General features: G+C 43.9%; 3 protein-coding genes and 1 pseudogene across 17 annotated transcripts; 1 reads left to right on the top strand and 3 right to left on the bottom strand.

Annotated features, from left to right (window-relative positions):
• Positions 1–24,781: 24,781 nt before the first annotated feature.
• HMGN1 (high mobility group nucleosome binding domain 1) lies at positions 24,782–31,682 on the bottom strand. Of its 3 annotated transcripts, none has more exons than XM_028095606.2 (6): positions 31,543–31,682; positions 30,638–30,670; positions 30,518–30,547; positions 30,384–30,434; positions 27,231–27,359; positions 24,782–25,646 (listed from the first exon to the last, which is right to left on the bottom strand). In XM_028095606.2, exons 1-6 carry the CDS (start codon positions 31,615–31,617, stop codon positions 25,599–25,601), a joined length of 366 nt encoding a protein of 121 aa, XP_027951407.2. In that variant the 5' UTR covers positions 31,618–31,682; the 3' UTR covers positions 24,782–25,598. The 3 variants fall into 3 exon arrangements, 2 of the variants coding, with proteins under 2 accessions (XP_027951407.2, XP_027951408.1); XM_028095607.2 differs by lacking the exon at positions 31,543–31,682 and adding an exon at positions 31,005–31,175; XR_015768300.1 differs by lacking the exons at positions 24,782–25,646; positions 30,384–30,434; positions 30,518–30,547; positions 30,638–30,670; positions 31,543–31,682 and adding an exon at positions 27,859–30,377 and having other exon boundaries at positions 27,273–27,359.
• Positions 31,683–54,318: 22,636 nt separating this feature from the next.
• LOC114202424 (chromobox protein homolog 1 pseudogene) lies at positions 54,319–54,994 on the bottom strand (annotated as a pseudogene).
• Positions 54,428–93,944, top strand: GET1 (guided entry of tail-anchored proteins factor 1). Of its 11 annotated transcripts, XM_028095604.2 has the most exons (7): positions 54,428–54,512; positions 57,596–57,784; positions 60,775–60,902; positions 71,793–71,958; positions 73,050–73,117; positions 75,610–75,724; positions 78,818–79,177. In XM_028095604.2, exons 4-7 carry the CDS (start codon positions 71,793–71,795, stop codon positions 78,961–78,963), a joined length of 495 nt encoding a protein of 164 aa, XP_027951405.1. In that variant the 5' UTR covers positions 54,428–54,512; positions 57,596–57,784; positions 60,775–60,902; the 3' UTR covers positions 78,964–79,177. The 11 variants fall into 11 exon arrangements, with proteins under 11 accessions (XP_027951405.1, XP_087879962.1, XP_027951406.1 ...); XM_088023836.1 differs by lacking the exon at positions 60,775–60,902; XM_088023818.1 differs by lacking the exons at positions 54,428–54,512; positions 57,596–57,784; positions 60,775–60,902 and adding exons at positions 63,999–64,193; positions 93,238–93,944 and having other exon boundaries at positions 78,818–78,931.
• LCA5L (lebercilin LCA5 like) lies at positions 93,206–115,968 on the bottom strand. 3 transcript variants are annotated; one of them, XM_088023811.1, is made up of 8 exons: positions 115,638–115,968; positions 115,225–115,362; positions 110,708–111,222; positions 108,602–108,739; positions 101,260–101,344; positions 97,795–97,895; positions 97,511–97,628; positions 93,206–93,930 (listed from the first exon to the last, which is right to left on the bottom strand). In XM_088023811.1, exons 1-8 carry the CDS (start codon positions 115,966–115,968, stop codon positions 93,206–93,208), a joined length of 2,151 nt encoding a protein of 716 aa, XP_087879937.1. The 3 variants fall into 3 exon arrangements, with proteins under 3 accessions (XP_087879937.1, XP_087879938.1, XP_087879940.1); XM_088023812.1 differs by having other exon boundaries at positions 115,225–115,355; positions 115,646–115,968; XM_088023814.1 differs by lacking the exon at positions 115,225–115,362.
• Positions 115,969–136,007: the final 20,039 nt, after the last annotated feature.

The raw sequence follows: 136,007 nt of genomic DNA, 5'->3' as shown, positions 1-136,007 counted from the left end.
GGCTAGTTAGTGCCTTTACAACCTACTCTGATGTCCATGACCAGAACTGCTTGTAGATTTGAAGGAGAAACACGAAGATTCTGACAAGAGGCAGAATATCTTCCCCATTCAGCTCTCAAGTGACAGAGACCCAGATTTGATTCCCACTTCTGCCACCTAGAAAAGGAGATACACTCTCCCATCGGCAGCTCCACAGTGGGGGACCTGCCAGGAGTCTCCAAACAAAGCATGAATCATGTATATGTTCCCGCTACAATTGAACCCAAATCACTCCAAATGCAAACACTAAGATTTGCTTTTGGGTAAATGGAAATAGCTTGAGTTGCGCCACAGGCAAGCTATATGGAGAGCCAAATTCTAGAAAAGTTGCTAGATAAGCAGGGGCCAGGAGATCTTAACAGCTGCTGACCATCTGTAAGGCTGTCACCCATCTCCACTATAAGAGAACTAGAATGTGTTAGTCCTTGGCAGCCAACACCTCTCCTGGATAAGCATCACTGATCCTTAGTCAGATGCCATTAATATGCTCACTTCCTAGCTAAGAAAGCCGAGGCTGGCCTAGGGAGACCCAGAAGGGCCTGAGGGCACATAGCCAGGCTGCAAGCCCAGCTGGGACACAATGACCTTAGACTGAACCCATGCACTGCAGAATTTCTCCCCTTGCCACAGCTCACAAAAGAGGAATCAGAGCCTGAATAGGAAGGGACTCACACAAGACCACACAGATGGTGCACGAGAGAGCTGAGATTGGAAATGCACAAGGACGTGCACAATCTCCTTTATCACAGGCAACTCGGCGCTGGATCCTCTTGTTCTCATTTTAAGCATGAGGAAACTGAGGTTTAGAAAATTTCAGGACTTGCCTACGGATGTAAACTCTTAAGGAAAAAAAAAAATCCAGCGGGACCTTCCAAGTTACTGCTTAGGAGTCGCGAAAGCATTAAGTGTGAAGAGCACGTCTGGAAAATGGGGAGCAAACCAGAGTTAGGGGCAACTTTGAAAGAGTGAAACAAGGAGATCTGTGAGCAGCAGACACCACGCAAAGAAAACTATATACAAATTCAATTCTGATATCAGTATGTTTGTGCAAATTACGTTAACTGAATTTCATCTCGTCCAGCAGGCACTGCTCATCCACACATCCTAGCAGCAGAGTTCTGAGGGACATAATAAAGTAGATGACGTTGGACCTACAGAAGAGTGATACCACAAAGCATAATCAGGACACAGAAGTGAAATCAAGTGCACACAAAAACATTTCATTCATTCAACACAAATTGTATTGGAAGCCTTCTCTAAGGCAGGCAGTATGTGGTGGTCATTGGTTTCTGGGCTTCTGCGAGCTAAATCCCCTCGAAGTAGAAAAAAGTTAGTATCTTAATAGGTTACCGGAGGACTTTGGGGGAAAAAAAAAAACAGAATGAGGGTAACGGGTTTTGGATAAGCCCTCAGTCACTAGCCGACCTTGCATCTGATTCCTGAGGCTCCTCTCTACTTCCTACAGTGTCATCTTTCCCTCAGGACCTTTCCTTCCCTTCCAGTCCACACCAGCCAGCTGTCCCCTTAATGCTACTTGGCCCTGCCCTCCTTCAGCAGATTGCTTCCACATTTAGCCCTTCCCACGCGCGTCACTGGCTCCTGTCCCTCAGTGTCCCCATGGTGCAGGCATTGGCCTGTGTCTGTGTCCAAGTCTCACCAGTTCTTTTGAGATGTTTCTCAGGGCATTGGAGAGAACACAGCGTGATTGGACCAGAGAGACCCTGGGAACAGGGGAGCTGGAATCAGAATACGTCCGCCTTCGAAGGCAACTTACCAGTTAAGCAAACTCTGGCTCGGCGCTCGTTCTTGGGTTTTGGTCATCTTCCAAACAGGGATTAACAACAACAGATAACATTTGGTGAATGTGTCTATGTCCTGGACACTGCACTAACCCATTTAACGTGTTTTATTTAATCCTATGAGATAGCTAGAATGCATGAGTTGTTTGTGAGCATTTCAGAGAGAATGCCGACAGAGAGCTCTCTGAACAATGCCCAGCTCTCAACATCATACTATTATGTACAAATTATTTTTTTCTCCATTCCCTCCGTCACCAACGAGTCTCCTCAAAGGTCTCCTTGACTCCCTACCCAATGAATCCTATCACTACGTTTACACTTCCTGAAGTACAACTTAACATATTCTCCATTCAAGCCTGGCTCCTTTCCTTTCACCTAAACCCAAACTCCAGGCTTCCTTTGTAAAGCCGTGTAGGATCCTCTGCTTTCTACCCTTTTCCCCTCGGGGCGTCCGCAGGAAAGCTGGCTGCACCGGGGCTGGGAGCCCTCCTGTCCTCTGGCTCTGGCTCCCAGTGGGTCATGACGGGGGAGGCCCCAGCAGGAGATGGACGAGTTGGGAGAGAGTGGGTTTCTATTTTCCCAGCACCTTTCCTGCCAAGCCACAGGTTGGTGGTGGCTGCAGGTTCTCAAACAAAAGCCACGGTTCATGTGGGACAGCTCTCTCTCCATTCGGCAACCCTCTCTCAGTTTCCATACCTCGACCTCCCCTGGCCCTTCAGGATTTGGGCTTCCCTTCTGAGTCAGATGCAAGCCGCTGGAGGGGGCCCAGCATGCTTTCGAGTCCCTAATGGATTTATTTTAACTACCCACACCCTTGTAAACAGCGGCACCACTAACCCTCCTTAGTTATCCCAATGGATTATGCCTTCTCCTTCCTTCCAGAGCTCTGGTAGGTACTCAAGCTCTCCATGATGATGCCTGCACTCAAACTGAGTCCAGAGCATGCCCTGCAGTTCTCTCTCCCTCTGCTCCCCTATTTCTTTCTTCTCTGTACATTTTGTCCTCTAGCTTGGAAGGAGCCACCTCGATCCCTAACTCCTTGCCTCACAAAACCTTTCCTGAGTCATCATGGTCCTTGTTAAGCGATTTTTGAATGTCCTCGAATTATTTCTTCGTCACACACGCAACCCATCAGTAAGCCCTGATGAGCTTGGATATAAGCACTTCTCACCTAGATGAGCAGAACAACCTCCTAAGTGTTTTCCTGCTTCTCTGTTTATCCTGGAGCAGGTGGTTTTCAAGAGGTAGCTGGAGGGGTCCTGTTAACGCTTAAGGCAGGCCTGTCCTCCTTTCTCAAAACCCTCTGATGGCTCCCATCTGACCCAGAGGAGAAGCCCCCGAGTCCTCCAAGACCTCCGTGATCTGGCCTGCTGGTGCTTCTGTGACCTTTTGTCCCTCTATTGTTCCCTCTTCTCACTCGGCTCCAGCCGCACCGGCCGCCCTGACGGTCCTCGGACACTCCAAGCACGCCACTACCTCAGGGCCTCTGTACTTGCTGTTCTTTCTGCTGGGAACATTCTTCCCCTAGAACACCACCCAGCTCAGTTCCTCGCCTCAGACAAGTCATGGCTCAGAAGTTGCGTTTTCAGTGAGACCTTCCCTGACTGCCTTAAACACAGTACTTCTCCTCACCCTCTGCCCCCACTTCCCTTCTGTCCTGCCTGCTTCCCTCTTCTCTGCAGCACTTTTGACCTAACCGGCTGTAAAATGTGCTCATCATTTGTGTTTATTGTCCATCTCCTCCCACTTCATGAAGGTGGGTCAAGAGATTTGTTGTCTGCTCTGCTCTCTGATGTCTCTCTAGAGCTACAACGGAGCTTGATTATGGTAGGTACACACTAAATATTTGTAGGATGGTTAAAAAAAAAATTGCTCAGCTAGACAGTCCCTCAAACACGAGACGGTGATGCTCTCAACATTCCCTCAGAAGTGTTTTTGGGTGGCATGGTGGTTTAGTCTGAGAGCCCATGACAACCTGTTGGCTCACAGCATACCTTGAGATGGGGCCCTGAGGTCAGGAGGCCAGCAGAAACAGAGCTTGCAAGACCAGAAATGCTTTCTTCCTCTCCACAACCTGCCCCTGCAGTGGCCCCCATAGAAGAAGGGCCTCCTGCATTCTCTGGAAGGCAGAGCGAAGTAATCAGAGCCTGGAAAGAGGAAGGGCGTGTGGAAGAGCACGCTGGGGAGCAGGAAGGGAGGCTGCTTTAGGGAAAGCACCAGACCACTGTGGGGATGGGACATCCTGTTGCCCCTTTCCCATGAACGCCCAGTGGCCTCTGCCTCCTCCCTGGCCACACAGCACCCCCCCCCAACCCCGTACCCTCCGGCGGCCAGCCAGAGCCCCCACAGGAGAGAGCTCGCTCCCCCGGACTCCCCTCCCCCCCACCTCTCTCTCAAGCAATCACCAAGAGGAGGAGGCCAAGAAATTCGGCCTTGCCTGAGTGGGGGAGCTGAGTCTGGGAGATGCTGGGAGTGGAGGGAAACCCAGCAGGCCCAAGAGGAAGTCTACAAGAAAGAACAAAGGATGGAGGGAAAGTCCAAGGAGGTGGGGCTGGGGAAGAAGGTAGTGCTCCAAGGTCACTGGGTCATCTCACCAGGGAATAGTCCCCTGTCATCAGTTATGCAATACCTAAGTGCCTACCGCGAGGCCTTCCAGTTTTCTGGGATGACATTTGGCACCTAACTGCAGAAATAACTCCCCTGTTTGCAAGCTGGATAGAGCTTCCTGGTCCCTCTTTTTTATTTATGGGCAAGTCTGACCTAGAGCAGGGTGAAAAAAAAAAAAAAAAGCCCCACAGTTTAACACAAAATAATCAATTTAAAAAATAAAAGCCACCAAAGGTTTAAAATCTGAATACTGGTAATGAGATGGAGTTCAGATGATGTTTGAATTAAGAACCCAGAATCCCAAATCTTGCCATTAGCCAGCCACTTGCTCTCTCAAGGTCTCCAAGGAAGGAGGATACTGGCTGCAAGCGGTATTTTATGGACCCTGACCTCATCCCCTCATGATCTAGGCTAGATGGTATTTGTTCAGGCCAGCCAGTCTTGGGAGACTAGCACAAAGCTGCCCAGAAGTGCCTAAGCAAAGCTGGGGGAAGGAGTTCCAACAGGAGAATATGCGTGCAAAGCTCGGAGAGTGCCTGCAAGGCTGGGTCTCCTGGTCTCCCGGAGCCGTGGTCCTGCGCCCAGCAGATCTTTCCAGCTACAGGAGAGCAGAAGACGAGATCAACCCTTCTTCCTATAGGACCCAGCCTGTACTCTGAAAGAGCTGGGCTTTGAGTGGGTTAGACCTGGGTTGGTTTCCACCTGGCCTTTAAAACAGCAGAAACCAGCACACTGACCAGGCTAGGTATTCGTACTACCCACAAAGAGGACATAACACAAAATTAACGCAATCCCGGGGAGCACGAGAATTATCACAAAGTGGATATGTTCCTTACAATTTTTGTGAGTGGGTTCATTTTCCATAACAACGGCTCCATGGGGCACCTGGCTGACTCAGTTGGTAGAGGATGCGACTCTGGATCTCAGGCTAAAGGATATAATTTCCTGCAACAAGCCCATAACAAGCTATGCCAAAATCTAACCTCACAAAGGTCACATGCTCCACAGAATTTAATTATAAAGGCTTTGCAGAGAGCAGAATACGAGAGGAGAACATCTTGCCCTTTGCAATAAATAATCCAAAAACTCAATTTCATGATGACAAGATAAATAAAATATGTAGTTTACCTTGAACCAGATCTTGGTCCCAAATGGCTAATGCTTTCTAATTAGTAACTTTGGAACTACTGGGGTATACGTTCTTCAGCTTTCTCTTTTATTTTTATATATATAAAAAAAAGAGTAATGACCAGCCACCACTTGAATTCTCTCAATCTTACAACTCCCCAAGTATTCTAACTGCAGGGTAGTCTCATTAAGATGGGGTAAAAGGGTAAAAAGTGTACTCAATGGCAAAGAACCCAGAAATAAACTTTGACAGCCGCATAAAGCAGGAGACATGGCCTGCCTGCTTGCTCCCAGTCAAGCATGGCTTTCCATAGCCTTCACTCCTCACAAGAACTTGTGGCTATAGAATATACAACCCACAACCAGTGAAGACTTCACTGGATGGCAGAAGCTCTTTTTTTTTGCCAGTCTCCTGGGATTTTCTTTTTTAACCTTCCTGGCTCTCTCTCCCACCTGACACTTCTAGAGGCTTTGCTGTCCCGCCACCAGGTACAAAGCATGCCAGTAATTTTCTGAATGCATCCTGTGATGCAGTCATTTGGTACAGCCCTTTATCTAACACACCATTTTGACCCAAGGGTCATTACAAGTACATCATTTTACAATTCAACCAAGTCATGTATAAAGCAAGACATATCCATCTGATCCTCAGCCTCATCCAGTACCGGACCTCACCCCGTCACCAGCTCCTGGGGAACAGGCGGTACAAAATAACAGGGAGGCTGGGGATCAGGGCAGGCTCAGGAATGGCTTAAGAATGGGAGGGATCCATGGGGCATCTGGCTGGCTCAGTCGGTAGAGGATGCGACTCTGGATCTCAGGGTTGTGAGTTCAAGCCCCACGTTGGTGAATAAAATCTTAAAAAAAAAAAAAGGAATGGAATTGTGGCTTCCACACTTCCTGCTAAAGCTGAATGTATATGTACCCAGTCACCAAGCTGTCCTGCTTCTCAGTTGTACACCACAGAAATGAACACATGTGTTCATCAAAAGACACGTGCAAGTACGTTCATAGCAGAACTACCCATAATAGCCCCAAACTGGAAACAACCAAATGCCTATCAACTGCAGAATGGATAAATAAATTGGAATTCATTCATAATAATGGTAAACTATCGGGAATGAGGATGAATGTACAACATAAATGACTCATAAATATAAGGATTGAGCAAAGAAGGCAGACACAAAAGAGTGCATACTGTATTATTGCGTTGATATGCCATTCAAAACCAGGCATACAGGTCTGTGGCATTAGAAGTTAGGATAGTGGTTAGGAGTGCCTGTATGGTTCAGTCAGTTAAGCGTCTGCCTTTGGCTCAGGTCATGATCCTGGGGTCCTGGGATCGAACCCCCACGTTAGGCTCCCTGCTCAGCAGGGAGTCTGCTTCTCCCTCTCCCTGCTTGTGCTTTCTTTCTCTCTCTCAAATAGTAAATAAAATCTTAAAAAAAGAGAGGGATAGTGGTTAGTTACTCTTAGGGTGGGAATAGTAACCGGAGAGATACTTCTGGAATTCGGGTATGTTCTCTTTCTTAATCTGGGATGTATTCATTTGGTGAAAAATTCACTGAGCCATACGCTTGTGGCATATGTTATACTGCAATAAGAAGTTTATATATATATATATATATATATATATATATATATATATATATATATATATATATTTTAAGATTTTTTTTGTTTGTTTGACAGAGCGAGACACAGCGAGAGAGGTAACACAAGCCGGGGCGGTGGGAGAGGGAGAAGCAGGCTTCCCGCGGAGCAGGGAGCCTGATGCGGGACTCAATCCCAGGACCCTGGGACCATGACCTGAGCCGAAGGCAGACCCTTAACTACTGAGCCACCCAGGCACCCTAAAAAGTTTGTATTAAAAGAAAAGAGACAAAAGGAAAAATCTCATGGTGTCTGTGGTAGTCAGAATAATGGCTCACCAGAGATGTCCACATCCTAACCCTCAGAATTTGTGAATGTCTCATCTTACCCAGCAAAAGGGACTTTGCAGATGGGCTTTAGTTAAGGATCTTAAGATGGGGAGACTATCCTGGACCAGTCAGGTTGGCCCCATGGAATCACAGAGGTTTTTATGAGAAGAAAGCAACCTGGTACAAAGTGTCTTTTGTAGCCCATCCTAAGTGATACATACAGGAGGAGAATTCTAGAAAATGCAGTTCAGCTCAGCAAGTTGGCACATTACAAAGTTACCACATGACTGTACCCTTATTAGCTGGTGTACCTTGGGGAAAAGTCCTTCGCTTCATCTGAAAAATTAAAATGGTAATAATTACGCATAGACTTGCATAAGAATTAAGTGAAATAATACATGTTCTAGGCACCATGCCTAGAGTATAAGACCTCACATTTTTGTTGAATTTGTTCATTGATCCCATTACTGAGATGTTCAAAGAATGTGCTTTTGGTTTAATTGTGTTGCTCATAAAGATAATTAGCTCTTTGAAATGTTAAAAAGGATTACTACATGCAAACTTGAGATTAGTGATAACATCATAAATTTTGTATCCATTTCTGTAGGACACTGTACATACACATACTGTACTTACAATTCATCTTCTCTTCTATTGATTTCTTTTTTAAAACAGTTTACAAAACAATATTCCATGTATGTTTCCCTTTTTACAAAAGAACTGAAGCATTTTCTACAAAATATCTGTGTGGTCAGAGGACAGGGACTTGACTGCGCTCCCCCCTCCCCGCACGCTAGTCATTTGGGCAAGTCAGGTGACCACGTGACTGGTCAAAGGTAAGAGAGGAGAGCCATCGTTCCCCCACAGTCTTCATGAGCACCTACTGAGAAAACGTGGGCACATGTTTGCTCAGCGTCATCATCACTGTTATTAATGTGCAAAAAACAGCCTGGAAGCATAAAGACCTACAGGCTAACCCGTGTGGTGGGATGTTTCTTTTCTTTTCTTTTTTTTGAGTAGGCTCCATGCCCAGCATGGGGCTGGAACTCACGACCCTGAGATCATGACCTGAGCCGAAGTCAAGAGTCAGACGCTCAACCGACTGAGCCACCCAGGTGCCCCAAGGGCCATTGGTTTTCTTCTTTGAGCTTTTCTGTCTTCAGAATCATCAATAATAAACCTACATGTTATTTTTGAAGCGCCTCGTGGCCATAACACACTCTGTTTCTCTTCCAAGCCCTTTCTTTGTCTTTTTTTTAAGATTTTATTTATTTGAGAGAGAGAGAGAATGAGAGATAGAAAGCACGAGAAGGAAAGAGGGTCAGAGGGAGAAGCAGACTCCCTGCTGAGCAGGAAGCCCGATGTGGGACTCGATCCCGGGACTCCAGGATCATGACCTGAGCCGAAGGCAGTCGCTTAACCAACTGAGCCACCCAGGCGCCCCCTTCCAAGCCCTTTCTTTTGACTCCATTCACACTATTCCCCGTTCCATGTTCTGCTCCTCCACATACGAATCAGTGTTTGCAAGTTAAATCCTTTCTGTGTCCCCAAGACCAAGCCAACATCTCACTGTCTGTATAGTTTTCTGTCTTGATCCCCAATCTTTGGCCTCTGCACGCTCCTCCATTCCCAAAGAGTGATATCTTCTGTCCTAACCCGTTAGGTAAGCAAGAAAGGCATCTTGAAGAGTTGCACTGTAAGATTCAAATATGATTAGCGGAGGAAAAACATTTTCTTCTAGCCAGTAGTAGGTAAGGTATACCCTGCCGAACAAAACTCTACCTTTTCAACGTCTGATTCAAGGGGCAAATATTTCTCCATGGCTACCTTGTAATCTGAATTTAGATGCCTCAGCAAAATTATCCACATTTTAAAAATATTTATTTCAAGATTCCAAATAAATGCAGTGCCAAGTTTAGCAGTGTCAAAGCACAAGAATAACGGCATTTTATTAACCAAATAATGTTCCTCTTCTTTTTCTGTTGTTTTGATTCCCCCACCCAACTTTTTATTTTGAATATTCTCAAGCCTACAGAAAAGTTGAAAGAACGATACCAAAAAATCTGATATATCCTTCATGTCATTCATCAATTGTTAACTTTTTGCTGCATTTGCTCACTTTTATGCATTTATTTTACTGAACCATTTGAGATGAAAATGCGCACATCAGGACTTAACACTACAAATAATTCAATATGTACAAAGGATAAGGACATTGTCCTACATGATCACAATACCATGACCACATCCAGGAAAATAAACAGTCTTTCAAGGCTATCTACCAAGGAGTGTATCAGTGTATATTCAAATTTCTCCAATTGCCTAAAATTGTCAAGTATAGCGCATATATATATGTTTATATATATATATATATATATATATATGATTTTATTTTTAAGTAATCACTACACCCAACGTGGAGTTCAAAGTCACAACCCTGAGATCAAGAGTCACATTCTGTACCAACTGAACCAGCCAGGAGCCCCAAATATAGCATATATATATATATATTTTTTTTTAATCTAGGGTCCAGTCTTATCTCATGTACTGCATTTGGTTTTATCTCTTTGATCTTTAGAACCATCTCTTCTCCCAAACCTTAGACATTGACTTTTTTTTTAAGATTTTATTTATTTATATGAGAGAGAGAGAGCATGAGCAGGGGAGGGGGGCAGAAGGAGAGGGAGAAGCAGGCTCCTCACCGAGCAGGGAGCCCGAAGCAGGGCTCGATCCCAGGACCCCGGGATCATGACCTGATCCGAAGTCAGATGCTTAACTGACTGTGCCCCCCAGGCGTCCCTTAGACATTGATTTTTTGTAAGAGTCTTCTTTTGTGTTCTTAAACTGTTTTATAATCTGAATTTGTCTGATTATTCCTCATGACTAGATTCAGGTTGAACATTCTGGACAAGAATATCTTATAGGTCATACCATTTAGTTTTCATTGCATCACATTAGGAGGTGTGCAATAGCACTTTGGACAATTTTGGGTGATGTCAAATTTGATAACTTGGTTTTTTAACATAAATCATGCAGTAATTTATATATATATATATATATTTTGCAGTAATTTGCTTGTTTCTCTCAATAATGTATTTTTTAAATCTTCCTGTTTTAGTAGATCCACCATGTTTTTCATTTTCAGACTGTCACTTATTATTCCATAGGGTGGTGAATTAAACACTTGCCAAAATCTAGGAAAACTACTAAAATAGATCGAATGTGTGGGTCCCCCTCCCAGAATTTATATGTTGAACCTTACCCCCCAATGTGATGGTATTTAGAGATGGGGTCTCTGGGAGGTGATTATATTATTTCCTGGGGCAGAAGTGACCCAGTCAGGTCGCCTCACCTCACTCCAGAGCAACTGTTGGTGGTTTTCATTGTGATAAAACATACATAACACAAAGTATACCATCTTAACTACTTTTGGTGTACAACTCAGTGGCATTAAGTGCATTCACAAGGCAAATGCTTATTGAAAATTTGTGAAACTAAACAGCTAGTTGTGTAATTTGTAAACCAAGATTTCTCCCGCAAATTTTACATATATAATTTCTTGATATATTATATATGTATAAATTCTTGATATATTTATGAGAAAGGCACACATAGTTCTTGGTGGAATTTACTCGAGGAGGAGAGTACAATTTTAGGGGTTAAAAAAATCTCTCTTAATAGATTTTAATTTCCTAGAGCACTTTTCCATTTGCAGCAAAGTTAGGCAGAAGTAGCAGAGATTTCCCATATCCCCCTGCACCCTATAGGCACAGCCTCCCCCCACCAGAGTGGCACATTTGTTACAGTCCATGAATCTGTGTTGACGTCATTATCACCCAAAGTCCATACTTGACGTTAGGGGTCTCCCTTGATGTTGTACAATCTGTGGGTTTGGACAAATACATAACGACATATACTAACCATCATTATGGTCCATACAGAGTAGTTTCACTGTCCTAAAAATCCTCTGCACTCTGCCTGTTCATCCCTCCTTCCCCTACAAGAGTATAAGTTTTTATTTTCATGTTAAGATTAGAGGTCGATGTAAAGGAGGTCTTAGGCCTATGAAGTGGGATTTGATGAAATTGATTTAGCCAGTCCCCTACTGAGAGACACTGGGCTCTTACCAGTTTGCACCATTGCAAACATTTCTGCTATGATCATCTTCATCTTTCCGTCTTGGTGCTCTCTCGAGTTTCTTTAGGGTAAGCACTAAAAATGGCATTGCTGGGACATGGGAAATACTGCATCTTAATTTAATAGGTACTGCTGAATTCCTCAGTCGATTCTTAAAATGTCTAGAATGGTTAGATCAGCAGCATACTATAATATATTGTCATTCGCCAGGGCCCTGGAGATCTAAAAGCACGTTTGGGCAGGTGTTCCTAAAGTATGCGATTTAGGTCATGCCTCTCCCAAATCTGCTTGAGTAACCAGTGCACAAATCTTTCATTTTTTAAAAAGATTTTATTTATTTGAGAGAGAGAGCGAGAGCAGGGGGAGGGGCAGAGAGAGAAGCAGACTCCCCACTGAGCAGGGAGCCTGACATGGGGCTCCATCCCGGGACCCCAGGATCATGGCCTGAGCCAAAGGCAGACGCTTCACCGACTGAGCCACCCTGGCACCCCAACAAATCTTTCATTTAATTCACTTGTCAAGTATTTGTTGAGTGTCTATTATGTGCTGGTGCTATTTTAACCTCAGAGGATAAAGAGGTTGAGAAGCAGACAAGTTCCTTTCAGTCGGGAGTCGGGTATTCTCACTGCTGTGAGCTTTTAAAATGCTCTAGACAGTGCCCGATCCGCCGACAGGGACTCAACACATGTGTGTTCATGCTGGTCTGGCTTTGAACAAGATAACCTTTCTTAGTTAAGTGATTGAGACAAATAGTTCTCCTATTAATAGGACCAAATTTTTACCTTCCTAAAAATGTATCATCTCCAATTTAGTCCATAATTACAGAAACTCAGAAACTCAAAGTTGTTCCATGCTTATCCAAAAGAAATGAAAACATGTCCGCACACACACAAAAACCTTTGTACCAGCATGTTCGTTGTCGCTTTATTCATATTGCCAAGAAATAGGAATATCGCAGCTGCCCATCAAGAGGAGAACAAATAAACAAATCCTGGTGTATTCATACATTGGATTTGTACTCAGCAATAGCAAGGAATGAACAAATGATCATGCAATAACATGGACGAATCTCAAAAACATTATTCTGAGTGAAAGAAGCCTGATTCAAGAGTATGTATCACGTGATTCCATTTATATAAAGTTCTAGAATAGGCACAACTAAGCCACAGTAAGGCTACAGGTCGGGGCAAGGAAGGAGTGGAAGGGGCATGAAGGCACCTCTGGGGTGATGAAGAGTCTCTAAATCATGACAGGGTTTGGGTTACGCAGGTGTACCTCATCAAACAGTACGCTTGAGATTTGTAAATTTCATCAGATGCAAATTTTACCTCAAAGGAAAAAAATAGAACCATAAGCAAATACTGAGCTCAAACTATTAACGTGCATGCTGAAGTATCAGGGGGAAGTGTACCGATGTCTGCAACTTCCTTTGAAATACATGAAAAAAGTAAGATGAATTGATGGGTAGATGGAGGAGTGGAAAGAGGGACAAAACAATATGGAGTAAAGCAAGTTTAGTGAAAACACAAATTGTAGAATCTGCGTGGTGGGTATTTGGGTGTTCTCTATAATTTTTTTTTTCCTTTTGGGGCGCCTGGGTGGCTCAGTCAGTTAAGTGGCTGCCTTCGGCTCAGGTCATGATCCCAGGGTCTTGGGATGGAGCCCCGCATCGGGCTCCCTGCTCCACGGGGAGCCTGCTTCCCCCCACCCCCCTACCCCCCGCTCATGCTCGTGTGCTCTCCCTCTCTCAAATAAATAAATAAAATCTTTAAAAAATTTTTTCAACTTTTTTGTATATTTGAAACTTTCATAATAAAATGTGGGGACAAAAACTGTTCCACAGACTGGAGAAACTTGACTAATCTTTTACTGGAAGGCTGAAATTTAGCCAGGTGAGACTGAATTCAAATTCTAACCATGCAGCTTTCTGGCTGGCCACTCAATGTATGATTACTGCAATTTCCTCAGTATCATGTGGAGAAGATTCTTTTTTTTTGTAGGGTTTTGTGAGAACTGAATTTTTTTTTGTTAAAGATTTTATTTATTTATTTGAGAGAGTGAGCGAGAGGGAGAGAGAGAGAGAGAGAGAGCACAAGCAGGGGGAGGGGCAGAGGGAGAGGCAGAAGCAGACCTCCCGCTGAGCAGGGAGCACAACGTGGGCCTCAGTCCTGAGACCCTGGGATCATGACCTGAGCTGAAGGCAGAGGCTTAACCGACTGAGCCACCCAGGCACCCCTGAGAATTGAACTTAGGTAATATACTAAAAGAACGTGAGAGACACAGCAGGTGAGCAATGAATGGGAAGTTTTATATTATTATTGGTGACTATAATGGAAGACTTCAAAAAAGATAGCCCTCGAGGTGGACTAGAAAAATCTAAGGAGGCTTCCTGGAAGAGGGATGAGTATAATTCAGACGGGGCAAATCGAGGGCATTCTTGGTGGGAGAAAAAGCCCAAGGAAAGGCCTAGAAACAAGAACGAGCACATTGGGCAAGTTTGGTGAGGAGAGAAGACCCTGTATTTTGTTTTTTCAAGATAAAATAAAAATATCTGCATCTCCAGATAAAGGAAGATTTGTTGAACAATTTAACGTGCCCCCACGAGCCCTTCTAGAGGCAGGATCTTTAAATACTAAGGTGAAGATGGTTTTCAATTCCAAGAGTAGAGTTTTACTGTCTACTGCTTTACAACTTTCTTGAAACAAGATTCCATTCTCTTTATCCTCTGCCAAAAGACACCCTGGTAAACCAGGCCTGGCAGGAGCTGAAGCTTCCAGTGAGTCCTTTCTCTACTGGGGCACGACTACTCCCAGGCCAATCTCGCCCTAAAAGTGCAGAGTAAAGGAACTCAGGAAGAATGGAGCACTGAGATGCGGGACCGTTCAAAACACCCCAAATCTGAGCACCCCACCCGCATCCAAGGCACATACCATCCGGCTTCCCCGGGTGACTATTGCCGTGGCCTCCTGCATGTCCCTCTCCTCCACTCTTGTCCTGCACAGGAGGCAGAATAATGGCCACCCAGAGTGCCCACGTCCGCAGCTTCAGAGCCTATGGATCAGTTACCTCACATGGCCAAATGGATTTTGCAGTTGGGGTTGGACTCTGAGGTGGGAAGATTATTCTGGAACATCTGGGTGGGCCCAGTGTCCTTATGAAAGGGAGGAGGTGGTGCCCAAGGCAGAGAAAGAGGTGTGGGGACAGAAACGTAAGACAGAGTGATGCAGTTGTTGGAGGGGGTGGCCCACAAAGCCAGGAATGCAGATGGCCCCACAATGGAAAAGGCAAGGACGTGCCCGGAGGTGGAGTCTGCCCTAGAGTCTCCAGAAGGAACACAAAAGGAAAGTCTGAACATGGACTTCAGCCCAGTGAGATTCATCTTGGACTTCTGACCTCCAGAATAATCGCCCCCAAAGTGAAGATAATAAACTTGTGTTGTTTCAAGCCCCAAAGTTGTGGCAATTTTTTCGAGCAGCTAGAGTTAGCTTTTAAAAATGTAAACCAGAGCACATTGATTCCCTGTTGAAAACCCTCCAATGCCTTCCCATCATATCCAGAGTAAAATCCAAACTCTTCACAATCTGGTTCCTACCTACATCTTTCTCATTGGCCCCTACTTCTCTCCCTAACCCTGTTTACTCTGCCTCACTCCCTTGACTAAACCCAACTCACTTCTACCTCAGGGCCTTTGCACTTGCCACTTCCTTTGATCAGAATGCTCTTCCCACAAATTTTCGTGAGGCTGGCTCCTTCTCCTCTTCATGTCTGTTCTGAAATGACACTGGCCCAAAACAGCATTCCCTAAACACCCTATCCAAAATAATACTGCTCCAGTTCCTAGCTTTTTTTTTTACCCTTCTTTAGCTTTCTTCATAACATGACTTCCTGAAATTATATCACGTACATATTTTAATGTGTCTCTTGCTTGCCTCCATAGTGGGATGTAAGGTCCGAGGGAGCAGGGAGTTTGCCCCTTCACTGAAGTATCTCTAGCACATGGGCTGTCCTAGTACCTTCATGTGAATGAATGAATGAATGAATGAATGAATGAATGAATGAACAGACTCTCCTTTCCTGATCCCACACTGCTGTCTTGCCAATGACCCTCCCACTGATACATCAGTTTTCATGCAACATGAGGAAAGAGCTGGATGGTCAAGGATTTTGGGCTGCTGATTATTTGATTTCCTGTGCTTCCTGGCAGAGCTGGGAATAAATCAGCAAAAAGTCCCCAAGCCAGTCATAAACTAAATAAAAAAGGACTTCAATTCAAAAAAAAAAAAAAAAAAGTCTCTCCCTACAGCACCCAGCTGGAGATTTATTTATTATTATTTTATTTTTTAAAGCTTTTTTTTTTTTTTATTCATTTGAGAGAGCGCGAACAAGCATGAGCGGGGGCGGGGGGGAAACAGAGGCAGAGGGAGCAGCAGACTCCCCGCTGAGCAGGGAGCCCAACGCAGGGCTCGATCCCAGGACCCTGGGATCATGACCTGAGCCGAAGGGAGACGCTTAACCAACTGAGCCACCCAGGCGCCCCTGGAGATGCCTCACCTCCTCCTCATTAAGGCCGTTCACTCTGCTAGATCTAAATCTAAATGGAGGCTGTAGTTCTCTGTGAAAGGGGCATTTTTTGTGGCGGGAGGGCTCAGGCAAGTGTGGAGGAGAGAAGGTGAGCCCAGGACTGGAAGAGATTGGGATGGATTCCTGTCAGATGGCCCTCCTCTCCTTGACTGCTGCCCAGCTCATCATCTACGACGTGTTTATGGACACTTGAAGACTTCTTTCCAGACTTTTCTTCCAAAAGGCACCATGACAGAGCTGACCGTTGAGATGTTCATAGGCAAAGGCTGACGGCACATTGTGGTTTTGTTACAAACCAATCTGCAGGACACTGGTCCCCTTATCTGCCCAGGCGTGGTTCCTCAAGAGTTGCCTGCAAGATCGTTTTCAGAAACTTCCTCAACGCATCCGAGTAAGTTGGTGCCGTGGCTGGGACAGCTGATCTCACGTCCCCGACAACACGGCCATGTTCTGAGCTGGGTACCCTGCCCCCCTCAAACTCGCTGCTCTGATTCTTGGCCATTGCGGGGTGGAGGTAAGGCTGGGGGTTGAAAACACTCCAGAGAAGGTCCAAAGCTCCAGTTTGGGTCAGGACCTCCAGATCCCATGACGAATGTGTCCAATTTGCCCTCAAATGGGAACCGTGGTCTCTTGATCTTTTTTTTTTTTTTTTTTTTTTTTTTGAGAAACTTTAGCTCAGCTCTAAACTGAAAAATTCTGACCTGGATTTCTTTTCCTCTCCTTGGTTTCAAAAAAGTTTTTACAAAATTATTAGATGCTTATTTTAACAAATTCAGATCACATAAACATTACTAAAAGTTAAATTCCCTTTCGAACCATTGTTCTTCTCCCCTTTTCGAATCGCACTCCCTTGGGGGAGCCACGGTTAACACTTTCCAAGTGTAACTTCCACCTTCTCTCGAGCTCACCAAATACATCAGGACAACGGAATCATGTTGTGCATATCGTGCTGCAACTAGCATTGATCACTGACCCATGTGTTCTGGACCTTCTTCCATGTCAACATATACAAGTCTATCGTGCTGTTCTGTAATAAGGATCGGTGATGTAACATAACCTATTGCTGGACGTGTGGACCCTGCTACAATTATATTACACTGAATGTGCTTGCATATATATCCTTATGCAATTGTAATTTTCTTATGAGTAGATTCTCAGAAAATACATCATTAGGTCAAAGGATGCATTAATCAGGGTTCTCCAGGGAAAGAGAATAGGATATGTAACATATCGAGATTTATTTTAAGAAATTGGCTCATGTGATTTATGGAGGCTGGTAGGTCCAAAACCTGCAGTTCAAGTCCGGAGGCCATCTGCTGCAGAATTCCCTCTGTGCTCTGGAAAGGTCGGTCTTTTTGTTCTCTCCAGGTCTTCAACTGATTGGATGAGGCCCACCCACATTTTGGAGGACAGGTGCTTTACTCTAAGTCTACAAATTTAAATGTTCATCTTATCCCAGACACCTTCACAGAAACATCTAAGATAATGCCCAACAACATATGCGGTCACCATGGACCAGCCACATTACTATATAAAAATACCCATCACAAAGGATATCTTCATTTAAATTTTTGATAAGTATTACCAAATTGCCTTCTAAAAAGCTCATTTCCAATTGACACGTCCACCCAGCAACTGGATAGGCATGCCTTTTAACCCCCATCCTTCCCAACATGAAATAGTATCATCATTCCTTTAAATTTTTACCAATCCAATAGGCAGAAATGATATCTCTGTTGTTTTTATTTGCACTCCTCTGTAACGCAGTTAGAAGTATGTTTTAAAGAAAATAACCAATGTTGACAAAACTGCGGAGAAATTAGAACCCCGGTGCACAGCTCGTGGGAATGTAAAATGGTGCAGCTGCTGTGGAAATGGTATGACAATGCCTCAAAAAGAACTACCATATGATCCAGCAATTCCACTGTTGGGTATATGCCTAAAAGAATTGAAAGCAGGGACATAAGCAGATATTTTTACACTCGTGTTCATAGCAGCACTATTCACGATAGACCAGAGATGGGAGCAACACAGGTGTCCATCCTCATATGCAGTGGAATATTATTCAGCCTTGAAAAGGAAAGACATTCTGACACTGCTGCAACATGGGTGAAATCTGGAGACATGCTAAGTGCAATCAGCCATTCACAAAAGGACAGATACGGTCATTCCACTTCTGTGAGGTCCCTAGAGCAGTGAGGTCCACAGAGATGGAGAGCAGAATGGTGGGTGCCAGGGGCTGGGGAAGGGGGGGATGGAGAGTCCATGTTTCATGGGGACAGTTTCAGTTTAGGCAGATGAATATGATCTGGAGACAGAGGGTGGTGATGTTTGCACAACAATGGGAAGGTAACTTGAATGACACCTGTACACTTAAAAGTGGTTAAAATGATAAACGTGTATTTTACCACCAAAAAACTCTTTAAAAATTTGAATTTGGGGCGCCTGTGTGGCTCAGTCATTAAGCGTCTGCCTTCAGCTCAGGTCATGGTCCCAGGGTCCTGGGATCGAGCCCCCGCATCGGGCTCCCTGCTCAGCGGGAAGCCTGCTTCTCCCTCTCCCACTCCCCCTGCTTGTGTTCCCTCTCTCGCTGTGTCTCCCTCTGTCAAATAAATAAATAAAATCTTTAAAAAATTAATAAATAAAAATAAAAATTTGAATTTCTTCATGAATTGTTTTTTCATACCGTTTGCTCCTACTTCTTTTTTTTTAAACAGACTCTTTTTTTTTAAGATTTTATTTATTTATTTGAGAGAGAGAGAATGAGAGATAGAGAGCACGAGAGGGAAGAGGGTCAGAGGGAGAAGCAGACTCCCTGCCGAGCAGGGAGCCCGATGCGGGACTCGATCCTGGGACTCCAGGATCATGACCTGAGCCGAAGGCAGTCGCTTAACCAACTGAGCCACCCAGGTGCCCCATTTGCTTCTACTTCTATTGGATATTGACTAGGATTAGGATTTGGATGTTCTTTCTTTGTTATATGTATTGCAAATATTTTCTCCCAATCTAACATTTCTCAGGTATTTGTTCAAATAAAATCACATAAAATCTAAAAATGTTATGAGATCAAATATTCATTCAGCCTTTTCCTTTATGGGTTCTGGATTTATTACTTTGCAGAGAAAGGCAGGCCTGTCTATTTCATAATTATACAACTATTCTACACTTTCCTCTGGTACTTTCGGAGTTTTTCTACATTTGGATTTTTAAATCTACTGGAATTTATCTCCATGTGGGTAGAAGGTAGCGGTCTAATTTATATTTTCTCAAATGGATAGCTGTTGGACTGAGACTCTGTTTTTTTTTTTTTAAATCTGGTTTCATTTATTTGTCAGAGAGAGAAAGAGAGAGAGCATGTGCGCACAAGTGGGGGAAGTGGCGGGGAGGGAGAAGCAGGCTCTCCACGGAGCAGGGAGCCTGCTACTGGACTCGATCCCAGGACCCCGGGATCACGACCTGAGCCGAAGGCAGACGCTCAACCGACTGAGCCACCCACACATCCCTGAGACTCTTTGCTGAAGGGTCTTTTCCTCAGTGATTTGAAATGCCACTCTATCATATGAAATCTGTTTTGCCTAGTCTGTTCCATTGATCTTTGTGTCTATTTCTGTTCCAAACTCATATTGTTTTTATTCCTAGAGTTTTATAGGAAATTTTGATACCTGATAGGACAAGGCTTCTCCTATATTCTCTTACCAAAAAAATTCTTAGCTAGTCTCATAATTTTCTCTTTCTGACGGTCTTTATTGTTTTTTAAGTTAATTTTTTTAAGATTTTATTTTTACATAATCTCTACACCCAACATGGGGCTCGAATTCACAACCCCGAGATCAAGAGTCACATGCTTTGGGACCCCTGGGTGGCTCAGTGGGTTGAGCGTCTGCCTTTGGCTCAGGTCATGATCTCAGCCATCCCCAGGATCAAGCCCTGCATCAGGCTCCCTGCTCAGTGGGGGGCCTGCTTCTCCCTCTGCCTCTGCCTGCCACTCCCCCTGCTTGTGTGCACTCTCTCTCTCTCTCTCTCTCTCTCTCTCTCTCTCCCCCCCTGTCTTTTTGGCAAGTAAATAAATAAAAATCTTAAAAAAAAAAAAAGTCGTATGCTTTACCGACTGAGCCAGCCAGGCGCCCCGCTGATGGTCTTTAGAACCGGCTTTCCAATTCCTAATACAAATTCTGCCAGGATTCTGACTGGAATTGCATCACATTTTTTTAGGTAAAAAGAACCGACACTCTTAAAAGTTGACTGTTCTTAGGAACCCTGTTTTCTCTTTTGTTCAGATCTTCCTTTATGTCCTACAGCCAAGTCTTCTATTTTCCTTCTGTAGATAAAAATGCACATTTTTGATGCTGACCAAGACCCATTTTGAGTCCCAGAAATTCGGAAGAGCAGTGTGCCCCCTTGCCAAGTACTCAGAATCCATTTACTCTGATTTCTAAAAGGCCACCTTACTCGTATGAGCTCAATTAAATTTGCTCAACTTAATATTTAGTTCCCTTTGGCTTCAAAGATAAACGAGATAAGAAGCAAAGCCAAGAGTGAGAAATTATGCTACTACAGTTAAGACTCCCTTAAAAATATTTTTTGCGAAAACCCAAATCAGCCCTGGTGGAAATGATCATCTTGCACATTTTAATATGCAGCCACATCCTTACACACACCCTTCCAAGCATGCGAGCCTTGCAACGCTTCCTCTGACTCATGCATAACAGATTAGTGTATTTACATTTTTTCATACATAACTTGAATTTATTAGTCTTTATACACTTTTCAACTTGAACTTTCTGTGGGTAACATAAAGTGTTTTCAGAGGTAAATTTTTTTAAAGATTTTATTTATTTATTTGAGAGAGAGAATGAGATAGAGAGAGAGAGAGCATGAGGGTCAGAGGGAGAAGCAGATTCCCCGCCGAGCAGGGAGCCCGATGCGGGACTCGATCCCAGGACTCCAGGATCATGACCCGAGCTGAAGGCAGTCGCTCAACCAACTGAGCCACCCAGGCGCCCCAGAGGTAAGATTTAAGACTGACATAACTTTATGAATTCCACCTGAACTGCAGCAGTAATCCCTACAGTTAAGGGTGTAAGGAAACACGGACGGACCTACTGCCATGTTCTAGTAAGGTAACACTGCCAGATCAGAGGAGAAGGAACTGTCACATTCAATGCTCGACTTAAATCAAATGTATTTTCTAAGGCTTTACTGAGCAACCTATGTTGTTGTAAAGGGGTTAAAGTATCCACCAGGAATCTAGTTGGCGTAGCTGGGAAAATCATGAGGAATAGCATCAGGTGTTTATTGGGTACTGTGCCAGATGCTACTATAGTTCCTCAGGACCCTCTGAGAAAGGCTTAGCAGTACCTCGGTTAAGCTCTGTTCCCTATCTTTTGCCCCTTCCATTGCGGGGTCACCTTCATCCGTGAGAAGAACGTGGCGAGGGGAGAACAGCAGCTGCTGTGACCGTCCCTAACCCGGGTCTGCATTTGCACCAGGTAGGGAGTAGCTCCTGCAGCCCCCGGCCGGGGTGCCCCTTCTCCCCAGAGCCCAGCTCTAATCACATCACTTTACATTTCCAAGTCCTCAGGAGACTTCAAACCACAAGAGACTCTTAATCTCAGGAAACAAACTGAGGGTTGCTGGAGTGGAGGGGGGTGGGAGGGATGGGGTGGCTGGGGGATGGGCATCAGGGAGGGTATGTGCTATGGTGAGCGCTGTGAATTGTGTAAGACTGATGAATCACAGACCCTGAAACAAATACATTATATGTTAATAAAAAAATAAAAAAACAGTATAAAATCTTGCACAAGTTTTCCAAAATTATATGACATTTGCTATTTTCAAAAAAATAAAATAAAATCAATGTGGAATCAGCATCTGGAAGGTAGTATGTTGATTCTAAAGGCGGAACTAGCCAGACTGGATTTTTTTTTTTTTTTAAGCAGCTTCTTGGTTCAAGTCAATCTGTATCCAACACCCAACTTTGACAAAATGTGCAAAACTTCAAAAATAAGTGAACGTTTTTTGGAACAATTTTTATTAGTAATATACATTTTTGCTTCCTATTTTGTTTTCCTATTTATACATAGATGATTTTTTAAACTGTCCATCCTTATTTGCTTCAAAATAGTATGGATAGCCAAGATTAGCAATGGTTTGATGGCTGTTGGGATTGGTTGACTGGTACATGGGGGTTCAGTATACTGTACGGCTTTTGAGTATAGGTAAATTCATCCCTAAGGGGGGAAAAAAACCCCCACCTGTAATGGCCAAATTATGGCATAGCCACATGAATTATTAAGCAAGTACTAAACCATTTTACAAATAAAGAAAACCCAAGCACACATGAAGAAAATTCCAACATATCTAAAATAATTACTTCTAGGCACACCTGGGTGGCTCAGTGTAGTAAATGAATTATGGTTGTTTTTTGGCTTTGTCTGCATTTCCTGAGCTTTTTTCCCCAGTGAATATAAATTGCTCCTGTACTTCAACTACATACATACACATTTCTCCTCCCTGTACCAGCTGTCCCAATTCTTGTCCTTATGCCAACAAATATTTTTTTAAAGACTTTATTATTTGACAGAGACAGAGGGAGAGGGAACACAAGCAGGGGGAGCGAGAGAGGGAGAAGCAGGCTTCCCGCTGAGCAGGGAGCCCCATGTGGGGCTTGATCCCAGGATACTGGGATCACGACCTGAGCCGAAGGCAGACGCTTAACTACTGAACCACCCAGGAGCCCCTGCCCACAAATATTTTCACACACACTTCCCAAACAGGGCTACAAGACTGTGTTTTCTCTGGGGCCTCCATGATCAGCATGAGTCTTGGTACTAGGCACCAGGTTCTACGACTGCTAGTCCTCTGATTAGTCCCCGTTTGGAAGGTCAAACCCAACCTCTGACAAGCCAAGGGAGGGAAAGGTTCTTATTTACTGGTTTTGCTAGTTAAGATTGAAGACTGATTTGTTTGCATCATTACTAAAAAGTTATCTTCCCTGTCCTTTGAGGATGTCTGATGTCCATTCAAGCATTCTTATCTCTCAGTTCTCATTACTAGTTTTTTCTTATAACTAGTTTAGAAATTTAAACAACTAGTTTAAAAGAGATTAACTTTTTATAGGCAACGAGCTTAGAAAATATGCCAAGGGGTGCCTGGTGGGCTCAGTCGGTCGAGTATCCAACTCTTGATCTCGGGGTTGTTAGAGCCCCACGTTGGGTGTAGAGATTACTTAGAAAATTAATTTTAAAAAATATGCCTCAAACTGGTTTATTTCCTTAAAAACTGTTTTCCTTTGATAGCTGAAGAGAACATCCAGGTGAAGGTTCATTTTTTCATAAAAGGATAATGCCCAAGGCAAGTAGGACCTACAAGTACATTCGTTCCAATTTTCCACAAAGAAAACCATCTCTTTTAGGTACAAGTAAAAACAAACAGAACCAACCCTGTCACACTATTTTTTAGAAATCTAGTAAATCTCTTTATTATTAGCAATGAGTTCAGAACAATTGAGGAAATCTTCCTGTGACTGTAAACAATGATCATTGTTTCTCGGGGGTACTACTGAGGGTTGGGTAGTACAGATGAACACAGCCACACAGGGTAAGAGTTAAACTTCTAGTTTTCTTCCCATTGGTTTCTAGATACCACCTTTAGCTGTTACCAATAGAGAGGTGCGAGAGAAATTCTGGTACAGTAAAACTGTATGAAGTATCCATACACCCCGGGGCAAGGTTTTCAGTTCAATGCTTCAATTTACATATCCAAAACCCCGGGCTGTCTATACTTAGAAATTGAGACAAATCTGTTTATCATGGTTCCAGGCCCTCCACAGAGTACCAACCGCCAGGAACTGGGGAACATGGCTCCTAGGCCCTTCCCATTCCCTAGGGGTTACCACAGCCCTCCTTTGAGTGTCAGTTTATCCCAAGTCAACACCTTCTGTGCATTGACACCCTGGTTTCACTGAAGGGGTCACATTTTACCACCCCTCCCCCCTGTATGAATGCTCAAACGGCCCCTGGCCATTCCTGTGGTTGTCTTTGCAGAGTTGTGATCCCTCAGGACTCCTGTTTCTAGAGCATTCTTGCCCCCCACTACCGGAATCATTCCAGGGCAAAATAACATGTCAAGTGTACTGAGGCTTATAGGGTTTCAAGGCCTTCCCCTGTTCAGTGGTAACCTTGGCCTGGTGCTTTCTCTGGCCCTGGGTTTGTATTTGCCAAATCAGTGCAGGTGTCCACCACCACCTCTGAAGACTATTTCGATGGCAAAACGGAAGTACAGTATGTATGAAAATCCCAAAAATATGCGAACACAAACCACATTAGATGCAGTTTTAGCTTATTCAGCACTTATAAGCTTAATATGAAGAGCAAATAATTATGTAGTTTGCTTCAGAGGATGCTGGACTGTTTGCTCATTACGCAACCAATTTAGGCACACAAACATCTTCAAAGAACACTGTACACGTTCAAGTGTTACAAAAAATTAAATATTCCACTTTCAAATTTTAAGAAACATTTGGAAGAACAAATGTGGTAATTCTCTGAATAAAATTTAAGCCAGAACTTGATTTATGTGCTTCACAAAATTCTTAATTTTTTATTGGTTGAGGATCAGTACAGACGTTTCAATTTGTACACAATTCTTAACATACGTACCGAAAAATCTAAAAAAAAACATGTAGTTGTGATTCTTTTCTAAAAGTTATTCCAGTGACCTTCCAGCTTAAAATTTGGAGGCAAATTTTCCTTAACAGTATATCAAGTACCAAGATCTTCAAATGCTGATACACTGTTACATTAAGTCCCATTAATTCACAATTTAATATCATATATACTACATACTCAGATTCTCAATCTTGCACAGCACATTAACAGAGTTACTAGGAAAACCGGACTACGACGACCAAGATGTTACAGAGTGCACAAGAATTCGGACCGGGAGAGCCAAGACCTAGGAGTGGTTTTCTTTAGGAAACAATTCTACCGAAAACAACATGGGAATAGAAGTAATTTAAAATATTCAAGACATAGTAAATGCACGACCGACTCCAAATTGCCATTTAGTATGCTTGGTATTATAGGATATAAAAACTACCCCAGCTATGGAATGTTGAGCTGACACCCAAGACAATCAAAGCCTCCCACATTCAATATCCCACTATTTCCTGGTTGTACCAAAAAATAAACAACCAGCAAATGATTTCACCTCTTAAAAAAAAGCATTTACACTTAAAAAATGGGATGAGGTGGGATTCCCTCCTTCTTAAAAATGTTTCTAGAGCTACTAAAAAACTTGCATTTACAAAATAGTTGATAAAAATATTCCTCTGGATTGTACAAGAAGGGCGACAGGGACCACTGATAAGACATGGTTTATGGTATTAATCAGACTTGGCTTCTTTCTCTCCTGCTTCATCGGAGGCTGGACTCTGCAAATCAAAGGAAAAGTAATAATCAAATACTAGATTTCTGTGTCATTGTTATGATCTTTGAGAGCTTTAACATTTAATACAATGTAAGTTTCACTTACATAAAATTACTAGGTCTTGAAAATACAGGTGATCCTCACTATATGCAGATTTTATATTTTTACAAATATAAAATTTACATTTACATGTGCCTACTCACGAAAATTTATTTGTAACCCTAAAATCAATACTCCCGGCACTTCCATGGACTTAAAAGCATTTTTTTTAGTTCCTCAACATGTACATTCCCAGCTGGGGTGGTTGTTTCAGTTCTGAACTAGTGTCTTTTTCTGCAGTTTATTTAGTGCCATACATTTCACATTTTTTTGTGCTTCTTGATGCTGACTAGACAAGTTTAATACTGTCTACTAAGTGCAAGAAGGTTGTGGTATCCCTTATGGAGAAAATACACATGTTGGAGAGCTTCATTTAGGCATGAGTTACAGGGCTGTTTCCGTTGGCCTCGAGTTCAATGCTAATGTATCAACAACATATATTCAACGGAAACACATTAAAATAAGGTTATGTCTTGATGGGTTGATGGAAATGTTGTGATCAGAGTGCCGCAAAAATCTAACCCTGTATTTCCTCCACATGCAACTGTTCAGTATTCAACCTTCCAGAACACAATCACCATGAATAACAAGAGTAGTGTGATAACGTGTATTAGAAGGTCAAATTCTTCCCTTACAACCAGATTAGTAATCTCATCTTAACACCACATAATATTTGATGTGTGGTTAGAACTACCAATTAAAAATAAATTCTGATTAGACTCCACAAATTAGAAATAAGTACTTGGTTGTTTTAAGATTTGATCTATAAATATAAAAGTTTTAAAAATACCCTGAATTGTTTCTTTCCAGGTTTAACCAATATAACATTAAAAAAAAAAAAGCTTGGCTTAAGAAAAATTATTTATCAAAACCTGTAGCCAAGTGTCTTCTCTTCAAGGATAAAGATTAAGAACACCAAGTCTTTTTATTTGCTTGATCTAAGTTATTTAGTCCTAACACAAGTAGCCAGCTTTAAGAAAACTGGATTTATCAGAAATGAAATGGGAAAAATGTGCCAAATAAGGAATAGATTCAAAACATTTTTGAATATCCAGGAAATAAAAGCAAGATTACAACATTTCTATAGGCGGCAATAAAAAAAGAGCCTAGAATATTTCTTTAAAACAAAATCCCAAGGTTACGTGGAAGAAAAAGGAGTATCACATCACTTAGTAAATTAAATCCATTTAAAAATCCACCAAGTAATTTTATTAATGAGCTCTGTGTACAACATACATGGTGGATCTGGTACTGGTGAAATTCTAAGCATATTAAAATTTCTTGTTCACTCATTTAAAAAAGAAGCCATCAACATATACATTTTCAAATATGATCTAATTCATAAAAACCACCTGTGTATTCACTTAGGAGTTACTGTACAAAGCTTTGATATTTTAATGAATAAAGACTGTCTCATCTACTATATACAAATACATAACTTATTATCTACTGTTCAAAGTCCAAATCAACAACACACAACACTTCTGACCTCCTCATTTTTAGTTTCTCCGTTTTCTGCAGGTAAGTCTTCTTTCGTTTCTTGGTTAGCCACTTCAGCCTGTTTTCCCTTTGCTCCCCTTTTCCCCTTTGTTTGCACTTTTTTGTCTGAAGATTTATCCTAGGATACATTAAGAGTATATTTTAAGTATGAACTTGGCACTTACGTGTTCTCACTTGCTATAGTGTCCCCAACAGCTGCCATGTTCATGCTAGCCCCCACAGCAGCCTGAAGGACCGGACACCACTTTTAGAGAAGACACCTGGAAGTCCATCCCCACTAGTCAGCACGACAACGTGTGCCCAAAACTGTAACATTACTCGCATTATCAAGCCTCAATAGACTTACCGTGAGTAAACCTAAAGCCTGAGCCCTCAATAGACTTACCGTGAGTAAACCTAAAGCCTGAGCTACACTCCTCCTCCACCTACTCAATCACCCACTATTCTCTCAAGTTCCACACGACCGAACCAATGATGGGAAGAATAGTTGGAGGAAATCTCTTTCCACTGTAACCCTACCCATCCCCAAAGTTTTCTTAAGCCTGAGTAATAATAATCAAATTGTCAAATAATCACTGTTCTGACAAGACATTCACCCTCACAGTAAGACCATTCACCTGAAAACAGCACCATGTTGAACGGTCAGGTTGACTATCCTGCTACAGCTAATCCCTTGATATCATGTAATGAGTAGCTAAAAGGATCAATTTTGAGTTTATCATTTTCATTTACATGTTGGAAGAATCTGAAAAGCACACAGATTAGTATGATAAAAGACGTTCAAAATTTAAGCCACTGTTAAGCAATATAAAACTGTTTTTGGATACCATCCATCAATGGGGAAGGAAAAGTTTAAACATTTAACATTTATTCCTTGTAAATAATGCAATTAAGTTAGGTCACCAGTAAGTTTTATCAAAGACCCCTGTCAGTACTGACCAGTATTTGAGTTAAACAGCCACAAAGACAGGTAGGTTAAGTATCACAACTTCAGTGCTAAGAGTGGGAGAAAAAAACCAGTGTAATGTATTCTGAACCAATGATGGCCTTCCATATAAAAGACAACATGACAGCTACTAATAATACACCATCTTTACAATGAACCACAAATTGTAATTACGTTTTAGTGAGCTCTACGTCCAGTGTGGGGCTCAAATGCACAGCCCTGTGATCAAGGTTGTATGCTCTACCGACTGAGCCAGCCAGGTGCCCCAGAAATAAATTATAAATTATGAAAACAAACATATTTGGGATAGCACTCCTCACACACTGGTACCATGAAGTGTCATAATCACCTCTGTAGTTAAGTTATTCTTTTATAATCCAATTTCTTTAGATTTCTCATTAATTTTCTAACCACTATGGCATAGCATAAAAATGTAAATCCTTAGAAGTGAAAACAAAATACCACTTTTAATAACAGGAACAACAGATGAAAAAAGTAAAATCACTGTTATCCTAATACATGTTTCAATCCCCAAAATACTTCTAAGAAAATGATACAAGTCATAACTTCAGTGATATACATATGCTTTGAAAAGTGTGCCTACACTGTAATCAATACATCAAAAATTTACCTTCCATTAATGCTTTAAAATTGGATCGATTATGAAGGGTGTACTACAGAAACTCAAGTAAAACAAAGCCCACCAACTCCACATTTTTCCTTTGGCAACACTGAGTTGACAAATTTGTTCCTCAAGGAACACTGACGAGAAGACTTACCTGTTGGCCTCTCAGTGGGAGAAAGAAATGTGTTGATTACACCTGACCCCAAACCCAACTGAGTGTAAAATCCGAGTATTTTCATTAAAAAAAGTTTTGGGGGCAAATCAAAATATAGGAAGTGGTAAATAAGGAAAAAAATTTAAGAGGAAAACAGGCATAGTACTTCAGCCAATTGGTTTATTAAAAATAACCCAAAGATGGGTAATAATAGTACATAGTTCATTCCATCATTATGCAACAAGATCCGCTATTTTTTTGGCCTTTGTGAAAGGTTCCTGTTTTACTTAACTTTTTATACAGAGAATTACTGTTTTACCTTTTGTTGGGGGAAATACTAAGTTAACACACTACGCTTACAACCTTCGAGTACTTAAAAAAACAGAATTTTCTACTTAAAAAAACACTTTGAGACTTCCACATTCATTTCTGTACAGTTTAAAATAAAGAATTGGAAACAAAACCCTTGATTATGCAGTGCTAAGCTTCCAACTACACTTTCAGGAAAGAGGTCTAACACCAAACTCTCAAGTTTTAAGTGCACAGAAATTAATCATACCACGAATTTCCCCCGAAGACCGTGACAGCTTTGCAGAGGACGGTTTCAATGCTCCATCCAAAATCAAAGTTATGATGATTTACGTATACTTTGCTTTCCCAGCTTAAGTGTTCAAACATTACATAAACGCAAAACAACTTCATTTCAGAGACCTTCAATGTGAACAGTGCAATCGTGAATCTACTGCAGGGAAACAACTCTAACGTCGGTTAGGGTGAACTCAAGAGTTTCTTAAGGTAAAATGAGGTAGTGTGCTCCTTTACACATAGGGACAAAACACAATACCTGTACCATCATGTTCTCCGAGAACACAAGCCTCGATGTTCGCCTGCACACAGGACTGAGAACTTTATCCGCAAAACACCTACGCACGAGGGCTCAACCGCGGCTTTGAGGTTACGGTCAAGAGGAGCAAGCACAAGCATACAACCGACCCGCCAGCACTAGCCGTGACGCACACAGCGCAAGAATGGATTTCCTTCGTCAGCTAGACTTAGGGGTATTTTCAGTCGTCTTAAGTCTTTCAAATTCTGCGGCACCATGAACGTGACACGTTCCATTCCCGCAAAAAACCAGCAGAACCATATCCATTATCTTTTTTTTTACCCAGGCCAAAAAACAAAAGTCGGTCACTGCTATCGTTACGAAATAAAATTTAAGAAGGAAAACAGGAGACAACTTCCACGTTTCAGGCAAGCATGACATCGGACTGAGACTTTCGGAGTCACGATCTTAGTCACTAACAATGTCACAGGACCTCAGCGTCGCTGGGGATGGCTTGCTATTAGGAACAAGTCACGCGTCAAGCAGCGCTGCAGCAGTTCCCAGACACCGCGGTCTCCTAAGTTTGGAGCCTACCTTTCCTGCCGCCTTTTTTGGCTTCGTTTCCACTTTTGCAGGAGCAGGTTTCTAGAAAGAAAAGGCAGCACTGAGTGTCTTCACTGGGCACGACCCCACGGCAAAGAAACGGTTACGGGGCTCGCTCTACTTACAGCTGACAACCTCGCCGACCTCCTCTTGGGCTTTAGGGGAGAAAGGGAAGAAGAGCAAGGAGTGAGGGGTGAAGCGCCAACGGGACCCCCCCCCCCCCGGGCAGAGGCGCGGGCTCTCACCTCCTCCTTCGACGCCCCCTCGGCGGAGCTGACCTGCGGAAGGAAGCACACGCGCGAGTGGGCGCAGCCCGCAAACAAAAGTGCCCGCGCGCCCCGCGCCCGCCCGCGAGAACAATGCCCGGCCGCGTGACGTCAGCGGCTTCCCGCCGCCGCGTTCGAATCTCCCACCCGGCTCCTCGGCCGCCGAACGTTCCAGAACGCCGCGCCCGGGCCGCCGCGCGAGCACAGCCCGCCCGCCCGCTGCGGGTCCCGGCGCGCTTGTCGGGCCCTGCGCCGCCGTGGACGCGGCGGGCCTGGGGCCTCGCGGGGGCGGCCGTGGCGACCCGGACGGCGGAGGGAGCGCATGCGGGCGGCGGCCGCCGCTCACCTTCCTCTTGGGCATCGTGGCGGCGGGGCGGGCGCGTGCCGGGTGCCTGCGGGCCGCGGCGCGCCGAGACCCTTCGCGAAGCTGGGCTGCCTGGCCGCTACCGCTCCTCCCGCCGCCCGAGCTGCTGCGACCCGCCGCGGGGGCGGTGGGAGAACCGGATGGAACCGGATTGGGAGCCCGCCCCCTCCTCCCCCCGCGTCCCCCGCCCGCGGGCTCCCCCTCCCCGCCGGCCGGGCCGCCCCCCGCCCCCCGCCCCCGCCCATTGGCTGTGGGGCCCACCGCGCCGCGGCCCGCGCCCGGAATAGGTGAGGCGGGCCGTCACTCGACCACTGCGCCCCGCCCCCGCTCCCGGCGCCCCCACCCCCGCCCGCCGTCTCGCGGGGCCCCAGACCCAGGCGAGGGGGGCGGGGCCCCAGAGGCCGCTCTCACCTCACGGTAGTTTGTTTGAAGCCGAGCCGCAAAGTGCGGTCTGCGCGCCGATTGGCGGGGTCCCGCCACGTGATCGCCGGGTGACCCCACCCACAACCTCCCTGGTTACCTGGGCACCCCCAGCGCGCAGAGATACTCGGAGACTGAGTTCCTCCTTTCTAGAGCGAGTTGCTATGGGACACATAGTTAGTCTAGTAAACTATAAAGGGAGAGACAATGGATTCAAGTACGAGCCAATTTCTCCCTCCTCGGGCGGCAAGAAAGGCTATCGATGGGCCGCGGCTTCGCAGGCCCTCGGGAAGCAGGTCCTAGTGCGCAGGCGCCAGAGGGGAGGTCGTGGGAAGGAAAGCTAGCGCGCGGGCTCCGCGCCGGGTGCTGCTGCGCAGGCGCGGATCTTTGCGACGTCCCTAGGCTCGCGGCTGTCCCGCGGCCGGTTTCTGCTGCTTGGTTGCTCTGGGTCGCTCCTTTGAATCTTCTGTTTCTTGAGGGGTCGGGGTCCCCACCGCCCCCAGGACGTGTCCTCTCCCAGACCCCTGGGCCGGCCGATCCCTCCTGCGCTGAAGTGAAGCGGGAAGCACGCCCACCCGCTCCAGCCCTTTTTGGCTCGCCTAAGCACCTTCTTAAAGTGGAAAAAGGGCATCAGGTTGGGGGGCGGTGAGCTGGGAACCCCGGAACCAGTGAGATCGCATGTTACCCAGTTTCTTTAATGAGGAAGAAAATTACGTCTAAAAGGACGAATTGTGTGGGCCTACACGTTTTTAATAAAAATTGTCAGCTGGGATTCGTGGAAAGAAGGAAACGTTGGAGTACTTTGCGTCCAAAAGATAGGAAACAGATCAAATGTCCCTCATTTGAGAGGCCCGGATAAACTATGGAACCTTCGCATAATGTAACAGCTACACCAAAGAAAGATGAGGCAGCTCTTTACTGAGGAAGTGAATTTCGAAAACCCCTAGTCAGATGTTGCACCTCCTGATCTCAGTAACTAGCGTCTTCCCTTCTCAGATTCATGGAAGTCGAAGTCCTAGAATGGCTTATAAAGCCCCCTGCAATTTGGCCCAGTTCAATGATTTTCGTCGCTGCTCCTTCTGTTTCCCCCTCCCGTTCTCAACCTGGCCTGGCACCCCTGCTTCTCAGGGCCTTGGCGCCTGCTGTTCCCTCTGCCTCAGACCAGTGTGGCTTTTCTTCCTCATTCGGGTTTTTGCGCAAATTTCACCCTCTCAGTGAGGCCTGTCCTGACCTTTCGGTTTAAAATTGCACCTCCCCATCTCTGTTTTCTGCCTTATTTTCTACATGGTGCCTACGGAATATATAGCTATATTGAGTATAAAGTTATACATTCATTGTGTAACTCAGGAAGAAGTCACAAGAAAGTGGTGCCAGTGGTGCACTGTGGAGAACATCTGGGAGCAGGGTAAGATTAAAATTTATCCTTTTTATTTCCTCAATCCTATATGCATTACCAAAAAAAAAAAAAAATCAGAGAATGACTGAGTTTGTCGCACAAACATACACTGAGCACCTGCCCTGTGCCAGGCATTACGTTAGGCCCTGGGGTAGAGAGACAACAGACAGGACATGTATGGCAAGGACTCTGGGTGGTAGTTTAGAGGAAAGACAAGGCACCCACATTGTCCTAGCAAGGGAAAGGGGGAAGCCACAGGCCGGGGGACAGCGCAGACCAGGGCATGCAGACGTACTGGAATGTGATAGTCCTCCAGGGCCTGCTAAGTGGCAGTGATGGATACATGGAGAATGGACAGTGACATTTAGAGAAAAGAGGCAGAAAGAGAAAGGCAACCTGCAGAAGGCATTTTATGCCAGGCTAAGGGGTTTGGCCGTTATCCAAGAAGACATTGCAAGGTCCTAATAAGGGAATGACGGGCTGAGATCTGAAGTTACCTTATAAAGAACTTTCTCCCATGAGAATTAAAGATGCAGTAGTCCAGAGGTGACAAACTGGTGGCCTACGATGTTTGCTTTGGACCAGACATTTTTTTTAATTGGCCAACATAAGCATGTGAAAACTGGAACTCAATAGGAAAACCACCTGGCAGTATCGTTTAAAGGTAAGCAAGTACTCTATGGCTCAGTAATTCATTCCTAGAAATATACCCAACAAAATTGCCTACATCTGTTCACCAGAAGATATGAAGTAGAATATTCATAGCTGACCTATTTTCATAGGCCCAGCCAGCAGTAACCTAAATGCCCATCAACAGGAGAGTGGATGAGTGAGTGGAAGACTATCAGCCATGACAAAGAGCTATCTACAATTACACAGAGCGGTGTGGGTGAATCTCGCAAACACAATGTTGAAAGCAAGATGCCAAATCCAAAAGAATACATAGTGTGATTCCTTTCATATAATGTACAAAGGCAGGCAGACGGATAAGTCACCCAACACAGGCACTAAAACTAGGCAGCGTTTGATCAAAAGTCAGAATCTATGCTAGATGATCCAGACTGTTGGATAACCACGTGGAAACAGCATTTTAAAAATTCCTCAAGATCCCTCAGGATCTTCGTATACACTCACACAAGTATCCTCACCACCACTTCACACTGGGGTTCACGTGCCCCATTTTGGAAAATCATGCACTCATGCAGGCTGGTTGATGGTGCAGGGTGATTGAGGATTTCTAGAGAGGAGAATCCCGAGCCTAATCTAAGGCAGAACTGCTGGTGATAGGCAGGGTTCCGAGGGAAACTGAGAGGGTGAAATCAATAATAGTGAGCAGTTTGCCTCCCCCGTGTCAGGTGTCCTAGGTGCTGGGGATGTAGCTGTGAACACAAGAGTCGAGCCACCTGTCCTCATGGGGTTCTCATTCTAGTGGGAGTACGATGAAGTAAACAAGATACTTTGACATAGCGATGATGCCTTGAAGGAAGGAAAAGTGTCACGATATGGAGCATGCTGGAGGTATGCCGAATGGGGCTGCTCTTGATGGGATAGTCGGGGAGGGCCTCCGGGGAGAGAAGTGAAGGGTAAGATGTCCGGGGCCTCTGGTGGCTCTGACGGAGAAGGCTTTAGGACAGAGGAAGCAGCTAGTATAAGGGTCCTGAGGTAGGATCAGCCTTGGTGTGTTTGAAGAAGGGAAATGTGGGTAGAGAAGCAGGCCATGGTGAGGATGTGTGGGGCGGTGAGGAAGCAGGGAAGGGCTGCCGTGAGCACTGACGTCATTGGTCTGGACTCCCGAGTGGGGGTGAGGTCAGGTGAACACGTGAGGTCAGTTGTTGCCAGAAGACGTGAGACCAGATGAGACCTTGTAAAGCAGTCTAGCCAACGAACGTTGGCTGTGGGGAAGGAGTTCCCCGGAGGGAGGGATTTGGGATATCTTTTGTTGGGGGGGGCGGACTGACAGGACTCTTAGTGGGCTGGGGCGAGGGAGAGGAGAGAGGCTTTTGCCCATGAGCAATAGAAACCCAGTTAGCATAAGCAGTAAGGAAATGGACTGTCTCCCACAGCAGAATGTTCTGGACTGGAAGATTCAGCAGCTTCCTGTGTTCTCACAGTCTGGGCTCTTTTCTCTCTTTTGTTGTACCCCTTTCTGAGTTGGCTTCATCCTCAGTTGGAGGTGGGATTCCACTCATCACATCCAGATTTATAACAGCCAGAGAAGGAATGTCTCTTTTCCCAGAAGCCCTCTCTCGATTGCCTTTACTTCTTGGCCAGAATTGGGTCACATGCAAGGGGAACGGGACACCCTTAGATCAAATCAGACCCACCCTTGGAGTTGGAGGTAGGGCCAGGAGTGGAGGGAATGGATACCTGAGCAAAACAAGGGCTCTGTTAGGAAGGACAAGATGGGCAATGGGCTGAGAATCATGTGTGTCCACCAGGCTGTGTGGCTGGGGAGCAATTCACCCAGCGAGGGATGAAAGAAGAGGTGTGCAGGACCGTGGAGAGGGCACATGGAGATTGTAAAGTGCCCCCTACATTGACAACGTATGATGTCACCGATTGTCCTGATGGAGCAGTTTCAGTGAGTGGTAGGACAGAAACCAGGTTGAAGTTAGAAAGTGGAAGGCAGGGGAGGAACTGAGAACGTGTTCCAGCCCCCACTGTGCTGTGCTGCATTACACTGTGTCTCCAGAAGCCGTCTCTGGGCTAGTGTGTCCAGGGAGTGAAGACAGAAGATAAACTGCGGTAGGTGTGAGATGAGCCTGTGAGCAAGAGCAGGTATAAGGGAGATGTTGATCGGAACTGCGAATGTCTGCTGTCCACCGCTCTGTTGGATATCCAAGCTGTTGCGGAAGGGTGAGATGCAAGAGAAGCAGAGGAGAGCAAAACTACTGGGCCCCATGCAGAGCTTTGGATGGCCACTATGCTGAATGAGTTGGCTAGAAATGCCAGAACACAGAGAGCCCTAAGATGACCCATAGTCATAGAAGTCACCATGCAGTGTAGGTTTCCAGCTTGGTTGCAAACTTTACGGCATGACTATATAAAATAATTATTATTAGCTAAGATAATTGGAATTATTGTTATTATGAGCTTTCTGTTTGGCAGTCCATAGCCCATATTGCTATTTTAGAAAAAACACTAAGCCAGCTACAAATTGGTCATGTTATTCTTTTCTGCCCACAGGTGAATCTTGCCTTTCCAAACATGGAAAGGAAGCTTCTTAATCTGTCCCAGCTGTTGTAGCAAAATACCATAGACTGGGTGGCTTATAAACAACAGACATTTATTTCTCGCAGTTCTAGAGGCTGGGAAGTCCAAGATCAAGGCTCTGGTAATTTCCATATTTGGTGAGAACCTGCTTCCTGGTTCATAGATGGCTGTGTTCTCTCTGTGTCCTCAACTTGGAAGAAAGGGGAAAGCAGCTCTCTGGGGTCTCTTTATAAGGACACTAATCCCATTCACAAGGGCTCCAGCCACATGACCTAGTCACCTCCCAAAGGCCCCCCCCCCACTCCAGATATCATCCCAATGGGGGTTAGGTTTCCACATTTGAATTTTTTAAAAATGTTTTGTTTATTTATTTGAGAGAAAGAAAGAGAGTACAAGCAGGGGGAGCGGCAGGCAGAAGGAGAAGCAGGTTCCCCGCTGAGCAAGGAGCCCGATGTGGGACTCGACCCCAGGACCCTGTGATCATGTCCTGAGCTGAAGGCAGACGCTTAACCGACTGAGCCACCCAGGCGCCCCTCAACATTTGAGTTTTGGGAGCACAATTTCAGTTCAGGAACACCCCCTGCATCTCTTCCAGGTCACTCAGTTTCTGTGGCTTCCAAAGAGAATCACCCCCTCAAATGGGCAGCCACTTCATACTATTTGAGACTTGAGCAGAAATATTCTACTCCATTGTTAAGGGGCACTTGTTATACCTGACTCTTGAGATCTCATGAGAGAATTCAAGGTTCCCCTGGCTTTTGTGAACTCTGAAGGCAGAGGCAGTGGTATAAATGTGTTCAGCTGACATGGTTTGAGGGATGCCCCATTCGTAACCTACAGGAGGAAGCCGTTTCCTTTGGTTAGACATTGTTCCACATCTGTGGTTTGGAGTGTTGGCCAGAATAACAATTATAAGCCAAAAAAAAAGAGTTCTCTTAATGCTACTTTTACATTATTCAAATACATTTGACTCTGGAGCAACGTGGGTTTGAACTACACGGGTCCACCTATATGCAGATATTTTTCGATACATAGAGTACTGTAAATGTATTTTCTCTTCCATATGATTTTCTCAATAACATTTTCTTTTCTCTAGCTTACTTGATTATAAGAGTACAGTATATAATATAACATACAAAATATATGTTAATTGGCTGTTTATGTTACTGGTAAGGCTTCTGCAACAATAGGCTATTAGTAGTTAAGTTTTGGGGGGGTCAACAGTTATCCATAGATTTCCAACTGCATTGGAGTATCTCCCCTAACCCCTATGTTGTTCAAGCGTTTATTTTATTTTATTTTATTTTATTTTATTTTATTTTATTTTATTTTATTTTTAAGATTTTATTTATTTGAGAGAGAGAGAATGAGAGAGAGAGCACATGAGAGGGGGGAGGGTCAGAGGGAGAAGCAGACTCCCCGCCGAGCAGGGAGCCCGATGCGGGGCTCAATCCAGGGACTCCAGGATCATGACCTGAGCCGAAGGCAGTCACCTAACCAACTGAGCCACCCAGACGCTTTTTTAATAAAAGAAATGTTTTCTTCTGAGTCCTTTTTCAGAAGCATTATAATTGATGAAGACTTCACTTTTTTCTGTTTTAAGATTTTATTTATTTATTTGACAGAGAGACACAGCAAGGGAGGGAACACAAGCAGGGGGAGTGGGAGAGGGAGGAGCAGGCTTCCCGCTGAGCAGGGAGCCCGATGCGGGGCTGGATCCCAGGACCCTGGGATCATGACCTGAGCTGAAGGCAGATGCTTATCGACTGAGCCACCCAGGTGCCCACCCCAAGACTTCACTTTGATGTAATTTTCATTAAGGAAAAAACAGGAGGAGAGGGAGCCTAATGTGACATTTCATTATAGTCAAATGTTATTTGACAAATGTTATTCCCATCTGAATGTCTTCTCATTTTCCTTTCCATTTGGAGAAAGCATTATTAGCAAAAATAGATGAGCCTGGCTCTTGACTCCATTTTTAATTTTTCACATTTCTGTAAGTTTGAAATTATTTTAAAATAAAAAAATTTGAAAGCTATTGAAAGATTTATTTAGAGGGGGGTGCCTGGGTGGCTTAGTCGTGAAGTGTCTGTCTTCGGCTCAGGTCATGATCCCAGGATCCTGGGATCGAGCCCCCTGTAGGGCTCCCTGCTCTGTGGGAAGCCTGCTTCTCCCTCTCCCTCTCCCCCTGCTTGTGTTCCCTCTCTCGCTGTCTCTCTCTGTCAAATAAATAAATAAAATCTTTAAAAAAAAAAGATTTATTGAGAGATACATTTCTTCTGGATATTTTCCAAAGCCTGTGAAATTTTGAGAAGTAAATGAAATTAACCACTAATAATAATAATAATATTATATTTTAAACTACTCAATTTTGCATATTCAGAAGGGCGTAGCATAACAGAGACTTAAAAACATTTAAAATGTCATTTGGTTTTACCAGTATTTTTCTTAAATTGAAGTAAAATTCACATAACATGTAGTTATTATTTTTTTAACATGTTATTTTTTTTTAAAGATTTTATTTATTTGAGAGAGAGAGCACAAGCAGGGGAGGGGCAGAGGGAGAGAGAAGCACACTCCCCACTAAGCAGGGAGCCTGACTCGGGACTCAATCCCAGGACCCTAGGATCATGACCCAAGCCAAAGGCAGATGCTTAACTGACTGAGCCACCCAGGCGCCCCAGGAACTAACTATTCTGAAGTGTACAATCCAATGGCATTAGTACATTTACAATGTTGTTCAACTACTACCTAACAGTATTAAATGTGCTACTTTTAAAGATAACAACATTTACATTTAAAATTTTTATATGAGTGTTTTTTAACTTGTTAAAATTAGCTCAGATTACAAGCTGTCACATTTTCTATCTGATTATCTCCCAGCGCGTGTACACATGCATACATGTGCACACACTCAAGATTGCTTCTAATTCAGCTATACTGAAATGCAGTTTTCCAGGAGATCCTGATTCTTCATTCCTCATTAGCTATCTTGGATCCTAAAGCAGGCTGCAAACATGCAGCTCTCTGAGAGCTAATAAGCATCATGAGGCCATGAGATTCATGCATTTGAGGTCACTGCCTGTGCTTGGCTTGTGCCAGTCCCTGAAACAATGCAGATTTTACTTAATTCACCTGAGTGTTGGTGTACCCCTAGTTCTCAATGGAAAGATTGTCAGTCTGCTCTTTGATTCAACCCTGCATGTGACCACCACCACCACTGCCACCATCATCATCACCACCACCACCGCCACCATCATCATCACCACCACCACCACCATCATCACCACCATCACCACCACCATCACCATCACCACCACCACCACCATCATCATCATCACCATCACCACCACCATCATCATCACCATCATCACCATCACCACCACCACCACCATCATCATCATCACCACCACCACCACCACCATCATCATCACTACCATCATCATCATCACCACCACCATCATCATCACCATCACCACCACCACCATCATCACCATGATCATCATCATCACCACCACCATCATCATTTAGTAAAACCAAGTAGGCAAAGCTAGGAATAGGTAAGTTCAGTTTCCACTACATTGTGACTTCTCTCTATCCCCTCTGTTCTCACTATGTTGGAAAGAGTTGAGGCAGTCTTTCTTTCACCTTGCATTTCAGTGCTGCCTTCCGGGTGTGCCTGTCTTAAGAGGAATCACCTTGCATTGGCCCCTCTGAATAACTGACCCCAAGTCATTCAAGTTCTGGGCACATTTCTAGTCACTGCTGACATTCCTTTGAATCTGTGACCAAGATTTGGTTTCCGTTAGAGAGCTCATTTCTCCAATCCCAGTCATGATTGACTGAAAATTGACATAAAATCCATGGATATAGGTCTTGCTAAATCCATTCTCGGAAGTCCTATGCATAGGAATTGTCAGAGGCGCCAGGACCTGTTGGTTCTGAACAAGGAATGATTTGATGAAAGCCCCCACTGCTGCTTTCTTTCTTTTTTTTTTTTTAAGATTTTATTTATTTATTTGAGAGAGAGAGAATGAGAGATAGCACGAGAGGGAAGAGGGTCAGAGGGAGAAGCAGACTCCCCGCTGAGCAGGGAGCCCGATCCCACTGCTGCTTTCAATGCTGTTTGTATTTTCTGTGCACCTTCCTCTGGAGGCGACCCATTTGTAATGCTATCCCAATCTTTACTTTCTACAGGCTGAATGCCTTTTTTTTTTTTAACTTGACAGTCTAGTGTGATACTTGGACAGAGTTGGTAGCAGCTGTGACGCACTGGGTTCTTCTTTTTCCATTGCTGTACTTGACTCAAGTTTTGAATTAAGGAATAGAGTACTTCTGTGTTCTCTATCTGCCTCATTATAGACCTGCAAGACCTAAAGTTGTGTAAAGATTTAGTTCCCCTACGTGAGTTATATTCCTCAGAATGAAGAGTCACTCTGTTCTTGAGTTGGTGAACAGCTTTGGTTATTTAAAGTAGATCATAACCTTATTGGCTCTAGTCTTTGGATTGTATTTCTCACTGTAATATTAATTCTAGCACTGTTTTTTCCAACCATGTACTTCTCTAAATGGTTCTTCCTCCTTTTGCTGAATTCACTACTTCCTGCTTGGTTTGCCTGACAATAAGCAAGTCCTAAACCTGTTGCTCTACATGCTAAGTTGCACTCAACTAAGTTGCACTCAACTTAGGACTTGCATATTGTTCCACCCTCAATTCCATTTCTAATCTTCCTAAGATTGGGAAGGATTCTTCTGAATTTTGCTGTTTTGAACCATCTTTAAATCTAGCCCTTGGAATGTTGTAAATATTACTGTTGAAACTTGCCATGGTTTGATGTCTTGTTTGCCTAGCCACAGGGCTCTTTGATCTTTGATGCTTATCTTTGGTACCATCATCTCTGTTGGTATCTGACAGTTGAAAGTCCATATCTTGACCAGGATTTCAAATCCAGTTATTTGCATGATTTATGCTGATTTCTAGGAGAAACCAACATTCTTCATTGGATTTGTTCCACTCACAGATCTCAAAGTTTTTAACAATAAAATTGCCAATTGAACTTTCTTTAGGGATCCCTCAGTCTCTGCTGCATGCCCCACTTTTCCTATTTCTCCAGTCAGGTGTGTCTCTTGACTCATCTAATAGCTATTGTAGAGCCTCTGATTATTTCTCCAATGGTGCTTGGACCCTTAATGGCCTCCCTCTGACATCTCAACGCCAAGTTCATGAATAAGCTGGTAAGAGGCTTCTTCTCTGTGGAGTTGCTCTTGCTGTCATCTTGGTTCATTTTCACAATGATACGGTCTTTATAGTAGCCAGAATAAAGCCCCCTCCCCCAAATGTCCACCATTTAATGCCCAGAACCTGTGAATATGTTACGTTATGTGGCCCAAAGGACTTTGCAGATGTAATGAAGTTAAACATTTTTAAATGTGGAGGAAGATTAACCTGGCTTATCCATCTGGATCCACTTCACTCAAGAAGGGGGGACATAGGAGGGTCAGAGATGTGACAATGGAAGCAGAGGTCAGAGTGGCATGATTCCTGGCTTAACCTGAACTAGATATGGACTGATTGATACAGAGATGTCCTGGCTTTCATACTTTCTTTCCACATGTTAGTAGAATAATTCAGCCTTTAGTTGTTAGTGCTCTTTTTGAGAGCTATCCAAATGAAGCAATAGGAGAGATCTAAGTTGTTCAAATTGTGTTGTCTTTGAAGGCCAGGTACTGCTGGTTCTCTCCCACCTCTGCTGCACAGTGAAGGACATTCTTCAGGGTTTTTTGTCAAATTCTTGCCTTACCAGGAATTGGTGATCCTCCTCCTTGGGGGATATGGTAGTGCAGGGGGATGGTAGGGGTAGAGAACAGTGATGCCCTCTTCTTCTGCCTGAAAGGTAGACACTGGGGAGGGAGGCAGGCAGGCAGGAGGAGATGCTATCACTTCATGAGGTTGTTTCTCCCTCCTGATTCATCTAAGTCTCTAGTGAATAGAAGAGCCAGTAGTCTGACTAAAGCTTCGGATGGTCCAGCTGCAGGGAAAGGGGGAGAGACAAGCTCCAAGCCTGTCTTTTAGTTTGGTCAGTTCAGCCCCACCTACCAGCCAAGATGCCATTCCATGGAAAGAATTCACTCCACCACTGTTGAATACTGCACGTTTTCTTGAAGCAGAAATTTGCAGTGATGAGAGAAAAACTCTCTAAGGGCCTGATATACAAGGGATGCCAGTTTAGATTTCTTTCCAAGTCAGCATGACTGTACATAAACTTTGTTCCAACCGAAGGCCTGCTTTATGGCCCAACCACCCATGGATTTTACACTGCTTTGTGAATGAGTAGCCTAAAGGAAAACCGTGTTGTCCTGAGATATCAATCAATACTTCTACTCCCTGCATTCCTTTGTGATAAGACTTGTGATTCCTCCCTATATGCTAATCTATAATCTTTTGAGCTTTTACAAGATGTAAAAAAAAAGTATATAACCCTGTAAAAACTATTCATTCTACAGAGCACTTCCTTCCCTGTGAAGACTGTGTTTCCTGGGCAGCTGCCCTAACTTGGGCTCGAACGAAACTTTTCTTTTCTCTTTAAAATTTTTAAAAAGTGGGGCACCTGGGTGGCTCAGTTGGTTGGGCGACTGCCTTCAGCTCAGGTCATGATCTCAGGGTCCTGGGATCGAGCCCCGCATCGGGCTCCCTGCTCCGCGGGAAGCCTGCTTCTCCCTCTGACCCTCCCCCTGCTTGTGTTCCCTCTCTCGCTGTCTCTCTCTCTGTGTCAATTAAATGAATAAATAAAATCTTTAAAAAAAATAAATAAAATTTTTAAAAAGTTTTGTTCATTTTGCATGGGCATTTCTTGGCATAGTGGGCAGGATATCAGAGCAGCTAGCCTGAGAAATATCTGGGGGGTCCTCCAGGCCTGATGCTTGGTATCAGCAGGGGCCCTTTGTGCTCCTCCAGCTTCTTAGCATCTCACAGTTGTATCTGGTGAGTTCTGCTGATATCCAGACACCCTCAACTTAACAGTCCTGACTTTTATTCAAGCTGTTAAGGCTCACCGGTAATGTTCTCCAAGTAGGAATAATCTAGAGAGGTTGGTGTTATAGGTAGGTTGTTTTGATTTGACATTATACTAATTGATGTTATTAATATAAGGCTTGAGTAAATTTTCTGGCTAGAAATATGAGAGACTGAATCACTCAGCTCTGAAGAAGAGGGACGCTTGCTCCTTCTGGCCTACACTTTCAAGAGACTGAAAGCCCAGCGGAAGTGTCTGAGGGTATTCCTTGGGCTGTGTAGGGGTCCCATAGGGATTTCCCATCTCATAAGGTAATTAGTGATTGGCTCATCTGGGGACACACACATAAGATTGATCGCCCAGTGCTTCTAGCCCCACTCAGTGGTCTTTTATCTCTCTTTTTTAAGTAGGCTCCACACCCAGCATGGAGCCTAATATGGGGCTTGAACTCACAACCCTTAAGATCAAGACCTGAGCTGAGATCAAGAGTCAGATGCCTAACTGACTGAGCCACCCAGGCGCCCCAGCCCCCTCAATGGTCTTAGAGCTCCCTGGGAGAAACTGAGACACATAAGAGAGTGTATTATGGCTATTTGGAAGTGATACTTGCAAGCACTACCCTCTTGATCCATCACACTCAACATCCTTAGATTTTGCTCAAGCCTTAATCCTAAATGGAAACCAAATGAGTAGGGAATTGTGTTTTAAAAGCCAAACAGCTCCCAGAAAACCAACAACCACCCACAGGAACTCCGGCAAGCCATATGTACTACCTATATGGAGCCTCTACTTGCAAGTGCTTATTCAAGCAGGAAACTTTTTTTTTTTTTTTTAACTACATGGCACTGACCTCACAACCCTGAGATCAAGACCCTGAGACCAAGAGCTGGGCTAAGACCAAGAGTTGGATGCCCAGCTGACTGAGCCACCCAGGGTGCCCCATGGTAAATTTATATCGGATGGCCCAAATGGGGTCCTTTTGACATGTCTAAATTAGTTTTTTTTTAAGATTTTATTTTATTTTAAGTAATCTCTACACCCAATGTAGGGCCTGAACTTACAACACCTAGATCAAGAGTTGCATAATCTACCAACTGAGCCAGCCAGGCACCCTTCCCCCCAAAATTATTTTTCTTGTGCACACAATTAGAGAAAGAGGGCTGTAAGATTAAGCAACCAGAAAGTAGGAAGCTATTTGGTTGAGTCGGGGAAGCCCTTGGCTTTTGAGAGGAACCAACACTCACAGAGGTATTCTGGGCCTCATTTTGTTTATTTGTTGCTGTAGCTTTTGGCATCTTTGGACAAGCTATGTTATGTTGTTATATTGGAAAAGAGGAAATGACCAGTTCACGGATCCATAATTATAGTGCTATCTTGCAATTTGATTTGTTTTAATAAAATGGAGATATTTGGAAATTGGGTCTTTAATGTCCTCTCCACAAATATTGATGAAACAAAGGCTAGATTTTGTTTGCATCTTGTTTGTTTATATGTGTCCACATGTGTTATAAATGTGAGATTCTTTTCTACCTCCGGATGGTATTGCTAAAATTAATTTGTAAAAGAGCTCTATTTAATTGGCTTAAAGCAAGTGTCTATAAGAACTGGACATTCTCAGTAGGGGAGAGTCCAAGATGGCAGAGGAATAGCAGAGCTTAGTTTCATCTGGTCCCAGGAATTCAGCTAGAGAGCTATCAAATCATTCTGAACACCTGTGAACTCAACTGGAGCTTGAAGAAAAGAATAGCTGCAACTCTGCAAATAGAAAAGTGACCACTTACTGCAAGGTAAGAGGTGCAGAGAAGTGAATCTGAGGCAATATATGGGAAGATAAACTGTGGGGGGAGGGAGCCTCTGTGAGCCGGCTACCGGAAAGTGATAGAAGAGCAGAGCACAAAATCAGAACTTTTACAAGTCTGCTCCGGGGAGGGACATCCCTGCCTGAAAGGTGCTCAGGTGATGAAGCAGGGGTAGAATCCTAGATGGGACAGTGTGGTCCCAGGATCCCTGGGGGCACAGGAAGACCAGGGGTGCCTGAGTGCAGCAGAGTTCCCAGGTATTGGAGTGGGGCAGCTGGCTGTGATCAGCGAGCCCAGGAGAGAGCTTTCAGCTTGGGGTTGCCATAAGCCACAAACCATGGCATGGTCAGGCGACTGCTCTCTGAGCAGGGGCCCAACAAATGGCAGAAACAGCAAGGTCCCCCCTTCCTCCCCAGAGAGGAGCGGTGTGGGAGCTCACCACAGGAGTCTGCAGGGTTTGGAAACTTGACACAGGGTCGTGTGCCTGAGATAGAAACACTCGTGGTCACAGGCCAGGTGAGCATGGAGTGCTGATGGAGCTCAGGGAGACAGGAGTGATTGACCGCTTTTCTCTGAGGGTGCACTGAGGGGTGGGGCCCTGAGGTTTTGGCTCCAGGGCCAGAGATTGGGAGGCTGCCATTTTCACTCTCAACCTGTAAAGCAGCACAGAAAACCTTCAGGGAAAAAAGCCACATAGAGCAATCAGGGGCACATTAGTTAGCCTGGCCCCTGGCAAGGGTGGTGCAGCTCCATCCAGGGCAAAGACACTTGAGAATCAGAGCAACAAGCCCCTCCCCCAGAAGATCAGCTAGAATATCCAGCCAAGACCAAGTTTACCAATCATAGTGAACTGCAAAATTCCAGTGCTAGGGGAATATAGCATATGCGGTTCATATAGAGTTCATGGTTTTTTCCCACACGATTCTTTAGTTTTTAAATTTTAATTCTTCCCCTCTTTCCTTTTTCAACTAATTCCTTATTTTATCAACCCTTTTTAAAAATCTTTTTTTAATTTTTATTTTTACATTACATTCTATCCTTTCATTGTATTTAATTTTATTTTTGTGTGTATATATATATATATTTTTTCTTTTTCTTTCTTTATATTTTTGGGATGTAGTTTCTTAGACCAAAATACACCCAGAATCTAGTATATGGCTCTGTTCTCTTCACCTGTCTGATCATATTCTCTTGTGTTTTTTTTCTTTCCTCTTCTTTTTTCTTTTTTGCTTAAAGTCCATTTTTAATTTTCATTTACAGTTACAGTCTATCCATCCAATGCATTTAATTTCATTTTTGTATATATAGAAGTTTTTCTTTCCTTAAAATTTTGAGATGTAGAATCTTCTAACAAACTGATGAAAATACACACAGTATATAGTATATTGCTCTGTTCTGTTCACCTGTCTGTTTACATTCCTTGTTTTTTTCTCTTTTTTGTCTTTTTTCATTTTTAAATTCTTACATTTTCTCTTTTTTTGTCTTTTTTCATTTTTACATTCTACCTTTTCATTGTATTTAATTTTGTTTTTGTACATATATTTTTCTTTCTTTAAATTTTGGGATCTAGTTTTCTAACAAACAGACCAAAATACACACAGGATCTAGTGTATTGCTCTATTCGTTTCACCTGTCTGATTACATTTTCTTTAAAAAAAAAGTTTTTTTTTTTCATGAAACAAGATGAAACCAGACAGGGAGACAAACCATAAGAGACTCTTAATCTTAGGAAACAAACTGAGGGTTGCTGGAGGGGAGGGGGCTGGTGGGATGGGGTAACTGGGTGATGGACATTATATAAGACTGATGGATTATAGACCTGTATGCCTGAAACAAATAATACATTATATGTTTATTAAAAAAATTTTTTTTTTGTTTTGGGTCTCTCTTGTTTAGTGTATAATTCTCTGGGGTCATTGTTGCCATTTTAGTATTTTGTTCTGTTTTTCATCTATACTTCTCTGGACAGAATCAAGACAGAAAAACTCACCTCAAAAAAGAGAACAAGAGGCAGTACTGACTACCAGGGACCTAATCAGTATGGATATAAGTAAGATGTTGGAGCTAGAATTCAGAATAACAATTATAAAGATAGTAGCTGGGCTTGAAAAAAGCATAGAAGACACTAGAGAATCCCTTCCTGGAGAAATAAAAGAACTAAGATCTAATCAAGTCTAAATCAAAAAGGCTATTAATGAGATGCAATAAAAATGCAGGTTCTAACTGCTTAGGATAAATGAGGAAGAAGAGAGAATTAGTGATATAGAAGAGAAAATGATGGAGGATAAAGAAGCTGAGAGAAAGAGAGATAACTACTGCATTACAAGGGGAGAATTCCAGAGATTAAGTGATACTATAAAGCAAAACAATATGAGAATAATTGGGATCCCAGAAGAAGAGAAAAGAGAGAGAGAGGGCCAGAAGGTATGTTGGAGCAAATTATAGTGGAGAACTTCCCTGCTCTGGGGGAGGAAACAGGCATCCAAGTCCAAGAGGCACAGAGGAACCCCCTCAAGATCAATAAAAATAGGTCAACACCCTGACATACAGTAGCGAAACTTGCAAATCTCAAGAGAAAAAGAGAAAATCCTGAAAGCAGCCCAGAACAAGAGTTCCGTAACCTACAAGGTAGAAACATCAGATTGGCAGCAGACTTATGCAGAGTCCTGGTAGGCCAGAAAGGACAGGCATGATATATTCAGGGTACTAAATGAGAAAAATATGCAGCCAAGAATACTTTATCCAGCTAGAATGTCATTCAAAATAGAAGGAGAGATAAAAAGCTTCCAGGACAAACAGAAACTAAGGCTGTCATTCAAAATAGGAGAGATAAAAAGCTTCCAGGACAGGGGCACCTGGGTGGCTCAGATGGTTAAGCGTCTGCCTTCGGCTCAGGTCATGATCCCAGGATCCTGGGATCAAGTCCCGCATCGGGCTCCCTGCTCCTTGGGAACCTGCTTCTCCCTCTGCTTCTCTCTCTCTCTCTCTCTCTCTCATGAATAAATAAATAAAATCTTTAAAAAAAAAGCTTCCAGAACAAACAGAAACTAAGAGAATTTGTGATGACCTAAACCAGCCTTACAAGAAATATTAAAAGGGATCCTTCAAGCAAAGAGAGAGCCCAAAAGTAACATAGATCAGAAAGGAATAGAATCAATACACAGAAACAGTGACTTTATAGGTAATACAATGGCACTAAATTCATATCTTTCAGTAGTTACCCTGAATGTAAATGGGCTAAATGCCCCAATTAAAAGACACACGGTATCAGACTGGATAAAAAAGCAAGACCCATTGATATGCTGTCTGCAAGAGACTCATTTTAGACCCAAAGACACGTCCAGATTGAAAATGAGGGGGGGAGAACCATTTATCATGCTGATGGACATCAAAAGAAAGCTGGGGAGACAATCTGTGTATCAGACAAATTAGATTTAAACTGAAGCATGACACTATATCATAATTACAGGGTCTATCCAATAAGACAATCTAACAATTGTAAATCTTTATGCCTCTAACATGGGAGCAGCCAATTTTATAAGACAATAACAAAATTAAAGAAACACATCGATAATAATACAATAATAGTAGGGGACTTCAACATCCCACTCACTGCAATGGACGGATCATCTAAGCAGAAGATAAACAAGGATATAAAGGCTTTGAATGACACGCTGGACCAGATGGACTTCACAGATATATTCAGAACATTCCACCTTAAAGCAACAGAATATACATTTTTCCTGCGTGCACATGGAACGTCCTTCAGAATAGATCACATCTGGGGTCACAAATCAGGTCTCAACCAGTACCAAAAGATTGGGATCATTCCCGCCTATTTTTGGACCACTATGCTTTAAAACTGGAACTCAATCATAAGAGGAAATTTGGAAAGAACTCAAATACATGGAGGCTAAAGAGCATCCTATTAAAGAATGAAGGGGATCAACCAGGAAATTAAAGAAGAATTTAAAAAATTCATGGAAACGGGCGCCTGGGTGGCTCAGTTGGTTAAGCGACTGCCTTCGGCTCAGGTCATGATCCTGGAGTCCCGGGATCAAGTCCCACATCAGGCTCCCTGCTCAGCAGGGGGTCTGCTTCTCCCTCTGACCCTCTTCCCTCTTGTGCTCTCTCTCATTCTCTCTCTCAAATAAATAAATAAAATCTTTAAAAAAATTCATGGAAACAAATGAAAATGAAAACACAACTGTTCAAAATTTTTGGGGTGCAGCAAAGGCAGTCCTAAGAAGGAAGTATATAGCAACACAAGCCTTTCTCAAGAAATAAAAAAGGTCTCAAATACACAACCTAACCTTACACCTAAAGGAGCTAGAGAAAGAAGAGCAAATAAAGCCTAAACCCAGCAGGAGAGGAGAAATAATAAAGATTAGAGCAGAAATCAATGAAACAGAAACCAAAGGAACAGTAGAACAGATCAACGAAACTAGGAGCTGGTTCTTTGAAAGAATTAGTAAGAGTGATAGACCCCTGGCCAGATTTATTAAAAAGGAAAGAAAAAGGACACAATACATAAAATAAAATCATGAATGAAAGAGGAGAGATCACAATCAACACTGAAGCAATACAAACAATTATAAGGACATACTATGAACAACTTTATGCCAACAAATTAGGCAATCTGGAAGAAATGGATGCATTCCGAGAGACATATAAACTACCAAACCTGAACCAGGAAGAAATAGAAAACCTGAACAGACCCATAACCAGCAAGGAAATTGAAGCTGTAATCAAAAATCTCCCAACAAACAAGAGTCCAGGGACAGATGGCTTTCCAGGGGAATTCTACCAAACATTTAAAGAAGAAATAATACCTATTCTACTAAAGCTGTTTCAAAACATAGAAATGTAAGGGAAATTTCCAAACTCTTTCTATGAGGCCAGCATTACCTTGATCCCCAAACCAGAGAAAGACCCCATCAAAAGGGAGAATTACAGACCAATATCCCTGATGAACATGGATGCAAAAATTGTTACCAAAATACTAACCAGTAGGTTCCAACAGTACATTAAAAGGATTATTCACCACGACCAAGTGGGATTTACTCATGGGCTGCAAGGGTGGTTCAACATCTGCAAATCAATCTATGTGATACACTACAAAAATAAAAGAAAGGGACAAGAACCATATGATCCTCTCAACACATGCAGAAAAAGCATTTGACAAAGTACAGCATCCTTTCTTGATTAAAACTCTGCAGTGTAGAGATAGAGGGAACATACCTCAATATCATAAGAGCCACATAAAAAAATCCAACAGTGAATATCATTCTCAATGAGGAAAAACCAAGCTCAGGAACATGGCAGGGATGTCCACTCTCACCACTGCTATTCAACATAGTACTAGAAGTCCTAGCCTCAGCAATCAGAAAACAAAAAGAAATAAAAGGCATCCAAATTGGCAAAGAAGAAGTCAAACTCTCACTCTTTGCACATGACATAATACTCTATGTGGAAAACCCAAAAGACTCCACCCCAAAAATGCTAGAACTCCTACAGGGATTCAGCAAAGGGGCAGGATAGAAAATGCACAGAAATCTGTTGCATTTCTATACACTAACAATGAGACAGAAGAACGAGAAATTGAGGAGTTGATCCTATGTACAATTGCACCCAAAACCATAAGATACCTAGGAATAAACCTAACCAAAGGATTTCAATCCTTACCGTAGAATCTATACTCAGAAAACTATAGAACACTCATGAAAGAAATGGGGGAAGACACATGAAATGGAAAAACGTTCCATGCTTATGGATTGCAAGAACACATATTGTTAAAATGTCTATGTTACCTAGAGCAATCTATACATTCAATGCAATCACTATCAACTTTTTTCACAGAGCTGGAACAAATAATCCTAAAATTTGTATGGAACCAGAAAAGACCCTGAATAGCCAAAGGAATGTTGAAAAGGAAAACCAAAGCTGGGGGCATCACAGTTCTGGACTTCAAGCTCTACTACTAAGCTGTCATCATCAAGACAGTATGGTACTGGCACAAAAACAGACACATAGATCAGTGGAACAGAATAGAGAACCCAGAAATGGACCCTCAACTCTATGGTCCACTAATCGTCAACAAAGCAGGAAAGAATATCCAATGGAAAAAAGACAGTCTCTTCAACAAATGGTGATGGGAAAATTGCACAGCCACGTGCAGAAGAATGAAACTGGACCATTTCCTTACACTATACCCAAAAATGGACTCAAAATGGATGAAAGACCTAAATGTGAGACAGGAGTCCATCAAAATCCTAGAGGAGAACAAAGGTAGCAACCTCTGTGACCTTGGTCACAGCGACTTCTTGCTAGATACATCTCCAAAGGCAAGGGAAACAAAGGCAAAAATGAACTATTGGGACTTCATCAAGATAAAAAGCTTTTGCATAGCAAAGGAAACAGTCGAGAAAACCAAAAGACAACCAACAGAATGGGAGAAAATATTTGCAAATGTCTTATCAGAGAAAGGGCTAGTATCCAAAATCTATAAAGAGCTTACCAAACTCAACACCCAAAGAACAAATAATCCAATCAAGAAATGGGCAGAAGACATGAACAGATATTTCTGCAAAGACATACAAATGGCCAACAGACATGTGAAAAAAATGTTCATCACTCGGCATCAGGGAAATACACAATCAAGACCACAATGAGATATCACCTCACAGCAGTCAGAATGGCTAAAATTAACAAGTCAGGAAATGACAGATGTTGGTGGGGATGTGGAGAAAGGGGAACCCTCCTACACTGTTGGTGGGAATGCAAGCTGGTGCAGCCACTCTGGAAAACAGTATGGAGGCTCCTCAAAAATTGAAAATAGAGCTACCCTAAGACCCAGCAATTTCACTACTGGGTATTTACCCCAAAGATACAAATGTAGTGATCCAAAGGGGTATGTGCACCCCGATGTTTATAGCATCAATGTCCACAATAGCCAAACTATGGAAAGAGCCCAGATGTCCATCGACAGATGAACGGATAAAGATGTGGTATATATATACAATGGAATACTACTCAGCCATCAAAAGAATGAAGTCTTGCCATTTGCAATAACATGGATGGAGGTAGAGGGTATTATGCTAAGCAAAATAAGGCAATCAGAGAAAGACAGTTATTATATGATCTCACTCATTTTGTGGAATTTAAAAAACAAGACAGAGGATCGTAATGGAAGGGAGGAAAAAATAAAAGAAGATGAAATCACAGAGGGAGATAAACCATAAGAGACTCTTAATCATAGGAACAAACTGAGGCTTTCTGGAGGGGAGGGGAGGATGGGGTAACTGAGTGATGGACTTTAATAAGGAGGGCACGTGATGTAGTGAGCACTGGGTATTATATAGGACGATGAATCACTTACCTCTACCTCTGAAACCAATAATACATTATATGTTATTTAATTTGTATTTAAATTAAAAGTAAAAACAAAACAAAACAAAAAAAGAAGTGAACATTCTAAAACTCAGAAAGATAGAGACTAACCCAAATGTTTTTCATGTTTACATGATCTGGAAAAATGTTCAACATTAAAACTAGTTTGTTGGTTTAATTAAAATAGACATGTCTTTAGAGGTATTTGCATTAAACATAAAACTATTATTCTAATAAGCTTTACTAAAGGCCAAATAAGCTCGTGACATCTCTGGTGCCATTTTCGGCAAAAAATGACTTCAAATAATGGTTGATTTTGTCTGTCTCATGATCTTTTCCTGGGTAATTGTTACGAGCAAATAGGGTAAGTAAATAAAAAGGTTTATACCTTTCAAAATCTTTGGTAACCTGAAACTTGAAGTGTTGCTACGTTAAATGATAAATTGGGTTGAATTCATTGGATATCTAGGTCTTTGCCAAATAAGATAGAATACTAGAATATTGATTACTGAATGTAGGTTTGTCTGCTTTTGCCTTCTTATTGCAGAGAAACTGGGAATACGTGGTTCTGTTTGGTAAACATGCTTTGTGTTTTACTGAAAGTTATACTATAAAAAAACACATTAGCTAGAAATCATGAAATGTATTCAGAAATTTCTTGTGTAAAGTATTCTGATGTAACAGTTCACAAGTGGTTACTACTTAATTTTTACTAGAAATTAAGGTTTCCTTTTTTATTTTTTTTTATAATTCTATAGTTTTATTAAGGCAAAAACTGACAATGTGATATGAAGTTTACATTTAAACAAAGTTTCCACAGAAACCTAACACATGCCTAAAAAGATTTGACAATGGAGTTCTAGAATGCAGGTCTAGACGATGTCAAGAACTGACGGATCTCATGACTCAAGACGGCATTTTGGGTATTAGTTAATTCTTAGGATTAAAAAAATGTTTTATTTTGTTTTGTGTTTTAAAGTGAACCACTGCCCCAGTATGAAAGTTTAATCTTCTCCTGAGACCAGGGCTTTTGAAATCCTTCCACTCTTGAAGTGATTAAATGAACTTGTGCTGTCAGTGACTGAACCCTGCCACCAATGATTGATTTCAGAGTTCAAAGTTCAAATAACAGGCTCCAAGAGTTTTCCACCCTAAGAGCAGGGGCCTTTGTCTTTGTCTTTTTCTACTCTCCCGCTTTCTACCCTCTTCCCCTCTCCAAATACCTCAGCCAGTGGCATGGATGGAGAAGCTGATGTTTAAAACTTCATAATTGGAAAAGAAAGGGTCTTCTTATCAATTTCAAGAATTAGCACCTCTAAGACAGAACAATCTGCCTATGTATACACTCCAATAAGACTTTTCCTCTTCAACCAGTTTCCATCCCCAAAATGGCAGCTTTGGTAACTTATTAACTGGCTTAGTCCTTTGTTGGGAACAGCATTAAGCTCAGGCGGGGAACACCTTGGCTTACAAGTTTGGGGCATTCCCAGCTTTTAAACAGCTTTTAAACAGTCTGTCACAGTCCTCATTTAGGTTGCCAATGACATTTTTTTGAAAAGATAAAATATTCTGGACACAGAACTGAATCACCACAAGTTTGTTCTTTTCATCGTTTCACCATTCCCCCAATCAGGCTCCAGATTTTAACAAAACGATCCTACCCATCTCTGTTCCTTCCCACCCCCAATCCTCTCACTCCCAAACGATACACCACTAATAGCCAGTAATAGCCAAAAACTACACACATGCTATGCTGTAAAAATGCAGAGTTAACACTGTTGGGAAGAAGGCTGTGGGTTGTGGAGATGCGCTCTGAAGATCCAAAGTATCTTTTGCTCTCCCACACACCCATTCTGCAAGTTCTGTCCTTCAGGGAAGGCCCTTTGCCGTTCTCAGCAAAGTACAGGATGGGTGGCCTTACAACACTTCTCTTCCTTCCGCCCCACTGGGGTGGGTGTGCCAACTACACAGCTCGGAAAGGCTTTAAAGCACTTGGGCTGCTGTAGGGCACAGAAATGATACTGGCTCTTGAAAGGGCATCTTCTCAAGCCACCTCTATGGTCAAGACAAGTAGAGCTCCTTCCCTCCCCACTCGAAACCCACAGTCAGATGTGACAGGGGCAGGTACTCAGGGGAGTTAATTCTTGTCATCTTTTTTGTCATCATCCTCCGAGGGGTAAGAATGCCACGTCAGCCTTTCCGCATAGAAGGATATGACCACCTGTGGGCACTTGACATTGGCGTCTTTGGCAGGGACCAGGTCAGTCTCATCAGAATTCTTCCACTTCATCAGGAACATGAGTTCTCCACTGGAGTCTGTAGCTCCAATAATCTGCTCTGGCTCCAAACCCCGGGCAAAGACTCGTGGCTTTTCTGACTCTTCTTTCTTCTTCTTTGGTTTGCTCTCCCTTATCTTCAGAATCAGAGTCAGTTTTGCGTTTGCCTCCCTCTGATTTATCTGTCTCATGTGCTGTTTTCTGTGACTGTGGAAACTTGGCAATCAGATCAGGGCAATCCAGGTTCTCTTCTGGCTCCCGCGTGTTATCCTCATCTGAGAACCCCTTCCACTTTAGGAGGTACTCCACTTTGCCCTTTACCACTCCACGGTCAAGAACTTTTTCCACCACATATCCCTCTCCCTCCTCTTCCAGCACCTCCTCCACTTTCTTGTTTTGTTTCTTCCCCATAGTGCCTGCCAGCTTTCTGGTCTAAAGGGTGACGCTGCTCAAAGCAGCGCTCAAGAGCCCGAGAGGAATTGGTGCGGTGCTAATGGCACGTCGCGTTGGGCTGGTCGGTGGAGAGGCGCCCAGAAAAGCAACAACGCCCTGGCGGCCATAGTCGACCCCCTCACTGAGGCAGCGTACCGCGGGCCCCGGCAAACGGCCCTCCCTTCAGCCAAACACTCTTTTTTTTTTTTTTTTAAAGATTTTATTTATTTATTTGACAGAGACACAGCGAGAGAGGGAACACAAGCAGGGGGGTGGGAGAGGGAGAAGCAGGCTTCCCGCGGAGCAGGGCGCCCCATGCGGGGCTCGACCCCAGGACCCTGGGATCATGACCTGAGCCGAAGGCGGACGCTTAACGACTAAGCCACCCAGGCACTGCAGAAATTAAGGTTTCTAACCATTAAGAATTCTGATAAATATTTGAGACTGCTAGAAAATAATAAAGAAACCAACTCTGTATGTAAGGAAAGTAAGATGTATTTTTGATGAGAAAGGTATGAGGAATGGGAACATATTTTTGTTGAGGGAAAGGAAAGTAATTTTGTCCTAAAATGAGACTGGTTATTTAGAGAGAGAAGGCTAAGGACAAAAATCTGAATGAAGAAGAGAGTTGTAGGTTTGTGAAGGGAAATCTTCGGAAATGAATTTTATGCATGATCAGGGCTAATTAAGATAGGAATGAATGAGTTTTAAATGTACATTAATATAAGATTGACATTTGGCCTTTTTCTCTGTTAAAATGTCAAAGTTTTCTTGGATTGTTGGTCTGCTCTTGAGAAGAAATTATAAACAAAGTTTTTCTTATCTAACCCCTCCCAAAACAAAAACACAAACCCATGCTTGCTATGCTTTGTCTCTATCAGGTCTTTGATTACTTAAGAAAGCTAAGACTTTTCAGTATTGAAAGGAGCTAAGTTTTGCTAATGACTAGGTAACCTCTTGTATTTGTCTTTAGAATTTAGGCATTGCCACGTTGGTTAAATAGATAATTAAATATTAAGTTTTATAATGATCTGTAATCCTATTTAGTCATGTGCTTTAAAACCATCTGAGGTTTTTAACAGAACTTCCCAAAGATTTGAATTCTAAATGAAATCCTTTTCACTAATTAGGCTTGCTTATTTGCTGTGTTAAGTCATATGGGGGGTGCCTGGGTGGCTCAGTTGGTTAAGCGACTGCCTTCGGCTCAGGTCATGATCCTGGAGTCCCGGGATCGAGTCCCGCATCGGGCTCCCTGCTCAGCAGGGACTCTGCTTCTCCCTCTGACCCTCCCCACTCTCATTTGCTCTCTGTCTCTCTCATTCTCTCTCTTTCAAATAAATAAATAAATACATAAATCTTTAAAAAAAAAGAGTCATATGGGAAACATTGTTAAACAAATGACGATAAACCTTCTTAGGTTATATTGTATGGGCAAATGCTATAACTACTTTTAAAGATTCATTTATTTTGAGAGAGAGAGAGACTGCGTGCGTGTGTGTGAGTGGGGGGAGGGGCAGAGGGAGAGGGAGAGAGAGAATCCCAAGCAGACTCCCCACTGAGCATAGAGCCCGACACAGGGCTCAATCCCACAACCCTGAGATCATGACCTGAGCCAAAATCAAGAGTCAGATGCTCAACCAACTGAACCACCAGGGCACCCTGAAATGCTATAACTATTTCAGAAATTATATGAAATTCCTAAAATTTTATTTTATTTTTTTTAAGATTTTATTTATTTGACAGAGAGAGACACAGCGAGAGAGGGAACACAAGCAAGGGGAGTGGGAGAGGGAAAAGCGGACTTCCCGCTGAGCAGGGAGCCCGATGCGGGGCTCAATCCCAGGACCCTGGGATCATGACCTGAGCTGAAGGCAGATGCTTAACAATTGAGCCACCCAGGCACCCCGAAATTCCTAAAATTTTAATATGGCCTGTTATAAGGTCATCACTTGACATTCTAATTATTGATGTATTGTATGTCACTGAAACAAATGGATTTGTTTGTCAACTGCATTATAATGAACTCTCATCAGATCTTTAACCATGTCCATTTTGAATCTTTTTGTCATTTGTAGTTATTGTTCTGATGCCTTTGAAAATGTGTTTCATCTTTAATGAGATTTATGAAATGGACTTTTTGACCAACCCAGGTTTCTGATGTCTTTTAGATCATAAAACTAAGCTGAGTAAGAATTTCCAGTAGTGGGAAAACTGCATTCAAACAGAACAAGAATTAATAAGATGGGACTGAATGAATTGAGGAAGATTATTATGATTTTTATGACTCTTGTTTAGAACATTACTGGTCTTTTATTTATTTATTTATTTTTTAAGTAGGCTCCATGCCCAACATGGAGACCAACGTGGGGCTTGAACTCATGACCCTGAGATCAAGAGAAACATTACTGGTCCTTTAAAGTCTACTCTTCCAGATTTAAGGAAACCTTTTCTCTTAAGATACCTATGACTTACAGAAATATGATAAAATACACCTTTGTGAACAAATTGAAACATTTATCTTTTCTTTCTACCTAAAACCCTCCAAAATTCAGAAACTCTCAGTGAGTATTCTTTCTTTCAGGGCAGTTATAATCATGTGCATAAGTTCAATAAGAATCTGTTCTCCTTGTAACAGGACACCATTGGAAACATTGGTTATTTTACCAGGAGTTTGACTGGAATGTCATATTTGAGAGAGACATGCATAGACTCAGATATGACCAGACAACTTTAAGGAACTAAGGTTGACTTTCTGGAGCCAATAAAGTCCCTTGGAAATGTTGGCCTGCTATCTTGCTTGCAGAGTTCCCAGCAGCCTTACCAGGTGAGTAAGGAATGTCACTTCCTGGCAGGTTACAGGAACCTCAGAATATTTTGGGGACCTCAAGAAGAGGAATTCACCTAAATCTATAGGTATTGCAGGCAAATCTGACAGCAAGAATTTGGTTTGGCTTCTGGCCTTGAGAGGCTATTAAAAGTTCAATCTAAAATTCCTGATACAAAAGTTCCAAGAGCACCTGGGTGGCTCAGTAGGTTAAGCGTCTGCCTTCGGCTCAGGTCATGATCCCAGAGTCCCAGGATCAAGCCCCACATTGGGCTCCCTGCTCAGCAGGTAGTCTGCTTCTCCCTTTCCCTCTGTTCTTCCCCCCAGCTTGTGTTCTCTCTTTCTCTCGCTCACTCTCTCAAATAAAAAATCTTAAAAAAAAAAAAGTTCCAGCAAAGCATTTTAAAAACCTTATTTGGTCAATCACTATTCTTGCTCTGCTTATGTAAGTAATAAGGCCAAGTTTATTAAAACTGGATTTATTTTGCAAAGAAATTAGTAATAATTTGGTGCTTTTTGGTAAAAATGAGGGTGATTATAGAAAGAACATGTTTCAATAGCACATCTTTGTAGCTATTAGATTTTAATACTATTCATTATAAACTGGACTTGATTCTGATTTTTCTTTTTTTTTTTTTTAAAAAGACACATTTATTCAGCATCATGATCGGACTATTACATTTAGCAATCAACAGCATGGGTGCAAAAAAAAAAAAATCTACATTAAAACCCTTTGTTGGAATGCTTTACACTTTCCACAGAACAGAAACTAAAATAACCTGTTATACAATTAGTCACAAATACAGTCCTTGAGTTTTTTGCCCATACACATGAGTATTGTCTAAAACATGTCTTCTTTGTAGCAGCTAGGCCCTGCCACCACCGTGCTTGGCTGAGTTCACAAATCTGTTGTAACCTGTAGCTTCCCTGTCACTTCTCTGGCTCTCCTCTCCTGCTAAGCTTTGTTTCCTGGCAGTAATTAAAACCTTCTGCCACTGCCGTAGCTACTGCTGCTGCTGCTGGAACCACCATAGCCTCCTTGGTTTCGTGGTTTGGCAAAGTATTGGCCTCCACCACCATAGGGGCCAGAGCTTCTGCCTCCAAAATTTCCTCCTTTCATGGGTCCAAAATTTGAGGATTGATTGTTGTAATTGCCAAAATCATTATAGCTTCCGCCACCTCCAAAGCTGCTTCCATCATTACCAAATCCGTTACAGCCATCCCCACTGCCACCATATCCACCACCACCTCGACTGCCACCAAAGCCACCTCGACCACGGAAGTTCCCTCCATGACCAAAGTTGTCATTCCCACCAAAACCACCTCCACGACCAGCACCAAAGTCTCCAGAACCACTTCGACCTCTTTGGCTGGATGAAGCACTAGCCATCTCTTGCTTAGATAGGGCTTTCCTTACTTCACAGTTGTGGCCATTCACAGTATGGTATTTTTGAATGACAGTCTTGTCTACAGAGTCATGGTCATCAAATGTTACAAAAGCAAAACCTCTCTTTTTGCCACTGCCTCGGTCAGTCATGACTTTGATCACTTCAATTTTCCCATACTGTTCAAAATAATCTCTTAGATGATGTTCTTCAGTGTCTTCTTTAAAGCCACCAACAAAAACCTTTTTCACAGTTAAGTGGGCACCAGGTCTTTGAGAATCTTCTCTTGAGACAGCCCTCTTTGGTTCCACAACTCTTCCATCCACCTTGTGTGGCCTTGCGTTCATGGCTGCATCCACCTCCTCCACAGTGGCATACGTGACAAACCCAAAGCCTCTGGAGCATTTGGTGTTTGGATCTCTCATTATCACACAGTCCGTAAGCGTTCCCCATTGCTCAAAATGGCTCCTCAGACTCTCATCGGTTGTTTCAAAGCTCAAACTTCGATGAAGAGCTTCCGGAGCTGCTCAGGCTCTTTGGGAGACTCTGACTTAGACATGACAGCAGTGGGAGGGGAGACTTTAACGATGCTTACTCTGCAGTGTCCATGGGCAGAAAAGCTCTTTTTTTTTTTTTTAAAGATTTTATTTATTTATTTGACAGAGAGAGACACAGCAAAAGAGGGAACACAAGCAGGGGGAGTGGGAGAGGGAGAAGCAGGCTCCCCACCGAGCAGGGAGCCTGAAGTGGGGCTTGATCCCAGGACCCTGGGATTATGACCTGAACCAAAGGCAGACACTTAATGACTGAGCCACCCAGGCGCCCCTTGATTCTGATTTCTTTTAGTATCCTCCAATGCCTGGCTACCACTCTTCAAACTAACACTTTGATTTTTCTCCCAGCTTCTGACTTAGAATCATTTGAGAATTAAAACTGTCCTTTTCCCTGAAGCTCTGCAAACTGAAAAAAATAAATGATGTAAAGAAATCACCACAACAGCTCATGAATAGACAAAATCTTTGTGCCTAATTGCTTAGTGGGTCACTGAAGGATCATCAGAGACATTTGAGCTACAAACTAGGATGAGGAGTAGGTGACATTATAGACTGATTTCCCAAGATTTGGGACCAGGCTTGTATTTCTACTCTTTTTTTTTTAAATTGTGATGTTAGAACATAGTAAATCTACTTGTTTGCTTTCACCTCCCCCTTTATTATGTCCTGATAAAATATCATGGTTACTTGCAGATTTAACTAATATAACTTTGAATATTACCAGAGTACTTTATTATGATGAGAACTTAAATGAAATATTTATGACCTTTTGGACTTACTCTAATGTTCCTGTAGCTACACTGGTGCTTATAAATTACCTCTATTAGGAAAAGCCTTTCAAGAAGTGCTACATAACTCAGATTTAACCTATATATATATATATATATATATAATACTGTTGAGTATATATAATACTCAACAGATTGACCATTGTGTCTCTATAAACTTAGATGATAATGTATGAAGAAAGGTCCCCAGGACCTTTGTTGGACAAATTTAATTGTCCAACATGCCAAATTATCCAGTGTACTCACAAACTGTGCTTTTGTAGATGGAGCGGCCCAAGACAAAATAAGAAAAAACAATGGGCATCTATCAAAGATGCTACTTTAAGAGTGACTTGGTGGATTCAGCCATCTCCTAAATCTAACTTTGCCATTCATCCTAGAAGATTCTGAGGTAACTATGGGTCAATGGCCTTCTTTATTAACCGCAGAAACCCGAAATGTACAGCCCTCCTAATCTGTGGAAAAATCATTAAAGACCCTTGTAACTTATATAAATGTTCAATTACTGCCTTGGTATCCAAACTTATGGCTAACTAGACTTATTTCAGTGTCATAATGGGAATAGAAACTATTATAAATACCACTAAAGTTCTTGCCATTGGAAGAAGATGGGCCTTAATAGGCAGTGATTCTTACTGGATTCCTGTGTCTTCTGATATCTGTGAATTCAGGAAAAATATATGGTTAGGCCCTAAACAACAATGGAGCCCTGAATTCACTCCAACTTGGCCTGTACAGGCATAGCCTGTACAAACTAACATATGGTATATGGGAAAGAAGATGTTGTTGGGAAGGTTTTCAAAACACCTCTGCAGGGGCGCCTGGGTGGCTCAGTTGGTTAAGTGTCTGCCTTCAGCTCAGGTCATGATCTCAAGATCCTGGGACTGAGACCCGTGTTGGGCTCCCTGCTCAGTGGGGAGTCTGCTTCTCCCTCTCCCTCTGCCCCTTGCCCTCCCCCTGCTTGTGCTCACTCTCTCACTCTTTCTCTCTCTCACTCAAATAAATTCTTTAAAAAAAAACCCACCTCTGTAATACTCCTTGATTTATTTTGTAACAAAAGTACTTTTCATCCTAACTCTACTCCTATATGGTGTAATACTGGCTTTCTATCTCAAAAAGAATTGCCTGATTCTAACAAAAATCATACTAATATTGATATTGATGACCAAATGTTTTGGGAGATAGAATTACAAACACCACAAGATGTAATATCTATGGAAACTAACTGGCCAGAGAAATTGTTACATATAATAAGAGAAAATTTGGGCGCCTGGGTGGCTCAGTTGGTTAAGTGACTGCCTTCGGCTCAGGTCATGATCCTGGAGTCCCGGGATCAAGTCCCGCATCGGGCTCCCTGCTCAGCAGGGAGTCTGCTTCTCCCTCTGACCCTCTGCCCTCTCATGCTCTCTCTCTTTCCCAAATAAATAAATAAAAAATCTTTTAAAAAAATAACAGAAAATTTAATTACCATTTTAAACCAATCAGCTCAAACATATCACAAGGCACAAATAACTACAGATAAAGGAAATAGATACTCAAGTTAATTCAATATTACAAAATACCTGTAATGGATTTTTTGGAGGGATTCTTTTCTTTCTAATTCTGTATCTAGTCCCTATTATTTGCTTCAAATGTTATTAATTCGATTTTTATTGCTGTTTTTGTATTTATGTTATGTTACAAAAATGCAAAGGCAAAAATTCATTACAAAGCACACATACAATGTTTGCATGACGATTCGATCTGACTGAAAAAATATATATATACTGTAATATTCCCTGTTAAAGGCCATTCTGTTGACAACCCCCCCCCCCCAACACATAGACTCCTAGGTGACTTAAATCCAACCTAGCGTTGAGGGATATGATGGACCCACGGCAGGTAAGCAATCACTCAGGCATCAAGGGGCAAAATAATGATCACCAATGCTTTCTGTCGAAAGATTATTGATCAAAAGGGGGAAATGATGAGAGAAAAACTCTCTAAAGCCCTAATATACAAGGAACTCCATTTCAGATTTCTTTCTCAGTCAACACGACTCTTAAGAAACTTTGTTCAAACCAAAAACTTGATTTATGGTCTGCCACCCATGCATTGTACATCTGCTTTGTGAATAAGTAGCCTAAAGGAGAACCATCTTGTCCTTAAGATACTGATCAATGCTGCTGTTCCCGGCATTCCTCTGTGATAAAACTCATGATTCCTGCCTATATGCTAATCTACAAGCTTTTGAGCCTGTACAAGATGTAAAAAAAAAAGTATATAACCCTGTAAAAACTTCTCTAGAACACTTTCTTCCCTGTGAGGAGCATGTTTCCCAGGCAACTGTCCTAACTTGGGCTCAAGAAAACTCTTTCTTACTTTTAGAAATTCTAAAAGATTTGCTCATTTTGCAAAGAGAGTAGAACCACAGCTCCTTGATTCCCTTGATTGGAATTTGTTCTCAAAATCCAACCTGGGGCGCCTGGGTGGCTCAATCATTAAGCGTCTGCCTTCGGCTCAGGTCCTGATTCCTGGTTCCTGGGATCGAGCCCCTCCCACGGGCTCCCTGCTCAGGGGGAAGCCTGCTTCTCCCTCTCCCACTCCCCTTGCTTGTGTTCCCTCTCTCGCTGTCTCTCTATCAAATAAATAAAATCTTAAAAAAAAAATCCTTGGCAGAAGGGTCAACTAAATATCTCTTATTTTATTTTTTCTTACTTTATTTTTCTTATTTATTTTTAGAGAAAGAGTGGACCCACGCACACACATGGAAAGGTGGGGTGGGGTGCGGAGGGGCAGAGGGAGAGAGAGAGTCCTAAGCAGGCTCCACACTAAGTGGGGAGCCCAGATCTCACAGCTCTTGAGATCTTGACCTAAGCCAAAATCAAGAGTCAGAGGCTTAACCATTGAGCTGCCCGGGCGCCCCCCAGGTAAATATCTTTTGCTTTATCTACTATATGCAAGCATGAATTGGGATTATTTTGCCATAAAACTTCATTTCACCTAAACTTAGGTTATTACAAGCTGATTGTAAACAGTGCCTTCTGATTAATACTTATTTTTTAGGCATGCAGCTTTGTAAATTGTTTAGATTTACTTCAGTGTTTTGAAATATAAACAAGACATTTCACATACGATTACAAAACGTTTCTTTTTACAGTCACTTGCTACTATAGTTACGGTAGTTTTCCGTTTATGGAGAGGCTTATTTTAAAATAAATTTATCTAGGAATAAAAGTGAGTCAATTTAAAGAAAGCACTCATTACGTAATTGTAACAGGTGGCTCGCAGCTACAATAAACCTAGAGCCGGTGGCAGCCCAACCACCAAAGCTTGGAAAACTGCAGCCAGGAGGGTGGTGGGGAGTGTGCGGAAAAGCTACGGAAACCGGAAAGGCCAAGGAGTAAGCTGGCAAGCGTCAACCAAGACCAAATGGAAAAGACCGCCCTGCCTCCAGGCCCAGTGTGGTACAGTGCGCAGGCGCGGCGGTGCGCCTCCGCGGCCTCTGGGCCTCACTGCGCAGGCGCCCGCGCGGCGTGGTCGCCGGCGTGATCCCCATGGAGTTATTTTAGCAGAACCGGCACCTCCGGGAGCATCCGGGATGAGCGGCGTGGAGGCCGACCGCTGGGCGTGGCTGCTGGTGCTTAGCTTCGTGTTTGGGTGCAATGTCCTCAGGATCCTCCTCCCTTCCTTCTCCTCCTTCGTAAGTGGCTGCCTTGCCTTCCAGGGGCCGGGGGGTCGCCGCCTCGGTCCCCGGCGAGCCTGGCGTAGACACGGGGGTCTCAGACCGGCCGCGTGAGGGCGGGGTTCCGCCAGCAGAAGGGTCTTGGTTGGGCCGTTCTGCTTTAAGATTTTTTTTTTTTTTTAGTTGCTCGCGCCTGAAAATTGCAAAGCTTTACCCCCAAATCCGGATTTCTGGAGTCTCAGGGAGAAAAAAGAATGACCTGGCAACACTTGGCTACGTTTTCACGTGGCAGCAGCCTGGAGACGAGAAGTTCTCAGTGCCCCTCTGCCGGCCAGCCACACTTATTTCCGTTAGCTCCTGGTCGGTGGAGGAATCAAGCAGTCCTCGCTGCTAGGGTCCAGAGCCTGGCGCAGCGCGGAGTACAGGGTTTCCCGGAGGCCCTGGCCTTCCCTGCACGTAGTGCCGGAGTGCCAGCCGTGCCAGCTCCCAGATGGAAGGATCTCAGCCGCCCGCATTTTTGCGGTCGGAGGCAGTGTAGACAGAATCTCGGCACCGTGTCATGCTTCCTGTATTCAAGAGAGCAAAGGGCACCGGGGAGCAGCTCTCTGCCGTGCGTTTTGCGTAGGCATGAGTACATTACCTCGTGTCTAGTTGTCACGGCTGCTGTAAGATGCGAATGTCATCTCATGCCCCTTTACCTCCCAGAGGAGGAGTCTGACTCAGAGGGTCAGGTAGTTGCATTGTGTGTGACTGCTAGGGTGGAGACTGATCCTTGGTTTGTGATTCTCCTAGTTTTGTCCCTCTGCCTGTTGGAGCATGGATATAGGTTTGGTGGCAGATTGAAGGTGTGTGTGGGAAACAGGGAGCTGTACCTGGGGAAGGGCGCCCCCTTTATGCCCACAGCCGGAGTCTGACAGACTGAAAGACCTCAAAGACTGGGTGCACGCCATTGTAGCATTAGTGGGGGAAACGCAGTGCTCCCTGCTCTTATCTCCTGATGTAAATTTGTGGTGTGTGGGGGGAGGGGGTGTTATTTAAGACTAGGCGGAATTTCTACTTTCTTTCTTCTACCAGCATTCATTGAGTGCCTGTTGCATGTACAATTCTATTCTAGGACTGTACTACCTGCATTGCCCAACTAAGGCATAGGAAATTCTCTTAATCCCTCACTCTCCCCTTGATACTGCTTAGTCTTTAAGATGATGTCCCAAATACTTAGCATTGCATAAAAGACCCTCGAAGAGCTGGCCTCTTTTTTTTTTCTTTAAAAAAAATTAAAATATACATAAAATTTACCATTTTAACCATTTTTGGGTGTATAGTTCAGTTGCATTAAATAATTCACATTGTTGTGCAACCATCACCACCCTCCATCTCCAGAACTTTTCCATCTTCCTAAACTGAAACTGTCCATTAAACAGTAAGTCCCTCTCCCTCTTTCACCTCAGTCCTGGCAACCACAGTTCTCCTTTCTGTCTCTATGAATTTGACTACTCTATCTCATGTAGGTGAAATCATGCAATATGTTTCCTTTTATGCCTGGCTTCTTTTCATTCGGCATAATGCCTTCAGGGTCTGTCCCTGTTGTAGCATGTGTTGGGATTTCCTTCCCTTTTTTTTTTTAATATTTTATTTATTTATTTGAGAGAGAGAGTGAGAGAGAGAGAGCACATGAGAGGGGGGAGGGTCAGAGGGAGAAGCCGACTCCCCGCTGAGCAGGGAGCCCGATGAGGGACTCGATCCCGGGACTCCAGGATCATGACCTGAGCCGAAGGCAGCTGTCCAACCAACTGAGCCACCCAGGCGCCTGGGATTTCCTTCCTTTTTAAGGCTTAATAATATTTCATTATCTGTGTATACCACATTTTGTTTATCCTTTCATCTTTTGATGGACATTTAGGTTGTTTTCACCTTTTGGCTATTGTGAATAATGCTCCTGGAACACTGGTGTGCAAATACCTGTTCAAGTCTCTGCTTTCAGTACTTTTGGGTAAACATCCAGAAGTGGGATTACTGGATAATATGGTAATTCTATTTTCAACTTTTTGAGAAATTGCCCAGCTGGTTTCCGTAGCAGCTGCACCATTTTGCATCCTCACCAGCAACATACAAGGTTCTAATTTTTCCACAATTTCCAGCAGTTGCTATTTTGTTTTGTTTTGTTTTTATAATAGTCATACTCAGTGGATGTGAGATGGCATCTTATTGTGGTTTTGATTTGCATTTTCCTAATGATTAGTGATGTTGAATATCATTTTATGTGCTTATTGGCCATCTGTATATCTTCTTTGGAGAAATGTCTGTTCACGTCCTTTGCCCCCTTTTTAATGGCGCATCAGGAGCTTGTCTGTAAGGGAAGGGCATCCTCTGTGGACTCAGAGCGGAGAGTGAGTGGGTGTTTGGTTTGTTGTTGTTGGGTGAGGAGTTGTTTACTTAACAGTAAATATTTGTAAATATTTTCTCCTGTGATTTGCCTGCCCATCTTTCTTGAATATCACCTTGATTCTTCTTATGTACCCCATCCCATTTCACCTCTTGTTGGAGCTATATGAAACTAAATTGCTTAAAGAGGCTGTGTTAGTTTTGTATTCCTCTATGAGTTGCTCATAATTTCCTTTCGTGGAGGGGGAAAGAGGAGTGTGTGTTTGGGGCATGGCAGTGGATATGAGTAGGACCTGTCATCCTCAGGCTCCTTAACCAAGCTTCCACCAAACTGGTGCTCAGCAGCTAGGACACGCTCACCAAGGGTTATTGCTGCAGTCTAGATGGACGTGAGGCTTGTGTCCCTCGATGTTCCTCATTTAGGTGAAAAAGCACTGGGTTCACAATCTGTGCTGCTTCCCACAGGTTGTATAACCTCTGTAACCTCAAACCAATTAGCTTTCTTGAACCTGTTTCCGCTTGGTTGTAACGCTATTTGTCAGGGTCGTCACATATACTTACCTTAGCAGAGTACAGCTCCTACTGTTGGTGTTTAGAACAGGGAAAAGTAATGAAGAGATCTGTGCCGCCCGGTCACTGGGTTTGTGGTGAGGGTCAGTGTAAAGCCATAAGGAACGCTCTGGTCCTCGGTAGGGTAAGATGCTGTTCTTTCATGACCATTAGAGGCTGCCTGTTGCAGGCCCTTTTGGAGGACCTAAGTGGGAAAGACTCCCGAGGAGAAACAAAGCTTGATTGGGAATGGGCCATGTCCTACGTCAAATATAGCCTTCCTGCCGGTGTTTCAGAAGCATTTTCCACGCAGCCAGAAGGAAGGGGGGCGGGGCGCACCATCCCGTTAGTCAGGTAGGCTGGTTGAGGCCCTTGAATAAGTCTCCTAAGTATCACAAGTGCTCTGCCTAGCAAAGCCGTGCAGGGTCCTGGGCGGGGACCTCAGCTGAATACTTGGGTAGAGGTGGGGGCCTGGAAGAGGACACCCAGTCCCTGGTGTTGACTTGGTTGGAATTTTCCTGAGAATTCTTAATTCTCTTCAAGCTGGTCACAGGGCATATGGATGAGAGGGCCTAGGTCATTTAATAGGTAAACTAGGACTTTCTTCAGCCAAAGGCAGAGGAAGAGGGAGACAGAAACGCTCCTGGGAGCACCCATGCGCGCGGGTGTAGGGAGGCGCACTGCGCAGGCGCCTCGCGCAGGCGCCCCAGGCCTAGCAGTGGCAGAGGACAGAGCGAGCGTCCAGGCGAACAGTGTGCACTGCGCATGCGCCCCGGGGACTCCGGTGGGAGGCGGGGAATAAGGAGGCGCACTACGCAGGCGCCCCAGGATTGACGTGGCTGAGAGTGGGTGTAACAGCCCCTCCCTTCCGGGGCACCCCGCTTTGCAGACCCTGGGCCTGGGCCCGGCGCAGGCTGCCCTCTGGGATTTGGCTTGTGGGGTGACTGCCATTTTCATATTTGATGACTTTGACATTGCCTTCATTTTCTGCTCTAAAAAGTGGCCGCCTCCCTTTCCTTCCGGGGGCCCAGGCCTCTGAGGCCAGGGACAGACACTGCAGGACCTGCCTGCTGCTGTAGGGGCCTTCCTGACACCCTCCCCCTTTCCAGGGAGCACAGTTGCCTCGTGAGTTCCTGTGTGGACCACCAGGCGTGAGGATGGCCAGCGAGTATTAGTTGTGGGGGTACTTGAGCGGGCGGTGGGGGTTGAGTGCACATGCGCAGTTGGGGCCTCGTGGGTGGGGTCGTCAGGTGCGCCGGACCAGTGCTGTGCGGACGGCTCCAGACTGGGGGCCCTCATGTGGGTCTGCAGCTTCGCAGGAGTCTTGGTACCTTCCCGGGATGAGCAGTGCGTCGCCAGTATTAGGGACACATCTAAGTGGGCAACCCCCGCCTGTCATTCCCCTGGTGCCCCCTGTGTTTCAGGAGGGACGAACCTTTGGGCTTAAATGTCATTACACATTGATTTTCGGATGGGTCTAGTCCAGATGCCAGCCACTGAGTGGTGAAGTGGGGTTTGACTTTTCCCTGGTGTGACTCCAAGTTCAAAACGTAACATTTTGTCTGTTGGGAAAGGGGTGTGGAGCTTGGACAGGATCTGAGGGTGTCTGGTGGGCCTCCGAGCTCATGCAGGCGGCAGCCAGTGTCGGGGGGACAGGGGTGACGAGGCGGTTTGGTTCTACCCTTGTTTTCTCCCCGGCTTCTTCCACTGCCTGTCCTCTTAATAAGAATTTTGAAAAACTTGTTTTCTGCTTGAGAATTCTTCGTGTACCCATCTCCAGGTCTTTGAAAAGCTGTACCCCATGTAGCTTATCTGTTTCTGTCAAGTGGGAGGTTTAATGTCCTGGAAGGTGCTTTGGAATACATAAGGAGGTCAGAGGTTTATTTCTGTTTGAAAAATTAATATTCAGAACACTTAAATTCAAATCTCATTAGATTTTAAAATTTAATTCGTAGTTCTAGTACATTTTAACTGTCACTAATAAGGAGGTCTTGGATTAATATTGGTACCTGTTTGCAAGTTGAAACACTTCCAGATATTTTTGTGTACTTGCAGACGTCATTTATTCATTTTCCCTCCCAACTACAGTTGTCTAATTTAACCGTAAGATTCTAAACTTCTCCACAAGCTCATTTTCCCACCCTCACTCACCTTCTAGTCCTGAGTAAACATCTTTGGTCTTTTCAGTTTTTAATTTTTTGTGTGTATTCTCTATACTGTTAAGTAATGTGCTTGTGCTTCTGTTTCTTCTTTTGAAGATCTAATGTTAAAAGTCAGGTTTATTGATGTGTAATTTGCATTCAGTGACATTCACTGTTTCTAGGTAGATGGGCAGTTTGATGAGTTTTGGGCTACTTATTCATAGGGTAACCACCATCACAATCAAGATAAGGAATTTATTTTTATTTTTTAAAGATTTTATTTATTTTTCAACAGAGAGAGAGACACAGCGAGAGAGGGAACACAAGCAGGGGGAGTGGGAGAGGGAGAAGCAAGCTTCTGGCAGAGCAGGGAGCCCGATGCGGGGCTCGATCCCAGGACCCTGGGATCATGACCCGAGCTGAAGGCAGACGCTTAACGATTGAGGCACCCAGGCGCCCAAGATAAGGAATTTATCTATCACCTCAAAAAATCTATTTCCCCACCCTGTGCCTGTTTCTTGATTTATAAAGCTAAGCAACATCTATAGACTCCTGCTCTGAAAGAGGATTCCGTGATTTTCTAAAGAAGATTTGGCCCATTCCTATTTTCGTCTCTAGGGTGGATTGGGTTGGAGTATATATGTCCTTTAGTTCAAGCATTGGGTAGTGGTCAGGCTAGGGCAGAGGGGACGAAGACAGAGCTGGGTTTGAAGACCCCTACTCTTGGCGTGAAGCCTGCAGGAAGATGCGCAGGGGCAAACACACTGTGCTTTGTGCAGGTGCCCTCAGGAGACCTCTGTCCCCACGAAAAGGGCTTCATTGTGCAGGCGCTAGAGAATGCCACCTCAGAGGGTGTCCCAGGACCTCGCACTTGCGCAGACGCCCCGGGAGACCCGTGATGGGGCGCGGCTCCCTGGCTCTATCTGAAGAGTTGCCCTATTGTGCGGAGGGGACCCCAGGCTGGAGGGACAAACTCAATTATTGTGCATTTGCTATGTGCCACTACACTTACATACATTATCCCCTTTCATCTTTTTTCATTAATCTGTTTTTAAAATTTTGAAACAAACGTGCAGAAAAGGTACGCATACAATACAAAGAACTGATTTTGTTTCCTGAACCATTTGAAAATAAGTTGTCAACCTGAACCCCTGCATTCCCCGACACATTGCTGTCTAAACAGGTGCTTTGTCCACAACATGGCCATCAGTAACCTTCCTACTGACCTGCTCCTGCTTTCACTTGTCCCACTCAGGGTCCTTTGTAGCAAAAGGATCCCAGTCAGTAGTGTGCATTGCACCTACTTGCCACGTCTCTTCAATCTGGAAGGATTCTCGGTACTTCCTTGATTTGTATGGCTGACCTTTCTGAACATGGCAAGGGCAGTGAGTTTGCAGAATGCTTAGAACATCCCTGTCCGGTGTCACAGAAGAGGTGTTATGTTCTCATTGCATCTCATCTGACGCCGTGGCACGTTCACTCTTCACTTGGGGCGGGTCCGAAGTGGGGGGGCGGTGCCGCCCCTCCACCCTCCATCCTCACCGCACCCTTGCTGTTGGGCGATCCTGAGGCATCCTGGCCGGCTGCCGGGCGCCACCTAGTGGCCACTTCCATCTGGTCCCTGGGCTCCAGCCTGCCAGTGTCCCCGCAGTTGTATGTGAGGGTGGGGTGCATCTGGGCACGGCCCAGGTGGAGTCTGGCTGTCAAAGGCGCCTCTTCACAAAGTTTATGTCTGTATTTCTCTACCTGCCCCAAACCGTGAGTTCGCACCCATGCCTCCAATTCTAATTCAACACTGCAGGATTCATTCTGGTTCTTCCATGTTTCTAACCCCCTGTTCTGATAGTGAGAAAACTGGCTCCCATTATTTTCAGTGTGTTTACTGGATTGATCAGTGCTTTGTGATTAATCTCACCTCCCCACTGCTGCCTGCCCCTCCCCCCCCCATGCCTGCCGGCCCCCCTTGGGCTCCATCGCTGGGGTTGGCTGGGTGCTTTCCTCTTATACTGTAGGCCTCTTACTCTGCGTCCGGTGCCAGGCTCTCCTTTCTGGAGATGCTCATATCACCACGCTTGGCTCTGTCCTCCCGTGACAGGGTGCCCCTCTGTGGGAACGCCCTCCTGATGGTGCTAGGGATTAAGTCCTCCTGCTGGGCCACCCCCTCCTCACTAGCACCGCCCCTCTTCCTCTGCCTCCCGAATCTAGGACTAAATTCTTCAGGAAGGGAAGAGGGTGTGTGGTCCTGTTAACCTGAATGACGCCTGGGATTGCATTTCACTTTATAATCACAGTTTTACAGTTATAGTGAAAGATAAAGACATTTGTGCTGGGGCGATCCATAGGCATGTCTGCAAAGGGAAAAGTATAATTAGAACGGTGAGTCACATCAGAGGGAGCTTTTGTCTTTGTGGTGGTCATAGAGGGCAGCGGGACTTGGCTGTGCGGGTAACGGGCAGTGTGCCCAGCTGGAAGCAGCAGCAGCAGGATTGGGGGGGAGTTGCCCCCCCCGTGGGAGGGCACTGACCCCAGCTCTCCCCTCCCCCAGATGTCTAGGCTGCTGCAGAAGGATGCTGAGCAGGAGGCGCAGATGAGAGCAGAGATCCAGAACATGAAGCAGGAGCTCTCCACTGTCAACATGATGGATGAATTCGCCAGATACGCCAGGCTGGAGAGAAAGATCAACAAGATGACGGATAAGCTTAAAACTCACGGTACTGGTTTCAGCTGTAGTGTGGAAAGCTTCATGGGGGCGGACGAATAGAGAAGTCTTTTTATAAAGATTGGTAGAACATATGCTTTGATTCTTAGATGTTCTAAATGTTGAAAGGAACTTTTAAGTTTGTCCAGAAGAAACTCAGTAGTCATGACTACTTTCTCGTTATTTGCGGGTGAACCTTTGCTTCCTGAACACAGAGACAGCATCCTCTTAGCTTTTCTTCTTGTTTCTGTAGGTAGACGTTTTCAAATTAAATGCTTCTCTTTCTTTCTTTCTTTTTTTTTTTTAAGATTTTATTTGTTTATTTGTCAGAGAGCGAGTGAGCACAAGCAGGGGGAGCTGCAGAGGGAGAAGCAGGCTCCCTGCTGAGCAGGGATCCCGATGTGGGACTCGATCCCAGGCCCCTGAGATCATGACCTGAGCTGAAGGCAGAGGCTTAACCATCTGAGCCCCCCAGGCGCCCCTCAACACTTTTCAAGATAAGCCTAGAGAAAGTGTCACAGTGGATGCCCAAGGACTTTTGTGAACACTCTCAAACGCGCCCAAAGTGTCCTTATCCGAGAATAGACCGACAGGGTCAGGATCAGGTCTTGTTCATCGCGGTGGTCGCCACCGTCCCAAATAGTCTCCTGTGATGAAGACGTTTCCACCCATGTGCTGGGAACTGGCACAGTGAGACAGCCTTCTCCAGGCTAGGAAGACATATGGAGGCCCCCCCAGGCCCAGGACAAGCTAGGCTCCCACGTGTGGGTTAGCGTACTGTGTAGACAGGGAGACCTGGGAAGCAAACGGAGTCCTGTTGGTAAGTACACTATAAAAAGAATCTCTGGTGTAGACGGATAGTTTTAAGGGCGTTCAAAATTACAGCTTCAAATCTTACAGTCCGTGTGTGATTCTATTTTAATGAATGGCATCCTGTGTGGCTTTTAAGAAATTCTGTTTTGTATTTTCTAAATATACTGAGCAAATGTTACACAACACGATTAGAAGATATTTTATAAGCGGAGAATAACATTTCTGTGTATTTGAATATTTTCCTTTTTCTTCGGGACTGATACAATGATTTCATCCTGTTTTTCCTTTCAGTGAAAGCTCGGACAGCTCAGTTGGCCAAGATAAAATGGGTTATAAGTGTTGCCTTCTATATATTGCAAGTAAGTGTACTATTGTGTCACCTGGAGTCTTTAAAGTTGATAATGGACTGCCCTCCGGGGCTCTGCGGCCCCCAGAATCCAGGTCTGAGAGTTCAGGCTTTTCCACTTTCTGCGGCTGCGCTCTCCGGCTGGTACAGGACCAAATGCTGTGCGTTTATTTTATTTTATTTTATTTTTTAAAGATTTTATTTATTTATTCGTGAGAGAGAGAGAGAGAGAGGCAGAGGGAGAAGCAGACTCCCTGCTGATCAGGGAGCCCGATGCGGGACTCGATCCCAGAACCCTGGGATCATGACCTGAGCCGAAGGCAGACGCTTAACCATCTGAGCCACCCAGGCGCCCCGAATGCTGTGCGTTTATGAGTTAGACTGAAAGAAAGCCTCTCTCTCTCTCTGGTTTTAAATTGAAGTACAGTTAACGTACAGTGCCCTGTTAGTTTCAGGTGTGCGACATAATGAATCAGCAGTTCTCTACATTGCTCAGTGCTCGCCATGATAAGTGTAATCACCGTCCCTCACTGGGCACCGTGACTACGATATTACTGACTACATTCCCTCTGCTGTACTTTCCATCTCCATGACTTATTTATTTTGGAACTGGAAGTTTGTACCTCTTAATCTCCTTTATCTACTATCCCTCTACTCCTCTTCCCTCTGGCAACCATCAGTTTGTTCTCTGTATTTATGGTCTGCTTTTTGTTTATTCATTTGGTTTTTTAGATTCCACATATGAGTGAAATGATACGGTATTTGTCTTCCTCTCTCTGACTTATTTCACATAGCACTATACCTTCCAGATCCATCCATGTTACAAACAGCAGGATCTCATCCCTTTTAGTGGCTGAGTAGTATTCCACTGTGTGTGTGTGTATGTGTGTAAATGTATATAAATCCACCACCTCACCTTTATCCATCCGTCGATGGACACTTGGGCTGCTTCCATATCCTGGCTACTGTAAATAATGCTGCAGTAAACATAGGGGTGCATGTAGCTTTTCGAATGAGTGTTTTTGTTTTCTTTGGGCAAACACTCAGTAGGAGAATGACTGGGTCCTATGGTATTTCTGTTTTTAACTTTGTGAGGAACGTTCGTACTATTTCCACAGGGGCTGCACCAGCTTGCATTCCCACCAGCAGTGCACGAGGGTTCCAAGAAAGTCTCTTGGGTTGTGAAACATGGGGGTTTTTTTAGCACACGAATGCTGGGGTAGCTTCTCTGGGGCTCTTTCATATTGCCTTTATTCCAGTGCAGTCTGGGGAGCCTGTGGGGAAGTGAGAGAAGCTTATTTAGACGTTGTATTTTCTAAGGTGGTCGGTTTGGGTCATTGCTTGTTGCGTGGCATGCAGACGTGGAAAGTGCTGCTCACTGTCCAGGTGGGGACCCCCCTGCTCCTTAGAGTCCAGCACTGTGGTTCCCAGCTGTCCTCTGTGGGGTACGAGAGCTCCCACGGAGCTGTTCCTGCTGCTGCTTTCCTCGTGGGCACGCTGTGTCCACACTAGTGGCTGCCACCAGTGGCTCTGGGTTTCCACGCTACGTGTGGTTCTCACTGCACTAAATGCCTCGAGCCGGCCCGCGAGCCCGGGCCGTCTGGGTGCATTGAAGTACGCTCTCCCTGAGGCCCTGTCCCTCTGACGCGGGTTGGTGTCCCAGGGGCGGGATCGAAGCCAGACTTCCTCTGTTAAGTCTGCTCATGTGAGTGGCTTATCCAAGGCCACAGGGTGGGGGAAGACAGCGGAGGGGAGGCTGCTTCGTTGCCACGATTTAGACTCACAGGGCCCCCTCCACACGCAGATGCCAGCACTGTGAGGGGGGGGCGGTGGAGAACAGACTAGTGTTTCAGGGATCGTAGAGGCATGAGATTGCTTTTGTCAATAATCAGGTGTACTTACCGTAGGCTGCCCACTTGAGGGAGATGCTCAGTGAGAAAAGAATACCTTTGTTATAGGAGACCTTGGTTAATTTCTCAGCTAATTTAATAGCGTATATCTATTATTCAGATTAAAACAGTAAAATAGCAATTCACTAAGAAGTCTACCCCACTTGGCAGCAAGTGTGTTCTAGGTGTCCTGGGAACTAGTCTCTATTTATTTATTTATTTTGAAAGATTTTATTTATTTATTTGACAGGTACAGCGAGAGAGGGAACACAAGCAGAGGGAGAGGGAGAAGCAGGCTTCCCGCTGAGCAGGGAGCCTGACGTGGGGCTCGATCCAGGACCCTGGGATCATGACCCGAGCCGAAGGCAGACGCTTAATGACTGAGCCACCCAGGCGCCCCGTGAACTAGTCTTTAATTAAACAGACACTCTGTTTCGGGGTGCCAGCAAATTAGTGGCTGTGGGGATGTGTCTGTGTCCTGCAAGGACTGGATTGGTGGGGCTTGAAGTCATCAGTTTGGAGAGTTTCCTTAGTGTGTTTGCCTGTCTCTCCTCCTCCTTGGGTTACTGGGTATGTGGCCGGCAGGTTGTTGCACTCACCAGCACTGTCTTTGCAGGCTGCCCTGATGGTGTCGCTCATCTGGAAGTATTACTCTGTCCCCGTGGCTGTGGTACCGAGCAAGTGGATCACTCCGCTAGACCGCCTGGTAGCATTTCCTACTAGAGTAGCAGGTAAGAGTTTTCTGGAAACCAGAGCAGAAGAATACGGATAGGCTTCTGTAGACGTGTGGGGTACAAGGTGAAGGAACCCAAGCTCATCCATTGACTAGTGAGCAGTACTTTGTGTCTTGGCCTCACACAAGGCTCACAGTGAAGAAACAGGTCTAGAGAAGTTACTTACCTTGTCCACTGTCACTGAAATGTTAGGTAGCAGAGCTGAAGTTCACCCTGGGTCTGCTTACAGAATGTCAGCCCATACCGTGTCTGATACCCTGTTCATTGAAACCCCGATCTCTAGTTCCTAGGTTCTGTGACCTCTCTTCATTTCTTTCGCTTGGCCTCTCTCCAGCATGTACTGCTCTTGGTCATTCTTTTATTTTTGAAAGGTAATAATATCCTTTGGGTGTTAAAAGTAGTACATACTGGGCGCCTGGGTGGCTCAGTCGGTTAAGTGTCTGCCTTCGGCTCAGGTCATGATCTCAGGGTCCTGGGATCAAGTCCCGCATCGGGCTCCTTGCTCAGGGGGGAGTCTGCTTCTCCCTCTCCTCCCTGCTCATGCGCTCGCTCTCTCTCTCTCTCTCTCAAATAAATAAATAAAATCTTTAAAAAAAAAAGTGGTACATATCATTGTAGAATGATTAGAGATATAAGAACAATTTAAAAACATCTCATAAGCTATAGATAATCTCTCTTAACTTTGTGGTATGTTTTTCCACTCTTTTTCTATTTATTTTATACAACTAAGATCATCTGGCACATACAGTTTTAGACCACTTTTTACTTTATATTGTAAACCCTTTCCCATGACATTAAACTTTTTAAGAAATTTTGAATAACTGCTCTTCGTTGGGATATATCATGATTTACTAATTCCCCTGATAAAAGATACGTATTTAGGTCCTAATTCCTTACTATCAGGAATAATGCTGCATGCCGCACACATCCCTGTCATTCAGCCTTTGGTTGCGATCTGTTGCTGGCGGTGAGTTACTGAGTGAAGGGGAGTGACTTTCAGAGATCCCAGTTTCACCACGCCCTCCACCCTGCCCCCTCCTCTCCCCACCCAACCTTGTGGGCACCGTGCCCATGGGCTCTCAGTGCTGCTGAGCAGGACAGCATGAGGACGCCCTTGCGGGCATCTAGCGGGCCATCGGCCACTCCTGCCGCCTGCCTTCCTGTTTCGTCATTACCAGCTGGGCAAGAAAGGCATGGGTAGGCACTGCTGTCTGGGTTCATAATGCTTTTTTGAGAAGGAGAAAGTCTTACCGGGCGGTTTTACGGTCTGTTAATGTCATCCATAGCAGTGCCCATGTCCAGTAGCTGTTGTGTGTGATTCCTGTTCAGTGAGGAGGGCAGCCCTGGGAATCAGTAGGAGGCCTGCTGAATTCGAATCCAGGAAACACACACCTGGGCTTTCTTAGCCGAGCACTGCAGCAGAAGGGTTGACTTCCTGTGAAGTAGGGTAGCAGAGGCAGGGAATGCGGGCGGGGCTGGTGGCGTGCTCTTACGGGGAGCTTCTTTATTTCCAGGTGGCGTTGGGATCACCTGCTGGATTTTAGTCTGTAACAAGGTGGTGGCGATCATGCTTCACCCTTTCAGCTGAAAGAAGACAGTTGCAACTAGGACATTTTAGGGAGTGGATTTCCACTGAGTAGGTCACAAATCTGATTTATACTTTTTTTTTTTTTAAGGAAACAAAAGCACACAGGTTAGTTTTTTTGTTGAATATGTTTGTTCTTGGATTTTATGTGAGATATGAGAGTCACGGTTTTGTACACTTGTCACCGAGCTGGAAGGCCAGGCTCCCCCACGTGTGACCTGGCCAGCAAGTCCCAGGTTTGTTACAAGGAGGGGCCTTGGCGGCACGTTACTGGGGGTGTGCGCCATTGGCGTACTTCAGAGGTCACATCGCCAACTGGAAAGTCAAAATTTTCTAACTTAAGTACTTTAAAAAGACTTAGCACTATTTTTGATCCAGATTAGAAAGCGTTTTAATTGTAATACCACTACCAGAGTTTGAAGTCTCCCGTAGTCCTACTAAAAGAGTAACACTAATTGACATTGCTTGTGTGGTTTTCATCCTCTGTTTAAAAGGTCATATGCGAGCCTGCGTATAGTATTATCTACTTGTTTGAAGTTGTTAACTTTTCATTACTGTGTTTTGTAAATGTATTCATGAGATCATAATGCATTGTTTCATGCTTGAATTGTGTTTTATATTTAAAGCATTTCAAATGAAGTGTGTTTTATAAGCATTTAATGTTTATGCTCTGTAGAATGGAACAAAGTTAAAAAACAAACTAGGAATTCTGATTAAATTAAAATGAGTGGATACATTTTTTAAAACACTTTTTTTTTACTGTTGTGTTGCTTTTTTTTGAATTCTAAATGAGAGATAACATATTAGTTTCAAGACTACAACGTAGTGATTTGATATTTGTATACACTGTGAAATGATCACCACAGTAAGTCTGGTTTCCTCATGTAAAACACACTTTCATAATTAAAATTTTTGCAAGGGCTTTTGTGACTGTTCTTCCTTACAGCCCGCTTACTTGCTGTGACCAATTTGTAACTGTGACAAGTGACGAAGGACTTTAACTGTTAACTTTGGTTGGCCACAGCCCCGTAAAGCTAAGTTCTATCACTGGTTTTCAAAAGGTCACATTTGTATTCTTGAGTTCCCTAGCGATCTAATATAATAAGCAGCTCGTTGTTAATTCCACGACTTGTACTAGAGAAAGAGTGCTGTGGTGCTTTAGTTCATCATCGTCAGCGGGGTTCCCGGCTCTTCATTCAGATGTCCCCAGCTCAGGTTGACTTTAAGAGAGGATGTGCAGCAGGGATCACGGGAGCACTTAGAGCAAAAGCATCAGAGGGCAGACCTGGGCCACCAAGGCTGGGGAGGGCTGCCCTGAGGAGGCAAAGGCAGTGGCATGGGGAAGCTGCGGGGTCCAGGCGCCCGCTGCCTGCATCAAGGGCCCGGTGTGCGGTGAACGCTCGGTGGCCACACACGGCCTGCCTGGGGACATCCTTGGGTCACTACTCTGTATCCAGTCCCCCTGACAAGAGCCTTCTCGATCTCCTAAATACCCGTTCTTTCAGTTCACACTCAAGATTTTGACAGAGCTCACAGCGGCCAGAGGAGAAGACGCGTGGTTAACAGCTGGGGATCTTGCCACATGCAGCAGCAGTTGGCAAGGCCGACGCAAGGGACATGTAAGTGTCCTTCAGGTTTTACATCACTGTAGGTTTTCAAAAATGGTATTTGTTCTTAAATAGATAATAAACATGGTACTGGATTCAAAAGCTACAGAAAGGGATACAGTGGGAGGTAGATCTGACCCTTGACCATCGTGTCACCCCATCTTCTATTACCGGTTTCTTATGATTCTTCCAGCGATATCCCATATGTAAATGAAAAATTGTGTGCATTTCTAAAATAAAAATTTTTTTTAAAAGTTTTTTTTTTTAAAGGTTTTGTTTATTTATTTGACAGAGACACAGAGAGAGAGGGAACACAGGCAGGGGGAGTCGGAGAGGGAGAAGCAGTCTCCCCGCTGAGCAGGGAGCCCGATGCAGGGCTCGATCCCGGGACCCTGGGATCATGACCTGAGCCGAAGGCAGACGCTTAACGACGGAGCCACCCAGGCGCCCAAAATTTTTTTAATTATAGAAGTAACACATAAGAAAAATAGTAACTGTTTGCTGGTTTTTTTTTTTTTTTTTTTAATTCCTACTTGGAAACAAGGAAGCAAAGTCTCCTGTATCCACAGAACTGGGATTGCTGGTGTTAACGTGTGTGCTTTAACTTTTCTATTTAGGTATGGACAGCGATAGGTTTTGGGTTTCTATGAAAAAATACTGGATATAGTTTATGGCTTTACATGAAGATAGACACCTGTTTGATTTAATACATCTAAAGTTCTCCTTATGCCAGTTTTGTTTGCTTTACGTGTATGGTAAATCAAGCGGGGAGATCTTTATACACAAACCCGCACAGACATTGTTGTATGGGGTTAATACGCTTCTGTTGCCGCCACAAGGAGGCGTAACGCTAGTCAGCTAGTTCCCTCTCCCTTGAGCCGGCCACGCTCTCTGGTGTCCCATGGTTTCTCTTACACAGACACAGCTCTCAGTGGGGGCTGTGTGTGTGTGTGTGCTGAGCCTCCCCTGCAATCTGTGTGTGTGTGTGTGTGTGTGTGTGTGTGCTGAGCCTCCCCTGCATATCTGTGTGTGTGTGCTGAGCCTCCCCTGCAATCTGTGTGTGTGTGTGTGTGTGTGTGTGTGCGCGCGCGCGCGCTGAGTCTCCCCTGCAATCTGTGTGTGTGCTGAGCCTCCCCTGCATATCTGTGTGTGTGCTGAGCCTCCCCTGCATATCTGTGTGTGTGTGCTGAGCCTCCCCTGCAATCTGTGTGTGTGTGTGTGTGTTTGCTGACCCTCCCCTGCAATCTGTGTGTGTTTGCTGAGCCTCCCCTGCAATCTGTGTGTGTGTGCTGAGCCTTCTCTGCAATCTGTGTGTGTGTGTGTGTGCTGAGCCTCCCCTGCAATCTGTGTGTGTGCTGAGCCTTCCTTGCAATCTGTGTGTGTGTGTGTGCTGAGTCTCCCCTGCATATCTGTGTGTGTGTGCTGAGCCTCCCCTGCAATCTGTGTGTGTGTGCTGAGCCTTCTCTGCAATCTGTGTGTGTGTGTGTGTGCTGAGCCTCCCCTGCAGTCTGTGTGTGTGCTGAGCCTTCCTTGCAATCTGTGTGTGTGTGTGTGCTGAGTCTCCCCTGCATATCTGTGTGTGTGTGCTGAGCCTCCCCTGCAATCTGTGTGTGTGTGCTGAGACTTCTCTGCAATCTGTGTGTGTGTGTGTGTGCTGAGCCTCCCCTGCAATCTGTGTGTGTGCTGAGCCTTCCTTGCAATCTGTGTGTGTGTGTGTGTGCTGAGTCTCCCCTGCATATCTGTGTGTGTGTGCTGAGCCTCCCCTGTAATCTGTGTGTGTGTGTGTGTGCTGAGCCTCCCCTGCAATCTGTGTGTGTGTGCTGAGCCCCCCTTGCAATGTGTGTGTGTGCTGAGCCTCCCCTGCAATCTGTGTGTGTGTGCTGAGCCTCCCCTGCAATCTGTGTGTGTGCTGAGCCTCCCCTGCAATCTGTGTGTGTGCTGAGCCCCCCTTGCAATGTGTGAAGCCCTCTCTTAATCATCTTAGATGATAGTGATTTCTTTTTTCTTCCTCTCCTCGTTGAACACCTTACATAGTATCAACGTGACTGATTTGTCAACCAGTTTTGTATTGACGTGGGCTGTCTGCTGTTGTGTGGTTTTGTTCCTAATGTTTTAGATGCTTTTGTGTGCGTGTGTGATAAAGGATTTTTAGTGATGCTACAAGTGCCTTTTGGGCCAGAGACTGTCCCTTAGGCTTTTTTATTCCCTTCCCAGCATGTCTTAAGTCAGTACCCAGGAATATTTAACTTAAAAAAGAAAATCACATAATGGCTTTCCACTAGGGCCATGTAAGTCTTTTCCAGGGAGTATCTTTTCTTCATAGTTGAGGCGTTACCGATGAACAGTTACTAGAATTTTCTAGGATGCTCTTCTCTTATAAGTCCTTCACAACAGAGTCCTTTGGTGGTGTTGGCAGATTCAAAGCTGTGTGTGTTGCTGGTTTGCACACTAGTGTGGATGCCATCCTCTTTTGGGGCTCTCTTCTTGTTTGTGTGGGTTAGCTTTTCTGCTTGCGTATTTGGCATGTAAAGAGTATGCATCCCTCTTTTTATTTTTTTAAATTTTACTTTATTCTGTTATGTTAGTCACCATACAATACATCATTCGTTTTTGATGTGCTGATCCACGATCCATTGTTTTCTGATCCACGATCCATTGTTTTCGTATAACACCCAGTGCTCCATGCAGTACGTGCCCTCCTTAATACCCATCACCGGGCTAACCCATCCCCCTCCCCCCTCCCCTCTAGAACCCTGTTTGTTTCTCAGAGTCCATAGTCTCTCATGGTTCGTCTCCCCCTCCGATTTCCCCCCTTCATTTTTCCCTTCCTTCTCCTAATGTCCTCCATGTTATTCCTTATGTTCCACAAATAAGTGAAACCATATGATACTTGACTTTCTCTGCTTGACTTAGTTCACTTGGCATCATCTCCTCCAGTCCCATCCATGTTGATGTAAAAGTTGGGTGTTCATCCTTTCTGATGGCTGAGTAATCTTCCATTGTGTATATGGACCACATCTTCTTTATCCATTCGTCTGTTGAAGGGCATCTCGGCTCTTTCCACAGTTTGGCTATTGTGGACATTGCTGCTATGAACATTGGGGTGCATATGGCCCTTCTTTTCACTACATCTGTGTCTTTGGGGTAAATACCCAGGAGTGCAATTGCTGGGTCATAGGGTAGCTCTATTTTTAATTTTTTGAGGAACCTCCACTCTGTTTTCCAAAGTGGCTGTACCAACTTGCATTCCCACCAACAGTGGAAGAGGGTTCCCCTTTCCCCACAACCTCTCCAACATTTGTTGTTTCTTTCCCTGTCCATTTTTGCCATTCTACCTGGTGTAAGGTGGTATCTCAGTGTAGTTTGAATTTCCCTGGTGGCTAATGATGATGAACATTTTTTCATGTGTCTGTTAGCCATTTCTATGTCTTCAGAGAAGTGTCTTTTCCTGTCTTATGCCCATTTTTTAACTTGATTATTTGTTTTTTGGGTGTTGAGTTTGAGAAGTTCTTTCTAGATCTTGGATACCAGCCCTTTATCTGTAGTGTCATTTGCAAGTATCTCCTCCCATTCTGTGGGTTGCCTCTTTGTTTTGTTGACTGTTTCCTGTGCTGTGTAGAAGCTTTTTATCTTGATGAAGTCCCAAAAGTTAATCTTTGCTTTTCTTTCACTAGCTTTTGGAGATGTATCTTGAAGGAAGTTGGAAGTTGCTGTGGGCGATGTCAAAGAGGTTATTGCCTATGTTCTCCTCTAGGATTTTGATGGATTCCTGTCTCACATTGAGGTCTTTCATCCATTTTCAGTTTATCTTTGTGTATGGTGTTAGAGAATGGTTGAGTTTCATTCTTCTGCATGTGGCTGTCCAATTTTCCCAGCACCATTTATTGAAGAGACTGTCTTTTTTTCCATTGTGTATTTTTTCCTGCTTTGTCAAAGATTATTTGGCCATAGAGTTGAGGGTCCATATCTGGGTTCTCTATTCTGTTCCATTGGTCTATATGTCTGTTTTTGTGCAAGTACCATGCTGTCTTGGTGATCACTGCTTTGTAATATAGCTTGAAATCCGGCACTGTGATGCCCCCATCTTTGTTTTTCTTTTTCAACATTTCCTTGGCGATTCAGCATCTTTTCTGATTCCATACAAATTTTAGGATTGTTTGTTCCAGCACTTTCAAAAATGTCATTGGAATTTTGATCGGGATGGCATTGAAGGTATAGATTGCTCTGGGTAGCATAGACATTTTAACAGTGTTTATTCTTCCGATCCATGAGCATGGAATGTTTTTCCATCTTCTTGTGTCTTCTTCAATTTCTTTCATGAGTGTTCTGCAGTTCCTAGAGTATAGATCCTTTACCTCTTTGGTTAGGTTAATCCGAGGTATCTTACGGTTTTTGGTGCTATTGTAAATGGAATTGTTTCTCTAATTTCTCTTTCTACAGCTGTGTTGTTAGTGTATAAGAAAGCAACTGATTTCTGTGCATTGATTTTGTATCCTGCCACATTACTGAACTGCTGTATGAGATCTAGTAATTTGGGAGTGGAGTCTTTTGGGTTTTCCACATGAAGTATGTCATCTGCGAAAAGAGAGAGTTTGACTTCTTCTTTGCCAATTTTAATACCTTTTATTTCTTTTTGTTGTCTGATTGCTGTTGCTAGGATATGTTGAACAATAGTGGCGAGAGTGGGCATCCTTGATGTGTTCCTCATCTTAAGGGAAAGACTCAGCTTTTCCCCATTGAGGATGATACTTGCTTTGGGTTTTTCATAGATGGATTTTATGAACTTGAGGAATGTTCCCTCTATCTCTATACTCTGAAGAGTTTTAATCAGGAAAGGATGTTGTGTTTTGTCAAATACTTTTTCTGCATCAATTGAGAGGACCGTATGGTTCTTCTCTCTCCTCTTATTAATGTGTTCTATCACATTGATTGGTTTGTGAATGTTGAACCACCGTTGCATCCCGGGGATAAATCCCACTTGGTCGTGGTGCATGATCCTTTTAATGTATTGCTGGATCCTATTAGCTAGGATTTTGTTGAGGATTTTGGAATCCATATTCATCAGGGATATCGGTCTGAAATTCTCCTTTTTGATGGGGTCTTTGCCTGGTCTGGGGATTAAGGTAGTGCTTGCCTCATAGAATGAGTCTGGAAGCTTTCCTTCTGTTTCTATTTTTTGAAACAGCTTCAGGAGAATAAGTATTATTTCTTCTTTGAATGTTTGGTAGAATTCCCCAGGGAATCCATTAGGCCCTGGACTCTTGTTTTTTGGGAGGTTTTTGATCACTGCTTCAATCTCGATACTGGTTATTGTCCTATTCAGGTTGTCAATTTCTTCCTGTTTCAGTCTTGGCAGTTTATAGGTTTCCAGGAAGGCCTCCATTTCATCCAGATTGCTCCGTTTATTGGCATATAGTGGTTGATAATAATTTCTAATAATTGTTTCTATTTCCTTGGTGTTAGTCGTGATCTCTCCCCTTTCATTCATTATTTTATTAATTTGGGTCCTTTCTCTTCTCTTTTGCATAAGTCTGGCCAGTGGTTTATCAATCTTATTAATTCTGTCAAAGAACCAGCTTCTAGTTTCGTTGCTCTGATCTACTGTGTTGCTGGTTTCTAATTCATTGATCTCTGCTCTACTCTTAATTATTTCTCTTCTAATGCATGGGCTTAGGCATCATTTGTTGCTTTTTCTCTAGTTCTTTAAGGTGTAGAGTTAGTTGGTGAATTCAGGATTTTTCTATTTTTTTCTTTTTTCAAACTTTTTTTTTTTTTAATATTCCATTTATTTATTTGACACAGAGAGAGATAGTGAGAGCAGGAACACAAGCAGGGGGAGTGGGAGAGGGAGAAGCAGGCTTCCCGCCGAGCAGGACCCTGGGATCATGACCTGAGCCAAAGACAGATGCTTAATGACTGAGCCACCGAGGTGCCCCTTTTTCTATTTTTTTGAGTGAGACTTGGATGGCTATGTATTTCCCCCTTAGGACCACCTTTGCAGTATCCCATAGGTTTTGGACCGATGTGTTTTCATTCTCATCTATTTCCATGAATTGTTTAAGTTCTTCTTTGATTTCCTGGTTGACCCAAACATTCTTGAGCAGAGTGGTCTTTAGCTTCCAAGTGTTTGAATTTCTGCCAAATTTTTTTGTGATTGAGTTCCAGTTTTAAAGCATTATGGTCTGAGAATATGCAGGGAATCTCAGTCTTTTGGTATCGGTTGAGACCTGATCTGTGACCCGGTATGTGGTCTATTCTGGAGAAAGTTCCATGTGCGCTTGAGAAGAATGAGTACTCTGTTGTTTTAGGGTGGGATGTTCTGTAAATATCTATGAGGTCCATCTGGTCCAGTGTATCATTCAGAGCTCTTGATTCCTTGTTGATTTTCTGCTTAGATGATATGTCCATTGCTGAGAGTGGAGTATTGAGGTCTCCTAGAATTAACGTATTGTTATCAGTATGACTCTATTTTGGTTAACAGTTGACCTATGTAGATGGCTGCTCCCATGTTGGGGGCGTAGATATTTACAATTGTTAGATCTTCTTGTTGGATATAGACCCTTTAAGAATGATAGAGTGTCCTTCTGTGTCTCTAACTACAGACTTTAAAATCTAATTTGTCTGATATAAGAATTGCTACCCCAGCTTTCTTTTGAGGTCCGCTGGCATGGAAGATGGATCTCCATCCCTTCACTTTCAGTCTGGATTTATCTTTAGGTTCAAAATGAGTCTCTTGTAGACAGCATATGGATGGGTCCTGTCTTTCTATCCAGTCTGCAACCCTGTGCCTTTTTATGGGAGCATTTAGGCCATTCACGTTGAGAGTGATTATTGAAGGATATGGATTAATTGTCGTCATGCTGCCTCTGAAGACCTTGTTTTTATAGATTGTCCCTGTAAATTTCTGTTGTATATCATTCTTGGGGTATTTCTCCTTTTATAGAACCCCCCTTCATATTTCTTGCAGGGCTGGCTTAGTGGTCGCATACTCTTTCAGCTGCTGCCGGTCCTGGAAGCTCTGCATCTCTCCATCCATTCTAAATGACAGCCTTGCTGGATAAAGTATTCTTGGCTGCGTGTTCTTCTCGTTTAGTACCCTGAATATGTCTTGCCAGGCCTTTCTGGCTTGCCAGGTCTCTGTGGATAGGTCTGACGTTATTCTGATGTTCCTCCCTCTGTACGTAAGGAATCTCTTCCCCCTAACTGCCCTTAAGATGGTTTCCTTGGTTCTAAGATTTGTGAGTTTTACTATTATATGCCAGGGCGTTGGCCTGTTTTCCTTGATCTTGGGAGGGGTCCTCTCTGCCCCTAGGACATGAATGTTTGTTTCCTTCCCCAGATTAGGGAAGTTCTCAGCTACGATTTGCTCAAATACATCTTCTAGTCCTCTCTTTCTCTCCACCCCCTCCGGGATCCCAATAATTCTGACATTGGAACGCTTCATGGTGTCACTTATTTCTCTGATTCTATTTTCATGGATTCTGAGTTGTTTTTCTCTGGCCTCCTCTTTTCCCTTTTTATCTATTAAATTGTCTTCCAGGTCGCTGATTCGTTCTTCTGCCTCAGTTACCCTAGGTGTTAGATTGTCTAGATTGGATTGGATCTCATTGATAGCATTTTTAAGTTCTGCCAATTCAGCTTTCATTTCTGCCCTTAGAGACTCTATGTTGCCATTAATTAATTTCTCCATTCTAGCCATTGTCTTCACAATTGCTAGCCTGAATTCCATCTCTGACATCTTGGTCATATCTGCATCCCTTTGTAAATCTGCAGCATAAGTCATGATCTCTGAGTCTTTTCTGTTTTGGGGGCTCTTCCTCCTAGTCATTCTGTTGATGGGTGGTTGAGGGAATGTATAGAGTCCAAATTATTGACCACAACCCTAGCAAGATGCACCTGTTTTCTAGGGACCTTAGGGTTGCTGGCCTCTTGTTTTCCCAGCCTGTCTTCTGGGGGCGGGGCCTGCCTTGCCTGTTACTCAGGCAACCCTGTGTGGGCAGAGTTGCCCTGCCCCCTGTGGTGGGGGCTTGGCTCAGTGGGAACCAGTTTTGGGGGCTTTTGTTCTCTGGCGGCTTTCCCTGGCGGCTTTCCCTGGCGGCTTTCCGCATCTCTTCCGCAAGTCAGAGAAGAGACTGTTTCTAACCCTCCGCCTCAGAGCAGAGAGACCGCAGTCTGTTCTTCAGTGAGCTCTCCAGGCCACACCGTCTCCGATTCTGTCTGTGCTGCTATAAACTGCAGCGGCCTGGGTTGTGCGCCCCTCCGCAGCGCCCCCAGTCCTGCCTCCAGGTCAGGGCACGTCTCTGCCCTTTGTGCTTCTAAAACCGCCAGCAGTTCCCACTTTGCACACGCCGCCCCACCGCTCTGGTTTCCATCCCGGGGGCTGCCCCAAGGTCCTTCCCTGCCACTACCGGTCTGCGAGTCTGTGTGCAGTCCCTAGCCCGGGAGGCCGTGGCTCACCGGCGGTGCAGGATCCCCACGGCCAGGCTCCCCCCCGCTGCTGTTTATCCTCCGATATCTGCCCGAGGAATCATGGCTCCCCGCTTCGTACCTTGGAACCAACCGCCTGCAATGTTGTTTGTAGAGATCGAGATCTATCTTCTTACATCTCAGGCTGATTTCGTGGGTGTTCAGGGTGGTCTGGTAGATACCCAGCTCAATTCCGGGGACCAGTTGGAATTGGGTCCCCTACTCCTCCGCCATCTTTTCCTCTTCTCCTCCATCCCTTTTTCAGCGCTCAATATTGACTCCTGCCTGAGAGTTCATTCTTAAGTTGAATGGGTATTGTGTAGCTTTTGCCAGTATTTTTGTTGTTGCTTGTGCTTTTGGTGTCATATCTAAGAATCCGTTGCCAAATCCAAGGTCACAGAGATTTATGTCTATGTTTTCTTCTAAGAGTTTTATAGTTTTAACTTTTACATTTAAGTCTTTTATCCACTTTGAATTAATTTTTGTATAGAGAGTGAGGTAAGGGTTCAACTTTAGTCTTTTGTACATGGCTATCTGGTTTTTTAAGCACCATTTGTTGAGACTGTTTATTCCCTGTTGAGTGGTCTTGGCAACCTTGTCAAGAATCAGTGGACTGTAGACACATGGGTTTATTTCTGGACTCTTAGTTCTATTCCATCCACCTCGTTTTCTGTCCGTACTTAAACCAATACCAAAATGTTTTGATTACAGTTGCTTTGTAGTAAAGTCTTGAAATTGGGAAGTGTGCATCCTCCAATTTTGTGTTTCTTCTTAAAGATTGTTTTGGCTGGGGGCGCCTGGGTGGCTCAGTCAGTTAAGCGGCTGCCTTCTGCTCAGGTCATGATCCTGGGGTCCTGGGATCGAGCCCCACGTCCAGCTCCCTGCTCAGTGGAGAGCCTGCTTCTCCCTCTCTCTCTGCCTGCCACTCTGCCTACTTGTGTTCTCTCTCTGTCTCTCTGTGAAATAAATAAATAAAATCTCTAAAAAAAAATTGTTTTGGCTGTTCTGTGTCCCCTGCAATTTCATATGAATTTTAGAATTAGCTTCTCAGTTCCTACAAAGAAGTTAGCTGGGATTCTGATAGGGATTGTGTTGAATTTGTCAGCTTGGGGAGTATTGGCCATCTTAACAGTATTAGGTCTTCCAGTCCATGAACATGGGCTGTCCTTCAAGCTATTTTGATCTTTAATTTCTTTCAACAACGCTCTGTGGTTTTCAGATGATATATTCTATTTCTTTTGTTAAATTTATTCATAAGTATTTTATTCTTTTTGATGCTGCTATAAATGAAATTGTTTAAATTTCATTTCAGATTGTTATATAGAAATTGATTTTTATACAACGATCTTGTATTCTGCAAACTCATTTATCAGTTCCAGTAATTTAGTGTATACCTTAGGATTTCCTATATACAAGATCATGTCATCTGTGAATATAGTTTTACTTCTTTTCCAATCAATACCTTTTATTTCGTTTTTGCCTACTTGCTCTGGCCAGAACCTCTAGTACAGTGTGGAATAGAAGTGTTGAGTGTGGACAGTATTGTCTTTTTCCTCATCTGGTTTTGTTATCAAGGTTATGCCGGTCTCATACAAATGAGTTGGAAAATGTTCCTTTTTCCATATTCTGGACCAGGTTTAAGGTCTGAGTTATTCTTTGAATATGTGATGAATTTGTTGGTAAAATCTTTCTGGGTTTTCTCTTATTTTCATTGAAAGATTATCTACTGATTTCAATTTCTTTAGTGATTATGAGGTTTTTCAGTTTTATATTTTTTTCTTGAATTATATTAGGAAAACTAGTGTAGGATTTATCCATTTCTTCTCAACTTTAAAATATATTAGGATAAAATTTTTGTAAATCCATTTGTGATGAAAAATACAAGTTTGAAGTTGTCTTCTGTATGTGTCCATTAGGTTAGAGTTACCAACTGTCATATTCAAATCCTTCTCTTTACTGGTGCTTTTTTATTTGCTGGGCTACCCATTACCAGGAGGTCCAGGCTGTGTTTCTGACCAACCAGCTATCAGTCAGGGATTCACATAATCTCCTCCTCAGGTTTGATTAATTTGCTAGAGCAGCTCACAGAACTCAGGAAAGCCATTTCCTTCTTGTTTGCCAGTTTATTATAAAAGGATATGATAAAGGATACTGATGACCAGCACATGGAGGGGATGCTTAGGGCAAGGTGTGTGGGAAGGGGTGTGGAGCTTCCACGCCATCTCCAGGCACGCCATTCTCCCTGCACCTCCATGTGTTCAACCCGGAAGCTCTCCCAATCCCGTGCTGCCGGGATTTTATGGAGGTTTCCTTGGGTAGGCATGGTGGGTCATCAACTCCATTTTCAGCCCCTCTCCCTTCTCAAGAGTATGAGGGTGGGGCTGAAAGTTCCAAACTTCTAATCCCAGCGTGGTCTTTCCAGTGACAGGAGCCCACCTGGAGTCGCCTCGTTAGAACAAAAGGCACGCCCATCACCCAGAAATTACCAGGGTTTCCGGAGCCCTGTGTCAGGAAGGGGTCAGAGACCAAATACCAGAACAAAAGGTGCTCTGAGTGCTCTTACCATGCAGGGAATTACCGGGGTTTCAGGAGCTCTGTGCTGGGAGCCTGGGCAGAGGCCAGTACATACTTTCTTTCTTTCTTTTTTTTAAAGATTTTATTTATTTATTTGACAGAGAGAGAGAGAGAGAACACAAGCATGGGGAGTGGCAGGCAGAGGGAGAGGGAGAAGCAGGCTGAGCGGGGAGCCCGATGCAGGGCTCGATCCCAGGACCCTGGGATCATGACCTGAGCCGTAGGCAGCTGCTTACCTGACTGAGCCACCCAGGCGTCCCCAGTACATACTTGCTATTATCTCATGATTGCCTTTTTTTTTCCCACATCCTTCTCCCCCTTAAATTTTGAAGTTACTCAATTTTTGTTTTAACATTAGGAAATTTGTCCATGCTTAACGTTCATGCTTTCCTCTCCTCTGCAGTAGCGTGAGAGTCAACACCAGAATGTCAGTCCTTCCCTCCCCACGCACGAGGTAGTCGTCATCATGCGCATGATGCCTCAGCTGTGTGACCGCACAAGAGATGGTGGTGTAAAGCCATGATGTTAGGACTACACATTCACCACTCTCTTGCTCGCACAGGAGACCTTTTATCTCAAACCAGTCCTTCTGCCTGAAGTCTGTCAGAACGGGAGTTAGGCGGCAGGCTCTACTTGGCGAGTGGGCTGCACTTGGTTCGTTGTATTGGAAGGAGGCCAGGCCCGTTTGCATATCGTCTCCCACTGTTTTCACATTCCAGTGGTGTTGCAAAGGTGTGACTGAGGGTAGGTGGCCTGTGGAGCCTAAGTTATTTACTATCTGGCCCTTTATAGAAAAGGTTTGCTGATCTCCACATTAGTGAGGCTCTGAAAACGTGTCCTGCGTCTTCCTTCTTCTGGACGGTGTTGGAGGGTGTGCGGTTCTAGGTCATGGCTGTCCTGTGGGCTCCCCACTGTTTTCTGCCTTCACTGTCGTGATGGATGAGTGCCATGGTTCCTTTCCCAGTGTGTTGCCTTTACTGTCTGGTTGATCTTAAGATTTTCTCTTTGTCTTTGGTGCTTTGCAGTTTCATCATGCCCTAGCCAGGTGTGAGTTTCGTTTCGTTTCGTTTCTATTTCTGTTTATTTTGCTTGATTTCTGAATCAGTGGATTGGTACCTTCTGTCAGTTCTGGAAATTTTTCACCCTTTATCTCTTTAGATATTTAACCCTGCTCCATTCTCTGTTCTTTCTTCTTCAGAAGATCAGATTACATATTCGTTCAGCCTTTTTAATCTGTGAATGCCTGTTAACCTCCCCTCATATTTCCTCTCTGTCTCTCTCTGCTTCTGGTGATGATGGTGATCGCTTCTTTAGATCCATCTTTTTGCTGGGTTCTGGTTTCTTAGATCCATCTTTTGCTGGGTTCTGGTTTCTTCTGCTCTTAAGCCCATTTATAGAGTTAATTTAAGTTCAATGATTATATGTACGTCTTTTAAGTTCTTTGTCACATATGCTGAGTTCTTGTTCTTTTTATTCATATTTTCAGAAACTTATTTCTTTAAACACGCTTATTCTCAGTGTATAATAATTCCAACATGTAGAGTCTTGCAGATCTGACCCTGATATCTGTTGTTTGTCTTAACACCTTGTTTTCTTGTCTTCATCATTTTCTGGACTGCATGTATGTGGGTGGGTTTTTGTTTTTGTTTTTAATTGTCTATGGGAATTTATTTTTTTTAATTTATTTGAAAGAGAGAGAATGAGAGAGAGAGAGCGCGCACATGAGAGGGGGGAGGGTCAGAGGGAGAAGCAGACGCCCCGCTGAGCAGGGAGCCCGAAGCGGGACTCGATCCCGGGACTCCAGGATCATGACCTGAGCCGAAGGCAGTCGCTTAACCAACTGAGCCACCCAGGCGCCCCTATCTATGGGAATTTCTTGAGGCCTGGGTCAAGGACAGGTTTTTCCAGAGACAATTTGCATTTCTGCTGCCCTGGGGGTACTACCAGCCTAGATTTCTCTTTCTCTCTCTCCTTTTTAAAGTAAGCTCCATGCCCAGTGGATCTTGATTTCACAACCTGAGATCAAGACCTGAGCTAAGAGTCGGACCCTTAACTCATGTTATGATTTATGCTTCTGTTATGGGTAGGCAGGCATAAGAAAAGATCCCTTGAAAAATCCTACACCTGCTGTAAAGCAAGTAGATGTTATAATACTGGAATATTCTTCCATATACCATTTCTAAGAATCCTTTTAGTAAATTTCTCCAGAATTTAGGGCTAGGCATTTATATCATTTGACGTGCATTTGCGTGTCTCTCCTTAGAAGCCTGTGGAACATCAAACTCTCCTCCCTCCCCCACCTCCCCTTCCTTCTCTGTTCCCCTCTGTGGTTTTCATAAAGATCAAAGCTTATGGCAGTTATAGTATTTATCTCGTCTTTGGTTTTGAATACAACTGTTTTCCCACCATGGCTTTCACTCTCTTTTAAAAGTTTTATTTTACTGTTCTCAATTTTTTAAAGTGTTAGTATTACACACCAATCCATAAACCTCTTTGGAAATAGCATGGTCCACACTGTAAATAAGTTGGCCTTAAACTAAATGAAGGTAGTAAGTAAACTGATTAGTGCTGGGAGCGCAGCCGCTGTCTAGTCCCGATACGAGATGCGCTCAGTGTAATGGAGCCGCTCGCTAGAGTGGACACTCTTCTGCCCATGTGCTCTTTTACAGCAAGATTAACAGGAAGAAGGACAAGGAACAGGTATGTAACAAATAGAAATAAAAATAGTGAATCTCAGGTGTACACGAGGAGAGCGTCATCACAAAGGCAGTTTAGCTGAATAGGAGAACACTCAAAAGTAATTTTCATAAAACCACTCTTGGTTATCACTATGCCTTTTTTTTTTTTTTATAGAGTCTTCTCTTTCAAAGCTGCTTCTTTGTTTTTTAGTTAAAACACAGTTTGATTGCTGCGGACGTTCCCGCATACATGAGGTGTGTGGGCCTTGGCTGCTGACTTGGACTTAGGAGCCGTGGAGTCCCACAACGTACTAAAGCCATGGAGTAACCCAGTCGTCCGAAAGATAATGGACATGTTTTCAGTTGTAGGAAGAAAAGATACAATTTTATATTTGAAATGTCATTGGCTAATACCCAATGGATTTTCAAAATTAGGTTATCAAAACCTTAATTATCCAAAGTCAGTTTAAGTACTGAAACACACAGACACACGACACTAACATTATAAGATTAAAGGCACATAAGAACGAGAATATCATGTCAGAATGTATGAGGCTATTGATTATATTTAAATAATTACTTTTCTTTTTCCTTCTGTAGGTGAAGATGACTGAATAGAATTTACCACAGTTACTTTAGAATCTCCAAAAGCGTTGCTGGCGGAGGCCTGACTAGGAGGTAGATGGTGCATCTTCTTACTTTCCAGAGTCTCGTCAGCCTGTTTAGGAGCAGCCGTGCTGGTCTGGTCGTGTTTAAAGACATAGCCCGACCCAAAGAGTTCTTCCATTAGACTGCTTTTCTTATCTCTGAAAGTATCTTTTGCTTTTGTTCGGGAAGACTTGCCAAAAGAGGGTTCATACCCACTCACAGAATGTTCTGGCTTCAGTCCGGCCGCGTTACCGCGGGGCTTGCTGGTGCCCACGCCGCCTCTCATCACACCTGCCCCGACCGGGCCGCCCAAGGCAGGAAGCCCGTGGTGCAGGTTCTCAGTCGCTTCTGTGAACGAGTAATGCTTTCTCTGTCTGAAGGGTATCTTGATATTCGCAGCACCATTTTTATCAGGCATCTCGTCCGTGTCACTTACTTGGAGACTTGTTTTGAATTTTTCTTTCCCTGCGTTGTCTTCCTGCTTGCCTTCCCTTTCAGGATGAGTTACTTGAATTCTTTTTGGTGGTAGTTCTTCTTCTTTCACCAAAGTGGTTTTCTTTTCTTGATCTTCTTTTGTTTCTCTCTGTCTTCCAATATTCGCCAGAGGTGGTTGTACTTCCAAATGTTCCTCTTCCTTCGATAAATCTATATTTGAAAAATAGTCTGTTTAGTGATCTTTAAAATGTAGGGATTTCTATTTCAAGAAGGCATACTGAGCACACTATTGATATCTGACAGGCACATGAACATGACATGCTTCCAACACTAGAATACAGGGAAAGGTGCTGGTAACAAGCTTGAAATGTTCTACTTCCCTAGAACATACCAAATAAATAAGAATTATGAAACCAAAAGAAACATGATATTCATGAAAGAAGAACTAACATTTGCTAAGAAGTTATCGGTGGATGCTCATCATTCCTAGGCGATGGAGTGCCATTTAAAACAATGAGAATACTTTTCACCCATCCAAATTGGCAAATAGTTTCCAGATTTGGTGAGAATATGGGGAAATTGGAACAGCTGTTCCCCATTGGTGGGTGTGTCAATTGGTACAGCTTTTTTTGGATGGCAATTTGACTGTAACTATACAAAAATTTTAACTTTTTTTTTTTTTTTTTTAGAGCAAGAGTGTGCACGTGTGCATGGGGGTTTGGTGAGGAGGGGCAGAGGCAGAGGGAGAGAGACAATATCATGCCGATCCCCCTGAGCAAGGAGCTCGGCCCAGGGCTCAGTCTCACGACCCTGAGATCATGACCTGAGCTGAAACCAAGAGTCAGATGCTCAGCCGACTGCACCACCCTGGCACCCCTGTATCTATCACAATTTAAGTGAACATACTCTTAGATCCAACAACCTCACTTCCAGGACCAAACTGTACAAAAATACACAAAGATACATCTAAGGATGTGTACTGCAGCATGGCGTAGTAACAAGGAAACATCCTAAATGTGTGAAGGGGCCACGGGTAAAGAAGTGGCGTGCGCGGTCCGTGGGATTCTGGGCAGCTATTATAAGGACTGGGGTGGGGACGTGGGGACTGACGGGGAGGGAGGTTCCCGGTAGGCTGCTAAATGAAAAAGTCGTTGGAGGCGAGCCTTCCTTTGCCGTTCCTTACTCAGGCACTCCGGAAGCCCTGCCCTCAGCCTGCCCTCTTCGGAGGAAGGGCTGTTCCAGATACAGAGATGCACACCTTCTGAGGAAACCCGCACCCACGACCTGCGTCCCGATCACTTACAAACCTGGACGGTCGCTCGTTTGTGGCGGGGAATGGGGCAATATCACATGAACACATTCTCAAATGAAAGTATTCATTTTAATCCGGGAAAATTAAAAAAAAAGGGGGGGATTCTAGCAAGAGCAATTGTTTTAAGAATTAGTGGTGAGCAAAGAAGCCAGCGGACTATATGGTTAATTCTAAATAACTGTTCCTGTTGTGCCCCACGATACCTGATGCAAATGTGAACACGGGACACCTTGGGTGAAATTGCCCCTTCGCCACCTCCCCCTGTGTGAGCCCCCTTCCGGGGCTAGGGCAGTGGGGCTGCTCCCGGCCTCCCTGCCCTGCGCTTCCTGCACAGCGGCTTCTACTCCGAGCCCTTCGTGGCTCCCCGCGCCCCCACCGTGCTCACCGAGCTGTCCCGCAGCTGGACTCGGCCAGCGCCCCCCGCAGCCCCCCGGCTGCGCAGTCCCTCCTGCGGGGCGGCGCGGGCATCGCCTGGAAGGCCCTCCTCGGGCGTCCGCTCCGGTCGCCCCCTTCGGCCCCCCTAGCCGCCCTCCCCGCCCCTCCCGGTGCCGGCGCTCTTGGCATCTCCTCGGCCCTCGGCCGTGCGGCAGAGCTGCCCTGCTGCACGCCCGGCGGGTCCTTCCTCGCTGGGGCAGCGGCGCACGAGGGCGCGACTCCTGCCCGGGACCGGACCGGACACTGTGTGTGCCTCAAGGGTACTTGTCCCGTGAATGGATAAGCTTTCCGGGACAATAATTACCGACACGGACTAACAGCGCCGTGGAAACCGACCCGCGGACTTGTCAGCCTCCGTCGGCCCCAGACGCGGCGGCGTCCAGCGAGCTCCGTCGAGCCCTGTGTCATTTGGGCGAATTCGGAGGCCCCCACGCCGAGGGTGGGGCCCCCGGAGCGGGACCCGGGCGGGGGTGACTGCGCGCAGCGGCTGCGGTTGCGCCGCCGTGGCGCGCGCGGCACATTTCCGGTCAGCAGTAGTTCCACATGGACGCCAGGGGGCAGTGGCTTTAAAATTCTGAACCGAGGGGCGCCTGGGCGGCTCCGTGGGGGAAGCCTTGGACTCGACTTCTGCTCGGGGCCTGACGCCAGGGCCGTGAGATCGAGCCCGCACGGGCACGGTGCTCAGCGGGGAGGCCGCTTGAGATTCTCCCTCCCTCCCTCTGCCCCCAGCCCCACTCGCGTGTGCCCACTCTCTCTCTCTAAATAAATACAATCTTAAAAAAGAACTCTGAAGGTAAATGATCTCCAACCTAGAATTTCTTTCTAGCCAAGTATTCATCAAGCGTGAGGGTCGCGTAATGCCGTTTCCCGCTGACAGGCAGACACATCTACCTTACACGTACCCATTCTCCAGCAGCTGGGGGAGGATGTGCTCTTAGGGCACGACGGCTCGTACCCAGGAGGAGGCCACGGTTTAGGAACCAGAAGACTTGGCAGAGAACGGGGTGGCAGGAGCCCGTGGGGAAACGCAGGTCCCAGCACCAGAGCTGCGCGCCAGAGGTACAGGGCACCGGTCCGGAGGCCAGGAGGCTGAAGCACTGCGGGCTGGCGCCACCAAGACCCCTGCTCCGCAGAACTCCCGGGCACGGAACGTCCTTGGCCTGTCTTGCCCGGGGCCCGATGAAGGTGTTGCCCTCGCCATCATGCGCTGCAGCCTGGCTTGGCTGGGGACACAAGCGTTCTGCTTGGACCTACTCCCGAGCGCTGGAGCTGAGTCTGGTGATCTTAAGACAGGAAATTCTGGGCAGCCCATTCCCTCCCACCCCGTCTGTCCCGGTGTAGGTGCCAGGGCCCTGATGGTTCTCTGCCTCCCAGGGGGACGCTTGACTTCACCCCAGATCCGACCCCTTGTATGTCCGGGGAAGCTGAAGCCAGAGTCTGTGCGTCTTTTCCTGGGAGTCTTCATTTAAAGTCTTCCTTAGCAGGGATGTTGCCCTTTACTCAGCGAGGTTTGGTTTTGCTGCTCAGTGTGGCAAGACTAAACATATTGTTTAAGGATACACACTGTGAGGAACAGCAAGGGAATGACGGGCATAAAATGGAAGATGGTGGTTATTTCTGGCGGGCGGGGGGGGGAGGGCTGTGGTTCGGAAAGGCCCACAGGTGTTGGGGGAACACGAAGGTGCTAGTTCTTAAGCAGGGGTGTGGCTACACAGGTGTTCATTGCCTAATAATTCTTTACATTGTATATATGTGTTTTATGTATACTTTTATTTACTTTTTATAAAGACTTAATTTATTTGATGGAGAGAGAGAGAGCACAAGCAGGGGGAGCAGCAAAGAGAGAGGGAGAAGCAGGCTCCGTGAGGGGCTTGATCCCTGGACCCTGAGGTCATGATCTGAGCCGAAGGCAGGCTTAACCAACTGAGCCACCCAGGCGCCCCTTATGTATACTTTTCACACACACACCACACACACACAGAATAATTCACAACTTAAATCAAGTAAGAGTAAAGGAAACTTTTTAAAAGTGGTTACAATTACCTTCATATTTTCTCTTGGAATCCTCTTGGTTTGGAAGTTTGCTGATATAGTGAGGAATTGCACAGGTTATTTCAGTTGATTTTCCTTTATGACCAGTGTTTCCAGTTGTCTTTTTACCCTATAATTTAGAAAAGCAGCAAAACCACAGTTTTGGGGGTACAGGCAATTTTAAATTGTATTTTGTTCAATGAATATAAATACTTTTTGTGGAGAATAAGAGACTGTTTATGCCCCATTTTCATAAAGATATGTTCAGACACTGCAAGAATTCAAATCTGTTGTACCTTAGCTGTCAAAGATGGAGCATCTTCCGATTTTTGGGTTTCCTGGTGTTTCATACTTGTCAATGAAAAACTTCTGTCTGCTTGTACAGATTTTGTTGAAACTACAGAACAGATACATTATATGTAAGAAACATTTTACATGTGGAAGCAACATTGATTTTAGATATAAAATAACACTGAAGTTTGTAGTATAAGAGTGTACAGACATTTAAAACTTTTTTTTCCCCAAAATATGGATAACATTTGCCGGTTCCCCTTTACCCTACCATTTCACCGGTTTTGTCTTATTTTGGGCCACATAGGTTATGGGTGTCAAGGAGGCTTCAGGCCAGGAGGGCCTTGCTGTTGGTGGACACGCCTTCCCTGCCCAGACACACAGTCGTGAGGCAGTGAGCCACAGCGACCTCCTGTGGCAGTGCTCTTGGTTACCAATGGTTAGAATGATGGCTCACGCTGGAGCCTGCCACTAAACCTACACTTTCCTCCAAGTGTGATCCCATTTAAATGACCCCGTGGTTGGTATGATCATCTCTGCTAGCTATTAATCTGGATTACAAAGCAGAAGCAAACAAAGGAAGGCAAGGAAATTTGAGGTTGTTGCCTTTAAAAGTAAGCGTGTAGACAGATGACAAATACCCTATGTGGAAAACCCAAAAGACTCCACCCCAAAATTGCTAGAACTCCTACAGGAATTCAGCAAAGTGGCAGGATAGAAAATCAATGCACAGAAATCAGTTGCACTTCTATACACTTAACAATGAGACAGAAGAAAGAGAAATTAAGGAGTCAATCCCATTTACAATTGCACCAAAACCCCTAAGATACTTAGAAATAAACCTAACCAAAGAGGCAAAGGATCTGTACTCAGAAAACGATAGAACAGTCATGAAAGAAATGGGGGAAGACACAAGGAAATGGAAAAACATTCCATGCTCATGGATCGGAAGGACAAATATTGTTAAAATGTCTATGCTACCTAGAACAATCTATACATTCAATGCAATCCCTATCAAAATACCATCAATTTTTTTTCACAAAGCTTGAACAAATAATCCTAAAATTTGTATGGAACCAGAAAAGACCCCGAATAGCCAGAGGAATGTTGAAAAAGAAAAGCAAAGCTGGGGGAATCACAGTTCTGGAGTTCAAGCTCTACTACTAAGCTGTAATCATCAAGACAGTATGTACTGGCACAAAAACAGACATATAGATCAATGGAACAGAATAGAGAACCCAGAAATGGACCCTCAACTCTATGGTCCACTAATCATCAACAAAGCAGGAAAGAATGTCCAATGGAAAAAAGGCAGTCTCTTCAACAAATGGTGTTAGGGAAATTGGACAGCCATATGCAGAAGAATGAAACTGGACCATTTCCTTACACTATACCCAAAAACAGACTCAAAATGGATGAAAGACCTAAATGTAAGACAGGAGTCCATCAAAATCCTAGAGGAGAACAAAGGCAACAACCTCTGTGACCTCGGCCGCAGCGACTTCTTGCTAGACACATCTCCAAAGGCAAGGGAAACAAAGGCAAAAATGAACTATTGGGATTTCATCAAGATAAAAAGCTTTTGCACAGCAAAAGAAACAGTCAGCAAAACTGAAAGACAACTGACAGAATGGGAGAAGATATTTGCAAATGTCTTATCAGATAAAGGGCTAGTATCCAAAATCTATAAAGAGCTTACCAAACTCAACACCCAAAGAACAAATAATCCAAACAAGAAATGGGCAGAAGACATGAACAGACCTTTCTCCAAAGAAGACATACAAATGGCCAACAGACACATGAAAAAAATGCTTAATATCACCTGGCATCAGAGAAATACAGATCAAAACCTCAATGAGATATCACCTCACACCCGTCAGAATGGCTAAAATTAACAAGTCAGGAAACGACAGATGTTGGCAGGGATGCGGAGAAAGGGGAACCCTCCTACACTGTTGGTGGGAATGCAAGCTGGTGCAGCCACTCTGGAAAACAGTATGGAGGTTCCTCAAAAATTGGAAATAGAGCTACCATACGATCCAGCAATTGCACTACTGGGTATTTACCCCAAAGATACAAATGTAGTGATCTGAAGGACCACCTGCACCCCAATGTTTATCGCAGCAATGTCCACAATAGCCAAACTGTGGAAAGAGCTCAGATGTCCATCGACAGATGAATGGATAAAGGAGATGTGGTTCATATATGCAATGGAATATTATGCAGCCATCAAAAAATGAAATCTTACCATTTGCAATGACTTGGATGGAACTAGAGGGTATTATGCTAAGTGAAATAAGTCAGTCAGAGAAAGACAATGATCATATCTCACTCGTATGTGGAGTTTAAAAAATAAGACAGAGGGTCATAGAGAAAGGGAGGGAAAAATAAAACAAGATGAAATCAGAGACAGCGAAAAATCATAAAAGACTCTTAATCATAGGAAACAAACTGAGGGTTGCTGGAGGGGGGGTGGGGGATAGGGTAACTGGATGATGGGCATTAAGGAGGGCATGGGATGTAATGAGCACTGAGTATCATATAAGACTATAAGATGAATCACTGAACTCTACCTCTGAAACTAATAATACACTGTATGTTAAGTAATTGAATTTAAACTAAAAAAACCCACCATCAACAAAAAACAACAAAAAAGTAAGCACGTAGTGGCTTTTTCTACCAAAGTAGGGGTGAGTGTTCCTATTGTATTTCTTCTGAGCAAAGCCTTACGCCGGCAGATCTTGGGGATGGTGGATAAGTACGGCCTGTCTTGAAGGAAAAATACTACTCAGCAATGAAAAGGTACAAACGAATGATGGCAACAGCAACATGGGCAAATCTCAAAAGCATTAGGCTGAACAAAAGAAGCCAGACACGGAAGAGCACCTGCTATGTGATTCCACTCACAGGAAATTCTAGGACGGGCAAAGAAGGCTGCTCTGACAAGGGAAATCAGCGGTTGCCTCAGGCCAGGGCCAGGGACTCCTGATGGCAGGGGGTCATGAGGGGTCCTCCTGAGGAGGGGGGTCTGTACTGACTGGGGTGCTGGTCACATGCATGTCAGCTTTTGTCAAAACCCGCCAAAGTGCACACTTAAAATAGGTGCATTTTACTGAGGCAAATTGTACCTAAATAATGATGATTTAAAAAACCCCCACACTGGCCAACAGATGTACTCGGAAGGTTCACTGTCTGGCAGACATTTTGCTCCCAGCTGGGAAGTGGGGCTCCTGCTCTGCCTGCAGTAAGGACATGCCGGACTGAGCGGGGGCTGGGAGGACAGGAGAGCATGTCTATTTCTCCTACTGTTTCGACCATATCCCACGGCTCATTATTCTTCTAGAATCCCAAAATGTTTCAATGCCTAGTGAAACTGATTTTTCAAATATCCCTTATTTGCATGATATAAAGTAGAAAAATATGACTCCATCCTTAAAAATAGATTTTGAGCAAAAATAATTAAAACGTACCTTTTGGATAATCTTCTTTGTCATGTAAATTTTTAAGTATCCGACTAGTATAGATGTTTCTAATTTCAAGCTCTCGATCCTTCTCCTAAAGAGAATCACAATACCAATATTTATATAAATATTTGCTCTGATCAGCCTCCATTTTTTTCTATAAAACAATTTAAGAGGGCTCAGTATTTTTTGAATAAAATCTATAGATGCTAGCAGAAACAGAAATAGGCCATAACCTTATATATCATCCCCGACACCAAATAGTACTTTTTAACAGAGCAACAGACTTTTGTGACGGGGACAATATTGCCGAGGGCTTTGCGAGCCAGCTTCTTTCACTGGAGGTTTTCTGTCCCCTGGGTCTGTGCCATGAAGTTTGCTCGTTTTTTCTCATGGTCCAGTATAGCACTAGCCACGTTGTGATCTAAACTAATTAAAATGAAATGAACAATTCAGTCCTCCCTCACATTACCCATGTTTCCAGCGCTCAGTAGCTGCCCGTGGCTGGTGACCACACTGTTGAGTGGTGCAGGTAGAACATTCCCATCAGCACAGGAAGTTCTACTAGACACGGCTGCATTTAGACAGTACATGCAGGGTGGGTAAAGCCTAGAACAAAGGCATCATTGTTCAGCTTTAAATCTCAGTATTGACTTTTTATTATTTTTACTTTTTAAAGATTTATTTGTTTATTTGAGAGAGAGAGAGAGAGAGAGAGAGAGCATGAGCACAAGCAGGAGGGGCAGAGGGAGAGAGAATCCCAAGCAGACTCTTTGTTCATGACCCTGAGATCATGACCTGAGCCAAAACCAAGAGTCAGACACTCAGCCGACTGAGCCACCCAGGCGCCCCAAAAGTATTGACTTTTTAAAGTCTTGGCAAAACAAAATGTGTGAAATCCTGACTTGCTGAGAAAAAAAAAAAAAAAAAGGTTTCACTAAGCACCAAACACTCCTCTTACACATGCATCAAGAGGCAAGCCTGTTAGACTCAAGATCACCAAGTTTTAGCCAAAACCACAGTCAAAAGGAATGTATGAGTGAAGGGTGTCTTCTACTGTGTGATTAGGCAGGAAAGCCTGGAGGAGGGGGCCCAGGGAAGGGTGGGGGCAGAAATGCGGGGTAGGGAGAGAGAGAGAGAGATCGGATGGGGTTCTGGTCTCCCTGTGCCCCTCAGAGATATGAAGAGGGTGAAGAAATAACTCTGAGGTTTGGGAAACTCTCAGCACAGGAGGCCTTGGCGTGGCCCAGGAAATTCAAACGCCTTCATCAAGCCCCCAGGTCAGTGTGGAGCAAGAGTAACATGGCATTGCCAAGTGGTAAGTGGAAAAGGCTAAATGCAATGTCCAGGCAAAGGGCTAAAGAGAGTGCTTCCCTCACTTACACAAGGAGTGGGACCCCACAGAGGGGAGCTGTGCAGAAAGCTAGCGAACCTGCTCCCCACTCCTCAAGGTTACTGACCCAGGTGATCCCACAGCATAGGCTTTGGGATCGACGGTCTAGCCAAGGATCAGATGGCAGATGGATCTCAAGGCATTGGCATCCACAGACAACAAGCGAAAATCACTAAGATTGGACCTACTGAGAAGAGGCCATGAGTTTCACCAGCCATATTCAGGTCCTGGGGACTTGGCTAGTTAAGGCCAGTCATTCCTCAGTAGAATTAGGTCTAGAGGTTCCAGAGGGCCAGGCGCCTCTTTCCCTTTCCCCTTTTACCAACAGAACGTGTACGTCCTCCCTGCCCCCTGCCCTGGCTAGATGCTATCTCCATTGAGAAATGGGAGATGGGGTTAGGGAAAACTGCTGCAAGCCTCAGAGACAACCTAAACTCAGACCAGTTTCAACTGGAACAGACTGAGACAAGCTTCTGTATAGTCTCCGTATCTGTCCGTGTCCCCACCTCCCACCTGTGGGAATGGGGCTCATAAGGGAGTACAGTTCAGTTATGGAAAATAAAAGACATTACATATTTTTGCACATCTGACCTGGAGCGGGCAGGGTTTGTATTTATTTTTTATTTTTTTAAAGGTTTTATTTATTTATTTGACAGAGAGAGAGAGAAAGAGAACAAGCCAGGGGAGCAGCAGAGGGAGAAGCAGGTTCCCTGCTGAGCAGGGAGCTCAACGTGGGGCTCGATCCCAGGACCCTGGGATCATGACCTGAGCCAAAGGCAGACACTTAACCGACTGCGTCACCCAGACGCGGCTGGTTTGTATTTATTTTAATCATAAAATTAATCTGCTATCAGAGGTAAATGGATAACATATGAGAATATTAATCTTTTCTAGAAATTAAGTTTCTGGGAACAAAAATGTTACAGTATGTTTCTCTTTTTATTTCTAATTGTGATAACACTGCATTTAGCAAGAAAGAACAGTAATGGGGACACTTTGATGCCACGAAAAATTGATCGAGTTTATTCTAGATATTATGTTTAAGAAGAATATAATGTAGATCTAAGATTTTTTTTTTTTACCCCTACCAGTTAAGACAGGAATGATTTTGATGTTTAGAGGGACAAGCGTTGATCGTCTGGAAAATTCAGTTATTTCTTTTGATTTGGTCCGTCTCCTTGGAGGCTGGAGTATTTGCTTCAGCAGCAGAGAGCAGGAAGAAGGCAGGTAAGAATGGCTGACTGGCAGGTGGCTGCTGCAGGGCTGGCTGGGGGCAAAAGGAAGTCACGTGAAGGACAGTCCTCCCTCAGGCTTGGAACAAATGTTCAAGTCTGGATGCCCTCCACAGAGCTGGGCTCAAAATCAAAGACAACAGGTTCAGAACGCAACCCAGGACACTTGTGTAGTTGAGGTCAGTTAATCAAGAGAAGCAGTGAGAAGGAAAATCCACATCTAGGAATGCTCATGGAATGCTTGGGGAATATTTATAGGAAAGACTACTCACAAGCTCAGAGACTATCAGGTCAGAGTTGGGAAGTTGGGTCATGGTGGAAACCATATTAAGATCAGGGTAGCTGGCTTCCAAAAGACAGGAAACAATATCTTAATAGACAATGCCACTTTGGCAGGGGTGAGCTTGTAGCCCAGATGTAGGGTGGAGCTGCAGTACCTCGTCTGGGAGCTGTGGAAGACTGACATTCTATCCCCTTACTTTGGTCCATACTCTAGAAATGGAGCAGAGTCTAGAATTGCTGTTGGATGACTTCGAAAATGAGTTTCAGGGCACCTGGGGGGCTCAGTTGGCTAAGCGTCTGCCTTTGGCTCAGGTCATGATCCCAGGGTCCTGGGATCGAGTCCCAAATCAGGCTCCCTGCGTGGCAGGGAGTCGGCTACTTCCTCTGCCTCTCTGCCCCTCTTGTGCTCCCCATCTCTCTCTCTCTCACTCCCTCCCTCCCTCCCCAAGATAAATAAAATCTTAAAAAGAAAAGAAAAGAAAAGAAAATGAGTTTCAAATTACAGAAACAGAAATTCTGATCTTTGGGACCATGCCCTCCCAAACTCAGGTATTAATGATTTATGTTAATATGGCAGACTGCATTTTTCTAAAATTGGTTCAGCAATATTTCTGGTCCCATACTCTTCCAGAACCCTGTGACTCTCCATCAAGAGTCCATTGCTCCTCCTCTTGTACTGCCTTGACAAAGGGAATGAGGTGGAAGAGACGCTATGTGACTGGTTCTCTTCCTGTCTGTATCTGTCCACTCTTCTCCTTGGAACCTAGCCGCCATGTTGTGAGGAAGCCCACACCACATGTGGGTGGTTCTGGCCAATACCCCAGGTATGATCTCAGCTGTCAGTTGGCACCAACTGCAGACATATGTGTGAGACTTCAGAGAATTCCAGCCCCCAGTCTTTGAACCACCTTAGCTGATGTCAAGAGTGGCAGAGATGAGCTCTTTCCAGCAAGCCCTGCCCGAATTATGGATTCGTGAACAAAATTAATATTCTCATTTCTTAAGCCACTAAAAGTTGTGGAGTAATATGTTATGCAGCCATAGTGACTGAAGCAGTCAGGACACTAAAACATCCTTGAAGTTTCTATTCTTTTTCTCCTTGGGTCAGTACCACGGATGACCATGAGGCATAAGAGGCAATCTCATTTTTCCAGATGGAACAGGACTGGAAAGAAGGTAGGAGTATATCCTGAATGCAGGAAGAAACTATAGGTGATAGGCCATGGGTGTAACGACTGAGTTATGGGAAATGAACCAGTGGATTGTTTAAATTATTTTGTACAACACACTCCTTTGTGTCTTATTTTCCTCCATGTGTTTTTCATCTGTCTTCTGGCTCTTTGTTTTTGGGAGATTTCCTCCATGTCCATGGATTTTCCTTATCTCCTAGCTCTTCTACTGAGTTTCATATGCTGGAATCATCTTTTAGTTTTCACTTGCTGTTTTCTGATTTTTTCCATGTTCATAACATTCTTACTTTATGGGCATAGTATCTTCTTTCCTGGATATTAAACTAAACCTACAGGGTGAGCTGTTCTGCTTGCTATTCCCGTGCTTTCTTCATGCTGCTGGTTTTCTTCACAGATGTGGTTGCTTGAACATATTTAAAAATAAGGGGCTGGATTATTTTATTTACCTTACTATTTATTTTATACAGAAATTTATTTCTTTAGTAGGCTTCTTTCCTGGACAGGGAGGCAGGCTGGCTCTGGGTAAATCAATGGGACATGCTGACTGTCAGGTTTCACTTTGAGGCAAGTCATTTGACTAAATGCCTCCCACATTCCAGAATGTACTCTTTGAAGGGCTTTACCTGGAATGTCAGCATTTTACCCTGGGTGGCTGGTTTCTTCTCAAGCAATTCATTCACAAACTTCCTGCCTGATGGAAGATGCTGGACTCAGGTACTGTGAGTGCTGTTGACAGGACAGGCACGTGAGCTTGGTGACTCAGTCCCATGTGCTCAAGTGCTTTTCCCTCCTGTCCTCCGCTGGACAAATCCTTCTCCAGCACCTCTTGCTGTGGCTTCTTCTGCTCTGTGTCATCCACATAAACGCTTCCACACGCTTTCTGTCTTCAATAAATGTACCCAAATGTCTACTGTTTGCCGATGACTTGCCCCCAGCTCTTTGCTTTTGTGTGTCTACTTTCTTTCAGTCCTTTACTGATTCCTTCCACGTTTTGAAGGGAGGGCAGTTAGATATGGGCTATCATCCCCAACAGTTGAGGCCAGAGTGAACAATGTCTTTCTCAGCCCAAACCAGAATCCCCATTTATCTGCTGGTGAATGTGGTGTAAGGTCCCCACCTCTCCTGACAGCAGTTGGTCTCCTGATGCCTGGTCCCACCCCAGAGATTCTGATTTTGCAGGTATGGATGTGGCCAGGGCAATGAGTTTTCAAAGCTCCCAGATGACGAATGTGTGGCCAAGTCTAAGGACCTCACTTCAGCCAAACGCGAAGATGGCTGCCCCAAGGCTCTGCTCCTGCTGGCCACTTGTGTTGATTCTGAGTTTGGGGTTTCCCTCCCCATTCCTGTTACCTCACCAGCCATTTTTCTGCAGTGTGATTTAGGTTGTGATTATCTGTGTCTAGTTTCTCCATCAATCCAAAAAATTGTTTTTGATCCTTTTATCTTCCAGAAATTCTTTGGCAGTTCTGGTACAATTGTGGTATCTTTTCTGGGGTTATGGGTTATTGTCCCCCCGCCAAGATTTTATTTATTTATTTATTTGACAGAGTGAGACAGCGAGAGAGGGAACACAAGCAGGGGGAGTGGGAGAGGGTGAAGCAGGCTTCCCGCTGAGCAGGGAGCCCGATGCAGGGCTTGATCCCAGGACCCTGGGATCATGACCTGAGCTGAAGGCAGATGCTTAACGACTGAGCCACCCAGGCGCCCCAGGTTATTATTTTAAAAGTATGTTTTCTGTCATTTCCATGGTGTTGGGGCAGCAAGGGATTAAAAATGTGTATTTAGCCCATCTTCTTCATCTATTTCAACTCTTTTTTATGCATAAATGTGATTTTTCTTATTTTTCCCTTTGAAAGCATTTTATTATAAAAATATCAAAAATATACAAAAGTAGAGAAAATAGTACAGTGAATCTCCATGAACCAATAAACCAGATTCATCGATGAACAACTCATGCCCTGTCTGTTTCTCTCTACACACCACCCTCTCTGATCTCTGATTCTATTCTCTGTCTGGGAATTATTTTGAGGCAAATTCTAGACATCATATAATTTAATATGTAAGTCCTTCACTGTGTATCTATAGCAGACAAGGGCATCCTTTTTTTTTTAATGACATAATGTTTATATTTGTTCATAATTTTGTTAAGTTCATGTGATAAGGTTTTGTTATGTTATTCTCTTTGTCTTTTTTTTATTATTATGTTATGTTAAGCACCATACATTACATCATTAAGGGGCATCCTTTTTAAAACCTAACCACAATATCAACAATTTCACCCACCAAAAAAATCAATAATAATCCCATAATATCAAATATTCAGTTTGTTTCACATTTTTCCAACTGTCCTATAATTTTTTTCAAAAGTTTGCTTGAATCAGATTCCAAGCAAGATCCAAAACATTGAAATTAATATGTAAAAGATTTTATTTTTATTTATTTAAGAGAGAGAGGGAGAGTGAGAGGGAGAAGCCGACTCTCCACTGAGCAGAGAGCCCGATGTGGGACTGGATCCCGGGACCCTGAGATCATGACCTGAGCCTAAGGCAGATGTTTAACCGACTGAGCCAGCCAGGCACCCTAATTCTCATCTTTAAAGTACAGTTTATTTTTTTTTTCTTTTAAAAATATTTTATTTATTTATTTATTTATTTAGAGTGTGAGTAGGGAGAAGGGGCAGAGGGAGAGGGAGAGACAGAATCTGGAGCAGACTCCACACTGAGCATGGAGGCATATATGAAGCTCGATCTCACTACCCTGAGATCATGACCTGAGCCAAACTTGAGTTGGACGCTCAACTGACTGAGTCAATCAGGTGCCCCTAAAACACACTTTAAAAGACAGTTTTGCAAACATTTCCAAGAGAGACTTTAAAATAAATCTGTGGGCCACTAAAGTTACTCACAATATTTTGAAGATGTAAGGCAATTAAAAAAAAACTTAGTTTGGATTCCATTAACATGATAAGAAAACACAATAATATTAATTCATGTGACGGAATGAGAATGTTAACAGGAAGTTTTGTTATGAATAGCTTAGAGATTTGATTTTTCTCAAATATTTTCTCAGCACATATTCACCAGGCTGTGAACTCATCCAGTAATTTCAGATCCTCTATCTGTTCATATGGTTGTAGGGACAAAAAGTTAATTTGAGAAATAGATTCTTGAAGTTAAATAATTTAAAGAATAGCTTTGATATTTTGGGAAGCAGAACTTCACAAATTTTGTTACACTGTGCTTTAAAAGAAGTACCTTAACTTTTTGCTGAAGGCGTTTTATTTCCATTTGCAGAGTCTTTGTAGCTGCTTGAGCTGCTAAGGTCTTCCGGGTCTCAATGGCCAGCTGCCGATTAAAGGCTCTATTGTTCAACCTCAGTTGTTTTTCCAAGCTCTGAAAACAGTATATATTTCAACTCTTCGGTAACCAGTGTAGTATTGTTAAAAAAAAAACAACAAAAAAAAAAACAAAACTTCAATTGTAATGGAACTAATTGCATTTATGAGAAGTGTGAAGTTTTAATACAATTTTAGTGCATGACTGCTACAGGGGACATAGATTAGAACTAAATATAACCACACACACAGACAGAAAAGCCAAAAAACCCCAGATCACAACTCTAGAGAATCAATATATTTTGAACCTAATGTTTTTTACACTCTGGAATTTGATTAAAAAAATACAAACAACCTTTGAACATTTCTTGAAAATGAATAAATATGCCACGCTTTAAAACTCAACCCAAGAGGTCGTGCTAACATGGCAGGTGCATTCAGGAGCTCTGTCAAGCCTCGGTCGCTGGAGGGCTGTCCAGCAGCCGGCAGCTGTGCGGGCTTGAATGCGGGCTTGAATGCGGGCTCAACTCTCCGCTGACAGACCCTGGAAGCTCCTGCAGGGACTCACCCTCCACCCCCCCTCCCCAAGGAGGGAGGAATTCTAAGACCAGAAGGTCTCTGCCAGCACCGCGGCCATCTGCACCCAGGGCTCACGGTTATGCGGGCACCTCCCCTCCATCCCCTGCAGAGCATGAGAGTTTTATTGCAGAACTCTATGGTCTGGACTTGGACAGAGGCTTGGCCGAAAGGCCTTTTCTTTCCTTTTTTCCCACATTATAGTATTAATACTTTCTCATTAAAGAAAAGCGGGCAATATGGTAAGCTAGAAGGATGAAATAATCACTAAAAACCCCAGTCTCCAAACTATTAACATTAAAAAAAAATACATGTTTTGGCTCATAAACATTTTCTCCAACCACCAAATGCCCTGCAGCCAAACAAAATTTCCCATATGACTAAGTGCATCTGATAAGAAAATAGTTCTTGAATTCTTTTTGGTTTTGGTTACAGATATAAAACAGGAACTACTTGTATATGTAAAAATATGTAGATGAGATAAAAATACATTTACTTTTCCCTGACGGACACGTGCTAAGATGGGTCCAGTATTACCTGGAAGGTCAAATAATAGAACTTCGGATTATGAATTACATGACTGAAAATGAGGCTGCTCATCATTTTCTGGAGCTCACATGCCTGTTTTATGGGAGAAAATGCTCTTTGAAAATAGAGGATTTTTACCAAAGAGGAAGTAACCGATAAAAAAGTACATGAAATGAACTTGATATTTTCTTATTTCAAGTTCATAAAAAAATCGGCCTCTTACCATCATATAATAAGGCATTAAGCAGTACATTTTTTAAGTTTATGTTTGTCCATAGAGACCAAGGGCTAACATAAAATTGGCAGAATTCTCAGTAGAATCAGGGTGTTCTCCCAAATCATCCCTTATAGTACAGTCCCCGAGCCTTTGATGACCATGTGCCACTCAGGAAGATCAACGTGTTCATGTCAATGATTGTAGTTCCTTTCCCCTCGCTGTTCCCAGGAGCATTATCTAGGAAACGCTTCTGTTGCAACATACCAACAATGTCTGTGCGGTGGTGAGAAGACAGTTGACCAGGGAATACGAGGAAAGGGGCGGGAGAGATGCAGGGGGCAGGCTTTTAGGAAAGTAGGCTTTTAATAAATAGTTTGAAGTAGAAGTTTAGCAGATTCTAAGAGATTTCACCCACCCAACCCAACCCAACCCAACCCAATACAACCCAACAACCTTTCCAGCCCACGAACAGGCTTAGAGAATGGTCATTTCCAGACAAACAAGCCCTGCCACAGGATGAGCTCACTAGACCACAGAAGGAACATTTCCCATTCCCCCGCCCCTGAACCCCCCTTAGACAGCATCACTGGTGTGGCCCTGCAGGCAAAGCAGCTGGTGATGCTTCACTGCACAGGGGCAAGCGTGATGCATGTACACCCTCTCCATGTCCATTTTGGAACGTTACAATTTCTCTGAAATACGGACCTGTATTTTTTTGTCATTTGCCTCCATTTTTGTTGTAAGAACAGACAATCTTTGAGTAAGTTCCTCCCTCTCTGCAAGGTTTTTGTCTTCAGAAAGTTTCTGCAGTGCCTGCAAGGCATCTTTAGTTTTCAGCAGCTCACTGTCAGCTTCTCGAAGTTTCCTAGATGCACTTCTTTCCTTTTCCTGGGATTTCCTAAGTAGCTGCCTCAAATTTTTGACTTCGTTCTGATGTTTTGCCATAATTTGAGGTAGATTATTTTGTGAATTCTCATATTTCCCTATAGCTTTCAAGTGCCTAAGCTGAAGCTGTTTCAAAAATTGATTTTCTATGACCGTGGCTTCCAATTTACGATGGATATCCCCTAGTTCATTTTTTAACTCTTTAATCTTATGAAGCCTTGCTGAGAGTATGCGATGAGTCATAGCGTCTCTTCTTTGGGTAATCATACTGTTTTGGGAATTTAAAAGTGGTGCATTCCCGTTGTGCTTTTTTTCAACTGAGATTTCCTTCTGGCCTGTGTAAGCAGATAATCCAGTTTGTTACTAGTAATATGCATACACATACGCTGATATGCACGTTTGTGTTCCCCCACCCCCATCCCGCACACGTGCGCACATAGACAGGCAAACTAGAAGGGAAAAGAGCATGTAATGAATAGCCATGCTCCAGGGCAGGGATTTCATATGCAGAATACTCCGTTCAAGGTCAGCAGTAGTCTATTTAACAGCTGAAGACTGTAAGTCATTTGTCCAAGGTTATATAACCACAAAGTCACATGGAATGGATTGAAAAGCAGGTCTTCTTTGACTGGAAAACCTGTACTTCCTTCTATTATTAAAGCTATACTAAAAACCATAATAATAGATAACATTTACTAAGGGCTTACCGTGTGTTAAGCATTGAACTAAATGCTTTATGTAGATTATCTGATATAATCCCTCCAATAATATGTTATGAGGCAATTAGAGTGTAACCTTAGAGTCCAGTGTTATATATGAAGACCTCATATATTCAAAAGGACCCTTAGAAAGCCATTGAGCTGCTTAGAGGAAATATACGGATATTCCATTTCTCAGTAAATCCAACATAGACAATTTTTCCTGTTAGTTTGGGCTTTAAAGAAATACAAGTTGGCTTGTATTCAGAAGTCTGTTTTAAACAAAATGTATCTAAACAATATTACTCCCAGCTTATAAGCACCAAGCTTATGTAACTGCATTGAGTGTGTCAAATGTATATGTAACATCACTGCATTATTATCCCCTTTTAAAGATGAACAAACTGATGCTTTGTGAAGTCACTTACGGATGGGCACACAGCTAGTAAGTGGGAGACAGAACCCCGGTCCCATATGTACGTGCATCCATATGACATTTCTGTACATATATGTGCACACTGCAGATGTGTGTACATACTATTATATTTATATTCTGAGAGAGATTGAAACTAGATTCTAGGATCTAAAGGAAACATGGTCTTCATGCTGGAGTGAGAAAGCACTTAGTGACCAGTGTCACTGGAGTCCTAACCTGAAGCTATTGGCCCAACTGTGGACCCATCATCTGAGACTCGGCTTAACACGTTCGGCCTAGGTGGTGGGAGAGGTGGTTCTGCCTGCAATGGAAGTGAGCCAGCAGAAATCGAGGGTGCTTTAGGGGATAAAGCATTTCAATCTTGCCTATGACAGACTACACAGGGATGGCACGATCATAGTATCTGTATCACATCAATAGTTGATGGACTGTCTTTACAACTATGCCTCCAAAGGTCCTTATTTTCCCACCGGGAACAATTTAATAAGGGCTCTGGTTGGATATTTGAGTATTTTGGAATAGGTTTTTGAGCACGCTGAAAATTGGAAAGCGGAAGCCATTCTCTAGGACACCTACTGGAAGGCCAGGCACTTTAATACCTTCGGAGCTGGCTAGGGGAACGCCAGACCCAGGCAGTGTGGATCGGGCTGGATTACAACAGAGGTGGGTGGGGCTGTCATGTCCTACACCATGTCCAGCATGACTGAAGCCTGACTCCCAACTTAGAATATTTTACACTCTTGGGTGGTGTGACTTGGAGGAGAGAGGGATTTCCATGGGACCAGAAGGATGAGGGGTGGTGGGTTCTGTGGGCAGTGAAGGCTTCTGTCTCTGTCTTATGCTGTGCTCACGTGATGGGAGGGTAGAGTCAGAATGAGTGGGTGCCTGGGATGAGTCCCTGTGGCCGTGGGAGCACTGGCCAAAGCTCCAGGAAGAAGTGTGCATACAGGGGCATGGGTACTTTGAAAACAGGAGGTATCAGCCTCTTAGTGATCAATGTGCTTGGACAAGGAGCACATAAGTGATGAGAATGAAGGACCAGAAGCCCTTCCCCGGTGTTCTCACCTGTATAAGGCCACCCACACTCTCTCCATCCCCCAAACACGCCCGAGATTGCATTTTTTGCCTACCTTAGTGGGTGTTTGGGGGAGGATGAACCAGATTTGTTTGCTTCAGAAGGTAAATATACCACTTGTGTTTGAGTGATACAGAATAAATTCATACTATACATATTATGCATACTTGTATACTAATGAAGGTTATGGAAAGTTGAAGCAGGGTTTAGTCAATGATTTTGTATCTCATTACACTAATATACACATGTAAGAATGACAAAATTTACAATTTCTTTCTTTCTTTTTTGTTTTTTAGTTAACATATACTGTATTATTAATTTCAGGGGTAGAATTTAGTGATTCATCAGTTGCACGTCACACCCAGTGCTCATTACATCCAGTGCCCTCCTTAATGCCCATCACCCAGTTACCCCATCCCCCCACCCACTTCCTCTCCAACAACCCTGTTTGTTTCTTAGAGTTAAGTGTCTCTTACAATTTCTATCTCATTTTATACAATGAGGCAGATTTGGCCTAATGATTAAACTACTCTTAATGAAGTGACTAAATTAATTTTGATTGCACCAAAATTAATTTGCCCCAATTTATGACCAGGTATCTTGCATAAAACACTCAATAAATATTTGTGGAATAATAGAGGGAACAATTTTTAAAAGTTAAATTATCAGGCACTTAGAACCCAAAGTACAGTTATTGTAGAAATAATTTTATAAGTTCTGCCTTTCATGCAGCCCCACAAAAGTGTAGAATCAATATAAAATGTAGTGTATAGAGCCATGATCCCTGTCATAAAACCTTGGGGCTAGACTGTTTCTGAATTATTATTATTATTCTGGTGCATATACAGTATTCTCCATAGTACTCCCAGAAGTTTTGGGGACAGCAGACTTTAATCAAAGAATATTTTTGTGAAATATAGGACTCTTCACACTAAGTGAACTAAAGATCAGTCTCAGTTTTTGGTGCCAAATCAGTTTAGGTGCCAAAAATATAGAAAATGTTTGATTTTCAGAGTCTTGTAAATTACAAATGTGGATAAGGGATTGTAACCAGGGAGCCTACTGACGATGTGGGTTCTATTGTGATAATCTCTTCCAAATGCCACAAACAGACTTCTTTTGACAGAGTCCCATGTGAGAGAAGGAACTGGACCTTCCATCTCCTACCCTGGGCCTTGCCTGTGAGTGTGAGGCTCCCAGCTCTCTGGGAAAGGGGCTTTTAGCCTTTTGAGAATCTGGTAGAAGCTCATGGGTCCTTCTCCCTCGAAAAGTTTACAAATCCAAATAGACACAAAAAATGCAAAGATTTTCATGGGGCCCACAGACATGGGTCTTAGATTAAGAATCCCTACCCTACAGTTTGGAAGAAGGGGACCTGAAGATTCTAGACGATCCAGAAGTAGCCCAGGGAGTCCTAGGCACACCTGGTCACAGGAGACTGGGGGTGGTTGATATGGGTAATGTAACAGTAGGCATGTTCCACATATAGTATAAAGTGCTTAAGTATTTTCCAGCTGTTGACCGATGGCGGTTCTGATGGTCAAGTGGAAGAGAGTTTCACCTATTTCTCTATTAGGGGTATTTATAAGCCCAGAGTTGCCTAAAATGGGAGGGAGTCATCACGGTCCAGGCAGGGAGGCAAGGAGCGAGATCAAGGATATCACAAGGCTCCTTGAGCGCTGTGAATTGTGCAAGACTGTTGAATCACAGATCTGTACTTCTGAAACAAATAACGCAACATATTTTAAGAAAAAAGAAAAAGAAGAAGATAGCAGGAGAGGAAGAATGAAGGGGAGTAAGTCAGAGGGGGAGACGAACCAGGAGAGATGATGGACTCTGAAAAACAAACTGAGGGTTCTAGAGGGGAGGAGGGTGGGGGGATGGGTTAGCCTGGTGATGGGTATTAAAGAGGGCACGTTCTGCATGGAGCACTGGGTGTTATGCACAAACAATGAATCATGGAACACTACACCAAAACAAATGATGTAATATATGGTGATTAACATAACAATAAAAAAAAAAAAAAAAAGGAATGGATGGAGTTGGTGCTCCTACAGGTCCGCGAGGGAATTACATTATTAACACCCTTTGGAACCACCCCTGTTTCAAAGAATGATCTTTGCCTCACCGGACTTGAAGCCCATCTTCTTGGGGTATTGAAACAGGTTTTTACATTTCATTGGCAATTCAAACCTTGGTTCTTCTGCTGAGATGAGAGGCAAGAAGCCAGTGAGATCCAAGTATCTGTAACGAGGCCACCTGTTAACTAAAAACGGAACCAACCTCACCAGTGGGCTCCGGGAGGGTAAGTTGGGCAAGAAGGCTAGGCTTTACATTTTCAGCCTAACTTCCTGCCGTTTTGTCATGATTCTTAATTTCTCTGTTTTCTAATTCCTTCTATAGAAGCTCCCCTCTACAGACACATTTAAAACATGGGAGGACAATAAAACGGAATGTGGACTACTTCAGATACTAGTGCCTTAAAAAGTAATGTCATTAGAAACAGAAATTTGGTCTTGCTTGGGAAGTGTTGCTTCTTACCTTTAGACTGGGAGATTTTAGAAACGTACTTTTTCTTCCCGTCCTTTTTTTTTTTTATCACTGGCTTCTCTAAATAATTTCTATTAAGAGCGGTTTCTGAACGTTCAGAGAGAAAGTCTTCTGAGTAATCACAGCGAGAACTTAAACTTCTGCAGGAACACTGGGATCTGCTGTAGTCAACACTCCTATCGGAGGTGTGCCCGGGACTGCCGCGGGGACAGTCACCTGTGCCCAGGCAGCCCCCGCACTCAGCGGCCCTCCTACTGGGTCCCAATGCCGCACCGGGGAGATGCCCGTCTATGTCTGTTTCTGCTGGGCCAGCCAGAGACATAGTAAACAACCTGACAGAAGAAAAATATTTTTAGATTTATAGCTATTGACATTAAAATGAACCTATGCTTTATTATATTTAACTATAAATGGAGGACTAGGAAAGGGAAACAACACATTCCTTTGAAGTTATTTTCTGGAAAAAAAATCTCAGTTTGGCTTTTATGTTTTCCCCACCTAAGATATGAGACCCCTGAGACCAAACTTTGGTGAGATTATGCTTACAGGTAATGTAAGATAAGGTTCACATCAGAGAACAACAATGACAACAATTTATGAATTAGTGAATTACATCCTCGTTTTCTAAAGATGCTGACATTTTTTGCCTTTAAGAAAATGACAGTATGTGGTAAGTGTGGGTGGCCTGTATGAAGTGCAACACTTAGGAAAGTCAGACATATTTGTGGAGATGCACATACTTTTATTTCTTAGCGATGAAATCACACTTTTGAGATTAAACATATAGTATGGAATACAACTAATTAATCTACTAGTTCTCTAGAGTTCATATTCATTCTAAAATTAAGAGCAAGAGTGGGTCCCAGGGATGTACACTTGATCCATGATTATAAGGCTTTTTTATATTTTAATTAAAAAATTTGCATTCCTTTCTGTGCTTCATTTAGACTATTATAACATGAATATGACTTCTCTGATTATATGCTACATGATGAGAGAAGCATGTCAGAAAAACATGCTGATTTGCATGGAAAAATCATCCAAGTGTTGGAAGCTTTTTGAAGACAACCCATCCAATGGAAAGTTCACATTTGTTTAATAAAGAACTGACTGTATTTGCAGCTACACAAAGACCGAACTTCTATAAATAATGGATTTGGAAAAAATCAAAACCAAGTTTGTCTAATTATTATAAATTTATCTATTTAATGTGAAAAAGCAAAATCTTACTTGGGAATTAAACAACAATAAAGTAAAGCTGACTTCAAAGAAATGTGTTTAAAAACTAAACATGAAAATGAAATTTTGTGATGTGATCCTAATTTCTCATCAGGGACAAAAGATTCCACATAGTCCAAAGTCCTTGTAACCAAAGTCCATGGCTGAAAAACTTAATTTAATTAAGACCTAGACAGAGTCACTTTTATTTCGGGTAGATCAGATTCAAATTAAGTACAAGTACAATGTGATTTAAACATAGTAGTTCTTCAGGAATGTTTAGACCAGGAATGTTTTAGTTCAGTGAATCACTCCCCAAAGCAACTTTCACATACTGCTTCAGGGGTCCATGCAGCTAAAGTAACTCTTCAGCATTTGCTCCTAGCACCCTGCTTAATTAACATTCAGTGAAAAATAAGTTACTGTATTTTACTTCCACTTTATTTTTAAGTTCTTGGTATAGAGCCTAGGCAGTAGTATTGAACTTGACTGAGCGGAGTAATTTGTGTGACAAACAAGGCTGGGTGACAGTGTCTCTCACACAAACTCTCCTACACACGCCCCACGAGGTCTGCAATACTCCATCCTTCTTGTTTGATCGAAGGGCCCTGGGAGAGATGACAGCCCACAGTTAAATGCACACTCCCCAAGAACACAAAAGTTTCATAGGAAATTTAGCTCTCTGAGGTAGAGTCCAGCTCCAAGATAGCTCAGGGCAGCTACTACATAGCTCCTCACGTGGCCCTTATCCACAGTAATTTAGAAAGCGTGATTCCAATGTACTCAAGGTTTTTTTCTCAAGTAATCTCTATGTCCGACGTGAGGCTCGAACTCACAACCCTGAGATCAAGAGTCGCACTCTCCACTGACTGAGCCAGCTGGGCACCCCTGCACACGAACTTTGGATACTGTTGATAAGCTCTTAGTTGTCTGAAGTGAGAATTCAAAATGGAGAGAATATGAAATCAAACACAAGAAGGACCCCACACGTGGGCCCTCTAGAACACTAACTTTAGTTACACACCAGACGGTTCTGCAATCCTCTATAATGCCGCTGCACTAAGGCACAATAATGCCGTGCGGATCTGTCAGATCAGCACACTCGGAACAAACTCATCATCTCCCAGGGGCTTTACAAGGGTTTTTTTTTTTTTTTTTTCATTTAATACCCCCAATTCTTCTGTTTTATCAAGAAAGCAAAAGAGAAATTAGCTGCCACCAGACACTTCCCCACAGGGATCTAATGTCCTCTCTACTGAGTTTTTTGGGTTTTTTTTGGTAAATCAGTTTCTGCCTCTTTCTGCCTTGGTTTGACTCTCAAGCTTTCTCTTTGTCTCATGGAACACAGGAGGTGGTTCACCATCTCCCTGCTACAGGAATCTTAGCCCCAGTTATCCTACTATTAACATCATTATTGTACTTAATCTTTCGTGAGTGATTTTACTTCCCACAAGCTGTGTTCACATCATCTACTCCCGGCCGCGTGAAGGGGACGGGCTCAGACGGGTGAAGCAGTTGTTCGTGTTTTCCCCCTTCGAGGTCAGGAGTTTTTTCATTAAGCATCTCAACAGCAAACATCACGCTGGTGGTGACATCACACATCCTAAGGCAAAGAATCGATCTTTCCAGACCCGTTCTGCTGTTTAACAGTGGACAGACGCACAGGCAAAGATCCTTACTTTTGAACCTTTGCAAATGGATTAAGAAGAGACCGAGACGTTGGTGTATGCGATCCCGAAGGACCAAAAATGTCCCGCTGTGGCCCTCACAGCCGTCCCTGTCCTTGTTCCTGGGAGGGATTCCCCCTCACCCTTTCTTTTTTTTTAAAAATTCTTTTTTTAAATATTTTATTTATTTATTCATGAGGGACAGAGGGAGAGAGAGAGGGAGAGAAGCAGAGGGAGAAGCAGGCTCCCAAGGAGCAGGGAGCCCGATGCGGGACTCGATCCCAGGACCCCGGGATCATGACCTGAGCCGAAGGCAGACGCTTAACGACTGAGCCGCCCAGGCGCCCTCCCCCTCCCCCTTTCTCGCTCATGACTTCAGCTCCTAACTTGCTCCCCATCCATCCTGATAAATCCACATCCCTGCGAGAAGCTAATAGCCACTAATCCCTGAGAAGAATTAGTTCTTGACCAGTTGTTCCTGGCTGACCTCTTCTTCTAAAGCCTCTATAAAAATTCCCTCCTCCTTCCTCAGAACACCCCTTTGAGAAAGCCACCCCAGCATTGTAGGATACAGGCTTAATTCAAGAGTGTGTATCATTTACAGTCACAAATTTTCCAACAGCTGCAAGAGTGGGAGTGTGCCCGTCGAAGGTGACACTTTGAAGGCAGACCGACGTGGGTTTGAACTTGAGTCTGTCAATTAGTTAAGTGATCTTGGCCATCTATACAACGTGAGTAACAACACTATTCCCTGGGGTTATTATAGGGAGAAATGAGACAGTGTCTGTAAATACCTAACGCGGAACCAAAGGACGCAATCAATGAAAACTAGTTCCCTTTTGGAAGAGTAATTCTAGGACAAATGCCAGGACTCTCCAGGGCATTCTCTGTGTCTTTATGAGACATGCAGCCATGAGTCAGTCTATTTCCCCATCGACTGTTTTACTGGGAACAATTGCTTGACTAACGTCCTTTGACTGAAAACTCCCCGAAGATAGAGACTGTCTCGTTCCTGTTGTAACTTCAGGCCTAGCAGAGTGCTGCCACACAATCAGTATTTGCAAATGCTTGAATAATGGTCACCACCGTCACTACCGTACACTGTATGCCAAGCACAGAGCTGGGAGCTTACATAGAGTAGCTTACTTCATCATGAGGACAGTCCTGTGCAATGGGTATTAGTAACCCTATTTTATAGATGAGCACCCTCAAGCCCAGAAAGAACCCGTCCAAGGTCCCAAATCTAGAGTAGGAGAGCTGAGTTTTGAATCCAGGTCTGTCGGCCTTGAAATTTTTTTTCACGTAAACCATACTACTTGACCCCAGGTGGACATAATTTGACCCAACTTATTTATCACGGAAACCTTAAAATGTTAAATTATGTCAAATCCTGTGACAAGTCTATGGGAAAAACTTGCTATTCAGCTTTTCATGTTTTACCTGTAGTCTTGAGCCCCAAATCTGAGACTATAGTGAAAATTATCACTCATCCCTTAATCTTTCAGATTAATCAGTACAACTCACTTAGAATCTGACATGACAGGAACAGGGAGATGATGAATATAAGGAGGTTAGGGTGGAAGAATATTCTCTTCCATTCTTAGAATATTGAGGTTTGATGATGTGTTTATACTCCACTCCATCTACATTAAAAAAAAATATTCCCTCTGAATCACATGCTCACAAAGGGCTAAAATGAGCTTTGATTGTCCCATGTCTGATATAGCAGAAAGCTAGCCATCCTGGTCTCTTTGTTTAATCAACATTGATATTACAGGAAAAAAAAGGGGGAAAATTCTTTAAAAAAAATTTTTTTTAAAGATTTTATTTATTTATTTGACACACACACAGAGAAGGAGAGAGCAAGCCCAAGCAGGGGGAGTGGCAGGCAGGGGAGAAGCAGGCTCCCCGCTGAGCAAGAAGCCTGATGATGCAGGGCTCAATCCCAGGACCCTGGGATCATGACCTGAGCCGAAGGCAGCAGCCCAACTGACTGAGCCACCCAGGGGCCCCAAAAGGAAAAAATTCTAATGGGAATCCACTGGAGCCAAATAAGCTTTAATGTCTATAGACAATCTCCCTCATAAAACAGTTCTATCAGATTAAAATGTACCCTAATGGAAGGCTTTATAGGTTTAGCTATAAAAAAGAAGGTGCATCCAGGGGTGCCTGGGTGGTTCAGTCGTTGAGCGTCTGCCCTCAGCTGAGGTCATGATCCTGGGGTCCTGGGATCGAGCCCCGCATCAGGCTCCCTGCTCTGCAGGGGGCCTACCTCTCCCTCTCCCACTCCCCCTGCTTGTGTTCCCTCTCTTGCTATGTCTCTCTCTCTCCCTGTCAAACAAATAAATAAAATCTTAAAAAAAAAGAAGGTGCATCTGAAAGCATTATTGCCCTCCTCATTTGGATTTGCAAGAACCATAAGTCTCTATTGATGGCTGAATTGTTCCACTGTATACTGTCTCTATTTTGCAAGGTCTCTATAGCTAGGAGGCAGTAATTGTAGTTCCTCTAACATGCTTGGAAAAAATCACATGCAATTAAAAATGTCTCAGTGAGGAGATGCCGTATTAGCAAAACTGTCCATAATCTCTCCTGCTCACTAACTCACCTAATGCAATAGGTATAGTTTCCATAGGATGGGCCAAAATGTGGTCTTAGTATAAAGAAATGTGTGTGTGTGTGTGTGTGTGATGGGTGGATAGAAAATTCTTTATTGTCACCAATTATCTAGTGGATATACTGTCAGCTTTTTTTTTTTTTTAAAGATTTATTTATTTATTTATTTGACACAGAGAGCGAGCACACAAGCAGGGGGTGCAGCAGGCAGAGGGAGAAGCAGACTCCCCGAGGAGCAGGGAGCCTGACACAGGGCTCAATTCCAGGACCCCAGGACCATGACCCAAGCCAAAGGCAGACGCTTAACCAACTGAGTCACCCAGGTGCCCCTTTGATACATTTCTATAGTATGTGGTGTGAGACACAGTCACTCTACTATTACAACCTAATCTATTTCACTGAAAAAAACATAAGTAACTTTGGATTTATTGGGTTCATTGATCTATCACTGTCTCATAATTAAAAAGGCACAAATACTTTATGTAGTAAGAGGGACTTTGCAGTGATCAGGTGAAGGGCCCTGAGGTGAGGAGATTACCCATGTGGGTCTGATATAAATACAAACTGTAATTTCAGTACATATCCTTAAGATGTTAATTGTTTTGGAATTTACTAAATTTAAAAGTTGTCATAAATGCTTTACATAGTGCTATATTCTTTTGAGAGAGTATGTTTACAACCTGGTGAGGCCCATGATGTGACCTGGCCGGCCCAGGGATTTACTAGAACTCATTAATGTTAGTGTTACTAATATCAGCTTTTAGGTAAACTTGATGTGCTTCTTTCTGCTATAATAAATAGAAAGATAATTGTTCTTAGTATTAGTAGTAGTCTTGGACAAAAACAGGTTATGAGAAAAATGGGGACCAGACGGTTTCATATTAAGCAGTTCAGTAATGATTGTACCAACACTTGAATGAGTTTATTAGGTGATTCACCAACATTTAAATGATCATTTTTAATGCATCCAATAGTTCAATGTATTTGCCTTACTGAGAGCATATATATATATTATTATGTTATGTTAATCACCATACATCATTAGTTCTTGATGTAGTGTTTCATGATTCATTGTTTGCGTTTAACACCCAGTGCTCCATGCAGAACGTGCCCTCCTTAATACCCATCACCAAGCTAACCCATCCCCACACCCTCCTCCCCTCTAGAACCCTCAGTTTGTTTTTCAGAGTCCATCGTCTCTCATGGTTCGTCTCCCCCTCCGATTTTCCCCCTTCATTCTTCCCCTCCTGCTATCTTCTTCTTCTTTTTTTTTTTTTTTTTTAACATAGAATGGATTATTTGTTTCAGAGGTACAGGTCTGATTCAACAGTCTTGCACAATTCACAGCACTCACCGTAGCACATACCCTCCCCAATGTCTATCACCCAGCCGCCCCATCCCTCCCACCCCCCACCACTCCAGCAACCCTCAGTTTGTTTCCTGAGATTAAGAATTCCTCATATCAGTGCGGTCATAGGATACATGTCTTTCTCTGATTGACTTATTTCGCTCAGCATAACACCCTCCAGTTCCATCCACGTCGTTGCAAATGGCAAGATCTCATTCCTTTTGATGGCTGCATAATATTCCATTGTGTATATATACCACTTCTTCTTTATCCATTCATCTGTCGATGGACATCTTGGCCCTTTCCACAGTTTGGCTATTGTGGACATTGCTGCTATAAACATCGGGGTGCATGTACCCCTTCGGATCCCTACATTTGTATCTTTGGGGTAAATACCCAGTAGTGCAATTGCTGGATCGTAGGGTAGCTCTATTTTCAACTGTTTGAGGAACCTCCATACTGTTTTCCAGAGGGGTTGCACCAGCTTGCATTCCCACCAACAGTGTAGGAGGGTTCCCCTTTCTCCGCATCCCCGCCAACATCTGTTGTTTCCTGACGTGTTAATTTTAGCCATTCTGACTGGTGTGAGGTGGTATCTCATTGAGGTTTTGATTTGGATTTCCCTGATTTCGAGCGATGTGGAGCACTTTTTCATGTGTCTGTTAGCCATTTGGATGTCTTCTTTGGAAAAATGTCTGTTCATGTCTTCTGCCCATTTCTTGATTGGATTATTTGTTCTTTGGGTGTTGAGTTTGATAAGTTCTTTTTAGATTTTGGATACTAGCCCTTTATCTGATATGTCATTTGCCAATATCTTCTCCCATTCTGTCGGTTGTCTTTTGGTTTTGTGGACTGTTTCTTTTGCTGTGCAAAAGCTTTTTATCTTGATGAAGTCCCAATAGTTCATTTTTGCCCTTGCTTCCCTTGCCTTTGGCGATGTTTCTAGGAAGAAGTTGCTGTGGCTGAGGTCGAAGAGGTTGCTGCCTGTGTTCTCCTTTAGGATTTTGATGGACTCCTGTCTCACATTTAGGTCTTTCAACCATTTTGAGTCTATTTTTGTGTGTGGTGTAAGGAAATACTAATCCATTATTTTTAATCAAAACATGATCTTATCAAAACAGTTTTTGGAGTGGTGGCCAACCACACTATTGTTTTAAGCTGTTCAGTTTTTGGGTCATTTGTTACACAGGCATAGATATATTTTCTCAGGATGGTTCAGTTACCAAAAGAATTACTTGACGTTAACATAAACGATACCCACTAAAGAGACAGAACATTCTTAGAATTTTGGAAGTCCCAGGACCCCAGAACTATTCTAAAATTTCTACCTATAGGACCTTAATATGGGTCTGTTTTGGTTCACCTGTGATAATTCCATTCTTTTTCATGACACTGATGTCTGAGATCCATCATGGACAATGTAAAATGAAGTGTAATTTTTGGTTATTGCTAGTCAGCAATGAGATGTACTGTAAATGCTTGTATCAAGCAGCTCTCTGGGATAGTCAGTCTGTTAAACACCAGTTTTCTCACTGATCTGTTAAAATTGGATTGATGACTAGTATCAGGTCTATAAATACACTTTTAAGTTGATGAAACTGCTTTTGAGTGTCTTTGTATTAATATAACTAGGCAATACCTCATTGTTATCAATTAAAAATATATGCAGCCTCCACACATATGGATTTCTGATTATGTGGTTCATTACTGAAAAATCTAGGTCTTAGGCCAACCATCTAATATTGTTTTTAGCTAATTAACTAATTGATTAAAATGTTCAGTCAAAGAACATTTATTTAGTATCTACCAGGCACTGGGGTTATGAAGAAGGCAAACCTCTGCCTTCAAGGATTTAAAACTACGTAGTTAGTAATTATGTTATGAATGCTTAGTATAGAGCAAGCAGACTAGCTTCTGATATACCAGTTTATGGTGGTGTATGGTTCAGATTTTGGTATCATTTATATTTTGAACACTGACTAGTGTTTACAGTATAAAAGTGCCTGTTTGATTGCCCTCGAAGCATAATTGCACTGTTTCTATCATAACAGGGTTTACAGTGGTTTCTTTGCTGTTATGACTCAGGAATACAACCACAATTAAAAACACTGCTTAAATGGAAAAAATGTAATCCAGTTGATGATATGCTTTTCTGGAACGCACTACAAGAAGGGATGGCTGCCCAGAAGAACAATACATTCGTGTATCATGATCGTTTAATTATAGAATTAGAAAGAAGAATGTTCAAGGTCAAGATATACATTTGAATCATCCTGAAACCACACTTTTGTATAGTTGTCTTCAAGTCTGCTTTTGCACAAAAGCAGACCAAAAAAATACGCTAAAATGTTTTAAAATGAATTAGTGCATACCTGCTGTCCTTTATCAAATGTTCCTAAGATGTATGAAGATCAACTATATGTTCTGAGCGGAGGGTTCTTCACACTGTAGTCTTTATGAGGTTTCCAGGGCACTATTTTTTGACATGTTTTGGTCTCTCTTTAAGGAAAGAATATATTTCAAAAAACCTAGAATATTACAAAAGGAAAATATCAAGATCTCACAAATAAACATTTATATAGAAGACTAAGTTAAAAATTTTGAATCAGTATTAATTTATATATACTCATTTGCTTATGGATTGCTGTATATTTCAACACTTGCTGTTTCCTTTTCCAATTTATTTTTCCCTATAGCACATCTCATTACCTGATATAATACATACTATACTTATTTAGCTTATCTGCTGCCTGACTGCCCCACTGAAACAGGTGCTTCATGATTGCAGTATTTCGACTGTTTTGTCTACGGCCACATCCTCAGTGCCCAGAAGTTCCCAGGAAATAATAAGTGTTCAATAAATATTGATTAAATAAATTAATGGTCAGGGTGCTTCCATGCATCCTTAATTCCTGTCTCCATATCCATTACTCTTTTTTTTTTTTTTAAGATTTTATCTATTTATTTGAGAGAGAGAATGAGAGATAGCATGAGAGGGAAGAGGGTCAGAGGGAGAAGCAGACTCCCTGCTGAGCAGGGAGTCCGATGCGGGACTCGATCCCGGGACTCCAGGATCACAACCTGAGCCGAAGGCAGCCGCTCAACCAACTGAGCCACCCAGGCGCCCCATATCCATTACTCTTGACAAAGTTTTCACATCTCCTGACCCAACTTAAGATACCCTAAGTACCCTAAATGAATGCTTTCCCAATATGATAAACAAATACATGTCTCAAACTTAAAAACTAGCCTCATGCTTAATAGTGAAACATTAATTGACATTGCTGCAAGGATTAAGGACTATCACTTCTGTTAATGAATATTGTTTTGGAGGCGGTAGCCAGTGAAATTAGCTGTGAGAAAGAAATAAGAGGCATAAACATTTGGAAAGAAAAGGCAAATTATTATCATGTGCAGATGGCATGACTGTATACTTACAAAACCCTATAAAACACTATAACACAAAGAGCATTCAATAAAACTATAGTTACTAAATGGATGTAAAAATCAATCATCTCTATATGCAAATGAAAATGACTTAGAAAATAGATAAAAATATCCCGCTTACTGTATCAGCTAAGAATTTGAAACCATCCAATACAGGTTTAATTCCAATAATATAGAAAAAACTTTAAAATTGTTGAAAGAAATAAAAGAAGATTTATGTAAGTGGAAAGATGTATTGTGTTCTTATATAAGGACCCAGATGATAAAGTTGTAAATTCTCCCTAATCTACATAATCAAAATATTCCTAATAAAATGCCAAGAGTAATTTTTTTTTGAAATTTGATAAAATGACACTAAATTCTTATGGAAAAATAAATATGGGAGAGCCCAAAGGATTTTGAATAAGAATGACGGGGATGGGATGGATGACCTCTGTTAGATGTGGAGATAGAAGCCCAGGCACTAAAACAGCCCGATTCTAGTGCTTGAAGAAACAGAAGGACGTACTAGAATAGAGTTCAGAGACAGAAGCACATACGTAGTGAAATCTAGTGTAAGATAAAAGGTGGAGAAAAGTGGACATTCAATAAATGGTGAGAGGGGGGATAGGCTAGACATCTGGAAACCAAACCAAAAGCAAATCCTTATTGCATTCCTTACACTAAAGTAAATATCAGACGGAGTAAAAATGTAAATGTTGGAAACAAATAAACCACCGAAGGACATAATAAAAGCAGCTGCACAAGAACTTAAAGCTTCTGTACAACAACAACAAAAAATCACAAAGTTGAAAGGCACATTAGAAAATGGGAAAACTATTTTCAAGAAATATGACAAAGAGCTAATTTCCTTAATTTATAAAGAAGTGTAATACTGCATTAGTAAAACGGGCAAAGTATATGAACACATTACAGAACAAACACAATACGGAAACACAGACAACCAAGGAATACCTGAAAAGATGTTCAGTTAGAGGCACCTGGGTGGCTCAGTTGGTTAAGCGTCTGCCTTTGGCTCAGGTCATGATCTCAGGGTCCTGGGATCGAGCCCTGCTTCTCCCCCTCCCTCTGACCCTCCCCCCTGCTCATGCTCTCTCTCCCCCAAATAATAAATAAAATCTTAAAAAAAGATGTTCAATTAATTAATGAAATACAAATGAAAACTATTAGAATCCAGTTTAATCCATCAGAATGGCAAAAATTAAAGGTTTGGATAATGTATCATTATAACTATGATTAATGATAATACTTCCAATGCATAGTGTAAAACATAAAAGAATGAAATACATCTCTGCATGTATGGATATATAAAAAACCCTAAGAGACGCTCATTTTCTTTTCTTTTTAGAGATTTATTTATTTTAGAGAAAGAGAGAGACAGAGTTTGGGGTGGGGAGAGGCAGAGGGAGAAGAGAGAATCTCAAGCAGATTCCATGCTGAGAGCAGAGCCCAGCACGGGGCTTGATCCCACGATCCTGAGAGCATGACCCGAGCCAAAACCAAGAGTTGGATGCTTAACCGACTGCACCGCCCAGACTCCCTGAGATGTTCATTTTCTAATCAATATCTGTAGGTTGCCAATCACCTGCCATAATGAAAGGAATTAAAGTCCCATTTTTAAGATATAAGACTTGCATTTGGTACCATGTAGGCTGAATAAGGCCCCCAGGTCACTCCAAGGATGTGCTCCTAATCCCCAGAACCTGTGAATCCCTAGACCCTGTGGCCAGAACTTCTCTGTATAGTAAAAGGGACTTTGCAGTGATCAGGTGAAGGGCCCTGAGGTGGGGAGATTACCCATGTGGGCCTGATGTAAACAAAGGGCCTATGGGGGTGCAGACCCTGAAAGAGCTGGTCAGAAGACGCAATATGATGTAGGAAGCAGAGTCAGAAAAAGATGCTTTGCTGCTGGCTTTGAAGACGGAGGAAGGGGTCACAGGCCACAGACAGGCTTCTCTAGAAGCTGGAAAAGGCCAGGGAAAGGATTCACCCCTGGAGCCTCCAGAAGGAACCAGACCTGCTGACACCTTAATGTTAGCTCCATAAGACTCATTTCAGACTTCTGATCCCCAGAATTGTAAGAGAATAGATTTGTGTTGTTTTAAGCCACCGAGTTTGTGCTTGTTACAGCCGACACAGGACACTAATACAGATAATCTGGAAAAACATCACGCATCACAATGAGACTAAGAGCAGGCTATTAGAATATAAATCAAATGCACTATTACAAATTTCAAAAAGTCAAAGAGGAGGGGGAGTTCAAATGCTTTGGAGAAGTAACTTAATGCTCCCAGAAACCATCTTGCCTAAGCGTGCCTGGGCTACATCTTGGAAAAACATGACCAACCTTGTGGAGTAGGTGCGATTGTTGGCTTTGGAAAAACTAACTGGAGAAGAGAGTGGATTCTCACCAGCATTCAGGATGGACATTCTGAAAAAGCAAGAAGGCTGACCCTGTGCACAGGGTTTTCTTGGTGCAGGTGTGCCCGGAGGCTGATATAAGAGGCTGGGTGGCAGGGCAGGGGTGGGGGTGGAGATGGCAGAGAATGGCAAGGGGCTGGCAGGCAGCTGGCAAGGCCGGGAAATTAACTACACAGAGCAAAGAAGTTAATCGAGGAAATATATTTAGAATCATGGAGGCCAAGTTTCTTTCCGCTTTCAAGTGTTTTACTTACATGGAAAAAACCCTGAGGTGTTGGATAGGAATATTGGGTTAAAAATACACACACACGGAAACAGAAACAGTTATAGATCTATGTGTATGTGTGTGTGTATTTTTCCTAACTCTGCTCCCTGAGAGGGCCTAGAAGCAATGGCCCCCCAGGAACAATGAGCACACTGAGCACCAACCTCCACTAAAATGCCATTTTCCATTAAGAAGAATCAGGTTCCTTGGAGGAACGGGTAGCTCCAGGCCTGGGATAAGGCAAGTCCAAGGTAAGGCCGGTGTGTGTCAAAGGGCACAGAAGCCAGCTTAATGAAGTTCTCGCTGGTCAAATCTAGGAGAATTTGAGCATCGAAATAAATGATGGTACAAGATGACAACCTACTAAAATAAAGTAGGAATCCGTGAGTCCATCCTGTTATAATGAATAACTAAATGGATGAGGAAAGAAGAGAAAGCTCTTCCTTACGGTAGGATGACAACTAATAAGCGAACAAGGAGCGGTGAGAAGAGAGGATGGTGATTTGACGACTATCACAGAGGTAGTCGAGACAGGCAGGAGTTGTCAACGGATGCTAAAGGCCAGTAAATGTCAGACTGATAAGGAACAGAATTTGGCATCCTACTAATCAAAAAGAAAGGGAAAGATGGTGACCTTGTAGAGAAAGCTGGCAGATACCACCCTGACCAGGTCATCAAGGTTCACATCCCCCATGATGGGACAGGTAGACCGCACGTGCCTCCCCCTGCCTGAGGAGGACACAGGGTCATTTCAGGGCTCTTCCTCCCAGGAACATGGCCACAGTCAGGTCATGAGAAAGCAGCAGCCGGATCCAGGGTGAGGGTCTTCCTGCAGAACAGAGGAAGGCCCGAACTCTTTAACAAAACTCTTTAACACAGACACTTTGACACAAAATTAAGCAGAATATTAAATGAATAGCAAAGCTCTTCGTTTAGCTTATAAAAATAGTATCCTATCAGTAAGATGATCACCTATCTCAAAGGCTTTCAAAAACACTATTTCAAACATCGCACCCACCTTTAAGATTATGTGTCCCAATTTTTGGTCATTCTCATATTGAAGAAGGGAAGTTCAAGAATCAACACTGCTTAAGGAGAAAGGGAGTCTGCTATAAAAGAAGAAAAGAAGGCACGCGTGGCCAGATATGTGAGTTCTCGTGCCAGCTCTGCCGGGATGGCCAGCTGTTTGACCTCAACTCTTCAACGTCTGAAGTTAGCTAATTGTGCTCAGTAACTTCTAAGGGCCAGTCCCGCACGAAAATCCATGAATTAAATATACCTATATATACACATATCAAAGTTCAAGCTTTATTTGATAATATGAAAATGTGCCATGTTCAGTGTTTGGATGGTTATAGACAAGTGATGTAGGTTTGGTCATTTAACACCTTGATATATTTTATTTATTTTTAACAAAAACCCGGAATTCCTTACCAGACTGAATATTCCAAAGAAGCGCCTTCAGGATGAGAAAAGGAGGAACTCTGTCTCTCTACTTCCACCAAGTGGTGGCAAGTGCAATATCCCACGTGAACCTAACAAAAATTGAATGAGTTAAGGGCTAAATTTCTGCAAGTGTGCATTTTCACCTCCCTCCCGTGGCCATTGCCACATTTCTTTTTAATTTTCACTGTTGACCTGATATTTACTAGAATTTTATTCTATTCTAATAAGTTGTACTAAAATACCCTACCTTGATTTATCTTACACATTAAAATGTTCATTTCCTTCATTCCTTCAACACGTATTTGAGAGCTTTCTACGTGCCAGAACAGTATGCGGTACGGGGGGGTGTCACGGACACAAACGAACGCCTCTCTTTTCATGGAGCTTATATGATGGTAATAAAATAATCACAATGGTGACGGTTCTAAGTGTTTTAGAGGAAAGAGATACAGTTCTGTGAAGATATATGACAGAGAAACCTGATCTAGACGGTGACCTTGGAAGTTCTATGGAAGGGCCATCTGAGCGGAGATACGACAGGTCAGTGGGAACTAACCACCCAAAAAGGAATGGAGGGTAAGAAGGAAGTCCGTTGTGGACGGAGAGAGGACAGTTCCAAGGCCTGGTGGGTAGACGGGCCCATGTGGCTGGGCCCCAGGGGTTCCCGATGAGTCTCCAGAGGTAGGTGGGGGTGAGCAGCTGGAGGGCAGGTTTATGATTTGGGTCATTAATCCAAGAGCAACGGGGAGCTAGCAGTGAGCAAAAGGGGGAGGCTGGGGAAGAGATAACATAATTTGCTCTGCTTCCTGAAGGTTACTTGGACTGCAGTGTGGAAAACAGAAAAGAGAAAAGCCAGAGGAGAGGATTTCAGAAGGCTGCAGAAAGGAGAGGGCAGCTTGGACTAAGGTGCACAGGAGGCAGTGCTCAGTGACCCACTGGATGCCGGGGTGAGGGGAAAGGTCAGGGAGCTGTCCTAGCTGCCGATGGAGGAGGTCCCAGCTGGGAGGGGTGGCAGGAGACTGGTCTTCTGCACACGGTGTTGGTGTCTGAGAGGTATTAAGAGGCAAGGCCATCCCGCTAGCTGGACATATGGGTCAGCTCAGAAAAGAGGGTCAAGCTGGAAAGATAAAGTTGGGAGTCCAGAGCATAGAGATGGTGAGCATGGGTGTGTGCCTAACGTCCGGATACAGGCAGCATGGGGAGAGAATGTGATGAGAACCAACTGAGCTTTGAGACACTGCAATATTAAGGGGCCCAGAAAAGGAGAGGGAGGCAGCATGTAGCAGGAAAAGCAGAAAGCGGCTGGGTGGATGGGGGCACAGAAGCCAAGGGAAGACAGCGTTTCAAGAGATGGGAGCAGCAGGGTCAAATTTAAATGCTGCCAAGAGACTGAGCAAGATGAGGCCTGCAAACGTCTGATCAGTGGTTTTTGTTTTAGTATAGCGATGAGGGTGGAAGGCAGTCTAGAGTGGGCTAAGGGATGAGACACAAGAAATGGATGCACGGAAGACGGCAATTCTTTAAAAAGTTTGCCTGTCAAAGGGAATGAGAGATTGAGCAATAGCTGGAAAATGAAGGGGAACATGGGGTCAAGAGAGATTTTTTTCTCTTCCTTTTGTGACGGGACAATGGACCATGTTTAAAAGCCAAAGGGAAAGAGCCAGTTGAGATGGAACAGGTGACAGCTGATAGGGAAATCATAAGGTTTTTGACAAGCGGGTAGGGATGCTATCCAAAGCACCGGGGGGCGGGGGGGGCTTGGATGGGAGGGATAGCTGAGGACGGCTGTAGGTAAGGCTGTAGTTGCGGTAGCGGGGGCTTGGAGACACCCGGCAGACAGCTTTCGTTCCTCTAGGAAGTGACTGCACGAGGGGAAGGTGTGAGATCAAATCTGAGTAAAAGGGGAGGTTTATGATGTGCAGCATCCTATGGCCCCTCTGCAAGTTGCAGTGATCCTACCATGCTACTTTCGTTAATTGGGGTTTCACTTGAGGAAAAAGAGAAAAAATGGGAGCTGGGGGGTTTGCGATGGGCAGGGTACAGGTGTGTCGGGGCCATTAGCTCCCTGAGGGCAAGGGCCTGTCCCTGTCAATCCCTGCATCACTCTGGGACTGACTGACTAGAGTACCAGCGCCCAGGCACTCACTGTCAAACTGACCAACACTGGGATGATCACTTGTCTCCATTTCAGTCTGCCTCTTTTGGTGCGTCTCTAAACAACCAAAACCAAAGAGTGGGGAATAAACAGAACCTGAGTTCCTCCGCGTCTTCTTTTTCTCACTTGGAAGGAGGCTCTGGATTCTTTTACTCTTCTGTACGGTTTTAAAGGTCTTGTCAAAGTTCTATCCAGGGACACAGTCATATACCCAAGAAAGCTAAGGGGCATCTTTCCATTTTTAGCTTGTTAACACTACAGTGTTTATGCAGCTTTGGCTACCTGTTTAAAAGCTGCAATCTTCAAAATGCGTACGAAAAATTATCTTTATCTACGTAATCTATGAAACTCATATCCTTAAAAGAAAACCTTGACTCACTTGAAATGACAGAGAATGGGAACACAGAGTAAGCCTGTCCACATTCCAATTGGCAGGCAGGAGATGATGGTGGCCTGCACAGGGGTGGCAATAGTGGGGGTTGGCAGAAACGGTGGGACTGTGCATCTCTTCGGGGCATGATACGAAGGACGTGTTGACGGACTGATTGTGGGGAGGGAGGAAAACAGGAGCAAGGAGGACCTCAAGGCCCGGACCAGCGCGCGAACGGCTTCCAGTAATGGGGTGGGTAAAGGTGTGGCAAGCGCAGGTTGGAGGGAATGCCAGGACTTCCCTTGGACACCCAAGTGTGGATGGGGGCAGAGCCGTGGTGAGCACGCAGGTCTGAAGTTCTGGGGGAGGGTCAGGGCTGGAGACACACTTTTGGGGCTCGTTGGCATTTAGAAGGGTCACGAGCCTATGAGGCTGGATGAATTTATCGAGGGAGCGAGTGTAGATAGGAAAAAAAAAAAAAGGTTCACGGTCTTGCTCAGCAGAGGAACACCCATCTTGAAGAAAGTCACCTGTGGCGCGAGGGGGAAACTGCGGACAAAGCGCTCCAAGGCTGAGCGAGCGAGGAACACAGTGCAGAAATTTCGAAGAACTCACATTTCCACGGGCTGGGGATAAGGAAACGTCAGCACTGAAGTCACAAGCAAAAAGCGAAACAAAGCTAACGCGGGTAGGCAGACGCGAACCTGAAGGCATCAGATGCCCACCGGAACAAAGCCCTGGCCAAAGCCCGCAAGTGGGGGGCGGGGCTGACGGCGGCGCCGGGCGGCCGCGGGTCCCGGGGCCGGTCGGGGCCGCCCCTGCCCGAACGCCCCGGCGGCCAGGCCGCGTGAGGAGGGGCCCCGGCGGCGCGCCGAGGGCGGGCGAGGGCGTAGGCCCCTGTCCGGGCTGCGAGGCCACGCTCTGCGGGAGGAGGCGGCCGGCGGCCCGGCTACGTTACCAGCTCCACCGAGAGCGAGGCGGCGCGGCCCCCCGAGCTGGGCAGGGGCCGGGGCTGAGTGGCGGCACCGGAAGGCCCGGAGGCTGGAGGAGGAGGCTCTGGCTGGGGCCGGGCCGGGCCGTTACCTGCTCCGCGCGGCCACCGCCGCAGCGCCAAGCCCGCAGCCTCGCGGACCCCGCAGCCTCGCGGACCCCGCAGCCTCGCGGACCCCGCAGCCTCGCGGACCCCGCAGCCTCGCGGACCCCGCAGCCTCGCGGACCCCGCAGCCTCGCGGACCCCGCAGCCTCGCGGACCCCGCAGCCTCGCGGACCCCGCGCGTCGCCCTGGAAACCCGCGCGCGGCGCCTCCTGGGACTGGCTGAGCCGGGCAGCGGGGCCGCTAGGTCCGCGCGCTTGCGCACTGGTGAGCTGAGCGCAGGAACTTCGGCCCGGTAACCTCCCCCGCCGGCTCGCCTGCACGCTCGGGGCTCCCACCACCCGCCTGGCCGCGTCTCGAGCGAACGAACGGATCCCGCGGCAGTGCAGCTGTCCCTTCACGCTCTCGGTCGCACTCGCCCCTGTACTGGTGTTTTTGGATCCCGAGTCCAGTGCGCATGTGCGGTTCCCTGCCGGGAGGCGCACCGACCCAGAGCAAGGCGCTCCAGGTTGGCTGCTAGGCAGGTAGGGAGAGGAGTGGATCCAGGAAGGCAGGTGTAGATGCCAGGTTCCCCGGGAAGGGGCTGGGCCCAGCCGGGCAGGTGCAGACTCGTCTCTGCTCGGTGAAGAAGTGGATCGAGAGCAGAGCACCCCCGTTGACCTCTCTTTATAAAGATGAATTTCTTTGGTGAAAGAAAATCTGATCCCAAAGCAATGCATGTTGGTGGTAGAGAATTTAGAATGTACAGCAAAGTACAAAGAAAAATTAAAAATTACCTAGATGATGGAATTGCGGGTGATTTTTAATGATTACCTAGGAATTGTCAATGACTGCATCGGCAGACTCAAGCAACATTTATATTACTTCTCTTCCTCCCCGCCTTCCCCTCCCCCCGTTGTACTGATGCCATGTTGAATATCCCTATAAGTGAGTCTTTGACGTGTGAAAATTAATAAAGGGAAACATCGCTAAAGTAGGTTTGAGGCTAGAAGGGGGAGCCCTTACCATTCAACTCAATTACGGGCTCCAACAGAAGTGTCAGTTACAGACTCCCCAACAGAAGAGCGTCAACAGGAAAGAATTATCAATTATGGGCCCAAGAGGGAAAGATGTGCTTTGCATCTCTTTCAAGAAAGCGGCCACCCCCTGTAACTCCGTCAAGGAGAAAGTCATCACCCTGAACTCTTGATTTCCCAGGTGGACTTTTGCATTCCTCCCAACTTTTTCCTTCTCCATAAAATCATGTTCCTCTCCTTTGTTTGTTGGACCTGCCTAAGGTTTTGCCATAGTTGACATGCCCCAAGTTCCAATTCTTTGTTACTCCCGACTAAACCCATTTACTGGCAAAATAACTGACAATTTTATGTTTAAGGTTAACAGAGGTCACCCCTGACTCCTTAGAATAAATCCTACATGTGAAATCGAAGGATCAAAGGAAATGCCCCCTTTGAGGCTTTCTGAAGGTAGATGAAAGTTTGCCTTCCAGGCAAATGTCTCCCAATCCTTAACCCACACTGAGGATAATCTTTTTAATTTCTTTAAAAAATATTTGCCCATTTTATTGTTAAAAGTTGATACTTTGATTCTATTCATGTCTTTGCTCAGAAGGGTAGATATTTTTTTCATATTCTTAGTCACCATTTGTACTTTTCGATTTGCTTTTTTCCTGCCTTTTGCCCATTTTTCACTCGGTGCCCATCTTTGTAGAACTTTCTCTGTTCTGTGAAACTCAGGTCTGGCTATATGAAAACTTGGTCTGCGGTAGATGTTGTAAATATTTCCCCCAGTTTGTCAAATACTTTTAAATTTTGTTTGCAGTGTATTTTGATATTTGTGTAGAGTCAAATTGATCCCATTTTCCATCTATGGTTTTTGATTTGGATTTTATGTAGTAGGGGTAGTGGGCGTTTCCAAACTGACTCTGTTTAGATCTAGTTTTTTAAGGGGTGAGGAAGGGGCAAGTCTTCCCTTTCACGTCACCACCCCAAGAGCGCCCACTCTTAATTTTGGTGGGCTGTGTTTCAACAACCTTAGGTCGTGAGTTATCCCTACAAGGTGGGTGGTGGCGCTCTTTGTTGCTGGTGAGCTGGGCAGCATCTCTTGGAGGACATACAGCAGACAGGTGACACCCTAGACTTGACATTCATGGAAAGATGCCTGCTTAATGGCTGATGGTGTCCCCAGCACAGTAACGAAAGTGGCAGTTTATTATTAAGTGAACATCCCAACCCTGGTACTCAGGACTGGAGGATCCTGAAAGATGGAAGTCCCTCAGAGCTTCCTTTCCCATCCGAATGGTCTCTCTTCTTTGCTAG

Source organism: Eumetopias jubatus, unplaced genomic scaffold, assembly GCF_037043125.1.
Source record: "Eumetopias jubatus isolate StellerSeaLion01/CBP00866 unplaced genomic scaffold, mEumJub1_p1.0 scaffold_1, whole genome shotgun sequence".
Taxonomy (NCBI): domain Eukaryota; kingdom Metazoa; phylum Chordata; class Mammalia; order Carnivora; family Otariidae; genus Eumetopias; species Eumetopias jubatus.
This window is presented reverse-complemented; position numbering and strand designations above follow the sequence as displayed.

Coding starts and splice junctions, on each gene's coding strand:
- LCA5L (XM_088023811.1), bottom strand. CDS start 115,968: ATGTCTCTGGCTGGCCCAGCAGAAACAGACATAGACGGGCATCTCCCC. Junction 108,740..110,707: donor CAAATGACAAAAAAATACAG/GTCCGTATTTCA, acceptor TACTGTTTTCAG/AGCTTGGAAAAACAACTGAG. Junction 93,931..97,510: donor TTCCAAGAGAAAATATGAAG/GTAATTGTAACC, acceptor TTTCAAATATAG/ATTTATCGAAGGAAGAGGAA.
- GET1 (XM_028095605.2), top strand. CDS start 64,092: ATGAGCGGCGTGGAGGCCGACCGCTGGGCGTGGCTGCTGGTGCTTAGC. Junction 64,194..71,792: donor TCCCTTCCTTCTCCTCCTTC/GTAAGTGGCTGC, acceptor CCCCTCCCCCAG/ATGTCTAGGCTGCTGCAGAA. Junction 73,118..75,609: donor TTGCCTTCTATATATTGCAA/GTAAGTGTACTA, acceptor CTGTCTTTGCAG/GCTGCCCTGATGGTGTCGCT.
- HMGN1 (XM_028095606.2), bottom strand. CDS start 31,617: ATGTGTCCCATAGCAACTCGCTCTAGAAAGGAGGAACTCAGTCTCCGA. Junction 30,435..30,517: donor GGTCGGCGAGGTTGTCAGCT/GTAAGTAGAGCG, acceptor TTTTCTTTCTAG/AAACCTGCTCCTGCAAAAGT. Junction 27,360..30,383: donor CAAAAAAGGCGGCAGGAAAG/GTAGGCTCCAAA, acceptor AATGTATCCTAG/GATAAATCTTCAGACAAAAA.